The sequence below is a fragment of the Zingiber officinale genome, chromosome 1B (assembly GCF_018446385.1).
Source record: "Zingiber officinale cultivar Zhangliang chromosome 1B, Zo_v1.1, whole genome shotgun sequence".
In the NCBI taxonomy this organism is placed as follows: Eukaryota; Viridiplantae; Streptophyta; class Magnoliopsida; order Zingiberales; family Zingiberaceae; genus Zingiber; species Zingiber officinale.
In genome coordinates, this window is record NC_055986.1 from 143180452 (window position 1) to 143324630 (window position 144179).

General features: G+C 39.1%; 4 protein-coding genes and 1 pseudogene across 5 annotated transcripts; 1 reads left to right on the forward strand and 4 right to left on the reverse strand.

Annotated features, from left to right (window-relative positions):
* Positions 1-8875: 8875 nt before the first annotated feature.
* LOC121982954 (transcription factor HY5-like) lies at positions 8876-20446 on the reverse strand. The gene is made up of 4 exons (XM_042535954.1): positions 20266-20446; positions 19990-20194; positions 19720-19876; positions 8876-9115 (listed from the first exon to the last, which is right to left on the reverse strand). The coding sequence occupies exons 1-4, from the start codon at positions 20348-20350 to the stop codon at positions 9038-9040; spliced, it is 525 nt and encodes a 174-aa protein (XP_042391888.1). The 5' UTR covers positions 20351-20446; the 3' UTR covers positions 8876-9037.
* Positions 20447-22975: 2529 nt separating this feature from the next.
* On the reverse strand, positions 22976-28000 carry LOC121982966. Of its 2 annotated transcripts, none has more exons than XM_042535965.1 (2): positions 27239-27999; positions 22976-23381 (listed from the first exon to the last, which is right to left on the reverse strand). In XM_042535965.1, exon 1 carries the CDS (start codon positions 27920-27922, stop codon positions 27257-27259), a length of 666 nt encoding a protein of 221 aa, XP_042391899.1. In that variant the 5' UTR covers positions 27923-27999; the 3' UTR covers positions 22976-23381; positions 27239-27256. The 2 variants fall into 2 exon arrangements, with proteins under 2 accessions (XP_042391899.1, XP_042391907.1); XM_042535973.1 differs by lacking the exon at positions 22976-23381 and adding an exon at positions 24926-25809 and having other exon boundaries at positions 27239-28000.
* A 36983-nt stretch (positions 28001-64983) lies between these two features.
* Positions 64984-69888, reverse strand: LOC121982982 (boron transporter 4-like). The gene is made up of 14 exons (XM_042535982.1): positions 69541-69888; positions 68747-68852; positions 68604-68686; positions 68334-68526; positions 68108-68246; positions 67863-68028; positions 67613-67779; positions 67326-67499; positions 67135-67230; positions 66872-66988; positions 66482-66801; positions 65911-66190; positions 65687-65821; positions 64984-65292 (listed from the first exon to the last, which is right to left on the reverse strand). The coding sequence occupies exons 2-14, from the start codon at positions 68848-68850 to the stop codon at positions 65257-65259; spliced, it is 2010 nt and encodes a 669-aa protein (XP_042391916.1). The 5' UTR covers positions 68851-68852; positions 69541-69888; the 3' UTR covers positions 64984-65256.
* An 8360-nt stretch (positions 69889-78248) lies between these two features.
* On the forward strand, positions 78249-78842 carry LOC122006341 (annotated as a pseudogene).
* A 30644-nt stretch (positions 78843-109486) lies between these two features.
* LOC122043021 (boron transporter 4-like) lies at positions 109487-132156 on the reverse strand. The gene is made up of 14 exons (XM_042603460.1): positions 132053-132156; positions 131908-131990; positions 131638-131830; positions 131412-131550; positions 131164-131329; positions 130908-131074; positions 123590-123763; positions 123403-123498; positions 123197-123313; positions 122804-123126; positions 122282-122558; positions 122057-122191; positions 118416-118441; positions 109487-109511 (listed from the first exon to the last, which is right to left on the reverse strand). Exons 1-14 carry the CDS (start codon positions 132154-132156, stop codon positions 109487-109489), a joined length of 2025 nt encoding a protein of 674 aa, XP_042459394.1.
* Between the last annotated feature and the right edge of the window lie 12023 nt (positions 132157-144179).

Genomic DNA, 144179 nt, shown 5'->3' on the forward strand with positions numbered 1-144179 from the left:
TTGGTCTTGGCAAATAAGGAAAATTTTAAACATAATTAAAACTTCCTTATTTTCCCTTGCCAATGAACAAAAGGAAAATTTAATTAAAAATTTCCTTTTAAACTTTTAATGGCCGGCCACATCAAATCCTCCAAACAAGGAAAGTTTTAAACATAATATTAAAACTTTCTTATTTGTTTCCGGAAATTTTTAAAATAAAAATTTCTCTTTTAAAATTCCCTTCATGGTTGGTTATAAAAGAAAACTTTTATAAATTAAAATTTCTCTATTAAAACATGTGGATGATTAAGAAAAAGGAAAGTTTTCTCCAAAATTAAAATCTTCCTTTTAACTACAAATAAGGAAAGATATCAAATCTTTCTCTTAATTCTTTGTAGAAACTATAAAAGGAAAGATTTAATTTTAAAACTCTCTTTTAAATCATGGCTTCCACATAAGGAAAGATTTTACAATTAAAATCCCTTTTATTTTAATTATGGATGATTAAGGAAAGTTTTCTCCAAAAATTAAAATCTTCCTTTTAACTACAAATAAGGAAAGATATCAAACCTTTCTCTTAATCCTTTTGTAGAAAATATAAAAGGAAAGATTTAATTTTTAAAACTCTCTTTTAAAATCATGGCTTCCACATAAGGAAAGATTTTAAACAATCTCACTTTTATTTTTATTGTGGCCGGCCACCCTTGCTTGGGCTCCAAGCTAGAATCGGCCATAACTTGAACCCATCTAACCTTGGTTTGGTCGGCCCTAGCTTGGGCTCCAAGCTTGGCTTGGCCGACCACCTTAAGGTGGGTAAGAAGTTGGGTTTAGGTGGATATAAGACTTTATAAATAAGAGTCTATGACAGGGACCAAGAGGAGGAATTGATTTTGGTCTCCCGATGAACTTGAGCTTACCGTGTTTGCCCCGAACACCCAACTCGAGTTCATCAATAATAACTCATACCACTAAAGAGTTATTATTGAACTATCGCACCAATCCCATATTACTATATGAGCTCCTTCTTATCATGAGTGTGTTAATCTCCCTGTATTTAAGATATCGAATGTCCACTAATTAAATGAGTTATTGACAACTCACTTAATTAATATCTAGCTCCAAGAGTAGTACCACTCAACCTTATTGTCATGTCGGACTAAGTCCACCTGCAGGGTTTACATGACAATGCTTATGAGCTCCTCAAGGGGACATCATCAACCTAGATTACTAGGACACAGTTTCATTCTATAATCAACAACACACCATATAAATAATATCATTTCCTAACTTATCGGGCCTATTGATTTAACGAGCTAAATCACACCTTTTGATAAATTAAAGAAATAAATATTAAGTATATGTGTTTGTTATTATATCATGATTAAGATTACACACTTCCATAATAACAGAGGTATTGTTCTTTTATATAGTCAGTATAAAAAGAAACTACCTTAAATGGTCCTGCTCAATACACTCATATTGTACTAGTGCAATTTATTAGTCAAGATAAACTAATACCTAATTACACTACAACCACTTCAATGGTTTGTCCCATTCTATCTTGGTCACGAGCAATTGTTTATAATTTATAAGGAACTGATAACATGAACTTCTATGTGTCTCCTCACACCATGTTATCTACAATATAAATTAAATGGACAACTACGCTTATCATAAATGTAAACATTTGACCAATGTGATTCTTATTTCTAAATAAATATTTATACAAAAAGCTAGGCTTTTAGTATACACTATAACAATCTCCCACTTATACTAAAAGACTATGATGCCATATACCCTGTCATACATCTGATTCCCAACCCTTCAACATGCCCATTAAAAGCTCTTGCCTTAAGGGCCTTAGTGAAAGGATCTCCCAGGTTATCATCTGATGTAATCTAGGCAGCAACAACTTCTCCTCGTTATACGATGTCTCATATTGGGTGGTACTTCCACTCTATGTGTTTACTTGCCTTATGGGGTCGTGGTTCCTTCGAGTTTGCTACTGCACCACTTATTATCACAATTCACTGTAAGAATTTTTGGGCAAACCAGGAATCACATCTAAGTCTATCATGAAGTTTCTGAGCCATACAACTTTTATGGCTACCTCAGAGGCTGCCACATACTCAGCTTCTATGGTGGAGTCCGAAAAGCATCTATGCTTATCACTCCTCTATTGTTATGGCTTTAGCTCCTAAAGTAAATACAAAAATCCCGAGGTTGACTTACTATTGTCCCTATCAGATTGGAAGTCCGAATCCTTGTAACCCACAGGGAGCAAATCATCTGTCTTTGTAAACTAGCATATAATCTCTAGTCCTTCTCAGGTACTTTAATATAAGTTTTACGGCAGTCCAATGCCCCTTTTCTAGATTACTTTGATATCTGCTAACCATGCCCTCGGTAAAATAGATATCCGGTCTCATGTATAACATAACATACATTAGACTTCCTACAGCATAAGGAACTACCTTCATTTCTTCTATCTCTTTTGATGTCTTCAGAGACATCTCTTTAGATAAAGATACTCCATGTCTAAAAGGTAGAAAACCTTTTTTGGTGTCTTGCATGCTAAAACGAGCTAGAATAGTATCGATATATGAAGCTTGGGATAAGCACAACATTTTTTTTCTTGTGATCCCTTATCGCTTTGATCCTGAAAATATGTGCGCAATCTCCCAAGTCCTTCATATCGAATTGCTTGGACAACCATACCCTTACTTCCGACAACACTTTGATATTGTTTCTAACTATCAAAAATGTCATCTACGTATAGTACAAGAAATACCACCACGTTTCCATGACACTTCTTGTATACACAAGACTCATCCGGGCACTGAATAAATCCATAAGACTGGATTATAACCGGATGTTCCAAGACCTTGAAGCTTGCTTCAGTCCATAGACTGATTGAGATTACATACAAGATGCTCTTTGCCCTTTGCAATGAATCCCTCTGGTTTCTTCATATGGATATTTTCTTCAAGACCTTCATTAAGGAAAGCTGTCTTGACATTCATTTGCTAAATCTCATAATCCATATGAGCAGCAATAGATAAAAGAATTTGGATAGACTTAAGCATGACTACTGGTGAAAAGGTTTCCTAATAATCGATACCCTTTTTCAATAAGTCTTGCTTTGAAGGTTTCCACCTTCCCGTCTGTCCCTCTTTTTCTTTTATAGACATATTTACACCCAATGACTTTTACACCATTTGGTGGTTCTACAAGCTCCCAGACTTACATAGATTCTATTTCTATATTCATTGCTTTTTGCCAAGATGTTGTATCTTTATCTTGGAGTGCTTCGTCATATGTCCGGGGATCAGATTCATGTTCATCAGGGATCAAGTCCAAAGACTCTCCCAAGACATGAATCTTTTAGGTTGCCTAACAACCCTCCCACTACGACGATGCATCGTCTGTAATTATGCATCATTTGTGACACGTGTTGCAGTTTCTTGTGGTATCTCATCTTGTACTGTTGGTACTAGATTAGACGTGTCCTTTATTATTTCCTTAAGAACAATTTTACTCATGGGCTCGTGGTTTATAACATAGTTCTCTTCTAAAAATCATGCATTGGTTCCAATAATGACCTTCTGATCTTTAGGATTATAAAATAAACCACCTTTCGTTTATCTAGGATAACCCACAACCAAGTGAACTTCTGTACGTGATCAGTGTCTCCCTTCAGCACATGTGATGGACTACCCCAAATCCAAATATGCTTCAGACTAGGCTTACACCTATTCCACAATTCTATGAGAGTAGAGGGTACTGACTTAGAAGGTACTATGTTCATTATCGTTTCCAGAGTATATCCTTTCAACGAATTTGGTAATTCTTAATAACTCATCATTAATCTAACCATTTCTATAAGAGTTCTATACCTTCATTTTTCCACACCATTATGTTGGGGTGTACCAGGTGCAGTCAGTTGAGATTGAATCCCGACTTCCGATAAGTGACTCCTAAACTCTCCTAAGAGGTACTCGTCACTACAATGTAGTGTCTTGATACTTTTACCATGACATTTCTCCACATCAGCTTTATACTCTTTGAACTTATCAAAGCACTCAGACTTGCGGCGTGTCAAGTAAATGTACCCGTATCTCGAATAGTCGTCTATAAAAGAGACGAAATATTCGAAACCACATCTTGCCTGGATAGTCACAGGTCCACACAAATCAGAATGAACCAATTCCAACACATCTTTGGCTCTATACTCCTTAGTCTTAAAAAGTCTCTTGGTCATTTTCCCTTCCAAGCAAGACTCGCAGGTTGGAAAGTTTTCCACCACCAATGAACCCAAAAGTTCATCGACTATTATCCTTTGAATCCTACTCAAGTTAATATGACCTAGCCTTAGATGCCAAAGATATGATTGGTTCATTTCTGAAGGTTGCTTTCTCTTATTAGAGTTAGAAGATATGTTATTAATTTTCATTTGTTACATCATGGGAGTTATTAGATTTATAAATTGCCAACCAACGTACCAGAATAGACAACTTCCCTATTTTCTTGATAACAACTTTATTATCAAAAGAGATAGAATATCAAGTTCTTTGAATAGTTTAGAAACTGAAATCAAGTTCTTTCTAAAACTTGGTACGTAAAGATAATTTCTCAAAATCCATATTTTATTCCTATCAGAGGATAAACATCTCCCACTGCAACATCTGCTACTTTTGCAGCAGTGCCCATATAGACGATGATTTCTCATTCATATAGTTGTCGAGTTTCCTAAAACCCCTGCAATGAATTACAGACATGATCAGTGGCTCCCGTATCTACACACCAGGTACCGATAGATAACACCACTAAACATATTTTAACAACTAATGAAATACACCTTTATTGTTCTCAATTCTAAGAGAACAGCCCACCTTAGTGTCCAAGTTTTGTTTTCAATCATTATAATTGGGACTACTAAGTCTATTCTATAGTATAACAGCTAGGGGATTGAAAAACATTTGAAATCCTAAGAATCACAAAAATATTTGGTCAAGACCAACACTTCAAAAATCCCCGTGAATTTTGAATGCCACGTTAGTATGGACGTATACAAATTCAAACATTTGTAAGAGGAGATTTTATTATCTTGTCAACCTATCTTTATGACAAATAAAATTAATAGTTGGTCTTCCTTTCGATCAAATATTTAGTCAAAACTTTAGAATTTAAAATAATATTGATTCCTCAAAATAATATCATTTAAATTCATCAACACCTCAAACATTGTGAATTTTGTATGCCACGTTAGTGTGGACATATACAAATTCAAATATTTGTAAGAGGAGGGTTTTACCCATTAATTTTATTATCTTGTCATCATAACTTTATGACAAAGAAAATTAATAGTTGGTTTTCCTTTGGTCACGCAAAAAATAGCAGTGACTCTGTTGGGGAGGATACTATTGAATGCATCTAAGTGTATACCATTACTTGATACTTTGTCCATTAAATAGGATTGTGCCCCTTCAGTTGGAGAAGATCACACACTCCTAAATAATTTCCTATAACCATCCATAAAGGAAGTTTGATCTAGTGATCTGCAAACAAACTCATCCGTTGTGGAGGGAGGCACTCAGAGCCAACACGCAAGTTTGTTGCATCACTTACAAACCAGTAATGGAGATCGTAGAATTTATTTACTAATCTCTCTCCCACTTAGTTATTTAAGGTGAGGAATTTTATCATGCAAGCACACATACACACATCAAAGCAAATAAAAGCAATAAATATGGAAAAATAAATTTCCAACTATTATGGCCTCTTCCATCACTTTCCTTCGTGTGCCGCCAGCCCTAGCAGTCATCAACTCTAGCCGCCTATCCTAGGGCTCATGTTGTCGTGTCCATCGAGCTTCCTTTTCCGCTGCGCCTCTAGTCCTCCAATAGTACCACACCTCGCAAGGATATGATCCGCGACAGAAATATAATTTTACATTTATTGATCCTATATTCTACGAAGGAATATACATGTAATCTAGATCGGAACAAAAATGTAAAATCCTAAAACTAATACAGCTCCTGCTGTATTTAATACATACAATCACGCACACACATAAAATGCCCTCAACATGTCTGAGGGTCAAATTACACACAATCACAATAAGTCATAATAGTTAGAGTCTGCAACCACAGAGTTAGCATATCCTACTATTATCCTGCCTAAATTATGTATGATATGTGCATAATTAAACTAAAAATCAAACACACAGAGGCAAACCTTAGCTCTGATACCAATTGTTACAAATTAAACAAAAAAATGAAAGAAATTATGTTTATCAACAAAAATACACAAAAGAATTACTTAAAAAATTTAGAATAAAAAATACTAGAGAAATAAAAACACCAATGACAAGTAACATAACTTTAGATAATAATCCAAATGGAAAACTAGTAGATTTAAAATATTATAGGAGTGTTATAAACAACTTTTTATACTTAACTGTAAGTCGACCTGATATTTTATTTGTACTTATTATGTGTGCTAGATACCAAACCTGTGCTAGGGAATCTCACCTAACTAATGTAAAAAGAATCTTTAGGTACTTGAAAGGCACACAAAATATAGGAATTTAGTATCCTAGAAGATCTAATTTTGAACTTCTAGGTTACTTTGACTCAAATTATGCTGGTTGTAAACTAGATCAAAAAAGACAAGTGGTGGATATCAACTACTTAGATCATCATCTGGTTTAGTAGAAAATAACACTGTGTTGCTTTATCTACTACTGAAGTAGAGTGCATAGCAATGGGCAAGTGTGTGACACAATTGTTATAGATGATGCACACATTAAAAGACTTTAACTTAGAGCATAAAATGTAAAAATCTTGATTGATAATATAAGTTCAATTAACTTAACTAAGAATTCAATGTATCATTCAAAAACTAAATAAATTAAAATCAAACATCACTTTATTATACTTATATCAGTACATTGATATAAGTATGAGCAAAAAATATAAAAGTACATTGATCAAGTTAAACATTCCCTTTTTAGTAAATTTCCCACTGGACATTATTTCTTAACTTGACTAACCAAGTGAGCACTGCTATCTTCTTATAGTTAGTTAGTAATTGAAAGTTAGACATTTAAGGATAATTTTTAGATGAATATTATTTAAAAAAAAATAATATCAGGTTAAGGGGAAGGTTATTTGAAAACTGCTTTCAAAGTGTCTTATTTCAAGCATTTTCCTTTTTTTGATACTTTTTACAAACTGGTGGTTTTTTTAAAAAATAAATTGAAACTTACCTAATTTTTTTTGAAAAATATTTTGAAAAGTAATAAATACTTCAAAATTGCTTTGAAAAATTCATTGGCAAATACTTTGAAAGATAAAACTTACTTTATAACTTTGAAAATTACCTTACAAAATTTAGTTTGAAAATTCACTTTAAAAACTACTTTGCAAAATTTGCTTTGCAACTTATTTTGAAAAAGGGTTTGCAAAATTTTTTTTGCAAAGTTTATTTTTAATATTTCTTTAAGAAATGCTTTGCAATTTTTTTTTAAAAAGGTTTCTAAAATTATTTAGATTTAATTTCTTTAAGAAAAAAGGTTGAAAATACTTACCAAAATTTATGCTTACAAAATGTTTAACAAAAAAAAACTTGGAAAGACATTCAAAATCACTTTGAAAATATTTGAAAAATACCTTAGAAATTACTTTATACTTTTTAAATATCTATTTTGGAAAATGGTCTTTTAAAACAATTGTCTTTAAATATTTGGCTACGTTTGACTTACATTGAAAAAAAATCCTCCCTAATATAGACTTTACATTTCTTTGAAATATTTGAGTTGCTCACTTGCTCTATTTCCTTGTTTTAAACTTTCTCTTACTTAGTTATATATTTTTTGATGAATGTCAAAAGGGGAAGGTAAGAATTTAAGTAAGAAAAATTAAGATAAATCTAGAAACATCTAAAAAACTTAACCCTGATATGATCAGGAGAATAAAATAGAAATTCAAAATCAATTTATTTCTCTTAAATCATTTTCATATTATTATTTTTTGTTGCATTATTTTTCTAATTTTAACTCAGATTGTCATTACATCAAAAAGGAGGAGATTGTTGGTGCAGTTGGCACCAATGTCAAACCTGAGTTTTGATGAATGACAAATAGGTTAAAGTTAGATATGTTATGTGAGCAATAACTGTCGATCACTCTTGCATAAGAGCAGGGACAGAGTCAAAGGCTTATGTGCTAGTTACTATTCCAAAGGCTAGTAGCCGTCCGTGATTTACTTCCTCTGTGTTGGTCCTGGAACGGGTTGACGGAGGTGCTGGGGACGAGCGTATTCGCCTTTTGCCACCAGGGACAGAGTCAAAGGGGTTTAAGTATTAACAAGTGTATGAAATATAGGAATAGGGATAAAAGAGAGGCGAATGGGAGGTAATTACATGGTCACCTCCTCTAAACATAAACACATATATTTCGCCTCCTCAATATGAAATTCTTAACTCCGTCCCTACACAAGAGCAACTGGATTTAGAGCATGTGCGGATGCATCCATGTTCACAACATTACATGTTGTAATTCAATATAAATCAGTTTTTGTGTCATAAAACTCTTAATTCGGGACTAAACTCCCAGATAGATTGGAGTCTATTTTCCATACTTCTCTTATTCACTTTTCCAATGGAACAAATATAAATAAAATTTAACGAAATTAATGATCAAATTTTATCACAAATATTTGGTTTACTTAAGGTCTTAGAAAAATTAAGAAGGTTTCCAACGATTAAAATGTTTTTTCTGTCAAAGTTGCAGTTGTTAGGTGGCTTTACTGTGTGACAATGTTTTCTATTACAATTATACCATCATTCGTCCAAAATTATTGAGATTATTACTGATAATAATTAAATCTAGTAATTTAATCACCAAATTTTCCTGAGATATTTTGCCCCATATATAATTACAATCCACACATATATAATTACAAACAGCCAAAGGTGTCATAATATTTCGTTCAATTAATATAATTAAGCTTGAAATTCATCAGTTAATTGATCACTTAATAAGTAATGATTATTATTATTCTGTCGAGCCGTCAGGATTAACGCTACTGGCACTAGCTGCCCCCCTCCTGCTGCCAGTAGTATTCTTCAGTATCTGACAAAAAAATCTTTTAGTTCGATATGATTTCATTCATTGGATTATCAACCAAATAAAATAAAATAAATATATGTATCAAACAAATTTGTATTATTTTTATACATGTTTATTTTCGGTAGAAGTTTTTGGTCCTTCGGGTAATTTGTAACTTGTAGTGGACTTCAGACTACCTACTGCTTGTGTGAGGACATTGTAATATGTAAGAAGACTATGATATATATATAGTAGTCGATCTAGATTAAGATTCTCTCCAAATTTTGATCTGATCGAATCGAATCGAACAACTGAACAAAAATGAGTATCTATTGGATCTTGATCTTGTGTAATTTAATTTTCAAGTTAGCTTGTGATCCTGCGTGTCTAGAAGCGATGAGCTACGAATTGTCGGTGAGCTAGCTAGGAGTTTGACGAGAAGAAGACTTCGACAGGGGAGCACCGGGGATGCCTGTAGACACCAATAGGAGGGCGAAGGAGAAAATCGTCAGTAAGCATATCAAGGGAGGGTCTCAGGTGCAGCTATTCCGACAATCAAGTAAGAATCGAAGAAGAAAGAAGCTGATCAAGAGAAGGTGGGGAGCAGAGCCTCGTAGATGTTTGGCATAGTCAGAGAGCTGGGCCCCTAAGGGTCTATCTGATCAGCCTTAATCAATCAAGAGAAAGTGGGGAGTAGAGCCCTATAGGTATTCGATAGAACCGGGAACTGGGTCCCTGAGGGCCTGTCCGATTGACCTTAGCTAATTAGGAGATGGTGGGGGGCAGGGCCTTGTAGGTATCCGACATAGCCGGGGAGTTGGGTCCCTCAGGGCATGTCTGATCTGCCTTAACAATCAGGAGAAGGTGGGGAGCAGAGCCCCCGTAGGTGTTCGGTAAAGTCGGGGAACTGGGCCTCTAAGGGCTTGTCCGATCGGCCTTAGTCGATGGGATGTGTGGGAGGGGGTAGGGCTATGTAGGTGTCCTTCATAGTCGGAGAGCTAGGCCCCTGAGGACATGTCCAATCGGCCTTAGCCGATCGAGAAAATGTGGGGAGAAAAACTCTGTAGGTGTCCAGAGAGCCGAAGAACTGGGCCTCTAAGGGCATGTCCGATTGGCCTTAGCCGATCAGGAGAAGCTGGGAGCAAAGTCGCGTAGGTGTCTAGTAGAGTTGGAGAACTGGGTGTTGGTGCAGAAAACATCCGACGATCGAACCTGTGTATTGATTATGTCAAAAGGTTCAAAGTTAGGTTGTCTCTTGATCTAACATGTTTGAATGAAGTTACAGGAAAGTCCTAAGTGTACTTAGGTCAAAGTCCTAGTTGCAGTTAGGCGAGTGGAAAACCCTAGGAGGTGGTAACCCTAGGTCCTAGGGAGTGGTAACCCTAGGTAAGGAAAAGTCTTAGTTGCTGTTAAGTAAAGGAAAAAACCCTAGGGGGTGGTAACCCTAGGCGGAAAGTTTTGGCGGGTCGAGAGCTTCGGGCAAAATCCTAAGGGGGGGTAACCCTAGGTTGAAATCCTAGTGTCGCGAACCGGGTAGAAGTCTGTGCGGGTAGGAACCACACTTATAACTCACAACAGGTGAGAGTCTAGGAATTTTTATGGTGCTAGGGAGCGTAAGAAGTACATATTACAGTACACACCTCTCTTAGTAGCGCAGGAATACCTTTAAGTTTTGTAAGGCAACAGGTAATTGATGCTTCATGGTTGATCCAGTCTTCAACCACTAAAATCTTGAAGGTAGTATGTCTTGAAAATAAGCTTTTGAACAATTTTGTAGGGTCAACCCCATTGGGGTGCTAGATTGCTAACGTCTCCCGCCGACTTGACTCTTTTCCAACTAAATTGCCTTTTAAGAAAAATCAGGGGACCACACACCGATCATAATTTTGTTCCATCCTCTGTTGGTAGGATGTCATCTAGGCAACTATCCTTTCATGGGTTTCACTGATGAAATCCAGCTCTAGGAAGCGGCAATTGGCATTGTCTTGATTATATAACAACCTCTGAGTGGACTCCTCACCCACCTCTACAGGGGCTGCTACTTCTCCCCCATAGACCAAATGGAAAGACGTCATCCCAGTGCTATCTTGTGGAGTGGTACGACACGCCCATAGGATTCTTGGTAATTCTTCCACCCAATTGTCGCTCACATTATCAATTTTGGTTTTAAGTCCTCGGATAACCTCTTAGTTTGTAACTTTTATTTGGCCATTGCTATTAAGATACACTATGGAAGTGAAAGCTTGAAGAATGCCAAAACCTTCACATCATTCTTGAATTATATGCTCTTGGAATTATCTTCCATTATCTGAGACGAGTTTGTAGGGGATTATAAATCGACATAGGATGTTAACCCACAAGAACTTGATAATGGCATGCTTAGTGATTCTAGCCAAAGCTTCTACATCCATCCATTTAGAAAAAATAATCTACCGCTATGAGTATAAACTTCTTTTGAGCAGGCCCAGTCTGGGAGGAGCCAATGATGTCCATTCCCCATTGATCAAAAGGACAAGAGACTAAAGATGTCTTCAAGAGCTCGGTCAATCAGGAATGTTTTAATGCTTCTAACAGGAAGTGTAGGTGGATACCAGCTCGCGATATCAGCATGCAGAGTGGGCCAAAAGTATCCTGCTAATAATATTTCCGCGCTAGCGTTTAGTCTCCTACATGACTACTGTAGTAGCCTCAATGAACTTCTTGTAGAATATAGCCGGTGTCGTTCAGTCCAATACACTTGAGAAATGGTCGAGAGAAAGCTTGCTTGTATAAATGATCCCCTATTAGAGTGAAGCGGTTGACCCTTCTTTTGACATCTCGAGTCACCTCAGCGTTAGTCGACAAGATTCCTTGCTAAAGATAAGAAATCATAGGAGCTCACCAATCGATCGACTTTTTTACCTCTGCTTATAGATCAATTTATGATATCAGCAGGGTTTACAACATGGATTCATCCAAAATCTAGGTGGACAACGAACTAACCATTTTTGCTAGTTGATCTACTTTCTAATTACCTGTTTGGGTTATCTTGTGTAAAGTGACCTACACAAAACCAGCCTTCAGCTTCTCATATGTTTCTATGTACATCATAAGCCACTCATTGTTTACTTTAAAATTCTCGGCCAACTGTTGAGCCGCTAGTTGAGAATCTGAGTGAATGACCACTCGAGTTGTTCCCATATGTTTTGTTGCTTACAGCTTGGCGATCATGGCTTTATATTCAGCTTAATTATTGGATGCTCTAAAATTCAGCTGAACAGATAATTGTATCACATTTTCTTAGGGGATATTAATAAAATTCCTACACGACTATCTTGCCAAGTAGAGGATCTATCAAAATATATTCTCCATGTGCCTTCTGGCTCAAGATTATGAATTTTTGTCAAGAAATCGGCCAAGACCTGGTCTTGATGGTCTTCGAGACTGATACTGTATGTCATATTCACTCAACTTTGTAGTCCACTTGATTAATCTCCTTGAGGCCTCTTGATTTATTAACATGCTGTCCAATGTGCTATTAGTGAGGACTATGAGAGGATGTGCGAAAAAATAAGGTCACATCAGTCAAAACTAGCCCGTAAGCTAGTTTTCAAGTGTAGAGTACCGACACTCAGCACCCTTTAATAGATAACTCATAAAATACATAGACTGCAATACATTATTGTCTTGCCTAAATAGCATCGATCCCACATCTTCTTCGATAGCTGACAAATATAGTTATAATTGTTCTCCAGCCATTGACTTGGAAAGGGATGGCAGTGTTTCCAAGTATTTTTTGAGTTTGGTGAAGACTTTGTCACAATCTCCACCCCACTAGAAGTTGGTGGCCTAGTGAAGTATTTTGAAGAAGGGGAGGGTCCAGTCAATTGACCAGGAGATAAACTGAGAGAGTACAATGATCCAGCCTACTAGTTACTAGGCTTCCTTGATATTTTGTGAAGCTTTTATATTTCTGAATACTTGGGCTTTTTCTAGGTTAGACTCAATTCCTTGCTCAATGACAATATACCTACAGAACCGACCTCCCCTGACTTCAGATAAGAACTTGCTTGGATTCATTTTGAATCGATATTTCCGTAGAGTGATGTAAGTTTCTTCTATGTCGAGAATTAAGTCTGCTACTCGGGCAGACTTGATTAGAATATCATCCACATATACTTCAATATTTCTTCCGATATGCTTCTAGAAGATTTTTTTCATAAGTCTTTGATATATTGCTCATGCATTCTTTAGTCCAAACTGCATAACATTATAGTAGAAAGTACAGTCGGAGGTAATGAAACTAACTTTTTCTTGGTCTTCCTGGGTGAGAGGGATTTGATGGTATCTTTGATAAACATCTAACATGTAGATCAACTCACTCTCAAAAGTAGAATCGACTATCTGATCGATGTGGGGGTGTTGGTAACAGTCCTTAAGACTTGATTTGTTGAGATCCTTGAAGTGAATATAGACTTGTCATTTGTTGTTAGGTTTGGCCATAGGACTATATTGGCAAGCTAGGTTAGAAATTTCACTTCTATGATATACTTAGCTTCCATCAGTGTGCTGACCTCCTCTTGGATGATCTTGTTTTGATCCATTCCAAAGTCCCTCTTCTTTTGCTTGACCGATTGGGCATCAGGGAAAATATGAAGTTTGAGCTTCATCACAGACAGAGTGATACCTTTAATTTCCTTTAGTGACCAAGCAAAAATATCCCTGTTAAGGGCTAAGCATGCCGCTAGGCTCTCTTTCATCTCCGGGGAAGGTCGACTGCAATCTGAGTGACTCCTTCCAGCTGATTAGGGAGGATTTGTACTTCCTTCACTTCTTTGTCGGTTGAGAAAGGGGTTCTTCTTGTATCGTTGCTTAGGTTTTGTGAACCTTATGTTCCTTTATTTTGACCATATCTGTTGGTGTAATTGTATCTGGGTCAAACTTAACCAGTTTGACTCAAGGTTGAGTTTTGATGTTTGACAATATATGGAGATTGTAGGTGCAATTATTCATTTGGGAGATTGTTGGTGTAATTATCCGTTGGTCAAAGGTTGACTAATTTGATATGAGATAGTAGTCAAGTAGGTTAATATTGATTGGATACTTGACTGGGAAAGTTATAGCTAGATGTTAGATAAGAGCAAGACCAATAGGATGGTTTGCAAAAGAAGAAAAATAAAGTGTGTCAATGTTAACCAGACACTTGGTGTGAAAAGTCCTACTTAATGAACCTAGGTAGATGGAAAGTCTTGGTGAGTGAAGTCAAACAGATGGAAAGTCCTGGTGAGTGAAGTCAGACAGATGGAATGTCCTAGTGAGTGATGTCAGACAGTTGGAAAGTCCTGGTGAGTGAATCCAGGTAGTTAGAAAGTCCTAGTAAGTGAAACCATGCAGTTGGAAAGTCCTAGTCAGTGAAGCTAGGCAGTGAGAAAATCTTAATGAGTGAAGCTAGGTGGTGAAAAGTCCTGGTGAGTAAAACCAGGTATTAAAAAATCTAAGTAGTTAAAAGAGGACCGGACACCTGGTACTTGTAAGTTCAAGTGGGTCATGGAGGACCAGCCACTTGGTACGAGGAAAGAAGTTCAAGTAAGTCATGGAGGACTGGACACACGAGGAAAGAATTCCAAGTGAGTTATGGAGGACCGGACACTTGGTACGTGAAAAGAAGTCTCAGTGGGTCATGGAAGACTGGACGCTTGGTACGTGGAAAGAAGTCCAAGTGGGTCAAAGGATTGACCGGACACTTGGTGGAGAAGTCCCAGCAGGTCACGGTTGACCAAAGATTGGGCAAGAAAACCTTATACTTGGATTAAGCATGTTAGGGTTGGGTAATCAATTGGGTCAATCGATTGACCCTAAACTAAATGATTAGGTAATCGAATAGGAGGTTCTTGGGAGAACACAGAAAGGACCTGAATCGATAAGGCCGAGCCTAATCAATTCGTCAATCGATTAGGCTTAACCTAATCAATTGGACCAATCGATTAGGGCTAGGAGATTCACGAAGAGAAATTCACGAAACTAAGGCTAAATCGATTAACCCAATCTATTCAACCACTTCTAATTGATTAGGTAATACTTTATCGCGAGAAGAGGGAATCAATTGGAGCAATCGATTAAGAAGGCTTAATCGATTGGGCTAATCTATTAAGACATTTTTACCAGTGAACAGAGAGTTGTGGAATCAATTGGGTAATCAATTAAGGCTCTCTAAATTGATTGGGATAAGTCACCAATCAATTAAGGTTCAAAAAAGAGTCGTTATACAAGTGCGCGAACGGTCGGATGATGTGACAATCGATTAGGGAAAAGTTGAATCGATTGGGGGCTTTAAAGAACACTAGAAAAGGGTTTTTGTGGACATTTCGAAGACTAACTCTCACTCATAGTATCTAAACCACACATGGCAAGTTTTTGAAGACTTAGAGTGAAGTGCTGATGCATTTCTAAGTTGATCAAGAGGTGATTTCAAGCAAGAAGAGAGCAAGCTAGAGTTTCATTATTGTAATCTTGTAAGATTTTATTTATATTAGCTTCTCATCCTCTTTTTCTTGTATTTCTTCGTGTGTGAGCTTGTACAAGACTTTTCCATCTCTAGATTGTTTCTAAGAAGGAGCTCTTTCATAGTGTATATGTGAGAAAGGGTCGGATCCTTGGACTATTCACCTCAAGGAGGTGGATACCAAGAAAATCCCCGTGTTAGCATTGGAGAGTTCTTCGCTTCAAGTATTTCGCTATAAGTTATCTTCGTCGACGTGAAAGTAGCTATTCACCGCCTCTGGCTCTCCTTTGTCCCAATAATATTCACATAGCACTTTCATGATACTATCTGATGTCCTTTCACTTCCCCCACTTGATCTTCTACAAGGAATTATACCTTTTGGTAGAAGGTGGAGATTGCTGCTCAGAATTCATGCAAGGCGGGTCTTTCCTAGAATGACATTGTATGGAGATAGAGCATCAACTACTATAAAAGTGCTTCTTCGAGTCCTTATTAGGGGATCGACTTCCAAAGAGATGATCAATCAAATTTGGCCAAGTGGCTGCACCTTATTTTATGTAAAGTCATATAAGACAATTGTAATAAGCTGGAGCTCATCTTGGTCGATCTGCATCTTGTCAAAGGTTGTCTTGAAAAGGGCATTAACTGAACTTCCCGTATCCACAAAAACTCTGGCTACCTTGGAATTAGTAATGATGGCCTTGATGATAAAGGCATCATCATGAGAGAGCTCTATTCCTTCAAGATTTTGAGATCCAAAACTGATCTGAGGACCTATCGCTTGCTCTTAGCTACAACCTACTACATGAATCTTGGGTCAGTGACCATGGGATTTTCACACCCAATTGGAATCTCTATCAGTAGGCCCCCAGAAATCATGTCCACCCTTCTAACAACATCATTGCTTCAATTCTCCTCCTGCTAAGTTAGAGCAAGATCTCTATCATCAATCGGGGGAGCTTGGTTGTTCTGTGATCATCGTGCATCAGTTGGCCGACTGACTATATTGGGGAGCGAATTTGGAGGTCTGAGCAACTGAGTAGCAATCTAGAAATGTGGGTGTCCTTGCTTAGTTGTTCGATGACTATCTTGGATGTACTATTGGCAGTCTTGGGTGTTATAAGTTCTGATCTGATGGTAGGTACAAAAGTGGGTATCCAATGGTGGGGCTCAACAAACGAGGTTCGCGCTACTTCCACGTGCTATACGATCCTTCCCTCCAGAGCCATAGGGAGAGGATTTGACTGGGGCTCTATGTCGCATGGGAAGTAGAGGGGTCTTCCACTCAGCTTGGAAAGAGGGGGTCAGAGTAGGTACTTTCTTCTTCCGAGTGACTTGAGCTTCTTCCACATTGATGTATTTGATAGTTCATCCCAACAGACTATCAAAGTTGTTAGGGGTGGTTCTTACTAGAGAACGAAAAAAATCCCCATCGTCGAGTTCTTGCGAAAAGACACTTACTAGTATTTCAGAAGTGGCGGAGCAAACATCCATGGCCACTTGGTTGAAACGTTTTATGTATGTCTTCATAGATTGCTTTGTTCTCTACTTAAGGGCGAAGAGGCTTAGGTTGATTTTATGGTACCTTCGGCTACTAGTGAAGTGGTGTAAGAAGACCCAATTGAAATCTTTGAAGCATGTAATGGAACTAGTAGAGAGTCGGTCGAACCACCTTTCCATCGAGCCAAATAGGATTGTTTGTTCTCAAATTTATGGAGATGATCTTCAGGATCTGTGGAGCTTCCATATTCTCTGACCGACAAAGGTCGAAAATGCTTAGGCAACTTATCTTCAAGGATTTCCCAACTAAAGGGCGCACTTAGCCATTCAGATGAATTATCAGTGACAATGGCCTTTCCGTGCTTATGGTCATAGGGAGGTGAATCTCCCGTCAAAGATGCTTGGGACCGTTCGGCTTTAGCTGAGTCCTCTGCAGGTGCTTGGAATAAGGTCTTGGAGAACTCAACCTGCTGCCTTAGCTTGGATCTTCTACCAGTGGCTTGTGGTCCTTCAGATGATGCTGCAGGTGCTTTGGAGAGGGATGACTCTACTGCTTGTTGCTTTTGCGTTAGTACTTGCGCTTTGGCCATTATCAATAAATCTAAATCTTCTTGTGATAAGGTAACTGTTGTAAACTTTTCGATGTTGTACATCTTCACGTTCTAAATCAAGTGGAGAGGTTCCCATAGACGAAGCCATATTTGATCATGTCTGAAAGTAATAAGCTGTGGATTGTTGGTAAGCTGGTTGGGAATTTGACGAGAAGAAGATTTCGATAGGGGAGCATTGGGGGATGCCTACAAACACCACTAGGAGGGGGAAAGAGAAAATCATCAGTAAGCAGACCAGGGGAGGGGTCCTTGTTGTAGATACTCCAATTATCAAGTTAGGATCGAAGAAGAAAGAAGAATAGTGATGTAATGAGAGGAGGGCTCTGGACTTGTCTACCTACGCCAACGGAGAAGGATCCCTTTATAATGCCTCTTATAATCTCCGCATTTAATGAGTCATCATATCACTTTTTAATAACTTGTCCAATCGTCATACTTTCACTATATCTTGCAGTCACATCATAGGTATGGGAGAGTATTGCATATCTATATGAGGATATAATCTTTTTACTTTTTGACAAATCCATGTGCTGCATTAATGGAGAGATGGACTCATGGGCCAAGAGACCCGTTGGGTAGCTAGTCAGAAGATGGGTTGGGCACAGGGAGCTCAGTTTCCCCTGAGGAGTGAATGAACTATGATAATATCTTAAGGGGAAGTTGAGCCTTATAATTATATACAACTATCAAATCGAAGTGCTGGGTCCCTAAGGTCTTGTCTGATCAATCTTAGCCGATCGAGAGATGGTGGGGGTGGGGCCCTGTAGGTGTCTTGTATAGTCGAGGAGCTAGACACTTCGGGGTTTGTTCGATCAACCTTAGGCGATCGGGAGAAGGTGGGGAGTAGAGCCCCGTAGGTGTCTAGCAAAGTCTGGGAATTGGGCCACTAAGGGTCTGTCCGATGATCTTAATCAATTGAGAGATGGTGGAGGACAGGGTCTCGTAGGTGTCTGACATAGCTGGGGAGCTGGGTCCCTGAGCGTATGTCCGATCAGCCTTAGCCGATAGAGAGATGGTTGGGGGGGAGGGGGGGCAAGTCCCTTTAGGTGTCTGCCATAGTCAGGGAGCTGGCCTCCCGAGGGCCTGCTCGATCGACCTTAGTGGATCGATAGAAAATAAGGAGCACATCCCCGTAGGTATCCATCATAGTCGTGGAGTTGGGCCCCTGAGGGCTTGCTTGATTAGCTTTAGCCGATTGGGGGAAGGTGGGGAGCATATCCCCGTAGGTGTTTAGTAGAGCCTGGGAACTGGCCCCCTGAGGGCTTATTTGATCGATCTTAGCCTATTGGGAGATGGTGGGGGCAGGGCCCCGTAGATGTCCGGCACAACCAGGGAGTTAGGCCCTTGAGAGTCTGTTTGATTGTCCTTAGCCGATCGGGAGAAAGTGGAGATTAAAGCCTTGTAGGTGTCTGGTAGAGACGAGGAACTGAGCCTCGAGGGCCTATACCTTAGCCGATCAGGAGATGGTGAGAGGGGGGCCATGGACCCTACTTAGGGGCCTTTCCTATTCACCATATCAGCTTGAAATGTGATATAGCAAATGTTGGAATGACAATTGAGACACTTCTTCGTGAGTTATTTTGAAGCTATTTTCTAGACCCCAAAAGTTCTTAGACATCAAATTTAGTTCTCATCGTGGTAAAATGTGCTTCGTTAGTTTTTAGTGTCTCCGTTAGTATATCCCCAAACTAACAAATATGAGGTAATCATGGATGATTACTAATCTTAGATAGTAGAATAATATAAAAAAGAGGATAGACATTCAGCTATTAGTCAGAATTTAATTTTTTAGACCTCGTGATGGTAATATTATTATGTACTAGCCAACTTGTTCTTTAAATTCTTGAGATTATTGTAGGTTGTAATTGGCTTTTAGAGGGCTGCACATGCATGGATTAGAGCTTAATTAGAAGAACCAGGATCCAACTAAATCATGACAACTTAATTAGAACATATTAAACATCAATAATTATGATAAATATATATTAGTAAAATAATACATGATTAAACAAAAATTAATGATATTTTTTACGTACTTGTCGTAGCATGTTATTCTCATTCTGCAGCGTGGACAGCCTCTCCTCCAGCTCCGAGTTCCTGTTCTCCAAATCCTTCACCTTCGCCTCCAACTCGCTCACGTACGCCTTCTTCCTCTCTCTCGCTTGCTGAGCCGACACTCGGTTCCTCAACAACCTTTCATCGAGCAAATAATTAAATAAAACTGTTTAAACATCAATAAACTATTTTCTAATTCTTATTTTTTATTACTGGTTTAATTGATTATATAATTAATTAATATACTTAACCTTTTGAGGCGTTTGTGCTCCTTTTCAGCGGCGCTCCTTCCCTTCCGCGTCATCAGCTGCTGTCCGGAGTGGCCGGCCGATGATGACTGAGCTCGGCCCGCAATGACGTCTGCCGAACTGAATCCTTGACGAGAGCTCGATGGGCCGGCTGCTTCGGCAGACCCCAACTCCGGCACCCGCCTTATGTCCTCGTCGCTCTCCATTCCTTTTCAGTTTGTTGAGAGAAAAATAAAAATTAAAACATAAATCAAAGATAATCTCCATAGATCGAATCACCTTCTTTGATGTCCATCTGAGGAGCAGAGCTGGAGGATCTGTCACTGCTAGAAGGGAGGGAACTCGTGGCTTGTTCTTGAAGCATTTTGACTAATTTCTCCAAATCTTAGTTAGCGGAGAAGAAGCAGAGCGAGATCAGCGTCTGCTGCTGCTGCTGCTGCTGCTGCGTCATTCGTAAAGGCATGAGGGAAGTTTAGGTTCTGGAGGCGTGGCGATGGATGGCCGTTGGATGGGGGAGGGATCGGTTGGCGATCGGCCGTCGAGCGTGGACGTGGGCGGAGCCATGCAGAGGGCCGGGGATCCAAAGGCGAAGGGGACGAGAACGCGTCGAGTTTTGGAGCGTCGGATCGGGGGAGGTGTGTGGTGCAGGACGGACAGGAGCGGGGGAGAGGATTTGGACGGGCGTGGATTCGGCTGGGAATGGGTTCATCACGACGGCGTGGACCTTTCGACGCGGACAAAATTAAATGCTCGTAGATTGTTTTATTTATGGCAAAGACTGCTAAACAGGATGTCTAGCACGTTACTTGAACGAGATCGATAATTTTGAACTTGATTAAATTCTGCGTTGATTGCGAAATAAAAAAAAAACTTTTGGACAAGAAGACAGACATAAATTCCTTAGACCGTGTTTAAAATACTTCTACCGACACAATTTGCATGTTTTTGGGAAAAGAAAAGATTAGCCTTGTAATCGCAGTCTTCTCGCACTACTTAATTTATCGTGTTTTGTCTGCCATTGCAAGTCATTGCACGTGACGAGGTGTATTTTTTTAGCATTAGATTTGGATTTGAGGCGGCTAGCGTTTTTAAGACAGGAGAAGATCTGAAAGAACGAAAGAAGTTCAAGACAATCTAATTAAATTGATATGCAAATTAACTGACTAAGACAACCGACGGGTCTGACAAACTAATTTGACTCATATCAAGTTGGTGCATAAAGTTGGAGGAGAAGCTCAATAGACTTAAAAACTAGAAGTTTGGATTGAATTCTTGGTGATATATGGTGATGAAGACTGCCCCCCAAAGTAGGTTAAAGTAGTGAAAATCAGTTGATATGGAGGTCAAAATTAAATGATCAAAGTTGTAGGGCCATAGGGATTACGAGATTGCGGAGTTGTAGGGCCACAGGGACTACGAGACTATGGAATGCAAATCGGATAAAGTTAGCCGAGCGAGCCATAAGAGTCGGTCGGACGTGAAAGGTCGACCAGACCGTCTGAGCGGCTGTCCACAACTTACAACCGAGATCCAGAACCAAATACTAAGTTGCCTAGTCCACCGCCCTAGCCAATCGGACCTTAGATCCAATCGGGAATAATACGCCTCTCCGACTACAGTAAGGTCGAGTGAAGAGCAAGTCGTTAACCTCGTTCAGTGCAACCAAGTTGGTGACGCCCCTGCTGAGTGGCTCCCAGTCAGCCTATAGCGGAACCCATATACGTACCTCACCGTACTCCATTGGAAGTTTGTGACACTGACAACAGAAAATGTTCAGCAAACAAATAATATTTTAGAAGCTTCTAGTCAGAGATTTGTGTGCTCGTTTAAGAAAAAACGTCAGAGATAAATTTTGATTTGTCTTTTTCCAAGGACGTTTTGAAAAATGTGCATATATTTTGGATGCGTGTATTGATGCTACGGTGACTATAAAAGTCTTTATCCACAAGCGAAGATATGTGATACTTTACTATTTAACACGCTCACTGTTACAATTTTTCTACTATTCTTCTTCACTGAACCGAGAACTGACTTGAGCGTTGAAGGACTAATGCTATTCATAAATATTGTTCATAAATATTAATGAGTTGAATATAATTTTTTAATGAGTTGTTAAGCTTGTGTATTTAATTATTTTTCTGTATTGAATAAACATTAATAAATTCTTATTAAGTCGAAACTTAGGCATTTGCGGAGTAAATTAGTTGTGTCATTTATTATCATTATCACGTCGATTTATAACTTTTTTTTACCCTGTATAATTCATAGACGCGAATTGTTTCACCTGTCAAATTTTGTTTAATTAAACAGGGTTGGGTTGAATCAACCCATTTAAAATTATGGTACATTTGGATTAAAAAATTTGATACTTTTTTAAAAGGATCATATCAGGATTAGAGTAATGAATCGTGAAATCAAGATGACATAATCCGTTGACCCATTGACCTGTATTAACAACAAAAATAATGAAAAAGATGAGGAAAGGTAAGAGAAAAAACAAAGGAGAGAAAAAAAAGGGAGACAAAAGAAAATTACTAGTAATAAAAGATCACTGAGCTCATAAAGGCTGGCTATAAATTCGCAACCAGGCTAGAGCTCATGGCCTTGATTCACAATTAGGCTAGCTCGTGGCCTGGCCATAAGCCTGTGGTTAGGCCACCGTGAGCTCACAGCCGTGCCATGAACTTGACAATCACGTCTACAAGCTTAGCCAAGCCATGAGCTTATAGTTATGCAATCGCGAACTTGTCATTAGGCACAGCAGCCATGATTTCACGACCATGGCTGCTATAATTCTCATGTAGTGCCATCAAACTGTGAGAAGACTCGGGGATTTTAATGTTTGCCGTATGAAGGGTAAGAACTAATTATCCACAATTTTGGGCGGATGAAAACAGATCCACCAAAGGATTAGATAAATAAGAAAAGATGTGTAGACTCTTGCGCAATACAATTCTTTCCTTTGTCTACATTTGGGAATAACAAGGCCTTAAGAACCAACATAATATTACAAACTGGCCATTACATGCATCGTCATCCTAATAGTGATCAAAATTAGCTGCATTTACAAGTAATCATCTCACGACAACCTTGCTTAAACAAAGACAAACAAACAAGCAAGCAAACAAACAAACAAACAATTGGACTGATGCGTATCTACTGGCATAACAAATAAATAATAATTTGTGAAGTAACTATATATGCTACTATTTATCTCGAGATATCAAATTTTACTACGAACAAGAATATGCACACACAATAATCTAATCACCGAGTAACATGAAGGAGCATCACAAGTGGCCTTCCAATATCAAACTCTAGCATCCCATAATTTTCTTCCACGCAAAAATCAATCTTCTGGTGCTAGTCCACTGCAAAGCCTCATCTTCTTAAACCTGGACAATTATAAAGTTTTTTTAGGGGCATTTAGTAGTTGATAAAAGGCTCCACTGTTGAAACTACTGATATTTTTTACTGCACATGAAGGAGATTTCTTGAGTCACGACTTAAAAATTGGGTCTATGGCTTCATAATCCAAGGTACAAAATGGGTAAAATAATAACCTAGACTTCATTGTACCAAGGCACAAGCGTAATCACCTTTCAAAAGGCGCAAGCTAATCGTTACAAATACAATCCACTAACTCTTCCCAGTCATTTGTGCAAGGTGAAGTGTTATAAGTAATGGACAGGTCTTAGCTCATCTGAGTGAAGACAAACATTTTTTGGATCAAGACCTCAAACATCACATGTGAAGGATTGCTTCCATGGCCAATTCCCTTAGATGAGGTATCATCCAAGAGGCGCATTTGCCTTTTTAAGCAATTGCCCATATAAATGAGTTTCCCACCTAAAGGCTTATGCTTGCACACTCTTCACATTCCAAGACTCACTCCTTATGAGTGATTAAATTTGTCATCCAGCAAGGGTAAATCCAACCAATAACCTTGCTCCTCAATGACTCCTAAGTATCCCTACTATGCCTCCTATGATGACCAATCAATATCCTATTCACAACATCATGTCACCACCAAGTCTGACAACTATCTACCTATCTATCCATCCATAATAATACTATTATAAAAAATGTCCACATATGCTGTTTATGTAGCCGTGTAACAATGTGCAGCAGAGAGACTGCATATTGCATTTACAGTTTGGTTCATCAAGCAATCACATTATACTAAAATAAGCAGCCTAATGAGGGTGCCAAAAGCTGGTCACCCTCTGTCAGTTAAGATCCAAGTTACTACTAATTTGATTAAACTAACTTCAAAAGATATCCAAAAACCTAAACCCTAAGTTCTAAAAAAAAATTAACACTAGCTGCTCACATATATATATATATATATATATATATATATATTGAGAGAGAGAGAGAGAGATGATATGATGTCAGATGCCTCCTGCGCGATTGTGGGCAAAATCCGACGTGGGCAATCTGACACAGCCAAAATCCAATTTTTTTAATCTCTCTCTCATCTTCATGCAACAACTTTTCTCTCTTTCCTTTTAAATTAAAATAAAATTCTCTTCTCTCTCCTATTATTGTAGGCAACAATCACTGTGGTAATGATGCTATAACGTTGTAGCAGCTATAGCTGCTAGCCTGCTACAACTGTGTAGCAATTATTGTGTAGTAACTGCTACAACGTTGTAACCGCTATTGTGTAGTAGCTGCTATATGCTGTAGTAGCTACACCATCTTTAAAAATCAACACCACAGTGATTGTTGCATGCAATCATAGGAGAGAGAAGCGAAAATTTTATTTTAATTTAAGAAGAGAGATTGTTTATTTTAATTTAAGAGGAAAGAGAAAAAAAATTGTTGCATGCAAATGAGAGAGGGATTAAAAAAATTAGATTTTGGCCTCGTCAAATCACCCACGTCGAATGTCGCTCACGATCACACAAGAAGCATCAGGCAATATATATATATATATATATAATGAAATTATGGTTGCTTAGGGTGATTAAATTGTTAAATCACAAATGCATTTTTTATATGAATTAGATTGACTAGTTTGATATGTTATATAGCACACATCTGTTACATTTGTTATCATGATTTGTATTACTGTCAATAGAAATCATGTTAAACCATATATGTAACCATATAATGCGGTGGCTCCACTGTATACATAACACATGCTTAAGTTGTTTAAAACTTGCATAACCTATCCATCCTAAACTTTTGACAAACTAAGTACTTGAAAACATAGTCGAGATCATGCACGAGTTCTTATCAAAGGGCCCTTTAGCCATGATCAAAGAATTGGCAACAGATTTTATCTAATCAAGATGCAAAGTTTCCAGAAAAGTAGTAAATCTGAAACCAGTCTGAAATAGTAAGTTGCAACATGTTCCAACAGCAAACTTTGTCAGATTTACCTATGATTTAGGTCGTTTTTCATTTTTCCCCAACTTCACACAGAAATAATACAATCAGGAAGAGGGAAAAATATGATAGATTGGGTGATCAATATATATTTGGAGCAAGAAAATTGGACATTTGATGGAATAACAGTGTCAAATAGATTACTTCATACTTTTTAGTATTACAAGAATGAAAGCTACAGGGGATGCTGCAGTAGTGTGGCTGAATTCCAAAGCAATACTTTTATGATTAAAATGCAATTACAATCTCATGGTATTGTCTTACAGTGGCTCCTAGTATGCAATCTAATGTAACATGCTGACAGAATAATGATTTGAGAGAATAATTTAGCTGGCTTACCAATTTTTGTTTGATAGATTCACGGGAAGAAATAGTAAAAGGATTCATTGCACAGCATACTTCAGAATTTAAGGATGAGCCAGGATACTGCAAAATGTAACTAGGTTGCAGTGCTTAGCTGATTGAAAATAGTTTCATTTGGGGGAAAAAAATAGATTTCACTATTTGAAATGAATGTGTTTCCCACTTTCAATATCTTGTAAAATTTTCTTTGAAATGGATCTAAGATATCTGAGGATGTATCGGGCAATCAGAAGAAAAAGACTATATTTTATCTTTAAATGCCACTAATTTTATGAGAACATGCACAATTTAGAGCAAAAGTGCCACAATGTAAAAAGAGGCGTGTTATTAATCAAACTGCTGATTAGAACTTCTATGTTAGATTTACAACTCAATTTGGTGCTTCTCACAAGAGCTTGTTCAAAAGTAATCGCCAAAACAACAAATTTACTGTGAGTACCTAGATCAATCGCTGGACTACATCTTAATCTGTGAGAAAAAAAAATATCAGATAGCTCCTAGTAATTTTAATTGAGCAAAGTTCACTTGTCATTCCTAATAAATTTTCTTAGGCGTCTTCTAGCAATTTTACAGCCTTAGTCATGTTCTCAATCTCAGCAGGACAAAGTCCAGCTAAGCTTGACAACTAAAGAGATCTGATACTTATCCACCTAAAAGTCTGAATTTGAGAGGTACAAGATGAAAATAAGGTCTATCTAAACAAGAAAAAATTAACACATGGAATTGAACCTGAAGTCTGGTCTGACAGTTGAAATTTAGTTTTTGATAATAGAAAAAAAAAATGATTTTAATCAAGACTACAAGTATCACATGTGGGTCCTAGGCGAAATCATGTTTCTCAATACCAACTCCTATGCTATTGATTTAGAATGATGGTAAAGGGAAAAGAGTATATAAATTCTACTCTTTGGAAGGATGGAGACGTGGAAGAGAGCTTAGTGAGGAAAGCAATCATCAGGAATCCTTCAAATTTTCCTCCTATTTTCCCATCAAGTAAACTACAATTTTTTTTATAACTTGTAAACGTGTCAACATTTAGCATGAACTTCAATTAACCACAATATTTTAGCAACGCAATATAAATAAAATCTCATATTTCTGAAAAACATAGATATCATATGTACCTAATATTTTATCACACATTTCTAATATAAGTGATTATAGAAATAACATTAATGCACCATCTTTAACCTAGAATTGAAGGTTAATTCAACAAGAAAAAATTCCATGTTTTAAGCGATTGAGGAACCTGAAAATATATCCCTATATTTCACCAAAGGCACTTAAATTGTTTATTGATTTGTCAAGCAAAGATACGTAGAGAGCCATGGCGCACATTTTCTAAACAGTTAAGAAATTTTCAGGTAGACGAGAATCTAATCGCAAAGAGAAACAGAGCAATACTATTGCAAAGGCAAATTGATACTTCGAACCCAACAAAGATACAACGGCGAAGATCACAGAATAAAGGGTGGAATGGGAGTTTGGGTACCTGAGTGGCTGAGGCCGATCAAGACCCAACTTTTGCGGAGGGCATCCTACGAAGTGCCTCATCGGCAACGATCAGTGAATCGTCAATCCCAATCGCAGTCTCGTAAACCGTTCTCGCCTCATCCAGCAAACCCTTTTCCTCGTAGCACTCGCCTAGAACGCAGAACGCTTTGGCATTTTCGGGGTTCAGCCGAACCGCCTCGAGGAGGTCGGCGATGGCCTGATCGAGGCGGCGGCGGCGATTGAGGGCAAGGTGGAATTCTGCGCGCTTGAAGTGGGCGTCGCCGCGCTCACGGGGTTCGAGGGATTTGCAAGCCGGAGGCGCAAGGGCAGTGTCGAGAGACCGGAGGGCAGGATGGCGGCGGCCGAGGAGGTCTAGGGCAAGGGCCTTGAGGATGTGAGGGGCGGCGTCGCGGGGATCGAGGGCGATGGCACGGTCGGCCTCATCGCAGGCGGAGCGCGCGAGGGCAGGGGTGGATCGGCTTCCGTAGCTTTTGTTATTGGAGGCGCGGGCGCAGCCGAGTAGCTGGGTGCCGTTGACGAAATGGCGGCGGGACTGGTGGGAGAAAGAGGGGCGGCGGAGGCGGGAGCTGGTGTGCTTAGGGAAGAATCGGAGACCGAAGAAACCGGCCAAGGCGAGGAGGAGGACCAAAGCGTGCACCCATATCGACGAATCCGCCACCATCGTCGACTTGCTTCCCTCGAGCTCACGTCCGCGGGCTGCGAGACCGCGACAGGTACTGAACTGAATAGATAAGTTTAATTTAGGATAGGTCCGTGTAATTTGATTTACGCCACATTCGTAACTTGCTTCGGACCCAAAAGCACTAAACGGGTCGGATCACATAATTATACATTCAATTAAATAAATTTAAATTGAAAACTCAATAACATCTATATAACAGTTATATAGGTGAATCAAATTTGAATCAAGTTCAAATTTAACTTAAATTAAGTTCAAGTTAAATTTAAATTGAGAGTTCAATAATATATAATCGAATCAAATGACAAATTTCAAAGAATCTTAAATTCATACAAAAAATAGATCAAGTTAAATTTGAATAATTATTTTAAAAATTTGATTCATTTTAAATTCAGCTTCACTCGATTTGATTATTTTATTAAATAAATTTAAATATCTCAAAATTAATTCGATTCAGCAGAACTAAATTATAACCCTATACGATGTTGAAATTGAAACTCACATAGGTGTCTTATATGTCTAGGATGTCCGAATCACGGTGATGCTAAACCGTTTATTACACCTGAATGGAACGTGACTTTAAGTGCCTTTGGTCATCACAGTTATTTGACTATGAAAATTTTGATCGAGAAGCACAAATGGAACGTGACTTTGGACATCACAGTTTAGCATCAATTTGTGCTTCTCGATCAAAATTTTCATAGTCGATCACTCACGGTTGGTTCATACACCTGAATTTAAAAATGAAACCGATAAATGAACACCAAAAAAGTTTATTTTTGTGAAAAAAAATATTTCTCTTCTAAAACTGAAAGGGCATTGTTTTAAGAATTAGGCATATATGAATTCTGCACATTGGAGTTCAGGCCGTCATCTAAGATATAACGAAAGATCAATTGTCGCAAAAAGATAAAATTTATTATCCAGCGGTCTACACGGTTGACTTCATGACCATTTATAAAGAGATAAATTAAAGCGTTGTACTTGGTCACTGTGGATGAGGATTATTTGTTTGGCTTTTATACCGTGATCCTGTCTGAAAGTTAAGAAATTGGCTAGTTAGGAACGTAACTTTGGTGTTGACTAGAAGAAGACTCCGTTCAATCCTGTAAAACCAAGACCATTAGTACCGAGCTAAGAAGGGGGCCTCCGATGTTGATTTTCCAATGCTCAAGTCAGTATCCGATTCGGTAGAGAAAAATAGTAGCAATGAACAGTAATGAAGGGTGTGTCGAATAGTGAAGTGTCGCATATCTTCGTTGGTAGACGGAGACCCCCTTTTATATTGTCACTATAGCGTCTGCGCATGCATCTCAAAGCATGTGCACGTTTTCTAAAGCATCTTAAGAAAAGACAAGTCAAAAAGTGTCTCTGGCACCTTTCCTTAAACGAGTACGCAAATCTCTGATGTGACAGGCTAGAAACTTCTAAAGTATGATTTACTTGCGGGATGTTTCCTACCCTTTTCGGCACAAACTTTCAATAAAGTACAATAAGACATGTATGTGGGTCACGCTATAGACTGATCGGAAGCCATTCGGCCTGGACGTCGCTAGCTCGGCTGTACCGAATGAAGAGACCGATATGTTCTCCACTCGATTCTATTATTGCCGGGGGGGGGGGGGGGGATCATTATGCCCGATCGAACATAAGGCCCAGTCGTGCAGGGTGGCGGGCTAGATAACTTACTATTGGGCTATGAACCCTGGTTGCAAGTTGCAGAGAGCGACCAATTAGATGGTCCGGTCGGCTTTTGACATCTGGTCGGCTTTCTACGTCCGCTCGGCTCCGATGGCCTGCTTGGCCTTGCGATTTAGATCGTTTGACTTTGAACTCTACGTTAGTTGGTTTTCACTGCTTTGACCCGCTTTTGAAGGGTCCATCTTTATCACCGTATCACAAGCCTTCCCTCAAGTTTAGTTGAAGGAGGTTGCAAGTCCCAGTGACTGGATGATAAATATATTTTGCAACTTTTCTTCCCGGTCGGGTGTTTTGTTATCCTAGCCACTGCTTGGCTAACACAATCACGGCTCGCATAGCTTTTCAAGAAATTATTTTTTTCCCCAATCGGGAGACTCCAGGGTTAACCTTGCTTAGATAAAACGTATGCGACACTTAACTATTTGTTAACTCTTTTCTAGCCTTTTCTTTGAGTGGCCACTCATGCTCAGTGTCTTTTAATTGTTGTTGATGCCACCATGATTTCTTGAAAATCGCTCAAATCCTTCGCCATTAATGCAAAGTGTGCCAAACATACTTTGTAATCATTTACTGATAGATAATTTCCATTCCTCATTAATGCCACCTGTGATTGGATGTCACGTGGCGTGATCTTTTGTTGCCGAATGTGTGATGTGACAGGCAACTGTTGGATTTGATGTGACAACTGTCTTTTCAAATTTAACAGCTCAGATTAAGTTTGGCTTGTCTCAAACCCTTGATAGGATGGCTCAGAGTCACCGTTGATAGGGTTTTTTAAACCTTGTATTTCTTCTTTCGACACACTGCATTCACCTTTGTCTTTGACTTCCTTGCTCTTTGCTTTCTGCTCATCGCATTTGATTTTCTTTCAGTAAGTGCCCCTCTTTTTTCTCTTTCCAATCTTCGATTTTAATCTTCTTCCTTATGGCGCGCTCTCCTTCTCCACCGCCGGCTATCCCCGAGCTGTGTTATATCTCCATCGAGTTAGACTTTAGCCATGACAAGGTGGATCAGATGAGAATGACTTATCACATTCCCAATGACCACTAAATCTCCATTCCTTCTGCCTACGATTGTCCCCACATTCCTCCCGATAATTTTCTTCCTTTCTTTAAGGACCAATGATATGTCGGTCTGCATTTTCCTATCCATCATTTCTTTTTGAAGTCTGTAGGTTGTGATACTGTTCCATTTAAACGAAATTCTTCTCCTGTATCATATTTTTCATTACTTTTATTTTGTCCGAGTCAGACACCTTCCTCTTTCAAGCTCGAATGGGTGACGTGTATTTTGAGAAGATGCCCATGTCCAATAAGGGTTGGAAGTCACACTACTTCTATGTCCTTCTCCTTGACCGGCCTTCTTTTCTGACCAGCTGGCAGATGGATCTACCGAGTGCCCATGCTTTGGGAAAATACTGGTGGGAGCCGACCTACCTCCAAGTCGCTGCACAGTTGGCCGATCTGAAGTACGATATACACATGATGCTACTAGAGGGCATTTCATATATGTTCGGGCTGAGTCTGATTTGAGCTTGGCTACTCGACACTCTTGGTAAGTCATTTCTCTTTCTATCGCTCTTTTTTGATAGTCCAAGTCATGTTTAGAGCGTTACTCAGTGTCTCCAACAAGCTAAGTGATGTGGAAGTTAATGTCCGGGGGGTGGCCGAGCTGGAGAGCCACGGACGCCTGCCAGTCGGGCCCTTGATAAGCTATGAATTGACACATTAATTTTGGGTTAATATTTGGTGTTCTTTATATATTTGCACATGTTTAATTCCAATTTTGATCATATTTCCCCAAACAAGGTTTTTATGAGCTTTATGATGTTTTTTCCATCTTATGCGTGTGATTTATTTCTCATTAGGGAATTTGGTCTTGTAGGGTACTAATGAGTTCATGATTCAAGTGGATGCATGGTTCACTCAACCAAATGGAGTCCAAAACCCTAACTGACCCCAATTGAGCTTGGACTCGAGTCAAACCCCAGTTGGACAAAACCCTAGGTATAAAAGCTGGAATTTGGCACGGTGAACAGGGAGCTCGCGCTACTGTTCATCGTGCCAGATTCCTGACGGTGCGAATGCAGCTCCCTCCCTTCGTCCAGATCTTCGACCCAGCTTGTCTTCGTCGGCGTGAAGTTCCTCAGCCACCGGCGATCAAATTCCGACCATTGTGCTTTGCCAGCAAGAAGATTTCGCGCGTGGACTACTGTTTCTGCGAGTCGCTAGTTTCCTCTCGGGTTGGAGGTGTTCTTCCGATTCGAGCTTCCATTCCTTCACGGGATTATCGGCGGTGGTCCTCCGGTGATTCTGAACCATTTCCGACAGCACTTCAACGTTCCTAGCTCCCTTCATCAACTCGCGTTTCCAGTTCCAGAGAACCCATCAGCGTGTGACAGAGAACCCTTTTAGAAACCTAATTTCGCTGACGATTTGTGAGCAGATACAAGTGAATCTGAGTTTGTTTGGAGCTCGAAGACACCATCTGACCTCTGCTAGAGTGTTCTCTGCAGATCCTTGTGCGACGGCAAGGAGAAGACAAGTTTGGTCTGAGATTTGAGTTGTAGGGATGTTTGGTTTTCCTGCAGTTTATTTCTTAGCTTAGGTTTTCTTGTTCCTGCAAATTTTGTTTCTAAATCTGGTAGTTCACAGTTTGAATTTATTTGTAGTTTCATTTTCTGTATGAATCTGATATGCTTAGTTCTGTTTTTGTGTTATGTCTAGTTCTGTTCGTGCAGCAGAACTACTGCAATTCTGTTTTCTTCATTTGAGATCAGCGTTTCTGTTTTAGTTTTTTTTTAGCAGCTGGTAAGTTAGTTAGAATTATACAATAGAGAATTTTTAGTGTGATTAAGTAGATGTAGTGTTAAGTTCTTATTAAGTTCTATTTTGCAGTGAATTAAGCTGGAATTTTGCATTCTGTTTGTCTGTAGGTGAATTAAATTAGTTAAGTAGAGTTGGTTTTACATTTATTGCTAGTAGTTAAAAATTGGAACTCTAGTCTGCTAGCTCCATTTAGAATTCATACAGTTTGATTGCCATAAATTAGTTGAACACTTTTATTTGCAAGCATGGTCTGAGTTTTTAGATTTCGTGCTAAATAAGATTCAATTCTGTAGTGGGTAGTTGTAGAGTTGCAGATTAGTTTCTATTTCAATTTGCATTTTAAAGCCAAACCCCATTTCATAACTTGAAAACCCAAAATGAATTTCCAAATCCGAAACAAACACGATGCTAGCATGATCCTCGAAAAATTCGACTCGGGCCTTATACTAAAACATTTTCTTGTGTAGTTGTGGGTTTTCAATCATAATATTAATTTGGGAGTTCATTTGTGACATCAATTTTGATAGCTACCAGCCCTCTAAAGAGTAGACCGGTGAAGGCAAAGCAAGTTGAGTGACAGGAATCGACGCGACAGCTAACGCTGTTGAGCTTCCTCCCGAGCGACCTTCCATGGCGCCAATAGCGATTCCGCCAGAATTCGCCAACTCTGGTGAACCACTAATTCATCACCGCAAAAGGCTCCGGCCGGAGGCTTCTTCCCACTCAACAACTTTCGTTCCGTAAACCTTTGCTATTGCATCATCTCCAAGACCTCCATCCAAGCGGGGTGAAAGTTCCTCTTCTGATCTCCCAAGGAGGGCGACCAATCTACCGACTCCTCCTTCTTTCAATTGAACACTTTCCCTGTTCGCGCTTCTAGTGAGTGTAGGATCGTAAAGTGCTAGAGGAGGGGGGGGGGGGTGAATAGCGCTCATGGCTAATTCGTTCGTTTTGAGTAAATACACAGCGGAAAATAAAGATAAACAACACAAACACCAAGAATTTACTTGGTTCGGAGCCTGTGGCGACTCCTACTCCAAGGCCCGCACGTGAGAGTGCTTTCGATGGGCAATTACTAATCAGTCGGAAAGAGTACAAATACAGTTTTATAAGTAATTTAAAAATTAAAGAATACTAACAACTTTGTATAAGGAGATCTTCAGTAGAATCGTCGTCGGCGCTTTCGAGTATCGTAGAAGCATTTTCTGAGCAGCTTGAAGAAGCGAAAGTTGTTCGTGATCTTATTGTGAAGCTCCTGGTCGAAGCCTACTTTTATAGGCTGTTCCAAGCGCCTAGAACCCCTCCGGGCGCTTAGAACACATGGTTCGGCCAATCAACGTGCCACATCAACTTGTAGATAACTTTTGATTTTCAGGCACTAGGACCGACTTCGGGCGCCCGGACCAGCTTTTTCCAGTGCCTTATTTTCTGCAAAATAAAGTTAGTCCAGACATAAAACAATATATATAATATGAGATTTGACACCTTCTGACTGCCCGGTTCTGACTTTGAGTTTCGTCGAAACTCTAGGTCGAACTGACGCCTACTGTTCCCTTTTCGGGGAACACGTCCTCACCTACTCCTCTCAGAAGAAGTTATCTGTTGCCAGACCGGTTCTTCAGACCGACTAAACTTTTGTTCAGCGCCCGAGGCTTCTGACCTTCATGCTGGACATCCACTCCATGACCCGTCCAGACTTCCACTCGGTCTGCGACCACCATGATTTCAACCTAGAGTCCCCCACTCTAGGATTTTGCTCGAAGCGCTCGACTCGCAAAGACTTTCCACCAAGGGTTACCACCCCTTAGGACCTAGGGTAGGGGTGGAAAAATCCCCTAGGGTTTTCCACGTGCCTAACCGTAGCTAGGACTTTTCATCACCTAGGGTTACTACCCGTAGGACCTAAGGTTACCACCCCCTAGGATTTTTCACCTACCTAAAATCCACTAGGACTTTTGCCTAAGAACACTTAGGACTTTTCTTGCAAGCTCAATCAACCTTGTTAGATCACAAGAGAACTTAACTTTTGACCCTTTGACATAATTAAAACACAGGTTTGATCGTCTAGTGCTTCTCGCACCAACAATCTCCTCCTTTTTTATTATGACAACCTGGTTCGAAGTTAAGTAAAATATAACGATAATTAAAGGAATTTTATTATAAGCATAAATACAATAATTTTTTTAAAAAAACTTCCTTATGCTCCCCTTTCACAAAAATTATGTTTAACTCTTAACTTTTAACTTCTCTACCCCTTTGACATAAATTAAAAATAAAATAAGTAGAGAGAAAATTTGTTTAATATATAAAGATAGTAAAAAATTTACTCTATTTAACTTTAAACTCCCTTTGAAAGGTAGCAAAAAGAAACTTAGCTAATTTTTAAGAGTTGAAAATGACTTAGCTTTTGAAAAAACACTTAGCTAAACTTAGCTTTAGAAAAATAATTACTTTGAAAAACACCTAGCTAAATTAGAAATGCTTTGGAGATACTTAGCTTTTTCAATAAAAACTTAGCTAAACTTTAGCTTTGAAAATAATTGCTTTTGAAAAAGAGTTAGAGAAAAACTTAGCTCTAACAAGATTTTGATAAACAATTAGGTTTGAAAAAGATTTTGATAAAACATTTAACTTTAAAAAGAATTCCTTGTAAAAATACTTAGCTAAGGAGATGAATTCTTTTAAAAAGAAACTTTATCAAATACTTAACTTTATCAAAACTTAGTTAAGTACTTAGCTTTTAAAAAAAAATTTGATAAAAAACTTAGTTAATTACTTAGCTTAAAAAAGATTTTGATAAAAGCTTAGTTAAGTATTTAGTTTGAAAAATACTTATCTTTAAAAAAAAAAATAGTTTGATTAAAATGAGCCTTTTTAAAAAAAATATTTTTAGATAAAAAGCACAGTTAAGTACTTTTCCACAAACTTAAAACTTTTTCAAAAGTATTTGAACTTGCTTTTTCAAATAAGGTTGACTTAACTTCCTTTTTCAAAAATATTTTGAACTCTTTTTTTTTTAAAAAAAATTAACTTTGAAATTTTGAGAAAGAATACTTAACTCCTTTATTTTTAAAAAAACTTTGAAATCTTGAAAACCAATGTTTTAACAAAAAAAAACTTAATGTCTTAACCTTCCTTTTACTCCCCCTTAATTAATGCCATTTTTTTTTTTTAAGGTTTAGGATCATGGAGTCCAAACATGTAAAATAAACATAAAAGTCATTATTTATTTTCCTGATTTTCTATCTCACCATTTCTAGGCTATTAAGTATGTTCAACTTATGAGTTTGTATGAGATGGAGTTAAGTTGATTTTATTTTTAACTTTAAAAAATACTTATGATATTGAAGTATATTTCAAAAATAATTTAAGTTAAATTTGAATTTCAAAAATATTAAAATTTGAATTTTAAAATATAAGTTTAATTAAATTTAAACATTTGACAATATTAAAATTTTGGAGATTAGTTATAATTTAAAAATGATTAATATTTTAGAAATTAATTATGATTTGAAAATATTTAATATTTAAAAATGATTAAGATTTTAAAAATTAATTAAACTTTTGTAATTAATTTGAAATTGATTAATCTTTTGTAATTAATTAGATTTTAAAAATAATTAAACTTTTGTAATTAATTATGAATTTTAATTGAGTTAGCTTTAATTTAATTAATTTAAGTTTGGTTAACTATTTTAAACCTAGGTCCATGTCACCCTTTTTTAGATTTTCAATCAGAGAACCTTAATCGTTTTATGAGATGGTTAATTTAATCTTCAATTTGAATTTCAATCTAAGGATTGATCAACATTTGAGTTAGACTAAGGTTTGACAGTCAATTAATTAAATATGTATTTCAATAATTGACTTCCAGGTTGTGGCGAGGCACTAGGTCTTCTTGGGTATAAGATCATCCACCACTTCTAGACAAAGTCTTTTAAAGAAATTAAATATTTAATTTCCTTTCTGAAAATCCTAAGTCTAACTAGTCAAGTGTGGATTAAGCCTAAGTCCTTATCTATCATAATCTAAGCATATATAATGAAAAATAGTAAGACAAACATTAGGCAAATCTATCTATCGATAAAAATGGTCTTTCTATCGGCTTCCCCTGGATCATAGCCTCGATAGGGTCTATCAAGGTAGTGAGTTTGATCCTTGGGGACCCAATATTGACCAAGTCTAACTTGATTAATCAAGTTTGACTTGGGGACCCATTCTTGGACTAATTTTCTATTTGTTCTATTTATAAGTGATAAGTAAGATCTATATTTTTGTTTAGCCTTAAATCCAAGTTTGGATCGGTTGTAAACGACTCTTTGTTTTCCAAGAATCAGATCAAGATTCTTAGAACCCAAGGTGAACTGTTCCAACGTGTCCTTAAGTCCTTTAAGTTGAGTTTTCAAATTAGAATTTTCTTCCTCAAATTGTTGGGCTTGGGTTGAACTTTCATTTAAAACCGGCTCAGTCAAAGGACTTAGGTTAGTCTCCTCCTTAAGGATTGTTATCTCCTTTTGGAGTGACTTGACTCGGAGGTTGGATTTGGCTAACTTACGCATGCGATAGTTAACTAAGTTATGCAATTTATCTATCTGAGAAGTTTTTATAGTGGGGTTAGGCCATTCGAAAACAGATACGGATCCGTGACTTCTCTCGGATTCTGTTTTTGACTCACTCTTGGTTTTAGATTCATCAACTTGTTGCCGGACCGTAATCGCGAGGAAGTTCGTCTATTCGAGCTCTTCGTCAGAGTCTTCTGAAGAAGACTCATCCCATGTCACCTGCAGTGCTTTCTTCTTCCTTTGCTTCTTCGTTTCCTTTTGGTTTGGGCAATTGGCTTTGATGTGCCCCTTTTTGTTGCAGCCGTAGCAGGTTACTTCGGACTTCACTGTTGGACTTGATTGTACTGTCTTAGACTGAATCACTTTCTTGATGTCTTTCTTGGTGAATCCTTTCTTCTTTTTGTAGGGTTTTCGTACAAGGTTGATGAGTTCAGCTGTAATCTTGTCGTTGTCGTCATCTTCTGAGTCCGGTTCATCTTCAGACTCGGGTTCAGTTCTACACTTTGCTTTTGATTCTCGCATTCTGCTTGTTCTTGCAATCAAAGTAATACCTTTCTCGGTCCGAGTAGTATTAGTTTGTTCATGAAGTTCAAATTTAAGAAAAAGCTCGTCTAGTCTAATTAAAGAAAGATTCTTGGATACTTTGTTTGGATGCTTTGTAAGCATCTATCATAGATGCCCACAAAGTGTTCCTCGAAAATGCATTGAGTGCATACCTGATTATATCACAGTTTTCCACCTTCTGACTGATTGCATGAAGGTCGTTCAACAGGTCCTGAATTTGCGTGTGAAGTTGGCTTACTGACTCACCTTCTTGCATTTTTATGTTATACAGTTTATTTAAAATTAAATCATGTTTGCTTACCTTCGTGTCCGAAGTTCCCTCATGCAGCTCGATCAACTTCTCCCATAGTTCTTTTGAGCTTGAAAATGGACCGACTCGGTTTAGCTCTTCTTTTTGACAGGCCACATTGTAGAGTCTGGGTAGCCTTTGCGTCAGCCTCGATCCTTTTTCTTGTTGGAGCATCCCATTTGTCGCACAGGACGAGGACTCCATCTTCGGTGGGATATGTGAATCCTGTCTGGATAATTATCCACATCTCGACTTACGTTTTGAGGTGGTATTCCATTCGGCTCTTCTAGTAGCCGAAGACTTCGCCAGGACGAGGACTCCAATGCAGCCTAACTAAAGAAGAATTGAATCGGGTTGGCTCCTTTAAAAGCGCGAACGAACTATGGGAGAAGCTGATCAAGCTGCATGAGGGAACCTGAGTGTAACGCCCGAAAATTCTCAAAACTATTTTAGAATTATTCTATGATTTTTCTGGAATTTTTAGATATTTTTCCGGAAAAATCGGAGTATCGGAAGTAGCAAAAATAATTAGAACCGTAAAATAGCTTAGGCGGGAATCGAACCCGAGACCTATGGTTTACGGATAAGATTAGTAACCGGTGAACCCAGCAGGGCCGTGCTGAAAGAAAGGAGAACCAAATATATTTATATTAGAGTTGGGTTCATTAAACCACTTAATATAAATAATAAACTTAAGTTGGAGTTGAGTTATTTTTATTTTTGGTTCGGCACCTTCTCCTCTCAAACCCTCACGCCGGCGCCCCTCTTCTTCTCCTCTTCCTCACGCACGGCACACCAAGCCCAAGGTCCATCGGTTCACCTTCCGACGACGACTCCAACACGAAAGAGGTTCTTCTCCGGGAGAGGAACGCGAAGACGTGATCGGATCGTCGAGAGGATCACCTCCACCGGAACTCTAGCGAATAGAATCGTAAGAAATTACGATCAAGAGGTAAGAAACCCCTCACCTGCGGTATAATAGCTCCGTTTGGTTTCCTACGCATTAGTTTTAGCTATATGCAGGTTTTTCGGCACATAGGGTGTGTTTAAACCCCCCCTCGAGGATTAGGGATGTAGTTGAGCACCTCTAGACGGGCCGGACACGTTGTTCTCCTTTAGTTGGAGATTCTAGACGCTGTCGGGTGCCTAGAGGTGATCTCCCTATTAGAGGAGAGAGTTGGAGCACACCAAGTGTTCGGTAAAATGTTAGGATAGCTAAATACCACCTCAGTTATGTTTAAAAGCTCAGTTAAATGCATTAGGGGCATTTAAACCTGCACATTAGTTTAGTGCAGTTTTATGGGACTACGTGTTGGTGCAAAATCCCTCAGGTCAAGGTTGACCTGGTTAACCAAGCTGAGTCTTGGTTTGGGTTTAGATGTTTGACAATAAGATATTGATTGAAGAAGAGTCAAGTAGGTCAAGGTTGACTGGATACTTGACTGGGAAGTCCTAACTGGCAAGTTAGGCAGATGGAAGTCCTAGTGAGTGAAGCTAGGCAGAAGGAAATCCTGGTGAGTGAAGCCAGGTGAAAGTCCTAGTGAGTGAAGCTAGGCAGAAGGAAATCCTGGTGAGTGAAGCCAGGTGAAAGTCCTGGTGAGTGAAGCCAGGTGAAAGTCCTGGTGAGTGAAGCCAGGTGAAAGTCCTAGTGAGTGAAGCTAGGCAGAAGGAAATCCTGGTGAGTGAAGCCAGGTGAAAGTCCTGGTGAGTGAAGCCAGGTGAAAGTCCTAGTGAGTGAAGCTAGGTGAAAGTCCTGGTGAGTGAAGCCAGGCAAGGAAGGAAATCCAGATGGATCAAGGATGATCGGACATCTGGTGTTGGGAAGTCCAAGTAGGTCAAAGGGATTGACTGGATACTTGGCAAGGAAGGAAATCCAGATGGATCAAGGATGATCGGACATCTGGTGTTGGGAAGTCCAAGTAGGTCAAAGGGATTGACTGGATACTTGGCAAGGAAGGAAATCCAGATGGATCAAGGATGATCGGACATCTGGTGTTGGGAAGTCCAAGTAGGTCAAAGGGATTGACTGGATACTTGGCAAGGAAAGAAGTCCAGATGGGTCAAGGTTGACCAGACATCTAGTGGAAGTCCAAGTAGGTCAATGGAGTGACCGGATACTTGGCACGACGATAAAAGTCCAAGTGGGTCAAAGGTTGACCGGACACTTGGTGGGGAGTCCTAGCAGGTCAAGGGTGACCGGATGCGAGGCATGATGTACCAACAGTCGAGGTTGACCGGATGTTGGTGAGGAGGTTTGGGACTTGGTTTTGGGCAAAATAGTCGGATCGATCCGTGGATCGATCCAGATGTGGATCGATCGGTGGATCGATCCATTCTTCCGTGACGAACCTCGGATCGATCCGTGGATCGATCGGAGGTCCGATCGATCACCGATCGGGACGCGGCTGCTTCGCGCGATAGCGCCGGATCGATCCGTGGATCGATCGAGCGCTGCGATAGGCGCTGGATCGATCCGTGGATCGATCAAAGCCTCCGTCGATTCGAACATTCGAATCGATCGGGATCCGACCGTTGCGTCGGGTTTAAAGCCGCAGGCGAGCGTGGTCTTCGGCAGAACTTTAACGACAACTTCTCAGATTCTCGCCAGCTCCTTCACAGCACTCACAAAGCTCAGATCGCCAGTTCTTGAAGGATCTTGGAAGCTCTCCAAGTCAAGAGGCGGATCAAAGCCAAGAAGAGAAGCTAGGGTTAGGGTTTGTACTCATTGTAAAGCTTGTAAGCTTCTATTTCTTGTACTCCTTCCCTTTCTTCTTGTATTGAGTCTTGTAGGGCTTCTCCGCCCTTGGTAGTTACCACAAAGGAGGTTTTATTTAGTGGAGGGTGTGTGCGTTGGTGTGGATCCTTGGATTAGTCACCTCTTGTGAGGTGGATACCAAGTAAAATCCTAGTGTTAGCGTTTTATGTTTGTTTCTGTATTTTCCGCTGCACATCCAAGAAGAAACAAGCAACGCCAAGCAACGAAGCGCACCGAGTGAACGCGACGAGCTATTCACCCCCCCTCTAGCTACTTTTGGTCCTAACACTACGGTCCAATGGGTGGGCTCCCACAGTCGCCTCTAGGTTCAGATAACCTAGAAATAGCATGTTATATCAGTTAGCTATAGATATCAGTATTTTATTTTCAGTGGCACTGTACTGGATTAGATATCCATTGGGTTGGACTCCCACAGTCGTCCCTAGGTTCAGATAGCCTAGACAACCCTGCTAAATTCGGGACTTGCAACCCCGGGTCTAGTAGGGATGCGCGCACAGCAAGTACAGTTGCCGGGCCCAACAGCATGTTTAGTATTTTCACCTATTATGTATTAGATTTCGAAACTCAAAATCAATTGTGCTAGTTGAGTTTGTTCCCAGTTACAGATTTAGTTGCAGTTAGTTTAGCCTATACTCAGTTCAGTGTTTATTTGGTTGCTTTGCCATGATTCAGTGCTTATGCCATGCCTATGTGTTATGCTTTATGATTTCAGTATACCATGACTTAGCAAGTTCAGTGCATGTTTTCAAATAGCATGCTTTAAAAACCATATTGCACCGAATGCATGTTTTTGTGAGGTAGATGGTTTCTTACTAAGCTTTAAGCTTACAGATTCTACTTTCCTTATACTGCAGATAAAGGTAAAGGAAAGATGGACTAACAGAGGAAGCTGGAGGGCAATGCAAAGATGGTGTGTGTGGCAGGAACTGGAATCAAAGGTCCTTAGGGGACGTAGCAAATTGAGCATTAGACTCTTTAGCATTTACTTTAGCATTTTATTTATTGGTTTTGGTTTCCATGTTCTAGGCACTTTTAGTTATGTGTTGCCATGAATTCCTAAACTATGCCTATATTAAGTCAGATTACTAGTTTATGTCGTTGGAATGTTATTATATGTTGTTAGAATAGTTGTGATGCATTAGTTAGGTGTTAAGTGGGGGTTTGGCACGCCAAAGTGCTGAAATCCGAGTCCCCGGGTGAAATCAGGCTCTGATCGGTCTCCCGACCGATCAGGGCCTGGCCGTGTCACTGGATCGGTCAGCCGACCGATCCAGACAGATACAGTAGGCTACTGTATCCTCCTGGATCGGTCAGCCGACCGATCCAGCGCGATACAGTAGCGATCCCAGCGTCTCCAGGTGCCTGGATCGGTCTGCAGACCGATCCAGACCCACCTGGATCCGTCTTGCCGACCGATCCAGCCTCTGCTGGATCGGTCAGCCGACCGATCCAGTTGGGAGCAGGAGCTTCCCCAGCTTTGATCGATCCGTAGATCGATCAACAGGCCGGCAGGTAGTTGGGAAGTTAGTTTCTAGCCCCTAGCTCAGTTGGGGCATTCAGGTTCCCCTCCGTAGCATATGTGCACCAGCAGAGAAGGTCTTTGGACCTTTCTTATCAGTTGTATCGGTCGTTAGTAGAGTAAAATTTTAATTAACCCAGCTTTCCGCACAGTATAGTTTAGCATTATTGTGACGATTCGCCTTACAGCCTAGTAGTAGAAGGTGGGTCGTTACAGAGTGGTATCAGAGCCGTGTTCCATACTTCCTACACACACATCAGCATTGTACCTGCAGCTTCCAAGTAAGAACATCTCTACTTTATTTATGCTTCTTGTTTATTATTACAGTTCATGTTTATATACCTACTGCTTGTTAGTATGTGATAGTTTAAACATGATATCAGTAGTTAGATAACTGTGATAGTGTTAGTTATACCTATGTTCTCTATGTCTTTAGAAATGGCACGAGGACGCCCAGCTAGGAGGGCACTAGCTACTGAGCCCCAGCAAGAGGCAGGCAGCTCAGTGCCTCCTCCAGACCTTACAGCACTAGTGGCTCAGTTACAGCAGCAGCTCGCTGAACAGCAACAGGAGATAGCCACCTTAAAGGCTAATCAGCAGAATACCCCCACAGTCACCCCGGAACCGAATTTGACGACTCCAGAAGTCTTAGAGGTTCCCCCAGCTCAGCCTACAGCACCAGCACCAGCAGCCCCAGCAGCTGAGCCAAGAAAGGAAGCCTATCGATCCAGTGGCGGTCAAGCCGGAGAACTTCTCGGGCACTAGTGAACCATGGGATGCCCAAGCATGGTTCAAAACCCTGAGAGCACGATGGAGCTTAGACTGGCCCGAACACGAGAAGGTGAAGTGTGCCTCCTTCTGCGGACGCATGTGGTGGGAAAGAATCGAACGAAGCGCCCAGAGCAGATGACATGGGCTGACTTGAGAAGGAATTCTTTGAGGAGTTCTTTCATATGCGGGTTACAAACCGCCACTATGACGAGTTCACCGAGTTTCGTCAGGCAACCTCTCGATTGAGGAAGCCGTGAAGAAATTCAACAGTTGGCTCGTCATGCCCGAGCTAGTCGATGCGGAAAAGGCGGATCGGTTGATGCTCAAGATCCTGAGGCCGAGATAGCGGTGAGCGTGGCGGGTGGCATACATAGGCCACAAACCACGGAGGAGTTAGTGAGCAGTGCCTTGACCAGAGCATTACCAGAACAGCATGAGGCAGAAGCAAGTCTCCTCGAGTCCAAGGCCAAGGAAACTCTCACACTCAAAAGCAAGAAGGCCACGGCTCTAACTCGAAAGGGAACTCCAAGCGCAAATCGGGGAGTGACTCAAAGGAGGGCCATCTAGCAAGCGACCCAGTTATCCAAAGTGTGCCACTTGTGGGAGATTCCACCCAGGGGTTTGTCGCAAGGGCACACGAGGATGCTTTGAATGTGGACAAGAAGGGCACATGGCCAAGCAGTGCCCGAACAAGACCGGTCTTCCTCAGCCACAGCAGATTCAGTATGCAGGCCAGCCAGCTCAGTTACATCAGATGCAGGCCGCTCTAGAAGGTCCACTCATCAGCCAGGGCCGATTAGAAGCCCCTCCAGCTATGGCGAATGCGAGGATCTACTCACTCACCAGAGAGGACGTAGCAAATGCCTCGACAGTCGTCACAGGTCAGATTAGCATTTTTCAGTATAGTGCTACTGTTCTATTTGATACTGGGGCAACCCATTCATATATAGCCAGGATGTTCTCCGAGAAATTAGGAATACCCCCAGAAGTACTCAGTGGTCAGTTTCTGACGGCACTACCTTCAGGAGAGGTCATGGCATCGACGCACTGGCTCAGAGTAGTGCCAGTCATTATAGCAGACCGGGAACTCTTTTGTGATCTGATCCTGCTGGAAATGACTGACTACGACGTCATCCTTGGAATGGACTTCCTGATCAGATACGGTGCTTCCATAGAGTGCCGTAAACAGAAAGTCGTATTCCAACCCGAAGCAGAAGCACAGTTCGAGTACATCGGAGAACCAAAGAGAAAAGCCAGAAAATTTCTCTCAGCTATGAAGGCACAGAAGTTGATGGATTCGGGATGTACGGGGTACCTAGCACATGTAGTCACTACCAGCCAGGACGAGGACCAACAGCTAACAGAGGTCCGAGTTGTATGTGACTACCCAGCAGTCTTCCCTGAAGAGTTACCAGGCCTAGCACCAGCCAGGGAGATTGAATTTGAGATAGAGCTCTTCCCCGGCACCAATCCTATTTCCAAAGCGCCCTACCGCATGGAACTTCATGAGCAGCTACAGGAGCTACTTGACAAGGGCTTCATACGCCCTAGTCACTCACCATGGGGAGCGCCTGTGCTATTCGTGAAGAAGAAGGATGGAAGCATGCGGCTATGTATAGACTACAGAGCACTGAATCAGGTCACGATCAAGAACAGGTATCCTCTTCCCAGAATAGATGACCTGTTCGACCAGTTAAAGGGAGCAGCAGTGTTCTCAAAAATTGACCTCAGATCAGGATATCACCAAGTCAGAGTCAAGGAGGGTGATATACCGAAGACAGCATTCAGGACCAGATACGGACATTACGAGTTCGTAGTCATGCCTTTTGGCGTGACAAATGCTCCAGCTACATTCATGGACCTTATGAACAGGGTATTCAGGGAGTATTTAGATAAGTTTGTGATCGTGTTTATCGATGACATTCTTATCTACTCAGGAACTCAGGAAGAACACTCAGAGCACCTGAAACTAGTATTGCAGACCCTTCAGCAGAACCAGCTATACGCCAAGTTCACGAAATGTGAGTTTTGGCTAAATCAGGTGTCCTTCCTGGGTCACGTCATCTCAAAGGATGGTATTATGGTAGATCCCAGCAAGATAGAAGCAGTAAGTAACTGGAGGAGACCTAAGAACGCCAGCGAGATCAGGAGCTTTCTGGGATTAGCAGGATATTACAGAAAGTTTGTAGAGGACTTCTCCAGGATAGCCTCCCCACTGACAGCTCTCACCAGGAAGAACAAGAAATTTCAGTGGACAGAGGACTGCGAGAACAGCTTCAGCGAACTCAAGAGGAGATTGACTAGTGCACCTATTCTGACACTGCCAGAAAATACAGACAGCTTCGATATATATAGTGACGCCTCTAAATTGGGATTAGGAGCAGTGCTGATGCAAGATGGCAAGGTAATCGCCTATGCCTCCAGACAACTCAAGGATTATGAGAAGAACTACCCTACTCATGATCTTGAGCTTGCAGCAGTAGTGTTCGCTCTCAAAATTTGGAGACATTACTTGTATGGAGCTCAGTGCAGAGTGTATACAGATCATCAGAGTCTGAAGTACTTCTTCACTCAGAAGGATCTGAATATGCGACAGCGCAGGTGGCTAGAGCTGGTCAAAGATTATGACATAGACATCCTCTACCACCCAGGGAAAGCCAATAGGGTAGCAGATGCACTTAACAGAAAATCCAGCGCTACCTTACTATCTCTAGCAGCCATGTCACCACTCCTACAGAAGGAGATCGCGGATTTTGGTCTCGAACTCATTGTCGGACAGCTCTCTACTATGACCTTAGAGTCTACCTTGCTTGGTGATATTCAGTCAGCTCAGGATCAGGACCCTGAAATTCAGAAAATCAAGCAAGGGCTAACAGAATCAGAAAGTAGAGAATTCAGAGTGTCCGATAGCGGGGTGTTGTATTTTGGTGATAGACTCTGTATTCCAGATCAGGAGGAGCTACGGAGACAGATTTTAGATGAGGCTCACAGGACTCCCTATGCGATGCATCCAGGCTCCACCAAAATGTATCAAGACCTGAAGAAACGTTTTTGGTGGCCCGGGATGAAGAGAGACATCGCCAGATATGTTAGCATCTGCCTCACCTGTCAGAGGGTCAAGGCAGAACATCAGCGACCAGGAGGAGTTCTGCAGCCTATACAGATTCCAGAATGGAAGTGGGAGGATATCTCGATGGACTTCATAGTGGGGCTACCCAGAACCACGAATGGTTTTGATGCCATCTGGGTAATAGTCGACAGGTTGACTAAATCAGCCCACTTTTTAGCTATCAAGATATCCTACTCCATGGAGAAGCTAGCTCAGTTGTATCTCCAGGAGATCGTCAGACTACATGGAGTCCCACGAACCATCATTTCAGACAGAGACAGCAGATTCACATCACACTTCTGGGAGTGTGTACAGTCAGCATTGGGCACGAAGTTAAAGTTCAGCACAGCATTCCATCCTCAGACAGATGGTTAGACGGAGCGAGTAAATCAGGTACTCGAAGATATGCTCCGAGCGTGTGCCCTAGACTTCAAGGGAAGTTGGTGCAAATATCTGAGCCTAGCAGAATTTGCATACAACAACAGTTATCAGGCCACTATCGGCATGGCACCTTATGAGGCACTCTATGGGCGGAGGTGCAGATCACCAATCTGTTGGTATGAGAGTGGTGAACAGAAGGAACTAGAGCTTCAGACAGATCTAGTGGCAGATACCACAGCAGCCATACAGCAGATTCGCCAGAGGATAGAGACAGCACAGAGCCGCCAGAAAAGCTATGCTGATACACGACGCAGACCCCTAGAGTTTTCAGTTGGGGATACAGTTTTCCTCAGAGTAGCTCCCATGAAGGGAGTCATGCGTTTTGGGAAGAAGGGCAAGCTAGCTCCCAGATATGTGGGACCATACCTTATCACGAAGAGAGTGGGCAAGGTAGCATATGAGCTAGAGCTACCTCGGGAGATGTCAGCCGTCCACAACATGTCTCCATGCTGAAGAAGCATATTCCAGACGCCACCCAGGTGATTGAGCCCCAGTTGGTACAGGTCCGTGATGATCTCAGCTATGACAGTCGGCCTATTCAGATAATAGACCGAGCAGTAAAGAAATTACGGAACAAGGAAGTACCATTAGTCAAAGTCAGCTGGCAAAATCACACAGCAGCAGAGGCGACTTGGGAGACAGAGGCCAGCATGAGACAGAAGTACCCAGAATTGTTCTAAGTTCGAGGACGAACTTTTTATAAGGTATGGGGGATTGTAACGCCCGAAAATTCTCAAAACTATTTTAGAATTATTCTATGATTTTTCTGGAATTTTTAGATATTTTTCCGGAATTTTCCGAGTATCGGAAGTAGCAAAAATAATTAGAACCGTAAAATAGCTTAGGCGGGAATCGAACCCGAGACCTATGGTTTACGGATAAGATTAGTAACCGGTGAACCCAGCAGGGCCGTGCTGAAAGAAAGGAGAACCAAATATATTTATATTAGAGTTGGGTTCATTAAACCACTTAATATAAATAATAAACTTAAGTTGGAGTTGGGTTATTTTTATTTTGGTTCGGCACCTTCTCCTCTCAAACCCTCACGCCGGCGCCCCTCTTCTTCTCCTCTTCCTCACGCACGGCACACCAAGCCCAAGGTCCATCGGTTCACCTTCCGGCGACGACTCCAACACGAAAGAGGTTCTTCTCCGGGAGAGGAACGCGAAGACGTGATCGGATCGTCGAGAGGATCACCTCCACCGGAACTCTAGCGAATAGAATCGTAAGAAATTACGATCAAGAGGTAAGAAACCCCTCACCTGCGGTATAATAGCTCCGTTTGGTTTCCTACGCATTAGTTTTAGCTATATGCAGGTTTTTCGGCACATAGGGTGTGTTTAAACCCCCCTCGAGGATTAGGGATGTAGTTGAGCACCTCTAGATGGGCCGGACACGTTGTTCTCCTTTAGTTGGAGATTCTAGACGCTGTCGGGTGCCTAGAGGTGATCTCCCTATTAGAGGAGAGAGTTGGAGCACACCAAGTGTTCGGTAAAATGTTAGGATAGCTAAATACCACCTCAGTTATGTTTAAAAGCTCAGTTAAATGCATTAGGGGTATTTAAACCAGCACATTAGTTTAGTGCAGTTTTATGGGACTACGGTCCAATGGGTGGGCTCCCACAGTCGCCTCTAGGTTCAGATAACCTAGCTCTAGGTTCAGATAACCTAGAAATAGCATGTTATATCAGTTAGCTATAGATATCAGTATTTTATTTTCAGTGGCACTGTACTGGATTAGATATCCATTGGGTTGGACTCCCACAGTCGTCCCTAGGTTCAGATAGCCTAGACAACCCTGCTAAATTCGGGACTTGCAACCCCGGGTCTAGTAGGGATGCGCGCACAGCAAGTACAGTTGCCGGGCCCAACAACATGTTTAGTATTTTCACCTATTATGTATTAGATTTCGAAACTCAAAATCAATTGTGCTAGTTGAGTTTGTTCCCAGTTACAGATTTAGTTTCAGTTAGTTTAGCCTATACTCAGTTCAGTGTTTATTTGGTTGCTTTGCCATGATTCAGTGCTTATGCCATGCCTATGTGTTATGCTTTATGATTTCAGTATACCATGACTTAGCAAGTTCAGTGCATGTTTTCAAATAGCATGCTTTAAAAACCATATTGCACCGAATGCATGTTTTTGTGAGGTAGATGGTTTCTTACTAAGCTTTAAGCTTACTTTTCCTTATACTGCAGATAAAGGTAAAGGAAAGATGGACTAACAGAGGAAGCTGGAGGGCAATGCAAAGATGGTGTGTGTGGCAGGAACTGGAATCAAAGGTCCTTAGGGGACGTAGCAAATTGAGCATTAGACTCTTTAGCATTTACTTTAGCATTTTATTTATTGGTTTTGGTTTCCATGTTCTAGGCACTTTTAGTTATGTATTGCCATGAATTCCTAAACTATACCTATATTAAGTCAGATTACTAGTTTATGTCGTTGGAATGTTATTATATGTTGTTAGAATAGTTGTGATGCATTAGTTAGATGTTAAGTTGGGTTTTGGCACGTCAAAGTGCTGAAATCCGAGTCCCCGGGTGAAATCAGGCTCTGATCGGTCTCCCGACCGATCAGGGCCTGGCCGTGTCACTGGATCGGTCAGCCGACCGATCCAGACAGATACAGTAGGCTACTGTATCCTCCTGGATCGGTCAGCCGACCGATCCAGTGCGATACAGTAGCGATCCCAGCGTCTCCAGGTGCCTGGATCGGTCTGCAGACCGATCCAGACCCACCTGGATCGGTCTTGCCGACCGATCCAGCCTCTTCTGGATCGGTCCGCAGACCGATCCAGCCTCTGCTGGATCGGTCAGCCGACCGATCCAGTTGGGAGCAGGAGCTTCCCCAGCTTTGATCGATCCGTAGATCGATCAGCAGGCCGGCAGGTAGTTGGGAAGTTAGTTTCTAGCCCCTAGCTCAGTTGGGGCATTCAGGTTCCCCTCCGTAGCATATGTGCACCAGCAGAGAAGGTCTTTGGACCTTTCTTATCAGTTGTATCGGTCATTAGTAGAGTAAAATTTTAATTAGCCCAGCTTTCCGCACAGTATAGTTTAGCATTATTGTGACGATTCGCCTTACAGCCTAATAGTAGAAGGTGGGTCGTTACACTGAGACACCAAGGTGAGCATACACTAAGGTGAGCATACACTAAGGTGAGCAAACATGATTTAATATTAAATAAACTTTACAATATAAAAATGTAGGAGGATGAATCGGCAAGCCAACTTCATGCGCGGATTCAAGACCTCCTCAATAGCCTTCATGCAATTGGACAGAAGATAGAGAATCGCGACATCATCAGCTATACGCTCAATGCATTTCCGAGGAATACTTTGTGGCCATCAATTGTAGATGCTTACAAAGTATCCAAGGACCTTTCTTTAATTAGACTAGACGAGCTTTTTTTTCTGAATTTGAACTTCATAAACAAACTAATACTACTCGGACCGAGAAAGGTATTGCTTTGATTACAGGAACAAGCAGAATGTAGGAATCAAAAGCAGAGCACAAAACCAAACCCGAGTCTGAAGATGAATCGAACTCAGAAGACGACGACGACGATGAAATTACAGCCGAGCTCATAAAACTAGTACGAAAAATGTGCAAAAAAAAGAAGGTGACTCAATTGAACACGAAGGCTAAGTCTGGAGTTACCTGCTATGGTTGCAACTAGAAGGGACACTACAAGCCGAATTGTCCGAACCAGAAGCAAAGAAGAAGGAAGACCTTGAAAGCAACGTGGTCTGAGTCCTCTGAAGATTCCGACGAAGAACACGAGCAAGCAAGATTCCTTGCTCTACCAGTATAAGCATACATTGCTGAAATAGAGTCCAAATCAGAAATCGGAGCTGAATTGGAAACTAAGTCTGAAAGAAGCCACGGATTCGTATCCGTTTTTGAAGGGCCAAACAATATTGTAAGTTCCATAATTTTTGGTACTAAAATTGATGAATTACAAAATTTAGTTCCATATTTGTTAAGAAAGTTGGCAAAATCCAACCTCCGAGTCAAGTCACTCCAGAAGGAGGTAACAATCCTTAAGGAAGAGACCAACCTAAGTCCTTTGACTGACCCAGTTCAAAATGGAAGTTTAACCCAAGTCTAACAACTTAAGAAAGAAAATTCTAATTTGAAAACTCAAGTTAAAGGACTTAAGGACATGTTGGAATGATTCACCGTGGGTTCCAAGAATCTTGAACTGATTCTTGGAAAACAAAGGGTCGTATACAACCGAACTGGACTTGGATATAAGACCAAACAAAGATTTAGATCATACTTATCATTAGTAATTCGACCAAATAGAAACTTAGTCCAAGCATGGGTCCCCAAGTCCAATCTGATTAATCAAGTTGGACTCAATCAATATTGGATCCCTAAGGATCAAATACATTATCTTGATAGACCTTATCGAGACTATGATCCAGGGGGAGCAAATAAAAAGATCATTTTTATCATTAAATAGATTTGTTTGATACTTGATTTACTACTCTTATTAGACTAGGGTAGATAAGGACTTAGGATTGATCTACACTTGACTAATTAAACTTAGGATTTTCAGGAAGAAAATTAAAAATTAAATTTCTTTAAAAGACTTTGTTTAGAAGTGGTTGATGCTCCAATACCCAAGAAGGCCTAGTGTCTTGCCACAGTCTGGAAGCCAATTATTGAAATAAATATTTAATTGACTAACTGTTAAACCTTGATCTAACTCAAATGTTGATCAATCCTTAGATTTGAATTTAAGATTAAATTAACCATTTCACAAAACTATCAAGGTTCCCTTATTGAAAAATCTAGAAAAAGGTGAAATTGATCTAGGTTTAAAATATAAAGTAATTAACCACACACAAATTAATTAAAATTAATTCAATCAAGTTAACTTAATTAATTTCAAAATCTTGATTTCAAATTCTAATTAATTTCAAAATCTTATTTAACCTTAATTTCAAAATATTATTTATAAAATCATAATTAATTTTAAAATCATAATTATTTATAAAATCATAATTAATATCAAAATCACAATTATTTAAAAAATCATAATTATTTACAAAATTATAATCATAATTAATTTCAAAATCATAATTATTTACAAAATCATAATTAATTTTAAAATCATAATTAATTTCAAAATCTTACTAATTTCATAATTAATTCCAAAATCATAATTAATCTCAAAATCTAATTAATTTTAAAATCATAATGAACTTCAAAACTCTTAATTATTTGATTATTAATTTTCAAATCATAATTAAATTTCAAATTATTAATTCTTAAATTTTCAAAATCTTAATTATTTTTAAATGATAATTAATTTTCAAATCATAATTAATATGTAAGTTTATAATTTCAAACTTAATTAATTTTTAATATATTTCCAAAATCTTTAAAATTTTAATTATTGTCAAATGTTTAAATCTAATTAAACTTATATTTTAAAATTTAAAATTTAAACTTAAATATTCTGAAATTCAAAATTCAATTGAAATCCAAATTTAACTTAAATTATTTTTTAAAAATATTCTTCAATATTATCATAGATAAACTCAACTTCAAGATTAACATAACTCCATCTCGCACAAACTCATAAAGTTGAACATGCTTGATAATCTAGAATGGGTGAGATAGAAAATCAGAAAAATAAATAATAACTTTTATGTTTTTGATTTACATGCTTGGACTCTAGGATTCCCAAACTAAAATCACTTAATTAAATTTTTAGCATTAATTAAGGGGGAGTGAAATGAAGGTTAAGACATTAATTTTTGTTTTATTAAAGTATTGTTTTTCAAGACTTCAAAGTTTTTTTTTTTAAAAAAGGAAGTTCAGTTTTCTTGTTTAACTATTTTTGAAAATAAACCTTATTTGAAAAAGTAAGTTCAAATATTTTTGAAAAAAGTACATTTAACCAAGTTCTTATCAAAACCTTTATAAAGCTAAAGTACTTAACTAAAACTTTTATCAAAATCTTTTTTGAACTAAGTACTTAACTAAGCTTTTATCAAAATCCTTTTTAAGCTGAGTACTTAACTAATTTTTTTATCAAAATTTTTTTAAAGCTAAGTACTTAACCAAGTTTTTTTTAAAAGCCAAGCTTTTGTCAAAATTTCTTTTTAGAAAGGTAAGTATTTAATAAAGTGTTTTTACTTTAACTAAGTGTTTTTCAAAGTAATTATTTTCAAAGCTAAAATTTAGCTAAGTTTTTTTTTTTTTGAAAAAAGCTAAGACAGTTTCAAAACTTAAGATTAGCTAAGTTTTTTTTCACTTAAGTCACTTTTAACGCTTAAAAATTAGCTAAGTTTTTTAAGTGCTACCCTTTAGGGGGAGCTTAAAGTTAAACAGAGTAATTTTTTTACTATCTTTATATATTAAACAAACTTTCTCTCTTCTTATTTTATTTTTGATTTGTGTCAAAGGGGGAGAGAGAAATTAAAAGTTAAGAGTTAAATATAATTTTTATGAAAAGGGGAGCATAAGGAATTTTTTTTTACAAATTATTGTATTTATGCTCATGCTAAAATTTCTTTAGTTATCATTATGTTTTACTTAACTTTGAACCAGGTTGCCATAATAAAAAGGGAGGATTGTTGGTGCGGGAAGCACCAGACAATCGAACCTGCGTTTTGATTATCTTAAAGGGTCCAAAGTTAAGTTATCTTGTGATCTAACAAGGTTGATTAAGCTTGCAGGAAAAGTCCTATGTGTTCTTAGGTAAAGTCCTAGTGGATTCTAGGCAGATGGAAAACCCTAGGGAGTGGTAACCCTAGGTCCTAGGGGATGGTAACCGTAGGTGATGAAAAGTCCTAGCTGTGGTTAGGTAGGTGGAAAAATGCTAGGGGGTGTTAACCCTAGGTCCTATAGGGTAGTAATCCTAGGTGGAAAGTCTTGGCGGGTCGAGTGCTTTGGGCAAAATCCTAGAGTCAAGGACTCTAGGTTAAAATCCTGATGGTCGCGGACCGAGTGGAAGTCTGGGCGGGTCATGGAGCGGACATCCAGCATGAAGACCCGAAGACTCGAACGCTGAGCAAAAGTCCAGTCAGTCTGGAGGACCGGTCTTGCAAAAGATAAACTCTCCTGAGAGGAGTAGGTGAGGATGTGTTCCCTGAAGAGGGAACAGTAGGCGTCGGTTCGACCTAGAGTTTCGACGAAACTCAAAGTCAGAACTGGGCAGTCAGAAGTTGTCAAATCTCATATTATATATATTGTTTTATGCCTAGACTAACTTTATTTTGCAGAAAATAAGAGGTTGGAAAAAGCTGGTCCGGGCGCCCGTAACCCAAAAATTATCTACAAGATGATGTGGCGTACGTCGATTGGCCGAACCACGTGGTCTAGGTGCCCAGAGTGGTTCCAGGTGTCCGAAATAGCCTATAAACGTAGCCTTCGACCAGGAGCTTCACAACAACATTTCGAACGACTTTCGCTTTTTCTAGCTACTCAGAAAACGCCTCTACGGCACCCGAATGTTCCAACGATGATTCTACTGAAGATTTCATCATACAAAGTTGTCAGTGTTCTTTAGTTTTCAAATCACTTGTAATCATTTAAAACTATATTTGTACTCTTTACGATTGATTAGTTTTTTCCCATCGAAAGTACTCTCACGTGCGAGCCTTGGAGTAGGAGTCGTTACAGACTCCGCACCAAGTAAAAGAAGCATTTTAGTGATTGCTTGGTTTTCTTTCTGTCTTTCTGCTACTTTTACTCTGATTGATTTTAAATAAATAAATTATCCACGAGTGCTATTCACCCCCCTCTAGTGCAACGATCATACACTAACCTTGTTATGCAATAAATCATGTGGCTGAAAAAGGGGCTCTAGGCGCCCTGACATAGTCCAGGCGCTAGGAGGTCTGGGCGCTCAAAGTTGATCTAGGGCGACTAGCCAAGTTGAGGTGGGTCACGCTGATTGGCCAGCCTACATCACAGTTCGAGCACCTGAAAAAGGATGAACTTTCAGAGATAGAGTTTTGCTGAGGAGTCGCTACGTCAGTAATCTAGGTGCTTAAGGGCAGATAAGTTAGCGAAGTCCCAGGCCTCATTGGAGGAGCTTGAGGGTGGTCCAAGCGCTCGTAAAGGGACTACAAAAGAACTTTGACCAGAAGCCTCAAAACATCACTCGCTCCGACTTTCATACTTGCCCGCTGCTTCGAGAAGACTCCTACAACACCAAAAGACTACTCCGACAATCAGCACTCAAGCAATTACTTCTTCTATTGTCAATATTTTTATTTAACAGTTCTTGTACTTAAATTTTGTAAAAAATTTCGAACTAATAGCGATTTCCCAACAAAATCATTTCACAAGTATGGGCCTTGGAGTAGGAGTTGTTGAAGGCTCCGAACCAAGTAAAAAAAGACTTGCATTAGCAATTTTCTTTGTGTTCTTGTTTCTTTCTTTTCTGCTGCGTCGTTTTAACTCATTATTCTGGAAAAAGCAACAAATGCTATTCAACCACCCTTTAGCATCTTGTCGATCCTACGGTCCTTTGGGTCGGTCGTTCCTTTGTATTCTCCCATCGTCAAGGGTTAAAAATGACTCAATAATTTATCCTTCAATATTTCTTGGGAGAACGACATACTTATCTGTTCGAGAGAACCACTGGGGACCTGAGCCTTTCCCTTTCGTGGATCCTAAACCGGGGTGTCTCCAGAAGATGATGCTTGAGGCTTTTTCACTTGGCCCATATCCTCGAATGCATGTGGAGCAGTACTCGATGATATGCGACTAGGGAGGGGGCATAGGTGGAAAGCTAACCATCTATGTAGGTGCTCGCATGAAGCCAACAATTAGAGGTGGAACCGGTTGGAAACCAGTTGTGCCTTCTACTCGGGTCCCTCACTCGGTGTGAGGGCCCATCACCAATACAGCTGGGTCGTTTGGTAAAGGACTTCCGGTTGCTACTTGTTGTCGTTGTTGCTTCACTAACTTTTGTGCTCGGGCAATTATTAGTAACTCTAAATCTTCTTGAGGCAAAGTAATCGTAGTGAAACATCCAGTCTTATCCATCCTTGTGTTTTAGATTCAAGAAGTTCCCACAAATGGTGGTAAATTTGATCCTGTCTAGAGGAGGTGGGGATGATGCACTGGGCAGATGGGGTGGGGATGATGCGCTGGGTAGATGGCTCTGTCGTTAACTAGGAGAAGACTTCAAGCTAGAAAAAGCATGAAACCTGTGACTCCTTTCTATGCACACTAGATAGAGTAAACAGAACGTTAGAGCGAGAACCAAAGAGGGGGTCCTTGGCGCATACACTCCGATGCTCAAGTCAGTATGGTAGCCAAGCGAAAAGTGGAGAAGATGAATAGTAGGATGGATGCGTGCGTATTTTTCAACGTGTGAGAGTGTACAACAATATTAATGAGGCGGTTGAGAATGTTTGATGTCAGACTATGTGAAGTAATGCCAGGCAATGGAAACTGTATGACGACCCCTTGGAGAAAGGTTATGTTTCATGTATATGCCCTAGTGATGGAATATTCCTTGACGAGTAACTATTATTCTCTGATAGATTGCTGTAATTCCCTGATAATGTTGTCTCTTGGAAGCAATCCGAACAACCTAGTAGATGACTACGTATATGATGGGAGACTGAAGAGAAGTGGTGAACTAAGTCCTTTAAGTCTGACTGGCCTTTGGCCAACCAACCATATGCTGAGACTTGCGTTAGCGTTGAGAGATGGGGAACTATGCCCTGTAAGTCCTTTGCTGACTAGTCATATGTTGAAAGTTGTATTGTAGAAGTAGGGAGCTGGGCCCCATAGATCCGATCGACGCTAGGGCCGGGCGGACTTATGCAGGGAATTCAGCATCCGCTCGGAAATAATGTTCAGTCGGACCCTATGTCGAATATACCCGATTAGACTAGGAGGACTCTATTATGCTTCCTTGGGGACTCTATTCTAAATGGAACCAAGAAGGTTTCCATGTGTTAGGGGGAACTTGGGATCTGATCAGATGAAGGTCCAATTGGCTAAGTTATTCAGCCAAGCTACGTGCTCATACTAGCTCCGAGTATTGACTTTTGACTTTGATTGCCACATCAGCTAGCTTTGGAGGCCCACCTCATTAGCTATATCAATAATAGACAAGACTAGATGAGTCAGTGCTTATATGAATTAACAAATGTGTTTGATTGGACTATTCAATCTCAGCTATTGTTAATTATTCCGTTGATCTAATCTAGTTTCGGTCGAAGTAGAGATCACAACAGTCATGAAGTTGAGGATTGTCACTTTTGCCGTGATCACCTTCCAACACTTTCTTCTCCTTCTCCTTTGGTGCATCCTTCACTGCTCCTTCACCTTTTTCTTCACTGGAAGCATCGACGTCGTTGTTCTCTTTGAAACCTTCACCTGGTCATTCGTTTGCCCCCTCTTCCTCAGCCATCGAGTCATAGGCATTGCTAAAGTGACCCTCATTGTTGTCTCCGCCGTGGCACTCCTGGCCATTATTGCACACTCATGCTTGCGTCGTTGTTCAGTAGTCTTCTATATGACCTCGTCGTTGCCTCCTAGGTGATCAAGTGAAAACGCTAGGAGAATTCTACTTGAGGAGCGAACTCTATTGGTTATTATCTCTAATTGGTAGATTTAATTGTAAGTTGTACATATGTGTACAAACCAAACTCATTAATGTGATCTAACTTAGGTTTTTTGGATTTCGATTGTTGGATGTAGACCTAGTATGTGTAGAACCTATATTCTCGCATCAATTATCATTTATGGGATGATAATATATGTCCACTATATATAGGGTTGACCCCCAAGAGTTTAGAGTATCATTTTGACACAACTCATAGTTCCCAATTAAACCTAGAGTTTTTTGGTGTCATCAACCCTAAATCCCTTGGAAGACCTTCCTTTTGCTTCCGCTATGCTTCTTCTTCTTCCTCAGGGTTTATTTCTAGACGATGCAAAAGACAAGGATGCCTCTTCAATTAGGTTTCTTTATCTTTGGTTATTCTTTATGTTGTTGTACCATGATTAATTGTTGAAACTAGATCCATACTCATATGTTCTTATATATATTTCTATATGTGAATTATTATATGATTTTTATAATTCATGCGGCTTAGGTTTTACAAGTTCTTTCAATTGGTATCAGAGCCACGACTCTGTTTCTTCAAATTTCATAGATTAAAGTTAGGATTTTTTTTTTGTAGATATTTTGTTTGAGAAATTTGATCATTGATTTATTGTAATAAAAAAACCTAGGAAAGGCTTGTTATGAGTTTTTTGAATTTTCATGAAGAACATGAAGAACAACGAGTGAACCGCCACTTCTTCTGCAAAAACTGCCTCATTTGATCTAATTTTAGGTTAAATCGTGATGACTTAATCGATTGGCTTGGTCGATCAATCGATTACCAAGCCTAAAATTGTGAACAGAATCATCTTTAATCGATTGACTCAATCGATCAGTTGGTCATAATCGATTCCGTTGGTTTGGTAATTGATTGGGATGACAAATCGAATGTAGGATCGATTTTAATTAATTAGGACAATCGATTCAATATTATTGATCGATTGTGTCAATCGATTAACAATTAAAATCATGATAAATCAATTGGAATCGATCAACTTAATTAATTAATAAAATTAATTAATTAAGACAATCGATTAACAACCTTAAATTAGCGACTACGTCAATTTTAAATCGATTCAGAATAATTTTAATTGATTAAAAAAGATTCAATCAATTAAACACATTTCTTAATCGATTAAAATGATTTATTCATCATTTTAATCGGTTAAAGATATTTCTTAATCGATTAAACATTGCTTTAATATAATCAATTAGTGAAATACTAATCGATTAAAGCAATTTTACGTAAACATACATGAGAATGTATTAAATAATAATAATAAATGTATTAAATAAATTTTTTAATATAAATGATTAAATTATAGAACTTACCAGTAAACTTTAGCTTAGTAAGGGTAAGTCCTATATATAATCATGTAGTCGTATAGTAGACTTTTAAATTAATTATGGTAATCGATTGAATAATATCAATCGATTACCATAACATATCAATTAATTAATAAATCTAATTTTATATTGTTAAGACTGATTAAATAATTTCTTTTTGAATAAAGTTCTTAGGGTTTTCTTGATCTATCTACACAGTGCAACTAACTTGAACTAATGTGTCGGCCCAAAGGAAAACACCTTAGGTAGGTTTAGTACATTTTGTGTTGGTAGACGTATATCTATACTAAGAATAATCGACCAAAACGAAGATTACTTTTATGCCAGATATATGCACAAAATAGCTTACAACTATGAAATAAAATTATTATTTTGTTCAGATCATGTACAAAATATGTCGGCCCAAAGGAAGACATATTATGTGGCTGATTAAGGTTGTTGTGAGCTATGAACCAAAATATAACTCATATAAAGTATCATATTATGCGTACAATGGGTCGGCTCAAAGGAAAGAACATTATGTGAGCAATTAAAGTTTGAGTTATATCTGAGAGTACCTCTAACAAATTATATTTTAGTCCATAGAGTAAAATGTAATATTGTATTTGGTATCCCATAAAGATCCCAAATATATGCATTTAAAATTTTATTTGTATTATTTTATATTATACATATTCTTGACTTTAGTTAAATCGGGAGCTTAAATAAATTTCTCTCTTTAATTTTAGTGCAATTTGTAACTACTAGTATTAATAACATCTCAACATTAACTGATTCAAATTTTGTTGAATGGACAGAGTACGTGATTGTAGTCTTAGGTTGCATGAACTTAGACTATACATTAAGGAATAATCGCCTTGCACCTCTGACCAGTGCTAGCACTATAGAGTAGAGGGTTGAATTTCAACTGTGGGAGAAATAAAATCGCATGTGTCTGAGTATCATGATACTTTCCATACTGACAGTAATAAAGGACTCAATAATAAAGAGAGGAGATGCTAGGAATTTCCTGGACCAATTGACATGCCGATTCACCTCAAATAAAAATGTCGAGATTACCACACTTCTTCGAAGTTGGTAACCATGTGGTACAGTGGTAAAGAAAACATAAGGCAGTACATTATGGAGATATCCAATATAGTGACAAGTCTGAAAGCACTAAAACTCAATATGTCTAAGGGTATGTTACTGCATTTCATCTTGATGTCTTTGCCTGCGCGGTTCACTCTTTGATGGTGAAAGATACATCTATACATGAAATAGAAAGAAGGCTAAAGTGGAGTTGATTGGTGTTTTAGGCTTTATTTAGGAACCAATATTTTTCTGGATTTAGAAAATACATTTATTGTACCATCTTTTCGATGAAATTTAATTTTAATTTCTTGTTTAGACAAATAGGTTATTCTTGTTTATTTAGAAATGTCATTTTTAGTATTTTCTTTAATTTAGTATTATTTGGCAATGATTTCTTGGTTGATAAACTTTATAAATTTAACACCTTTACTGCTACGGTTAATAACGTAATAATGCATAGTATACATACAAAACATAAATTAATCAACGATAATTCTTCCATGTTGCGGCATGGACGTTTAGGACATATATCAAAATAATGCCTAGAAAGGTTAATGTCACATGAAATTCTCGATTCCCTTGATATGTTAAATTTTGATATTTGCATAGAGTGCGTTAAGGGGAAGACCACTGGCAAAAGGAACAAGGGGGCTAACCCTTGTAGTGTCATTTTGGAGCTAATATATATAGACATTTGTGGACCATTCTCTAAGGCATCTTAGAATGGACACACATATTTTATTAGTTTCATAGGCGACTATTCTAGATTTGGCTATCTGTACTTTATTCATGAAAAGTCGCAATCTTTGAACATGTTTAAAATTTTTAAAACCAAAGTTGAACTTCAACTAGGCACGAAAAATAAAGTCATCTGATCTGACCGTGGAGGTGAATATTACAGTTGATATGATGGATCAGATGAACACCATTTAAGACTTTTTGTGAATTACCTTACTGAGTGTGAGATTGTGCCTCAGTATACTATGCCTGGTACTCCTAGTCAGAATAGTGTAGTTGAATGTTGCAATCGTACCCTAAAAGGCATGGTATAAAGTATGATGACTTTCACTTCTCTACCAGAGTTTTTGTGAGGTCAAGCACTCAAGACTGTAGTTTACCTATTCAATAGAGTACCTAGTAAGGCAGTAACTAAAATCCCATTGGAGATGTGGATGGGTAGGAAGCCTAGCATTAGGTATTTACATGCCTGGGTTGTCCAGCTGAAGCTAGGACTTATAAGCCTAATGAAAGGAAACTGGACTCAAAAATAGTTAGATGTAATTTTGTAAGTTACTCTGAAAAGTCAAGAGGGTATAAATTTTATGATCCCTCTAATATATCCTTCTTCGAAACAAGAAATGCCAAGTTCATTAAAGACAGTGGGAGTGATAAGGTCAGTGAAGTATCTTTTGAGGAATGTGTTGGTGACCCTCTTTTTTTTTTATCCGCTACCTTAGCAACCCCCTAGTGCCGGCCCCATGGATATGGAGGGAGGTACATGCAGGTACACAGGCCATAGGCGCATGATGGGGTAAATCAACCCCTGACCATTATGCTAGAGATGTCATGCATCCACCGTCTGAGCTACGCCCTGGGGGCATGTTGGCGATCCTCTTGTGGTTACTACTAGTGCAATCAGTAGCAGTGTGATTACCATACTGCACATTATGGGTATCACACATCCAGTGAGTGTGGTGAACCATGATATTCTCATGACATTTGCATTGGAGGGGTCTACCACTGAAATTGAAGTATTGCTTCATATTGATGAGCAAGTATCTCAATCACCTCAAACACAAGTGCCTTTAAGGCGATCCATAAAGGAATAGAGAACCACAAATTCTTGTGATTGTGTTTATCTCCAAGAGCATGATTTTGACATAGGGTTGGAAAGTGATCCGCCATCTTTCCAAGAAGTTAAACAATGCTCTAACCCTAAAAGGTGGATTAATGTCATACAAGAAGAGTTGAAGTCTATGACAGACAATGACATACCTCAAACACAAGTGCCTTTAAGGCGATCCATAAAGGAATAGAGAACCACAAATTCTTGTGATTGTGTTTATCTCCAAGAGCATGATTTTGACATAGGGTTGGAAAGTGATCCGCCATCTTTCCAAGAAGTTAAACAATGCTCTAACCCTAAAAGGTGGATTAATGTCATACAAGAAGAGTTGAAGTCTATGGCAGACAATGACATTTGGAAACTTATAGAATTAGCTCAAGGTAAGAAGCCCATTAGTTGTAAATGGATATTTAAAATGAAGCGAGATTTAAAGAGTAATGTCAAAAAGTATAAGGCTCATCTTGTTGCCAAGGGATTCACTAAGAAAGTAGACATTGATTACAAGGAGACTTTCTCACCTGTGTCTATGAAAGACTCCCTTAGGGTAATCATGGTACTTGTATCTCATTATGATTTGGAGCTACATCAAATGGAAGTAAAAATTGCATCCTTCAATGGAGACATAGAGGAGTCTATATATATAGTGCAACCAGAGAACTTTGAGTCTAACAACTCAAAGTACCTAGTATGTAGATTAAAGAAGTCTATTTATGATTTGAAACAAGTGTCCCGTCACTGGTACTGAAAATTTGATCAAGTGGTTACCTCATTTGGATTCCAAGAAAACCCGTTAAACAATGCATATATATCAAGTTCAGTGGGAGCAAGTTTGTTATACTTGTTTTGTACGTGAATAACATATTGCTTACGAGCAATAATAAGGATATGCTCTACTATGATCTAACAACAGTGGGAAGTCTCATGTATGCATAAGTTTGTACTCGATTAGATATAAGATTTATAGTGGGGGATGTTAAACAGATATATTAGTAACTTAGGACCGCCACATTGAAAAGCAGTTAAGAGAGTGATGCCGTATTTGCAAAGAACTAAAGGACATATACTCACGTATCGGAGATCAGATCATCTGGAGGTGATTGGATATTCATACTCCAATTTTACTAGATGCTTGGATAGTAGGAGGTCCACTTCAGGCTATGTTTTCATACTAGCTAGAGGAGTTATATCTTGGAAGAGCGTCAAGTAGACGTTAATAACTACTTCTACTATGGAGGAAGAGTTTATAGCATGCTATGAAGCATCCAATCATGGGATTTGGCTGCGGAACTTCATCATAGCGTTACAGATTATTGATGGTATTGATAGGACACTTAGGATCTACTGTGATAATAAAATTGGAGAACTTCATGCCAAGAACAACCATAGTTCATCGAAGTCCAAGCATATCGACATCAATTTTCTAGGGATCAAAGAAAGAGTTTAGAGTTGTCAGATCATAGTAAAGCATATCAGCATAGATTCCATATTAGCCGATCCACTCGCCAAAGGCTTGGTGTTAAGATATTTCATGCGCATGTTGTTGATATGAGAGTCCTTCTTATAGAAGAAGAACTCATCTAGTGGGAGTCTGTATTTATTTTATTTCTCTATATTTGTTAATAAAGATAAATATTTTATTTTGATTATTGTACGTACTTAAAGTTCAAATATTAATAGGAATTTATATGTTTGTTTGACACTCTAATTATGATATCGTCATTTACTACTGCTGTTTAGTATTTAGTGTTTATAAATATGATGCATATTCCTTTTGGAATCATAAATTTAATCATTATTTGTTATTATAGTTTAGCATAGGGTTGTAAACCAGCTGAGCCAAGCCGAGTTTTGGGGTGTCCAAGCTTGTTTGATAAGGTAACTAAGCCAAGCCGAGCCAAGCTTAAAATGAATCAAGCCTTTGAAATAATTATTCAAGCTTGGCTTGATTTATTGTTTATGAGCTTGAGCTTGTTTGAATCTTGGCTTGAGCTTGGTTTATTTAGATGTTATCGAATTCTCAATTTAAGCTTGGCTTGAGCTTGACTCATTTAGATGTTATTGAGCTCACAACTCAAGTTTTTTCTAATTGTTTGAAATTTTTAGTTGTTTGATTTGCTATTAAGTTTGATAATTCAAACTTATTTATTATTTTATTTTATTTTATTATTTATTTAGCATATTTATAAGAGTTTTATTAATTAATATGGTTCGTGAACATTGTTTACGAACATTATTCACGAACACTAACGAGCTAAACACATATGTGTTCAAGCTTGTTTGTTTAGTTTAACGAGCTGTTCAAGTTTGTTTGTTTAATTGATTTTGTGTATATTGAATGAACATAAACAAGCTCTTACCAAGCCGAACACCAAGCTTGTTTATGAACACTTGGTTCATTTACAACCCTAATTTAGCATAAAGTATTTCACAAATATAATCTAACATCTTTTTAGGTCATCTTAGGATCAGTTGAAAATTGACATGTACTGATAACATTTCTTATAATTTTCACTCTACATAGCTACATCTTGATCTATGCCATTAATGACATTGGTATTGTGATTATTGTTGGGGCTTGTTGCAATCATATATAGTAGTTATGACCTATTTAGTCCTATATCAATGAAGTTAATAGACCAGATTATTTACAGGGGTATTCTGTACCCATAAAGTTTGATATCAACTAAAGTTTTACTTGTATTTTATATACAACTCACAAGTAGTCCAAGTGGAAGATTGTTGGTTATTATCTCTAATTGGTGGGTTTAATTGTAAGTTGTGCATATGAGTACAAATCGAACCCATTAATGTGATCTAACTTAGCTTTTTAGGGTTTCGATTGTTGGATGTAGATCTTGTATGTGTAGAATCTATAGTCCATCATCTATTATTATCTATAGACTGATAATAGATGTCCACTATATATAGGGTTGGCCCCCAAGGGTTTAGGGTATCATCTTGACACAACTCATGGTTCCCCATTAGACCTAGAGTTTTTCGGCACCATCAACACTATGCCCCTTAGAAAACTTTCCTTTTGCTTCCGCTCTGCTTCTTCTTCTTCCTCAGGATTTATTTTTGGACGACACAAAAGATAAGGATGTCTTTCAATCAGGTTCTTTTGTCTTTGATTATTCTTTATATTGTTCTGCCATGATTAATTGTTGAAACTAGTTCTATGCTCATATATTCTTGTATTTCCTATATGCAAATTCTTATACGATTCTTAGAATCCATGCGGCTTAGGTTTTACAAGTTCTTTCAAGCTCTGCTATCTTCCGATGACGAGGGGGAAGAAGCTCAACTCAAGCTGATCACCTTCTACAAAGAAGTCATTGGTCTACCGCGACGATTCCAATACCGAGAGCTCAAGGCGGCGACACAGCATTTTCGAACAGTCATTGGCCAAGCCGACTCCAGCTCGGTCTACAAGGGACTCCTTGACGATTACATGAGTTTTAGTTGTTTGTCAATTTTTCTTTACTTTCAGTTTATACCGGTCTTCCAATTTTTCAGCTGGGGCTAATAACAGTGAAAGAAACATTTCCACATGACCGACCAAAATCAGCATACTAGACCTTGCTATCTTATAAATATGAAGAAATGATTTCATTAATCTTTTTCTATAAGATCTCTTTATCACCAACAGTAATTAAAAACAAATTCAGTTGGTTTAGACCTGCATGTTTCAGTTCATGCCTGATTATGTATTAAGGATATTTATAGCAAAAAAAAAAAAAAAGGTGAATTAGTGTGCTCCTCTCTTTCTTTGTAAAATGAATCAAATGGTTCTGACATATAAGACTTCAAATCAACCTCTAATCTTATATTTTCTGAGTAAAGAATCTTGCATTTCTTCAATTCATCCATTACAGTCTCCTTTTGACTTCCTGGTTCTTCATACACCACTATGGGTAATCGTCTCAGGATGAATCTACAACCAAATAGGTGACAATCATCAAACCACAATATTATAAAAAATAACAGCTCTGAGTAAAAGGTGAGAATTTTTACAAATTGACAATTTTGGACAGATAAACAAACAGGTTCAGAAGTTACATAAGATATTTCCACTTGATTTTATCCACCGAATCTTCCTAAATGATATGTATTTTAAACAAATACCAAGTTCTCAAATTATCCAATAGATTCCAACTTTTGGTGCATTAGCAATCATCAATCCTTCCTGAGTGTGCATGCTTTATGTTGTTAGATTTGAGATAAAACTCCTTTTCAAGCAAAATTTAAAAGTTAATTAAGGAGCTCAAACATGAGGAACCATGATTTCTTTGTTTGATAGAAAATGCATTCCTTTTGAGTATTGTTACCTGAGACCTCTCTTCTTTGAAACTCCTGGCTCTATGCTTGAGCTCCCCTCTATGTGTGGTGAGCTCGTCCAGTATCTCAGCATCACAAACATCTATTTGGTTATCATCGCTTTCTGTTGGAGAACCTTCCCCTTCCTGCAGACAAGTTGACAAATAATGTGAGTTAAGCTTGTGCACTCGGAGAAAACTATACCAACAATGCAATACAACTTGAAAGTGCATACTGCGAATGGAAGGCTGCAACCGTGGCGAGGTGTTCTGACAATCTCATCATATTCCGCTGCATCCAACTCCTGAAGGTGGTGTGGATGGAAGAACTTGGGCAGGACATGCTGCCTAATGGTAATGAGGAGGAAAAATGGTAACGGGAACAGTATTCCTGCTATTGGTATCCATGTCACGCCAAAGCACACCAGCAGATACACAATCTGGAAGATGGTGAATACAGCAATTTGCTTGAAGGGAACCAATTCCACGAAGGAAGCATGAATGCCTTCGAGAACCCTATCATGTTTTTAAAAATATAAAACAAAAGATAAGAGAAATCACGTCATTGTAGAAAATTATCGATAAAGATTTGAATAACCTTTACTCCCAAAAAGTGACATGTTAGAGATAACACTGGACTTGTATATGTCATGTAAGAATCCAAAAGTTAACATTATGATCTAACAAGTACCATGCATCAAAGTAGGCTGTAGGCTAAAGAACTAAAGTTTTTAGGTTGTGATGGTGTTCTAAACTTAAACTTAAGCAGGCTGTGGAGTAATGATAACTCAAGCTTACTCAACTTACTTGAATCGGCGGCCAGAAGAGATGAACAGGAGCAATGTCCTCTCCCAGAACTGGTTTCCAGGCAGGCTGTCCACTGCCATGTAAGCAAAATATCCCCACAGAGCTGATGTGGGTATTTGCTTTATCACAGGCATTGCTCCAACGCAGGCACCGACCAGCAAAGATTGCAAAAGATTGGTTACTCTTTGCTCATTGACACGGACTGGCAAGTGGGGATCAATGTGCTTCTCTGGATCAAATTGTACTTTAGAATCCTGTTCGCAAGCTCCTTTCATGACAGCGTCCTTCAAGTTCTTCAGTTCTTTATCAATTGAGATTGTCTGCCGATGGTGTGGTCTCAAGCAAATCAAATTGCATCCAAGATAATTATTCTGGCATGCAAAAACTTACTGTGTGGCCCTTGTCCATCTTCTCAAACACCTCTTGCATTTTCCCATAGATTTCCGAGCTGCTAGCTTGTTGCCTTATGCCCTCTTTAGCACTTTCAACCATCTTCTTGCGGATTATCTGATAAAGATTAGATTTAAGTAACTTATTCTTCAAAAAATCGGGAGAAATTAACACATTGATCTTGTATTAGATTTGAGTAACTTATTCTTCAAAAAAGCGGGAGAAATTAACACGTTGATCTTGTAGTTGATGTTTGTACCAACCTGCCTCTTGAGAACAGCAAGGCTTTTAGTGTGCATCGGAGACTGAGGCAGAACACCATTTGCCGGGGGTATTCCAATCAACCCGCATACCAGAACCTGAGATAGAAACGTAAAAAAAAAACTATTCGATGAAATCGTGTTTGCGCTAATTAGACTATTGAACATAGGAAGCTTTAATCTGATTGGCTTACCATAAAACCAAGGACCAAGATGTCATAGTGATAAGCTGAGGGATTCTTCAGATTGAACTCCTTTTGCTGTGCCAACTGAGAAGCGACACTGTGATCAAAGAAGTAGAGTCCTGCAACCATCGAAGCAGGTATGATGGCAGCAAAGATGTAGAGTGGAGGAACAGAAAATAAATCCTGCACGTCATTCAGCTCACAAGTTAAAGATTCCATAAGCCTCAAATTCATGAAATAATTTTAACCAACTTTAGATCATGACGTAGGTTACACCTTGATAAAGAAGCAATTACCTTAGCTACACTCCAGTGTTCCAATGACTTGGGTTCCCATGGAAGAGGACTGAAAAGCCTCCTTGGGACTCCCGATGGAACCTGGCTTGGAAGAGCATAAGACATGGCTGTCCACACCACAACCATCACCGGCACCCCATAATCTGCAATAAAACCTCGAATCCCGCCTGAGTGCATGAGCAGAGTAAATCTGCGTCAGAATGCTAGCCATCCTTTACATGTTGTCATCAGCAATTGAAATTTGATATACCTGTGCCGTATCTCCACGCTCTTGCCCCCCTACTCTTCAGTGCAGTAAAAAGAAGTCCAGTAGTAAATATGATCCCCAGCAGGCCATTTGTGTACAACCACTGAAATTGGTAGATTGGGCCAGTATGATCTTCACCTTCGGGTACTTCAAATTCACTTATTATTCCCTGTATTCACACGCTTAATCAAATGAGGCTTTTACATTCTTGAATATAGATTAAAACATGAAGCTAAATTGAAACACACCCTAATAGCTTCTTGGAAGAACAGAACTGTAATCAACATCCCAAACAGTTCTCCTGCAACTCTTGTGAATCTGCTAATAATAGCAGCGGCATTGAAAATTGCAAGAAGAAATAGCATGATTGCAGTCCAGATACAGACCCTAATAAGTAAACCAGTTAATGAAAATTCAACACAGATAAAGCATAAGCACATGGTAAAACAAATTAGTTTCTGTGTGCAGCATTACCATCCTGCCCAAGCCAAGTACAAACGCTCTCCTAAACCTTCTCGTTCTTTTGCAAAATTGTAGAGATATGTGTACATTATCACAGTGGGCTCTGCTACTCCTACAATCAACATTGGTTGCCCGCCAAGTACCGAGTGCAGGATGCCACAGATTGCTGTTGAAGCTAACGTTTCAACCGTGCTCAGAGCACCATCTGCCTCGGGTCACTTCAAAAGCTCAAAACAAGTAACGCAGAAACAAGGAATCCAAGTATAAGGAGGATATGCTTACCAGTGTTTCTACTTAGTTGTTCTCCAAAAGCAATGACTGGAAGCGCAGAAGCAAAAAAGATGTACATGGTCGGAGCAAGTATGCTGAAAATGAAGAGGGTGAATTCTCACTCTAGATTAACCAGTGGAAAGATGTAGTCATACCTGATGCCGGTACGGAGTCCAACCTCCCAATCTTGTCTGTAGCATAAGGCTCTTCCTTTAACATCATTGATGATCCCTCTCAAGGGAGTGTTGCTGTGGTCCATCCCTGGACATAAAAAATGACAAGATCAGCAAAGGCTCGAACATCTGCCTACATGATATGTGAAGAAAGAAGCACAAAAAAAAAAAAAGTAAAGAAGCAAAACAAAAGATCAGGAAAGAGAGCTTTACGTGATTTCCAAAATTGCCCGTCAAAACGCGTAAACGGTTTGATTAGCGAAAAAAAAAACAGTGAAATCATTATAATAATTCCTTTCATAGACAACAACAGCTAAATGATGGTGAAATGCGCCAGATTTGAGGTAAATTCATCCGCAGAAACAATATCTTTGAAAAAAAAAGGGGTGGTGAGAAATGGGAGAAAATTATAAGTTCGGGAAATCGAATATAGAAAAAAAAAGAAGAAAATTTCATCGTTGTTTATTGCCGATATCTTGTATTTATAAAAAGCTAGACGCCTCCAAGTACTTCGAAAAGGAAAAGCAAAACCTGTAGAATCTACCGATACTACAAAATGTTGATACCAACAAATAAATACGATTCTTGAATCACGTTACGCGATTCTTAATCTTCCTGAGCAAACGAAAAAAAAACTGAAAACGACAATGGAGAGAGAAAAAAAAGAGAGGAACAAATTAATCAAAAAGGAAGAGAAGGATTAAACACCCAAAAAAGAAAAATCGAAAACGACAATGGAAACAGAAAAGAAAAAACAAATCGAAACTACAGCTTACTTAGCACACAGAATAGCCCCTCTGCTCCCTCTTTCCTCTTTCCTCTTTCCTCTTTCCTCTTTCCAGCGGAAAACTTAATAACAACCCAACGCCTCCGCAAGGAAACGAGGGGATCGTGCAGAGACGGAGAAACCCAAAGTCCCGGAATGAATGCGTAGATCTGTGGATCCGATCCGCTCCCTTGTTTGATTTCTCCGCTCCAATGAGGAGGAGGATGGCCGTACGAAGGACGAGACGAGTGAACGTCTCGCCGTCTCCGTACGACCGAGAGGATGAGAGGAGGATCGAAGGAGAAAGACCGGTGGTAATGGTGGCGCGGCGATGGGAGAGGAAGGGGAAGCGCTCGCTCTATTTAAGATTTTATAGGTTTTAGTACTTAAAAAGCGGGAGGGAGACAGCCAGAGTGTTGATGACGTGGGCTGGCGAGCAGGATCGACGCTTCAGGCGGTGACAGCTGTTGGTCCGTTGCATCACTTCCCCACCACCGTCGCCCAATGTGAACCAAGAATTCCCAGGAAATATGAATTTTTAGTAACTTTTAATACTTTTAAAAGAAATACATTTTTGGGGAAAAATTATATTTTGCCTGTTGCAAGTACCACTCGGTCTTTTATTGCCGTCGTTCTTTTTTTTTCAACAAAATTAAATGGATTTTTTAAAGGAAAAAACTCTATAATTAAACAATGAATGAGATTTAAATAACATACATTAAATGTTGTGTGATTATTGTTTGATTATTTTGGCTCGAGTGGATTCGAGTTTAAATTTTAATATTTAGATAATGCGTGAGTAGAAGTTAAATATGTCAAAATTAATGAGATATTTGATGATATATGAGAGAAAAGTTAAGTAGATCATGAATGACCGAATATTTACTGAAAAAGTTCTAACTAGAGGATTATGTAGGAAAAAAGTCCTAACTACGGTTAAATAAAGAAAAGTCTAAGTTAATTAAGGAGAACCGCACGTTAGTAAGTTGAAAGACCTAACTACGGTTAGACAAAAGAAAATCCAAGTGGGTCAAAAAGGACCACACATTGACAAGAGGAAAGCTATCACTATAGTTAGGCAAGAGGAGAATCCAAGTGGATTAAGGAGGACTACACTTGGTGATCGGAAGTCTAATAAAAAGTTGGCACTAGAGGAAGTCCTAACATGTCACCATTGGCGTGATGTTAGGTAAGGGAATCGTAGATTTGGATTAAGTTATGGTTGAGCAATCAATTGGGGCAATTGATTAACCCCTAGTCTAATCAATTAGGACAATCAATTAGTCGATTGGTTCAATCAATTAGGTAGTTTTTATCTCGAGAAAGGAGAAGGGCTTAATCGATTGGCGCAATCGATTAAGCCTTCCCTAATTGATTAGGCAATAGATTGGGGCAATTGTCACGAGAGTACAGAGAGGTGTTGAATCGATTGGTCAATCGATTCAGCCCTCTCCAATTGATTAGTCAATCGATTGGAGTAGAGTTTCACGAAGCACAGTGTTGTGCTGAATCGATTGAGAAAGTGCCCAATCGATTGGGAGAAAATCGCAAGCGAATAGTGAGTTACTGAATCGATCAGTTAATCGATTGAAGCTGCGTAATCGATTAGGAGAAGCAGAAAAGAGTCATTGCGAGATTCGAACGGATGAATCCGACATGACAATTGATTGGAAGTAAGACCAATCTATTGAGAACCCTAGATCACGAGATAAGAGGAGTTTTCACAGGGGATTCGGCATCTCTTCTTCCCCACTTTTCACCGTTGGTTCTTGGACAATTCAAAGCGAAGTGTTGCTGCGCTTCCGAGTCTACAAGAGACGTTTCCAAGCAAGAAGAAAGCAAGCAAGGTTCTCATTGTATTTGTGTATTCATTTTCTTATTCTTGTTGTATTTTTCTTGCTGTGGGCTTGTACGAGGTTTCTCCATCTTTGGATTATTTTCGAGGAGGAGTGATTTTCATAGTAGAGTGTGTGCACTGTGTGGATCTTTAGATTCATCACCTCAAAGAGGTAAATACTAAGTAAATCCAGATGTTAGCATTACTTCGAGTTTTTCTATTGCAACAAACCAACAAGACGAAGCAATTGGAGCTAATCACCCCCTCTCTAGTTCCTGGAGTGTCCTAATAATTGGTATCAGAGCGAGGTCGCTCTACATTGAACTAATTGCCCAGAGAGCAACGAGCTAGAGGAAGAAGAAAAAGTTTTAAAGTTTGAAGCCCTAAATTTCAACAAGTCAAAGGACTTATCTTCAAAGGAGCTTAACTTCAAAAATGAATTTCCAAGATGGACTTGGATTTAACATTCAGGCACCTCCATTATTCCAAATGGGAAGCTTCGACATATGGGAATCAAGAATGGAGAGCTTCTTGATGATGGACATAGAATAATTGTTTGCTCTAATGGAGGATTTTAAAGCTCCAAGAGGTTCAAAGAAGAAATGGACCGAGGAGCTAGTCAAGAGGTGTGAAACAAACAATAAGGTAACTAAATTATTGGTTAATTTATTACTAAGCACCCTATTGTGCAAAATTAGGGAGTATCGAGATGCCAAGAAGCTATAGAGCAAATTGGCAAAGCTTCATGAAAACCCATCCTCAATCGAAGGCAACGACAAATGCAAAGAAGGAAACTCTTTATTTCATATGCATGAGGATTCGGAGGTTAAGTGATGCTCAACATCTGAAGATAAAGTTGAAGAGGCATCCACATCAAGGATTGAGAGGGAGCATCAATCATTGACACCTAAGCAAAAAGAAGTTTATGCTTTCGAGTCAAATGAAGGAGAGTCTTGTGTCACCCCTACAAGTAAAGAAGGTATAAAAATTTTAATTTATAAAAATAAAAATCATATCATTTACTTTGAGTGTAAGAAAATTGTGTAAGTACCCCGGGTAAGTTTTGATGTGATCAACCAGGTTAAGTTAGGTCTTGTTGTGTTTGATGCCTTATATCTAAGTGTGTGAGAAGGACGTGTTCGACGTCCGAGGGATGAGAAGCTGGAATGGAATACTGCTCGAGGAGAAGGCCAGAGTTGGGTTCGGGTGAGCTCAACTCTGGAAGGCCGAAGGATCACCCAAGCGACCGGAGATGAAGTAAGCAACCAGAGAAGGCGTTGGACGAGTCAGCGTTGGGCTGACTGGTCCGAGAGCTCGGACTGTCTGGGCACCTGGACAAGATGGTCCAGACTCTCGGACCACCTAGGTGCCTAGCAGGCGCCTCATTGTAGTGGATCAATCTTCTGGTCCACGTCAGTAACCGTCCGAGCGCCCGGAGAAGGTCTAGGTGCTTGGACATGGAAAACTTCATCTTCCAGCTGTTGTGGAAAGTCGTTGTATGTAGGGGTGTAATCGAGCCGAGCCGAGCCAAGCCAAACTCTTGAATGTTTGAGTTTGGCTCATTTATAATCAAGCTGAGCTTGAACTTTATTTAATGAATATATTCATGGCTCATGAGCTTATTCGAGATTTTATCGAACCTAAACGAGCTTAATAAATCTAAATTATAAATTTAAATATTTATTAAAAACTAAATTATATATTTAGAGAAAATTATAATATTTTTATTAAAATTTATAATTTTATTTTAATAAATAAATTTAATATATTTGTTTATATTTTTCATATGTAGAGTGTAAAATCTATAAATTCAATAGCAAAACTATTATTTTTTGATTTAAAAGTTGATTCATGAGCTTACTAACGCGTATCTTCACGAGCTAACGAGCCGAGTATTGTGAAGCTTGAGCTTAGTTTGTTTATCTTAATGAGCCTCATTAAACGAGCTTTTATCAAATCGAGTTTCGAATAGCTCATGAGTGGCTTGGTTCATTTACACCCCTAGTTGCATGGAGATAAAATTTACCACCCTAGGGAGCCCGGACCATGCCACGTCAACAACGGATAACATTCACCAAAGCACTATAAATAGAGCCCTGGTTCAGTCAATTTATAATAACATGCACACTCTGTATTACTTTCCAACTCTTATCTTAAGTGTTCGTGCTTTTAATGATTGTAAGATGTTACTTCGCCTACTTGAAAGGAGAATATTAGTGGAGCTTATCATTGCCTTGGATTAACAACTACCTAGGTTGTAACCAAGTAAAATTCTGTTTGTCTTTTATTTCCGTATGTTGTTATTTTTATCTAACTAATGAGAGTGTCTTTGTTAAATTCGGAAAGCAAAAGAAAGTTTTAAATTTACTTTGTAGGGTAATTCACTTCCTTCTTGCTGGCCTCCACGAGACCTACAAAATGGACACTATAAGAGCAAGTGTCCAAAGTTGACCAAGAAGAAGAGTCAAGTGGCACCTAAGGTCAAAGAAAAATCAAAATAAGTTGGCCCCATGATACGAAAGGGCAATGAGTACATCGTATGCTTCTTGTGCAAACAAAAGGAATATTATTGGAACCAATGTCTAAAGGGGAGAAATTTGACTAAGAAGAAAGGAGGAAACTCAAGTTAGGGGGAGCTTCCAAGGGCAAGCCTAAGGTACTATTAGTTAATAGTACTTATTTAAATCATGATAAAAAAACATGTTAGAAATAATTTTTATCATTTTAATGTGATTTATTATGAAAATTTGAAGCATGAAAAATCTAGGAAAAATTATAAATCTTTTCATGCTAGGACTACCTTACCTAAGCATAGGAAGATAGATAACAATTTAGGCAAGAGCTTAAAGATTTTAGATATATGCCTAGAAATAAAAATGTTCAAGGCAATAATAGAAAATCAAAATTTAAGGATTTAAGGATAAAAAATCAAGTTTTGAGATCAAAATTTGAGAAATTAGAAAAATCCCTTAAAAGAATAGAAAATTTGCTTAAAGGGTCAAAAGAACAAAACCTAAGCTTAGGAAAGCTAGAGTCATTCAAGGGTAAGAAGGGTTTGAGGTACAAGCCTAAGTCCAAAGAAAAGGTGGTCTCTAATCATAGAGTTCCCTATAGTTATGGAACTAACCCTAGGCTTAGGAGTTAAGTCAAAGTTACAAAGGAAGTTATCTCTAGAGTTGACCTTGAGGAGATTAGTATAACCAATGCTTCTAAGAAGTCTAGGAAGGTCATTAGGAAAGTATCAAGAGAAGTTATCCCAGTGAATACCTAGAACACCCAAGGAGTATCAATAGGTTTTGGGTTTCTAATAGTGTGTTCTCTATACTCTAGGTGGGTTTAGAGTGTGTTAACTCGAAATGGAAGGATAGTTAACCCAACCATGGTGAAGTTGGCACCTTGGGGTATTTTCAAGGAAATGCTACACCTTAAAAATGATGGTTTAAATTTTTACACTTGAAGAGTAAAAGTGCGCCAATCAAAATTATTAAGAATTGAGTTTGATCAAATTGGCACAATTAGGATAGAAGTCAAAGAAATGTCAAGTTAAGTTTTGTATTTTCTTGGGAGAAAAGGATAAACTTAGGTTATTTTTAAACTTAGCAATTAGTTAGTGATACTTAGATAGATAATCTAGGTATTTTTTTACGCTAAAATTGCCATGTATTGTATGCTCTATCACTTGCCATGACATCATTGTCATTGCATTCATATTGTTATAAAAAATATTACATGTCATGTCACGCATGCATCATTTAAATATGATAGTTTTTCTTTTGAAAAATACTCATTTGATGTATACCATAATTATTATCATGTATTATTTTAATTTCTTAAAAATTGAGGGCAATGATATCAATTGGCATCCTATGTTGGATGATCAAAGTTAAATTGCCTAGTTAGATATGTACGATCCCTTAGTTTAGGGAAAACCTAATTTACATCTCACAAAAACCATAGGTTTGACTTATGTGTGCTTTTGAGATACATTAGATACAAGTGAGATGTTAGAAATATGAACAAAACTCAAGATGTTAATTTAGTGTATCTTTTTAGAGTTTTAGTATTATCAAAACATAGATTATGTGAAGTCCAATTATGGAGAAAGCTAATGTATAAGTCATGTGTATCTAGCCCAAAGATCGTGGTTAGAAATTTAGTTTTGAAATCCATTTCAAAATCATTTTGGAAAATTTTGGTGAAGTCTATCTTTTGATAGGAATCACCATTGATTAGTTGGATATAAAGTAGAATGAAACATTGAAGTTTCCAATTTTGTATCAATATTTAAAAATGGATGTTATTTTCATATAAAACTATTTTTTTCATAATAGTACATGATATAAGTAATATCTATGTGAAATTTTATGATTATTTGAATATTATATAATTATGTAGACATTTCTAAATTTCGACCTAAAAATTGAAATTCAAAATTTTAAAAATATCAATCGATCAAGTAATTGATTCACCCAAGAGTGAATCGATTAGCTCAATCGATTAAAGTGTATTTCTGTGAGCACAGAGGCTTGCGGAATCGATCAAATCCTTATAATCGATTGGATCAATCAAATAGGGCGACGATAATCGATTGAATCCTAATTTCAATTGATTTAGAGAGGCTTAATCAATTGGTAGCTAAAATCAATCGATTAGAAAGACTGATTTTGATTTAAGTGGTCTAATTTTAGTTCATTAAGACATGTTTAGTCGAGTTAATCATCCCTAACCCTCGAAAGTGCTTTGATAAGTATTTAAGGGTAATTTTCTTGATGAAAATAAGAAAAAAAAAAGGTTAAATGGGACTAATTTAGAGTTTAAGAGGAGGTTTGGATTCGAAGTTGAATTTTCAACCTCAGAACTTCAATTTTGGGTTTCCTAATGGTCTACGAACTCCAAATCATTGTTGGTGCAATAATAGAAATTTGGAACATATTTTAAGGGGGAGTTTCTTCCTAAAGACATGAGTTTTTTTATTGAGAGGAAAATGGAAGATTAAAAATCTTCATTGTAATGGATGATTACTTAAGGTTGAGCATAATATATAATGAAAGGTATGAGAATTTCATTATCTTCCTTTGAATATAGTGACTCTCGGGGATAGTTTTTGAAGTGTGTCAAAGGGGAAGAAAATATAAGGTTTAAGTTAGAGATCCTCATTTAACTTAAACATATTGTCAAACTTCAAAAAGAGAGAGATTATTGTGCAATTATCCTCAGGTCAAGGTTGACCAGTTTAACTAAGCTCAAGTGGATTCGAGCTTGACTTTCGATGTTCGAACAATATGTGAGCAGAAGTCATATAAGTCAAGTTGACTGGATATTTGACGATATGTGAGAGAGAAATCAAGTAGGTTATGGAGGAGCAGATACTTGATTGGGAAAGTCCTAACTAGAGGGTTAGGCAAGGGAAAAGTCTTAACTGCGATTAAACAAAGGAAAGTCTAAATGGGTCAAGGAGGACCGCACATTGGCAAGTAGAAAGACCTAACTGCAGTTAGGCAAAAGAAAATCCAAGTGGGTCAAGGAGAACCGCACGTTGGCAAGAGGAAAGCCCTAATTGTGGTTAGATAAGAGGAAAATCTAAGTAGGTCAAGGAGGACCACACTTGGTGATCAAGAGTCCAATGGGAAGTTAGCACGAGAGGAAGTCCTAACCGGTCATGATTGACTAGATATTGGGCAAGGAAACCCTATCTTGGATCAATTAAGTTAGGGTTTGACAATTGATTGGGGCAATTGATTAGCCCTAGCCTAATCAATTAAGGTAATTGATTAAACCAAGCCTAATCGATTGGTTCAATCGATTAGGTGGTTTTTATCGAGAGAAAGGAGAATGTTTGAATCGATTGAGTCAATCAATTAAGCCTTTCCCAATTGATTAGGCAATCGATTAGGCCAATCGTCGTGAGAGCACAGAGAGGTGTTGAATTGATTGGCCAATCGATTCAGCTCTCTCCAATCAATTGGTCAATCAATTGGAGTAGAGTTTTGTAAAGCATAGTGTTGTGCTGAATCGATTGGGAAAGTGCTTAATTAAATGAGAGAAAATCACGAGCGAACAGTGAACTTCTGAATCGATTAGGTAATCGATTGAAGCTGCTCAATCGATTAGGTACTTGAATGAGAGAAGCAGAAAAGAACCGTTGTGAGATTTGAACGAATGAACCCGACGTGGCAATTGATTGGGAGTAAGCCCAATCGATTGGAAACTCTAGATCGCAAGATAAAAGACGTTTTCATAGGGGATTCGGCAGCTCTTCTTCCCCACTCTTCACCGCCAGTTCTTGGATGATTCAGGGCGAAGTGTTGCTACACTTTCGAGTCTACAAGAGGTGTTTCCAAACAAGAAGAAAATAAGCAAGATTCTGATTGTATTTGTGTATTCATTTCTTTATTCTTGTTATATTTTTTTTTTGCTATGATCTTGTACAAGGTTTCTCTATATCTGGATTATTTTCGAGAATGAGTGATTTTTCATAGTGGAGTGTGTACACTATATGAATCTTTGGATTAGTTACTTAGCACGAAAAAAACAATTCCGAGACTGCTGCTTTAAAACCCTTGGTGAACAAAATACTCGACATAATGAATTTGACTCTTTGTTCGATGTCCTAATTTTGTTATATAAATGATTCCGGGACCGCCACACTAAAACCCTCGGCGAACATCAAGAGGCAGTGTAGAGTAGTTCGGATCCTCTGTCCCAAAATAATATGTCCCCGTGTCCCCTTACCGATCAGACGGTCATGACATCTTTGAGATGTGTGTAACATCTTTAAAATGTAATTTGGTCCGTCTGATCAGTGAGCGGGACAGAGGGGATGCATGATTTCGGGATAGACGATCTGAACTTGGCGTAGAGAAGCAAATCCTCCACGCGAAGATGCCGAAATCTAAACGCAACCGGCCCGGTGAGGCGAATCTTGTAGTTGATCAAGCTCACTGTCAAGCAATCTACTTTTTTAGCGAAAAGGTAGGCGTGTTTCGACTTGTGATTCTTGTTTTGTTTGATGAGGGCAGTGACACTGTCGAAGATGAAGAAGAAGGGGAGGGAGAACAAAGAGGCCATCGTGAACGCTATCAAGGAGGCGGTTGAGTGTTACCCCTTTGCTTACGTATTTACTTTCGAGAATATGAGGAATCAGAAATTCAAGGAGTTCAGAGACCAGCTCAAGTCCAATAGCAGGTATTCTGTTGAGATTATTGTGTTGAGATTATTCTTCACTAATGATGGCTAGACGATGAAATCCCTTGGCGCAGATTTTTTCTTGGATCAAACAACGTGATGCAGTTTTAGGGTGGTCCGTAGCTGATGAAGTTAAGCCTGGCATTTATAAATTTTCTAAAGTGAGACTGTTTGTTTTGCTTTATTAATTAATTATTCCATTGTTCATGCCGTGATATATTCTTTGTCAGTTTATTCGTCATGATGCTGGGCTTCTCTTCACTAATCTCTCTAAAGAAGTTGAGAGGTAAGGATCTAATTGCCGGCTGAAAGAGCCATGTTTTGTCATGTTTGCAAGATACATTTACTGGCATTTTGTGAAAATTCGAAAGTTAATTATCAACGGTTGATTCTAGTGTTTATAGCATTAGGTGCTAGATTGAAAATCAAAGGAAATTATTTTGGGTAATCAATGCCACCTAAGTTTAGCCATTCATTTTCTTCATTACAACTATGGTCTAGCAATTGTTGCATATATGCTATTTGGAGCTTATAGTCAAGTGAAATACCTCATATTTTCTATTTGTTAACAATATAGAAACAATCATTGTAATTGTGTTAACCTATCATCTTTGTAATCCGTTAATATAAGGCTCAACTTAGCATCTAACCTTAGCTATTTGTTAATTCGCTAACCTTAGCATCTAATTGAAGAATGATAAGGCTCAACTTGCTTCTATCCAATTTTGCAGCAAAACAAACCTTTGTTAAATTTGAGTATCTTTTAGTTTTTGATGCTTCAAATTCAATCCTGTTAGAATCAACCTATTCTCATCAACAATAAGCAATTGCAATCTCTCCTTAATGACAATCTGTTGTTTATAAGGAGAGTACTAACACGATAGTAAATCGCACCAAAATAGTAAGCATACAATAAACTTGTAAATAAAAGAGTAAGGTCGAGAAATTATTATCTCCGGTTGAAGCGTCGGCGTGCCGACTGTCTTTAGAGAATTTATTGCCGCCCACGGTGCAGAGGCTCTCCGGTAAAATTCTCCCAAGATCCGACAACCACTCGCGTCGTCCGTAGGTGCACTCCAAGACGAACGTCGCACTCGGACTCAACCTCAGATCGCTATACACCAAGCCTTAGGACAAGGAAAACTAGAGCACGCAGAGAGGGAAGGAGAAGAGAGCAGATTGCTGGAGAGAGAATGAAAAAGACTGCTTGAGTGCGCAGGTATTTATTCACCCTGAAGCAGTAGCACTGCTTCGCGAGTGAACCAAAGCGTCGGGACAGAACCAACGCTTTACGAGCGAACCAAAGCGTCGGGACAGAACCAATGCTTCGCGAGCGAACCAAAGTGTTGGTTCCCTCCTTCACTCGCGGGACAGAACGCGTTGGTTCCCTAAACCCTCATACGCGGGACAAAACCAAACTGGAAAAAACAAACCAGGTCACCTGCAAGCGTGAGACCCACGAGCTGGGGATTTGCCCCCCCCCCCCCCCCTTGCGCGCGATGATCGCGTGTGTCACGCCTGGTTTATGGATTTTCGGCTCGAACGCCCCGAAACCACCTGATTTGGGCTCGGCCCGCGCATGCGTGTATGTCCCCTTAACATTGCTAAGCAAGAATGGAAGGGCATATATGAGGTCTTCCAACCTTCTTAGCTTAGCAATGTGGGACTAAATGCATACACATATGCATTACCATAAGAACAAAAACCAAGGAAAATAGTTCGAATTAAACACAAAACTCAATAATCCCCCACTAATTCAAATTATTTTGGTCGAAAAATAGAGACTTGTCCTGAGGCTTGGTTGCAATGAGCTTTTAGTGAAAATACCTTCCAGTTTAAATTTTCACCTAAGTACACCAATCTTATTCACATAGGTTTGAAGTGAACTCAGTCTTGAACTTAAACCTTTTATATGTGAAAATCAATTGGTAACAACTCATCACGGGTGGCGGTTGAATCCTTCTGAGTTGGTGCATTACGGTCATGCCACCGAATCTTGTTTCATAAGTGCTAAGGAGAGTTGCCTAGACCCCCCACACTGCGGCCACACAGTTACACTTACATAGGTGAGTTCTCCAAGGATGTACTGCGAGCATCCTTTCATTAAGACCTTGAACTCATTAAGAGCTCCTAAGCTCATCCTTACTAACAGTCAAGCATCTATCCAGGGAAGAGACTATGAGATTACATCTCAATCAATTTGATGCTTACGGTTCATCCTTATAACTTGTTTATACCACATTGAACCTACTTCTTGGGATCTCCAATCAGATAGGTTGTGTTGCCGCTATAGGTGAAACCAGGATAGGCCTCAGTCTCATTCCCTTACTGGATCTCTTGATTTTCTCATAATCAAGTCCTTTAGTGAGTGGATCAGCAATATTGTCTTTTGAACTTATAAAGTCCAATGACACCACTCCAAGAGACACTAACTCATGAATAGACTTTAATCTTATTTGTACATGTCTCTTCTGTTTCTGGTTATACTTGGAGCTTCTAATCTGAGCTATTGTTGTTTGATTATCACAGTGTACTAAAATAGAAGGTATTGACTTTATCATCAAGGGAATTTCAGAAAGAAGACCCTTAAGCCAATCAGCTTCAGTTATTGTGGTATCCAAAGCACACAATTCTACCTCAGATGTAGAACGGGTTATAATCGTCTATTTAACAGACCTCCAAGCAACTACACCGCCTCCAAGTGTAAAGACATAACCAGTAACGCCTTTACACTCAACAATGTCAGCTATCCAACTAACATCATTATATCCCTCCAGGACTACAGGGAATCTCCAATACCATAAGCCCAAGGATATAGTGCTTTTTAGATATCTGAGTACTCTGTCTAATGCATCCCAATGTGTTCTGTCCGGACAACTGGTAAACCTGCTCAATTTCGTTATAGCAAAAGAAATATCAGGTCTAGAATAATTTACTAAATACATTAGACTACCTATTATTTGTGAGTATCTTAATTGAGACACTGCCACACCACTCTTATTCTTGTGGAGAGTTTTTGAATGATCATAGGGTGTGACGACAGATTTAACTTGCCTATAGCCATATTTCTCTAACACTCTCTCAACATAGAGTGACTGAGAAATTGTTATTCCATCAGTTGAACGAGTCAACTTCAGCCCTAAAATCATGTCAGCACAACCCATATTCTTCATATCAAACTTACCACTTAAGAGGGCCTTAATCTCATTAATAATAGAAAGGTTAGAACCAAAAAGTAGAATATCATCTACATATAAACATAAGATAATACAATTATCACCTTTCATTTTAGCATACACACATTTATCAGAGTCATTCATTTCAAAGTCAAACGATAGCATAACTCTATCAAATTTTTTGTGTCACTACTTTGGGGCTTGCTTCAAACCAAAAAGAGATTTGACTAGCCTACAGACTTTATTCTCATTTCCAGAAACTACATGTCCCTCAGGCTGATCCATATATATCTCTTCTTCAAGATCTCCATTAAGGAATATCGTTTTGACATCCATTTGATGGACCTCAAGATGATATATGGATGTCAATGCTATTAACACTTGGATTGTAGTATTTCTGGTAACAGGAGAATAAGTGTCAAAATAGTCAATCTCTTCTTTCTGTTTGAATCCCTTAACAACTAGGCGGGCTTTGAATTTATCTACTGACCCATTAGGTTTTAGTTTTCTTTTAAACACTCATTTACATCCTATAGTGGTACACCCAGGAGGTAAATCTACCAACTCCCAAGTGGCATTAGAGATAATAGAGTCCATTTCACTTTTAATGGCCTCTTTCTAGTGCTTAGCTTCAGGAGAAGTCATAACATCTCTATATGTCACAGGGTCACCTTCTATATTATAGGTGATAAAATCTTGGCCTAAATCCCTAGACACACGTTGCCTCTTGCTCCTTCTCAGTTCTGTATACTCACTAGATTCATCTAGTCTAGAGTGACTTGAGGAAGGTGTACCTACTACGGATAATGGAACCTCTACAGCAGCAGGATTATCTCTAGTAGGAATACTAGATATAAACTGAGGTGTTCTCATCTTCATAGGAAATATATCCTCAAAAAATGTAGCATCGCGAAGTTCAACAATAGTATTTGCATCTATTCCAGAAATTTCAGATTTAATAATTAGAAACCTATATGCAATACTATTTTGAGCATAACCTAAGAAAATACCATCTACGGTCTTTGGACCAAGTTTTTTCCTTCTGTGTTCAGGTACTAGTACTTTTACAAGGCACCCCCACACTTTAAGGTATTTCAAACTTATCCTCCGGCCTTTCCAAAGCTCATATGGGCTTTTATCCCTAGACCTCATGGGGACTCTATTTAACACATGGCATGCAGTGTATAGAGTTTCCCCCCACATGAAGTTGAGTAACCCAGAACTACCTAACATGGAATTAATCATATCTTCAAGGGTTTGATTTTTTCATTCTGCTATACCGTTGGATTGAGGACTATATGGAGCAGTTACCTCGTGAATTATACCTGCATCTTGACAAAATTTTTGAAACAGGTTCGAGGTAAACTCTCCACCCCTATCAGACCTTAACCTCTTAATAGTTTTATTTGGTTGATTCTCAGCTTCAGATTTAAAAACCATAAATTTATCTAAAGCTTCATCCTTAGTTTTCAGCAAATAAACATAACAATAATAAGAGTGATCATCAATGAAGGTAATGAAATACCATTTATGGTCTCTCGTTATTACACCGTTAAACTCACAACAATCAGTATGAATCAATTCTAAAATATCAGAATTTCTATCAACCGATTTGAAGGGTTTACGGGGTTGTTTATATTGCACACAAACTTCACATTTTTTTCTTATCATTTATAGCATTCTTAGGAATCATGTCTAGATTCATCATCCTTTTTACGATATTAAAATTGACATGTCCTAATCTGTCATGCCATATATCATAAGACTCAATGTTGTAAGAACAACCAATATCAGTAGATTTATTTAAAGTAGCATTTGTTGGTCCCTTTGGAGGCCGGCAAGAGGGGAGGGGTGAATTGCCCTACAAAAATAAACCACAAATCTTTTTCGGATATTCAACTAATTAACAGACACTTGTAATAATAAAAGGAAGAGACTAAATGAAAAGAGCAGACATAAGAGATTTACTTGGTTTGCAATCAGGGGATTGCTAATCCAAGGAAAGTAAGCGCACTATCTGATGATCTCCTTCGGGCGGAGTAGCCTATTTACAGCGTTGACAGTACAAATAAAAAGAAAAGAAATGAAAGCACAGAGAAAACTGATTACAAGTGAGTTGATTTAACTGTGCAGATCAGTGCTATATTTATAGCACTGGTCAGGGGCGCCCTGGGGGATAAAATTTTATCCCCCAACGATCAGATCACGTTTGACGCGATCCTGGTCAAAATCTGGGTCCGGGCGCCCGGAATGGTTCCGTGCGCCCCGGACTGGTTCGGGCGCTCGGACCAGGAAAGTCAATAGAGTTGACTTTTCTCGGTCCGGGACCTCTGCTCCGGTTCAGCTCGTCTTGGTCCGGGTCTTTCGCTCCAGTTCCGCTAGCTTGGGTGATCTCGGCCATCCGAAATAGGGCTCACCCGAACCCAAGTTCCGGCCTTCTCCTCGAGCAGCCTTCCTTCCCGGTTTCTCGTCCCTCGAACGCCGCGCACGTTCTTCTCGTCTATCAGTGTACTCTTCCGCGGTCACCTCGTCCCTCGGACGCACCGAACCCGTCGGCTCTCTCCCGTGCCGTCCTTGTCGCTAGCCGTGTCTTTCGCTCGACTTCTTGTGTTCCTAAGCTCCTGCACACTTAGACACAAGGGTTAGACAACACAGGACCTAACTTAGCTTATTTGATCACATCAAAACACCTTGGGGTTCCAACAGCATTTTCTACATTGAGTTTAAATAAACCTTCATTAAGGTAACCTTTTCCAATAAATGTTCCTAAATGTAATATTACAACTTTATTATATTTAAAGTTCAGCTCATAACTAGCGCAGACTAACTTTGACCCGCTAATCAAATTCCGATGGACCACTGGAACATGATGCACCTCATGCACTGACAGGACTTTTCCAGAGGAGAACCTCAGGTCAACTTGTCCTATCCCAAACACTATGGCTGAATAATGGTTCCCCATGGTCACGGAAGTGCCTTCAATTACCTGATAAGTAAGGAAGGCAGAGCGATTAGCACAACAGTGCACATTAGCACCTGTATCAACTAACCATTCATTGGGTTGATAGATCAAGTTTAGTTCGGGTTTGAAGGTAACAAACCTATGGCTGGTGCCGTCACTAGCAGTCACAACATTTGCTTGTGCCTTAGTGTTGGACATATTGCTCTGATTTTTCTTCTTGTCCTTTTGCTTAGGGCATAATTTGGCATAATGTCCAACTTGTCCACATGCCCAGCACGGCTTGGTTCCATTTTTCTTTTGAATCTTTGGTTTGGGTTTCATCTTGTTCTTCTTTTTTTTTATTTTTGAATTTTTTTCTTATCAGATGAGACTACTACGCTTGCCTTTGGAATAAAATCCATAGGCATTCTTTTATCATCATCTTTATGTTGCTTCCGATGTTCTTCTTTGATATTTAAGGCAATCATCATATCTTCTAGAGAGATTTTACCTCTCATATGTTTAAGAGTCATGCCAAAATCTTCCCAAATCAGAGGCAATTTTTCGATGATAGACAAGACCTGAAACTTTTCGGGTAATGGCATATCTCCTTCAGCAAGACCATGAATTTGAACTTGGAATTCATGTGTCTGCTCACCCACAGATTTACCTTCAACCATTTTGAAGTTTAGGAATTTTGCCACAGTGTACTTTTCTAAACCAGAATCTTCAGAGTTGTATTTTTTATCCAAAGATTTCCACAACTCTTTAGCCGAAGCCGTTGAGCAGTACACATCAAATAGTACGTCTGAAAGGGCAGACATGATCCTCCCATGACAGAGACAATCCCTTTGCTTAAACCTCTGTAAGGCAGCACTATAGGCAGATTCCTCTTCATCAGGTGAAGGAGGATCTGTTTCTATAACGGAAAATAGCCCTAGCGTAGTAAGCTAAAATTTCATCCGTTGTTGCCAACGTCTGAAGTTTTGCCCGAAAAATCAACGGGCGCTAGCCTCATCAGACCCCGTTACCCTATCATTCATCATGTCTATTAATGCTTACAATAAATTCTCTAAAATTGTTATTTATAAGGAGAGTACTAACATGGTAGTAAATTGCACCAAAATAGCAAGCATGCAATAAACTTGTAAATAAAAGAGTAAGGTCGAGAAATTGTTATCTCCGGTTGAAGCATTGGCGTGCCGACTGTCTTTAGAGAATTTTTTGCCGCCCACGGTGCAAAGGCTCTCCGGAAAAATTCTCCCAAGATCCAACTGTTAGGATCGATGGACGCGGCTAGAGAGGGGGGGTGTGAATAGCCGCCCCCAAATTGCTCGTTTCTTGCTACGATTAGGGTTAGCGCAGCGGAAATAAAAATAATAGAAACGAAAGCGGAGAAATCAAACCTCAACACGCGTCGATGTAACGAGGTTCGGAGATATACTCCTACTCCTCGGCGTGTCCGTAAGGTGGACGAAGCCTATCAAGCCGTCGGTGGATGAGTCCCCGGAAAACCGGCTAATATAAACTCCTTATGGGTGGAGAAACCTCGCCACAAAAACTTACAACAGCAAGAAGGAGTACAAGTACAGCAAGAAGCAAAATACAATACAACTGTAAAACCTTCGCTTACTTGCCTTCTCTTCGACTGGATGAAGCAGCAGCTTCAAGCGACCCCTACAACAGCAGGAACCCAGCCGAAAGGAAGCTCACGCGAAGCTTAGACGAGAGCTCAGCAAAGATGAAGAGTAAGAGAGAGTATGCACTGTAGAAGCCCTCAGCCCTTTTATAGCCTGCATCCACCTGCGAGAAGAACAGAGGCCAAAGACAGCAGAAGAATCTAGCCGTTGTCTCTCAACGGCTAGGGCCAGACCGATCAGGCATCACCCTGATCGGTCTGGGGCTGATCTGATCGGTCGTGGGGACCGATCAGGCTCTATGCTGATCGGTCCCCAGACCGATCAGGATACAACTTTCTGTGCGTACCCTGATCGGTCCCGGGGACCGATCAGGCTTCCTGCTGATCGGTCCCCAGACCGATCAGTAAGCTCACAGAGGCACACTGATCGCTTTCTGATCGGTCTCCAGACCGATCCAGGTCTTGGTTTTTGCCCAAACCAAGTCCAAACCAATATCCGGTCAACCTTGACCTCTTGGTACATCATGCTTAGCATCTGGTCACTCCCTTGACCTGCTAAGACTCCCCACCAAGTGTCCGGTCAATCCCTTTGACCCACTTGGACTTTTCTCTTCGTGTCAAGTATCCGGTCACTCCCTTGACCTACTTGACCTTCTCAACACCAGATGTCCGATCACCCTTGATCCATCTGGATTTTTCCTTGCCCGGCTTCACTCACCAGGACTTTCACCTAGCTTCACTCACTAGGGTTTTCACCTGGCTTCACTCACCAGGATTTTCAACCGCCCGGCTTCACTCACCGGGACTTTCACCTGCTTGGTTTCACTCACCAGGACTTTCCCACTGCCTAGCTTCACTCACTAGGACTTTCACCTAGCTTCACTCACCAGGACTTTCCAACTGCCTGGCTTCACTCACCGGGACTTTCCCAGTCAAGTATCTGGTCCTGCTTCACTCACGTGACTTTCCACACCAGAACTGATCGAGCCCTCTCTGACTGCAGTTCGCAGAACGAGCTACCGAGCCCTCTCCGACTTCCATCCGGTCCAGAGAATGAGCTCCCGAGCCCTCTCTGACCACAATCCGGAGAACGAGCTACCGAGCTCTCTCCGACTTCCCATGTGCCAAGCTTCCATACTTGGACTTCTCCGTGCCAAGTCTCCATACTTGGACTTTTCCCATGCCAAGCTCCCTGCTTGGACTTTTCCCGTGCCAAACTCCCTGCTTGGACTTTTCCGAGTCAGGTCAACTCACCTCGGGTCAATCAGGTCAACCTTGACCACGGGTGGCACCCACAATCTCCCAAGCTTGTATCCTTGTCAATCATCAAGATATAACTTTTCTGTTCACGTCAAACATTGTCAAACATAACTCGTCAAACATCAAAACACAACTCGAGTCAAGTCAACTCGAGTCTGGTCAACCAGGTCAACCTTGACCTAAGGTTGCACTAACACCAACAACCACTCGTGTCATCCGTAGGTGCACTCCAAGACGAACGTCGCACACGGACTCAACCTCAGATCGCTCGAGAGAGAATGAAAAAGACTGCTTGAGTGCGCAGGTATTTATTCACCCTGAAGCAGTAGTACTGCTTCGCGAGTGAACCAAAGCGTTGGGACATAACCAATGCTTCGCGAGTGAACCAAAGTCATACGTGGGACAAAATCAAACTGGCAGAAACAAACCAGGTCGCCTGTAAGCGTGAGACCCACGAGTTGGGGATTTGCACCCCCCTGCGTGCGATGATCGTGTGTGTCGCGCCCGGTATATAGATTTCCGGCTCGAACCCCCCGAAACAACCTGATTTGGGCTCGGCCCGCGCATGCGTGTAGGTCCCCATAACATTGCTAAGCAAGGATGGAAGAGCTCCATATATAAGGTCTTCCAACCTTCTTAGCTTAGCAATGTGGGACTAAATGCATACACATATGCATTACCATAAGAACAAAAATCAAGGAAAATAGTTTGAATTAAACACAAAACTCAACACAATCATTCTACTATATATGTTGGTCCAACTTATTTTCATTCAAAGATGAATCATATACAATACATAAGATTGTTTCTTATTGATATTTTAATGTATTTTGCTTGAGATAAAAATACTTTGCGTTGAGATAAAAATCTTTCTAGTTGTTAGTGTGTGTTGATTTTATCATAATATTTTTAGTGAATTATAGTTAGATTGAATCTAGCTAATGTATTTTATATTTTTTACATTTCAGTTTACAGGAAAAATCAAGAACAAATATTACTATCAATCTCAATTTGATGAAGTTAGAAGTGAGCAGAGCGAATTTGTCTACTCGTATGTATAAGGTGGATGCCTAAGTCGTGTATGTTGGAATAAATATTTGGGATTATTATGGATTTTAGTGTTGCTCTTATGATAAACAGTGGATATAGTTTTGGATATAGTTGTAGATATAATTGTAGATAAACTTGTTTGTAAGATAGATATTCATCAATACTAAAGCTATATGATTTAAATCAATTACTTCAGCAATCAATTACTCAATAAGTAAAAGATGTTTTTTACTTCAATAATCAATATAAACAATAAAGTTATATATTATCGATTACTTCAGTACACTATAAAACTCATGAAGTAAAAGACATGTTTTTTACATCGGCATCGGTTCACCTTTGAATCAATTTTGTCTCCTTCAATCGGTCAAAGACTTCGCTATATTTTTTATATATACAACTTCTATGATAAAATGAAGTAAAATAGTACCCTTTTATAGGATCGTTGGGCTGGGGGGGGGGAGGGGTTTGAATAGCGCATATGGGTTTTCATGTAGTTTAAAACTTGGAGTAAAATGCAGCTAAATAAATAAAAATAAAGGAAAGAAAATCCAAGCTAACACGTGTTGGTTTTACTTGGTTCAGTGTCTGTTACGACTCTTACTCCAAGGTCCGCGATCGACAATTGTTTTCGTTGGGTAATTTACTAATAATTTCGAATAAGTACAAGTACGATAATTGAATGCTATAATCAAAATTTTACCAACAACTAAAGAATCAAAATTGCAAGCATTCAGTCATCAGAGCAGCTTTCAACATTGTAGAAGTGTTTTTTGAGCGGTGCGTAGAAGAGAAACTTCTTTGAATTGATGTATTTGAGTTGCTAATCGAACCCTCCTTTTATAGCCCCATCCGGATGCCTAGATCCCTTCCCGAATGCCTGGAGTGTGTCGACATAATGAGCTTTCATTGAAACTTCATTCTAGAAGTTTATCAATGTCCATGCGCCTGAACCCATGACATAGGTCGACCAATCGAAGTACTCAAAATGATTTTTAAGAGGATTTTTAAATGATTTTTAAAAGGGTTTTTAAAATAATTTTCAAGAGGATTTTTAAAATGATTTTTAAAAAGATTTTTAAAAGGACTTTTAAAATGATTTTTAAGTAATTAATTTAATGATTAAGTTCTTTTAATTACTTACATTAATAATTGATTTGACTAAATCCATCTCAGCCGATTCTAAGTTATCAATTAGGAAATCTTATAGTAGTTTTGTGAGATGGTTAAACTTCAATTTATATTATTTCTAAGGATTAATTTACATTTGAGTTAAACTTAGGTTTTCCATTTAGTCAATTAAATATGTATTTCAAACATTAGCTCCCAGGCAGTGGCGAGACACTAGGCCTTCTTGGGTATGAGATCATCCACCACTTTCTAGACAGAGCCGCTCAAAGAAATTATATATTTAATTTTCTTTTTTAAACTCCTAGGTTTAACTAACAAGTGTAAATTACGCCTAAGCCCTTAAAACTATCCTAATCTAAATATGCATATTACTGATAAAATAAATAAACAAACATCACACAATCAATTTATTAAGATAGTTTTTCTACTGGCTCCCCCTGGATAATAGCATCAATATGGTCTATCAAGGTAATAGACTTGATCCTTGGGGACCCAATATTGACTAAGTTGGACTTAGGTACCCATGCTTGGATTATCTTTCTATTCGGTCTGTTAATAAGCTATAAATAAGACCGATATTTCTTATTAGCTTTAAATCCTAGTCCGGATCGATTATATACAACTTTCTATTTTCCAAGAATCAAGTCCAGATTCTTGGAACCCAGTGTAAACCGTTCCAACGTGGCCTTAAGTTCTTTAACTTGAGTTTTCAAATTGGAATTTTCTTCCTCAAGTTGTTGGATTTGGGTTGAATTTCCAATTTGAACTGGCTCGGTTAAAGGACTCGGGTTAGTCACTTCCTTGAGGGTTGTTACCTCCTTTTGGAGTGACTTGATCCGGACGTTGGATTTAGCTAATTTCTTTAACAAATAAGAAATTAAATCTTCTGAATTATCTACTTTAGAAATTAATGAGCTTACAGTGAATTTGGGCCCTTCGGAAACGGATACGGATCCGTGGCTTCGCTTGAACTCGGTTCCAGATTCACTCTCGGTTTCAGTCTCGACCTTGGACTCGGTTTCGGCAACATGTGCTAATACCGGTAAAGCGAGTAGGCTTGATTGTTCTTCTTCGTCAGATTCGGATTCGTCTGACGACTCAGACCATGTAGCCTTTAGTGCTTTCTTCGTCTTGCTTGTTCTTGCAAATAACGCAACACCTTTCTCGGCCGTAGTAGTATTAGTCTGCTCAAATAATTCGTCTATTAAATATACTTACTTACTTTCATGTCTGATCTATTCTCGTGTAGCTCGATCAGCTTCTCCCATAACTCCTTTACACTTGAGAAGGGGCCGACGCGGTTCAGCTCTTCATTGGTTATGCCGCACTGAAGAGTGTAGGTTGCTCTAGCATTGGCCTCGACCTTCTTGATTATGTTTGAGTCCCAGTTCTCGCAAGGTACCGCTTTTCCTGAGCCGTCGAGTGGAAGAGTGATCCCAGTTTTGATGATAATCCATATTTCAAACTGGGTTTATAGATATGACTCCATTCGACCCTTCTAGTAGCCAAAATCTTCGCCATTGAAGAGCGGAGGTCGGACTGTGCTGTAGCCTTCTTGGAGAGCCATTAAGAAAGAATCTCGCACAATAAAAACAATAAAACGTGTTCCAAGACTTGGTCTTGGATTAGTAGTGTGGGAAAAAGGTAGAAATAGGAATTCACGAATTTCAAGAAAAAATAATAAAAAAATAAAAAAATATTATTTAAAATATTAAAAAAATATTATTTCAAATTTTGCTAAATGCGCTATTTTATCAATACTAATAAGTGGTGAAGAGATGAAAGTGAGTTTTTAGAAAATAGTTTTGGAGGGAAAAAACGAAAGGCGTAAGGTTTTATTTTTACCCTAAACAAACGAGAAAGCGACGAAAAAAATACTCGAATGATAGTTGTACCAATTCAGAGCAACCCCGCTCTGATACCAATTATTGGATCGAGAAGCGCTAGAGCGGGGGTGAATAGCGCTCGTGGCTTTCACGTGTTTCGTATTCGAAAGTTCAAGTAACGCAGCGGAAAATTAAAACACACACAAGAAGACCAAGATTTACTTGGTTCGGAGCCTAAGACGACTCCTACTCCAAGGCCCGCGATCGTAGATCGCTTTCGGTGGGCAATCACTATCAATTCGTAAGTCTTTTACAATGTTGAAATACAAGTGCTAAATAATGACTTTATACCGACAATATGGAAGATGAAGAAGCTAGTCGTCGTCCGTCAGAGTGTCGAGGTGCTTCGGAGCAATGCACAAATTTTAGAAGATTGCTTGAGTTATGTTTTCGTTGTCCTTTGAAGCTGCAGCCCGAGGCCCCTTTTATAGCTTTTATGGATCTGATCCAGATCCTCAAAGTTCGGGATCAACTTTGACCCGAGGCGAATCGGTTGACCGATCCCCGCGTTCGGTCGACCGATCAGGCGATCTCCTCCTATCCAATCCGCCCAACCCGCTCGCTCCGCTTCGATCTGGTCAAGTATTATCCTCTGTTCGGTTGACTGAAAACCCGGTTCGGTCGACTGATCCCCTGGTCGAGCCCGGTCCATTTGCTGGAAATCTGATATGCTGCTTTGGGGGTTCGGTCGACCGATAACCAGGTTCAGTTGACCGATCCCGATTAATTCTGACCCTGCACAAAAACTGTTAGAAATGTTCTCTTACAAAACAGAGCTAGGATATAGCAGAGAATATATAGGTAAGTAAATTGACAGTCTTCGGACTGCCCGATTCTGACTTCGGATTTCCGACCGAAAACCCTAGGTCGAACCGATGTCTATTATTCCCTCTTCCGGGGAGCGTGCCCTCACCTACTCCCCTCAGGAGAGATTACCTGATGCCAGTTCGGTCCTCCAGACTGACTGGACTTTTCGCCTAGGGTTACCACCCCATAGGACCTAGGGTTACCTCCCCCTAGGACCTAAGGTTACCCCCCCTTAGGATTTTCACCATCTAGGGTTACCACCCCCTAGGACCTAAGGTTGCCGCCCCTTAGGATTTTCCTCCACCTAGGGTTAGCACCCCCTAGGACCTAGGATTACCACCCCCTAAGGTTTTCCTTCACCTAGGGTTATCACCCCCTAGGACCTAGGGTTACCACCCCCTAGGGTTTTCACCTGCCTAACCGCAGTTAGGACTTTCCTGAAACCTCATTTAAGCACGTTAGATAACAAGAAATTTTAACTTTGAATCCCTTTGCCATTATCAAAACGAAGGTTCGATCGTCGGATGCTTCTCGCACCAACACAATGGTCGACAACATGCAATGAATGATATAATCATGATACAGATACCATCATCATCAATGTAACCTCCAAATCCACATAAGTACCCCACAACATGAGTATAATCATCATGATACCTCCACATATCCCACCAAACACATGTACGCAACTGCACATGTATAATCAACCAAAAATCTTCAATAATCCCACTAGACACATGTACACAGAACATAGGTACAATCAACATATACCCTCCAGTAAAAACACATCAGACATGTGTATATACAACAAATATACAATACACAACTCCTCCAATCATCACACCGGACAAATGTACACACGACATACAAATGGGCAATCATCCAAGAGACTTCTATAACACATATCAATTATGTATACACACATCATCAAATGCATACTCAGCATATAAACATAGCCAACGAAATATCCCCTATTATACATACTCTACATGTAAATACACAACAGAGTATAGATAACCAAAGTGTAGACTGTATAAGAATTAAATAGATCATCACAAGGGTCGAGCATAAGTGTCAAGCTGGAAAGCAACAAACGAAGACGATATAAGATAAAAGAAGCATAATCCATCACATAAAAACCATGCACCAAGTTCAAGAGAAAGTACATAGAGGTCAAGGAAGAAATACCCGCCTTTATCTGTCAATCGTGCTAAAATAAATCCCACATTGTGATGACCGCCCCATATCAAAGTCTATATATATATATATATATAATTTAGCTAAATTCATATGAATTAAATAGCTAAATAAAATCCCTAACCCAATTAGGATCACTCCAATCAAATCTTATCTCTGATTAATCCCCAGATGATCCTTAATCATACGACCTTATTAGAATAGGTTTATATATGAATCATCTCTTAATTACCAATCCACCACATAATAATATCAACCCACAATAACCTATCATAAAATCAAATCTCCATCATAAATCCACATCAACCTAACATCATCATCAACAACTAACCAAACCACCACATAATAACACATTCTAAAACTTATATCAATATATTTATTGATTGGATCTGTGCTTATCATGAAAACTAACCTTAATAACCCCCTTCTTTCAATCCTCAGTTGAAGAAAGACTGCCACAGCAAATCAAGAGCCCCAAATCCGAATTGGATGATTTCTCCATCAACTCTTAGTTGAAGAGGTTCACTACCGAAACCATTTGGTCACTGCCATCCAAACAATCACCCTAAATCAGTACTAAGTAAGGAATCAAATGCCCAAATCTAATGCTGGGTTTAATCACTAACCTCCAAGATCACCATAGAGCAACAAAATGCTCTCGACGCCAAACAGAAAAGAAGATCAAAAATGGGGTAGAGGAGGACAGTGACTACCACTTCTCCAACATAGCCGACAACGATCCAAATTTGACTCCAAAGGCTGGGATTGTGAGTGAAAGTCATCAGGTGGGGAAAAGAATGGTCGTCGGCAACAAATCTGAGCTAGGGCACAACTTCAAGAAAGGCTCCGGCAGAGGGAGACGAGGCGCTGTAGTACCCCCCCCCCCCCTCCCCCCGGGTCAGTCCAAGATTCGGTGAGGAGAGGCGATCGGAGACCGTGCGACGATGACATCAGAAGAGGAGGCGGCTGGGCTCCAGCGTCTTGTGGGTCGACGGATTGCAGTGATACGAGAGGGAGAGAGACGAAGAGATCGACGGCGGCTTCCAGGCGATGGCGGCTAGAGGACCCGCGACGATCGGGAAAGTCGACCTCGTTGTCGGCTCGATGTCGTGTGAAGGGCAGTAGGCGCCTATCGGCCGAGAGGGGCGACGATGGTGCTGCGAGAGGCGGAGGAGGAGAGGATCAATGGAGGGAGGAGAGAATCAGGTTTAAGAAGAAGGAATCGGGGAAAAATAATTAAGTGCTTAGGGTTAGTTTAATTAACACAAAGTTCACTCCTTAATTAACTCCCACTTAGGTATTCTAAATAGGTCTCCACTAGACCCACGATTCATCCTTTCAAAACGAGTCATATGACCTCCGTTTAAATCCCGAAAAATTTCTAAAAATTTTGAAAAAAATCCAATTAGGCTATTTCTCCAATAAACTTATTATATAATTATTAATTTGAGTGTCGTATTTTACAACTGGGCTATAAATTGTGGAAAAGATGGTAGTTAATTTGAAGATACAAGTTCTCTTTATAAAATAGTTAGTTGTCCTAATACGCAGTACAACTAATAAAATTTGAATCACATTTTTTAGGATATTGAATATCAATATGTCAAATTCTAAGATAAATTTGACATCTTTTTTTATTATAAGATTAATTAAATTTTCTAGAATAATGAATATCAATACGACAAACGATGTGATAATTTGACATCGATCTGAACTTTATTTTTGACCACCTTGATATCATTAAATATCGGACATTGAAAATAAATAACTCGTCCTGTATAGTAATAAATCTTATTAAAAAACAAAAAAAAAAAAAAAAAAAAAAAAGTTAGAGACTACTACGGTTCACTAACAGAAAAAGAGTAAGGCTTACTGGAAGAATTTTCAACTGCTGGTAACTATTTTCGACGTTGAAGAAGGGGCGGCGATAAATTCCCTTTTTGTTGGGTGTCGGCGGCAGAGGAAAGAAAGAGGCGAAGCAGAGAAAGGTGCAAATTCCCTGGCATCGGCGACAGAGAAATAAAAATGAAAAACAAAGAATTAGAAAAAAGAAATGTGGAAGAGAGATTTTTTTTTAACAAAAATCAGAAAAAAAAATAGAGAACTAACGAAAAACCAGAGAAACATTAGGGAATAATAATAATAATAATAATAAAAGAAATAGATACGAAGGATTATAGTTTTAATATTATAATAGAAATAAAGAAAATATAGAATAATTATTTGATGATTCTATTGAGTCTTATTTATATAAATTATTTAATTAATAATAAAAATATTAAATAATAATAATAATGAATATAATAAATTTAGAAATACTATTTTTTGTTATGACGTTGATAATTCTAAATTGATTGAAACCGAATTTATTTTACATAACTAATGTCATTGCTATCTTCCAATGACGAGAATGAGGAGAAAAGCCCAACTCGAGCTCACCTTCTACAAAGAAGTCATCGATCGATCTACCACAACGATTCCAGTACGGGCAGTCTCGAGCTCAAGGCGGCAACGCAGCGCTCCCAGATGCCCATCGGCCGAGGCAGCTCCGGCTCGGTCTTCAAGGCGGATCCGACACCGCACATGCCGTTGCCATGAAGCGCATTGAGGGAGGAAGAGCCACGGGAACAAGGAACTTTGCAGCGAGATAGACGACATCTTGAGCGCGCGGCACGTCAACTTGGTCCTCATCGTCGGTTGCTGTTGGAAAAAAATTATCGGAGAAGAAAATAAAAAAATTAGGAGAAAAAAATTACTCTAGTGGAAGATGAGGTAAAAAAAATAATAATTTAACTTGTTTCATTTATTAGGAAAAATTTATATTTATAAATTTATTAGATAAGTACTCATTTCAAATACATTGAATCTAGACTTTATTTTCCTTTATTCTATCTTCACTAACTCTTATCTTTATCAAGATTATCACCTCATCAAATTTTTTATTCATCCACTAACTCTATATTAATTTATTATTTTTTTATCCAAAATCAAATTTAATTCCAACACTCCCTCTTAAACTTGATTTTGCAACTCCAAGTAAATTTCACATCATGAAGTTTTCAAATTTGAGAGGCTTGGTAAAAATATCAGCAACTTAATCTTGAGACTGTATATATTCTACTTGTACAATTTTTTTTTGTAATGCACTGTTTAATATAGTGATAGCGTGTATCAATGTGTTTTTTTCTATCATGGAAGACTTTATTATTAACTCAAATCTTGGTTGTCTTATGCCCTTCAGGAAGTGGAGTTAACTCTCATGTACCTTTTTTTCGATCACCTTGATTTCTTCATCCATCACATCTTTCCATTTTTTTTTGCTCTTTATAGCTTCTTGGAAATCTATAGGTTCGCAATTGGCAAAAATGCAACATTGAGTAGTATTTTCTTAATTTTCAATTATCTTATAAATGTCCCGTAAGCTTCTAAAGCATGGTACTCTTTCACTTGAAGTTGATGTAGATGAATTCTCTTGAATACTTGATGTTGGTGTTACTAGTGGAGTAGTAGGCTCCTCTCTTGTTTACTCCACCCTTGGTTGCTCTACATCTTCTTCTTCAAAGTATGGGAAGAGGTTATAATCTTCATTTTAAAATTCCCAATTCCATTCTTCTTCTTCATTAAATACAACATCTCAGCTGATGATTGTCTTCCAAGTATCTAGATCGTATAGCTTATACCCTTTTGAATTAGTATCATAGCCAATAAAAATAAACTTCTTACTTTTATCATCCAGTTTACTTCTTGCTTCATCAAACATATGAACGTGGGCTATACTCCTAAAAACTCTTAGATGTGAAATCCCCTTCCGTCCACTCCATGCTTCTTGTAGTGTCTTGCCCTACACACTTCTTGTTGGTTATCGGTTGGATAAGTATATCGCACATGCAACCGCTTCTGTCCAAAGTTCCTTTGGTAGCCTTTTGTTTTTGAGAATGCTTCTTGCCATGTCAAGGATTGTTCGATTCAATTTCTTTCCGTCACTCCATTTTGTTGAAGGGATCTTAGAACCGTCAAGAGTTATCATATTCCGTTGGCTTCACAAAATTCTTGAAACTCCTTTGAGATAAATTTTCCTCCTTGATCAGAACGCATAGCTTGATCTCAAGACCACTCTCCTTTTCTACGGTCACTTTAAATTTCTTGAATATTCCGAAGACCTCCGATGTTTGCTTCAAGAAGTATACCCAAGTTTTTCAAGAAAAGTCATTTATAAAAAGAATAAAATAATTAGTCTTACCAAGTGAACTTGGCTTTATTGGACCGCAAACATCCGTATGTATAAGTTCAAGTGATTTTTGGGCTCTTGAACTTGACTCCTTTGGAAAACCTCTTCTGAATTGCTTTCCACGTAGATATGCTTTACATAATTGATTAGGATGTTTGATGCAAGATAGTCCTCACACCATCTCTTTCTTTAAAAACAATTCTAGCCATCCAAAATTGAGATGCCTAAATCGAAGATCTCATAGCCAAGTGATGTATTTATAACAAGCTTTGAGACAGTTGATAACATCATTTTGAATATTAAGCAAGAACATTCTATTTCTTGACATAGACACCTTAGCAATCAAGCAACCAATACCATCTTTCAAAATAAGCATATTATCTTTTAGATGAATATCATATCCTTTTTCCCAAAGTTGTCCTAAGCTCAAAATGTTATTCTTTATATTTGGCACAAAGAAAACATTTGAAATATATTCACGTTTTTCATTCTTCAAATGCATGAAAATGTTACCTTTGCCTTTCACCTCGATCTTTAATTCATTTTCGAAGAATATATTACTATCAACTGATTCATTAAGCTCTGCAAACATGTTTTTTTTCCACACATATGATTGCTTGCACCAGTGTCGAGATACCAGATTGTATCTTCGCCTCTTTCATTATTTTGATATGCTAGCAGTAGGGTGTCATCTTCCTCTTTCCTTTCTTTCATATAGTTTGCTCTTTCATATACTTTATTCTCGGGCGATCTACGCATAATCCCCAAATTTATCACAATTGTAGCACTTAACTTGAGACTTATCGTACCTCGAGTTTGTATACCCTCTTTCACGTCCTCTTGTTGAATGTTCTCCTCTTTCAGTGTTGTTGTTGGAAACCCATCCTTTCTCATTAGGACGACCTCGGTCATATCTACGACCTCTTCCACCTTGACTTCTATTGTTATTGAAATTTTCATCTTTCTTTATCGGTTGAAGATTCGTCTTCAAGAGTTGTTCAGTAATTTCTTCATTTATCTTCTTCTTTTCTTCATGGGCTTGTAATGAACCTAGGAGTTGCTCTATCATCATGGCTTGTAGGTTCTTGGTCTCTTCGATGATGGTTGTGATGCTATCAAATTTTGAATCCAATGATCGAATAATTTTCTCAATGATAGTTACTTCTTCTAGTTTCTCACCATTTCTCTTTAGTTGATTGGAAATGGTTGAGACTCTAGAAAAATAATCAAATACCAACTCACTTTCTTTCATACGAAGAGCATCAAATTGACTTTTTAATGTCTGAAGTCATACCTTTTTTACCTTTACTTCTCCATGATATGAGACTTGGAGCTTTTCCCATGGTTGCTTGGATGAAGTAGCACTTGAGATCTTCTGAAAATCATCCTCATCAAAAGCTTGATAAATGAAGAAGAGAGCCTTCTTGTCTCTCTTTCTTAAATCTCGCAGACTATCATTTTCAAGCAGAGATAGTGTCGAGTCATCACGCGGCTCAACGTAATATTTTTCTATAATTGCCTAATGTGGATATATCTTAAGGACCTAGGAGGAATTAGGAAAAAAGAAAGGGGCACTTTGGTCATTTGACTATAGCAACTCTTTTTAGGTAACTGTTTATGGAAGGACAAGGGGGGGGGGGGCTTTTGCTTGGGTTTTCTCCTCCGCCGCCAAGGGAACCAGGAAGAAAGCTTCTTCTTTAACGTCGACACTGTCGCCGTAGACAAAGGGGTGCACCTCCTCTTCTCTATCGTTATGGCCTCTCACGCGACCCCCGTTGCGACCGCCTTTGAGCCGTATCCTTCCTTCCCCATAGCCACTGTGACGACTTCTCCTCGACGCCACCTCCTCTCCACATCGACGACCACGCTATCACCTCCACTTCTTCTCACGCACACCACCAAGGTCACAGGTAAGGAGGGGGTCTCTTTCTCCATGCTAATCGCTGACGTTGATGTCGATGTCGCCGCTTCTGCTCTCCTCCAAAGCCAGCCACCTCCGAGGTCAGCTGCCCCTTTCCTCCAGCACCTCCGCTGCCTCATGTACGCCATGCGACCCCCGTCGCGGATGCCACCACTACTCCCTCTTGCGACGCAGAAGTCACCTCCCTTACTCGCACGTCGTCTCCCTCTCCCTTCCAACATCCGCAGCTACCCGCCGGTAGCCTTCTCTCCTCCGCCTGCAGTTGGCCATCGTCGGCACAATGTTGCCACAGCAGACTCGTCCATCTCATAGCCCTCTCTACTGGTTAGCCCTTTGCTAGTTGGCCACGCAGTATAGCATCTCTCCCTCCTCGGCGATATCCTCTTATCCCTCACGAGGGAACATATCCCTCCTCGACGATATCCTCTTATCCCTCCGTTCATCAGCAATGTTCCATAACTCCCGGCAAGCACTCCTCAACCGTCAGCCCCGGTGTCGGCACCTCAAATCTGTAGGTCTGGTTCTCTAGCTCTCGATCCGCATTGTCGTACACCTCCAATGTCGATCGGGCCCTCGAGCTCTTACTGTCATTATGTTCTGACCTGACTTGTGTGATGTTTTTATGTTCCAACCTTCGTGTCGCCATTGTATCCCAGCCTACGCACTGATATCTTATCTCAGCCTACGTGCCGATGTCTTATCCCAACCTACGTGTCGATCTCATATCTCGGCCTGTGTGCCGATGTCATATCTCGGTCGGCGTGGCATGGTGAGGTCCCGACCTGCATGTCGTCTTTCAGATCCAGACCGCATCAGGATCTGCATCGTCAAATCAAGCTCTCCAGCCTCGGAGTCATCTACTTTTCCGGGTCACGACAACTCGAGCAACGTCCTGACCAGCTCACCAATCCACCCAAGGGTGCCTCCCTAGGGCAGGGTATGTTTCCGTACTCACTCTCCATTCATTTTATTATTCTAGCATTAGTCTATTACTTATATACTCATTAGATCTGCCTTGAGCATCGGGGTACCAAAGACTGAGGTGACCCGGTCGCTAGCTGCAGGTAGCATTGACCAGAGGACTTCTGACGACTTGGTCAATATAGAAGTTGTCTTAGCATAACCCCCCCTCCGGGACATCGCGATTCGGTCAACATTACATCCACCTCACCCGGCAGTCCGTCTGACTCGGATTCCAGACAGGATCAATTTGGTGTCGTCTGTGGGAATCTTCTTCACCTGTTCTGGAACGTGAAGATTGATGACGTTGGAAGGTTCTCTACCATTATCACAGTCCCGGAGGATCCTGATGAACATATTATCTTCTCCCCTCTCTCCATGGGTATTTGGGAGTCGAGGGATTGACTTGGAGCTTCAGTTGGCTTACAAGTTAATTTTTCCATTATATTTTTTCCCCGACTCCACGGGTATTCGGGAGTCTAAGGACCGAGACAGATTCTCAGTTGGTTGGCACAACTCCTCCATCAAGTACGTTATGGGCTCTGCTCCCTTTTTACGGTTACAATATCTGTTATAGCTCCCTGATAAGAGAGTAAGATCCTAGTTCCTTGATCAAAGACTAAGGCCTTAGATATTTGAGCGGACACTAGGTGCACAGCTACTCGATCAGACATTACGGGCACAACTCCCCGATCAGACACTAGGGACACAACTCCCCGATCAGAGATTCGCAGTACAGCTTCCCGATCAGGGTGTTGGTGCGGGAAGCATCCGATGATCGAATCCAAGTTTTGATAATGGTAAAGGAATTCAAAGTTAAGATTACATGTGATCTAACACTTTGGATAAGCTTGTAGAAAAGTCCAATCTTAGGCAAAAGTCCTAGATGGGGTTAGACAAGTAGAAAATCCTAGAGGGTGGTAACCCTAGGTCATAGGGGGTGGTAACCCTATGCGGAAAGTCTTGGCAGGTCGACGGCTTTAGGCAAAAGACCTAGGGGGTGGTAACCCTAGGTGAAAATCCTGGTGTCGCGAACCAGGTGGAAGATTGGACGGTTTAGAGAGCGGACGTCCAGCAGAAAGTCCGGAAGCATCGAGTGCCGAGCAAAAGTCTAGTCGATCTGGAGGATCACACTGGCAATAGGTAATTCTCCTGAGAGGAGTAGGTGAGGACGCGTTCCCCGCAGAGGGAACAATAGGCGTCGGGTCAACCTAGGATTTCCAGTTGGAAATCCGAAGTCAAACCCAAGATAGTCCGGAGACTATCAATATTTTATTCACTATGATTATTATGTGTTAACTTTGTTTTGCAGGGTATGTGTTTGGGACTAACACACTTTGCAGGAACAAAGGAGCATTTTTTCACCTCGGATGAACAGTACCCGAGGCGCCTCCATGGAGCTTAGAGGCACCTCAGGTACAAGGTGGAGGCTATCTACGAGAAGGAGCTGGAGGCGCCTTCATGGGGACTGAAGGCGCCTTGAACCGCGGCTTGGAGGTGCCCTAGAGTGGCGTTGAAGGGGCCTTCTGGTGGATAACGAGCAGCGGTCAAAGCCTGATCGACAGCGGCTGAATCGGGATAAAATCTTGGGTTGGAGGCGCCTTGGAGCTTAATGCAAGCGCCTTCAACACCCTTTATAAGGATGTCTTGAGGCAACAGTAAAGACATAACCTTCTAAGCCAGCCTTGTGCAATGAGCTGCTAACGAGACGTTCCGACGAAGCCACAACTTGACACCGACGACCCGGAGCTCAGAATCTTCAGTTTTCTATTATCGTTGGTATAATTTAGTTATTTTTTTTTTAATTATTGTACTTCATCTTGTAAATGTTGGTACAACTAGGACCGGCAAGAAGGGGTGAATTGTCTGCAAGTAAAAATAACCCTCCTCAAAGCGTTTCAACTCTTAAAATAAAGCAACACTTAATAACAAAATAAAACGACAGAAAAGAAATAAAACTCAGAGTTTTAACCTGGTTACAACCAAGAGGGTTGTTAATCCAAGGCGATGAAAGGTGCAGTAAGAAACTCCTTCTTTGAAGGCGGAGAAGCTTTTTACACTTTGAGAGCACAGAGGTTGCTTAAACAGAGATTACAAGAGTTGCTTTTTCGTATGATTTCGTTGTTCTTTGAAGTTGCCTGAGACCCTCTTTATATAGGGGTTCTCGAGCTTATCAGATCACCTGATCCTTCGGGATCAGGTTTGACTCGAGAGGGATCGGTCGACCGATCCCCAGGTTCGGTCGACCGAACCTGCTGTACCTGCCCAGTTTTTCGTCCATGTGCAGTCTCTGTGGATCGAGCTCAGGTTCGATCGACCGATCCTTTTGTTCGGTCGACCGATCGGCCAACGGTCTCCAGTTGAGTTGGCCCGATCAAACTGCTCGACGTGTCTCTAGATAAACTTGGGTTCGGTCGACCGATCAGAAGGTTTGGTCGACCGATCAGCTTCACCAACGGTCAGCTTCTGACGTGGAATTCGACGTGTCTGCTGCGGTTGGCTTCGGTTGAATAAGGGTTCGGTCGACCGATCAATAGGTTCGGTCGACCGAACCGTTGACAAGTAAACTCCCATTTGACTTGCTCCGGTTCGGCTCCTTGGGTGATTGCGACCATCCGGAATAGGGCTCACTCGAACCTAGTTCCCGGCCTTCTCCTCGAGCAGGCTTTCGTCATGCTTCTCGTCCCTCGAACGTCGCGCACGTTCTTCTCGCTCCACCGGAGTACTCCTCCGCAGCTCTCTCGTCCTTCGGACGCACCGAGCCCATTGGCTCCCTTCCCGTGCCGTCCTTCTCGCTAGCTGCGTCTTCCGCTTGACTTCTTGTGCTCCTAAGTTCCTGTACACTCAGACACAGGGATCACACAAAATGCAGGACCTAACCAACTTGGTTGATCACATCAAAACTACCACGGGGTCCAACAATCTCCCCCTTTTTGATGTGCATCAATCCAAGTTCAAGTTAGGGTTAAAAATAGACAAACGTAATTTTAAGAAAATTACTAAACTAACAAGTATAGCATAAATTTGCAATAAGTAAAATTGCAACACAGTTTAGAGAAAAATAATAAAATTTCAATTTCCTAACTCCCCCTAAACTTGTACTGTACTTTTCTCTCCCCCTTTGATCACAGCAAAAACGGGGTGAGAACTCAAAAATATTTTAGAAAAAATTTTAACTTTAGAGAAAGAAAAAAAAAATTCTATTAAAAATGATTTTGTAGAAATTTGAATTTTAAAAAAAATTTAAGTAAGAATGAGGTTTGAAAAAAAATTTCCAAGTTAAACTCAATTTTAAAAAAAATTCTAAGTCAATTAAAAAAAAGAAAAATTCTAATTTCTAATAAAAAAAAAAATTAAGTTAGAATTAAAAAAAAATGTTTGATAAACTTTCAAAGCATTATATAATTTTTATTTTTAATGTTTTTTCAGAAAGTTAATTAAACATTTTCTTTCAATATTTTAGCTTCCAGGTCGTGGCGAGACACTAGGCCTTCTTGGTTATTTGAGCAACAACCACTTCCTTAGACAAAGCGTCCATAAAGAATTTCAATGTTTAATTTTCTCACTGTAAGCTTTTAATTTTAAGAGATTAGTTTAGCACAGATTTTGGAACCCAATAAAGATTCCTTCCTACAGGATTAGTCAAAAACTTAGGGGGTATATAATTCTTAGGAATTTTCCTAAGTTGACCCTGATGCTTCCTTATATACCAGTTTAATTTTTCATAAATTTTAAGTTTTGATTTTGGAAACACATTTATCTTTAAGCATGCATCAGATTTCAATTTTTCAATTTCCAGTTTTAAATTTTCATTTTCTGATTTCAAATCATCATTTTCTTTTTCTAATTTATCTAATTCTTTAGAAAGAGCTTTAATAAATTTAAAAGATTGGGTCGGGGTTAGATTGCGTACCTTACTTACCTGATCTGGTGACGCTCCCCCTTCACTGCTGTTTTCTTCTTCTGATGTTCCTCCCCCTTCATCGATGCTCATCTCTGAGCTTGACTCTTCTTCTGGTTGATAGTTAGCTAGTAGGGCTAATCCTGCGAATTCTTCGACTTCTGACTTGGAGGATGAAGAGTCGTCCCATGTCGCCTTCAGATTTTTGTGCTTTGGTCGAGCTGGTTTCTTGCTTCTTTCCCTATCTTTCTGTTTTCTCTTCAATTTTGGGCAATCATCCTTGATGTGCCCTTCTTCGTTGCAATTGTAGCACCGGACTGTCCTTCCTTTTTGATGACGTTTACTTGACTGCGATCTAAACTTGTTAGATTTAAAAAACTTATTAAAACATCTTACCATTAACGCAGCTTCATTTTCGTCGATTGACGCTTCGGAGTCGGGATCGTCCTTTTCAGCTCGTAGGGCAATGTTGAGGTTTGACTTCTCTACTGGTTTTTCTGCAAGTCGAGACTCGTGAAGTTCGAAAGTTGAAAACAAGTTTTCTAAGCTACTTACCTCAAAGTCCTTAGAGATGTAGTAAGGATCTACTAAGGACGCCCATTCTGAATTCCACGAGAAGGCATTAAGCGCGTATCTGATGGAATCCCGGTTGGTTACTTCTTCTCCAAGGTTCGTTAGTTGCGTTATCAGCTCCTTGATTCTTGCTTGGAGTTGCGCTACCTTCTCACCGTTGTTCATCCGGAGGTTTGTTAGTTGTGTTCGGAGGATGCCGCGCCGTGCCAGCTTCGCTTCAGAGGTACCTTCGTGAAGCTCCAGGAATTTCTCCCAGAGATCTTTCGCTGAGACGTAGCTTACGATCCTACTTACCTCCTGAGGTGGCAGAACGTTGAGGAGGTGGAATTCAGCTTTTCCATTGGCGACGAAATCAGCTTGCTCCTTCTTGCTCCACGTGTTTTCTTCTTTGTCTTTAGGAGCTGCAAAATCATATTTCATAGTAATTAAAATATCAAAGTCTGTTTTAAAGAATACCTCTATTTTTCGCTTCCATGTAGCGAAATCTCCGTCGAACTTTGGGGGATGAATGTTCGCGCCGGCCATTGTCTTGATCGTAGTGCTTCAGTTGGCGGTTAGTCCTTCTGAGGCGATCAGGCTCTGATACCACTTGTTGGTACAGCGGGGACAGGCAAGAGGGGGGTGAATTGCCTGCAAGTAAAAATAACCCTCCTCAAAGCGTTTCAACTCTTAAAATAAAGCAACACTTAATAACAAAATAAAACGACAGAAAAGAAATAGAACTCAGAGTTTTAACCTGGTTACAACCAAGAGGGTTGTTAATCCAGGGCAATGAAAGGCGCAGTAAGAAACTCCTTCTTTGAAGGTGGAGAAGCCTTTTACACTTTGAGAGCACAGAGGTTGCTTAAACAGAGATTACAAGTGTTGCTTTTTTGTATGATTTCGTTGTTCTTTGAAGCTGCCCGAGACCCTCTTTATATAGGGGTTCTCGAGCTTATCAGATCACCTGATCCTTCGGGATCAGGTTTGACTCGAGAGGGATCGGTCGACCGATCCCCAGGTTCGGTCGACCGAACCTGCTGTACCTGCCCTATTTTTTGTCCAGGTGCAGTTTCTGTGGATCGAGCTCAGGTTCGGTCGACCGATCCTTTTGTTCGGTCGACCGATCGACCAACGGTCTCCAGCTGAGTTGGCTCGATCAAACTGCTCGACGTGTCTCTGGATAAACTTGGGTTCGGTCGACCGATCAGAAGGTTTGGTCGACCGATCAGCTTCACCAACGGTCAGCTTCTGACGTGGAATTCGACGTGTCTGCTGCGGTTGGCTTCGGTTGAATAAGGGTTCGGTCGACCGATCAATAGGTTTGGTCGACCGAACCGTTGACAAGTCAACTCCCAGTTGACTTGCTCCGGTTCGGCTCCTTGGGTGATTGCGACCATCCGGAATAGGGCTCACCCGAACCCAGTTCCCGGCCTTCTCCTCGAGCAGGCTTCCATCTGACTTCTCGTCCCTCGAACGTCGCACACTTTCTTCTCGCTCCACCGGAGTACTCTTCCGCAGCTCTCTCGTCCTTCGGACGCACCGAGCCCGTCGGCTCCCTTCCCGTACCATCCTTCTCGCTAGCTGCGTCTTCTACTTGACTTCCTGTGCTCCTAAGTTCCTGCACACTCAGACACAGGGATCAGACAAAACGCAGGACCTAACCAACTTGGTTAATCACATCAAAACTACCACGAGGTCCAACAGTAACACTTTAACGAAATTATAGTTGTTGTCCAACGTAAACGCTCAACGAGCGTGGACCTTGGAGTAGGAGTTGCCACAGGCTCCGAACCAAGTAAACGACCTGTGTTAGCGTGTTGTGTTTTCTTTTATTCATTTCCGCTGCGTTATCTCGATCAAGTTTTAAATCGAACGAAATAGCCACGAGCGCTATTCACCCCCCCATCTCTTCTCGATCTAACAATTAGTATCAGAGCGGAGTCGCTTCGATTTGGTGCAACCACCAATCAAGCATTTTTTTGTTGTTATTTTCAGTTTTACGGAGTCAATTAGAATTAGCTTAATAGCTACATTCTAATTCTTTTTCCGAATCGGTTTTTGCTCGAAATTGATGCAACACCACTCGAGCTTGTTACTTTAACTTTTTCCCGCACTACTAATCCAAGACCTAGTCTTGGGACACATTTTTTTTCTTTCCTTTCTTGCATATTAATTAAATGGCCCAGCAAGAAGGTTACATCACCGTTTGTCCCCCGCTCTTCACCGGAGAAGATCTCAGGTACTGGAAAGGACGAATGGAGACTTTTCTAAAAATCCAGTTGGAGATGTGGATGATCGTCAAGACTGGGTTTCAACTGCCAACCGACGAAGACGGCAAGCCTACACCCTGCGAGAACTGGGAACCATCTCTAATCAAGAAGGTGGAAGCCAATGCCAGAGCGACCTATACTCTTCAGTGTGGATTGACCAAGGAGGAGCTCAACAGAGTTGGTCTGTTTTCAATCGCAAAAGAGATATGGGATAAGCTGATCGAACTGCACGAGGGCACCTCCGACACCAAGGTAAGCAAAAGAGATTTGTTGTTTAATAAACTATACAATCTCAAAATACAGGAAGGAGAGACAGCAAGTCAACTCCACGCACGTATTCAAGACATTCTCAACTCCCTCCACGCGATCGGGCAAATGGTCAAGAACAGGGATATAATAAGGTACGCTCTCAACGTGTTTCTGAGGAGTACCTTGTGGGCATCAATGGTAGATGCCTACAAAGTCTCCAAGGACTTATCTTCTATAAAATTAGATGAATTATTCTCTAAGTTTGAATTACATGAGCAGACTAATGCACAACCAACCGAGAAGGGCATTGCTTTGGTTGCAGGTATAAGCAGAACACGCGAACCAAGACCAAGGCGTAGAACCGAACCAGAATCAGATGAAGAACCTGACTCAGATGATGAAGATGACGAACTAACGGCTGAACTCATCAATCTTGTAAAAAGGCTCTACAAGAAGAAGAAGGGGTTCAACAAAAGGGACCTCAAGAAGGCAGTTCAGTCCAAGGAAGCCCAATCAAGCTCAAAGGTAAAATTTGAAGTGACGTGCTATGACTGCAACCAGAATGGACACATCAAAGCCAACTGCCCCAACGAAAAGGAGATAAAGAAACAAAGAAGGAAAAAGGTCTTGAAGGCAACATTCGAAGAATCTTCCTCAAAAGACGACGACGATGAACTCGATCAGACGAGTCTCCTTGCACCGATGGCCTGGGACCAGACCAATATGTCCAAGAGCGAGAGCGAATCAGAAGCTGAATCGGAAAGAAGCCACAGATCCGTATCCATTTCCGAAGGGTCTGACCCCCACGCTTAAATAATTTAGTTAATTATTTGTTACGTAAATTAGAAAATCCAATATTCGGATCAAGTCACTTCTGAAAAAGGTGACAACCCTTAAAGAAGTGACCAACTCCAAATCCTTGTCTAAATCCGTTCGGACTGGAACCTCAACTCAAGTCCAAAAGCTTGAGGAAGAGAATTCCAACCTGAAAATTCAAGTCAAGGATTTGAAGATCGCGTTGGAACGGTTCACTTTGGGTTCCAAGAATCTTGACCTGATTCTTGGAAAACAAAAGGCTGTATACAACAGATCCGGAATTGGATTCAAGCCTAAAAAGAAGTATAGATCATATTTATCATTAGTCAACAGAACAAATAGAAAAGTGGTCCAAGCATGGGTACCCAAGTCCTACTTGGTCAATCAAGTTGGACTTGGTCAATATTAGGTTCCCAAGGATCAAGTACATTAACTTGATAGACCATATTGAGGCTATAATCCAGGGGGGCCAAAAGAAAAACCATATTAATAAATAGATAAATAATTAAAAGAAAATAATTAAAATATAATTAAATTAAGAAACTTAAACCCAATCTATAAATTAATAATGTAGGGAGGCTCCAGAATAGCTGGCACCTCCAAAACTAACCTACCCGGTAGGGTAATCTAAACCAAGCTACCCAGCAGGGTAATTAGGGTTAGAACTAAGAGGGCTAGGTTTAACTTGACCTACGGTACTGGTGAAGTTTTGAATGATAGTACGTTAGGGAAGCTTAGTCTATGCATGTCTAGGAAGATATGGCTTCGACCTGGTGCATTTGGCTAAGTGGAACTGACCGAATCTACCCTCTACGGATCCTAACTAGTTAAACCAAGGTTTTGTACTAAGTTCAGTGGATAGGACTATTTGGAAAACTTCGAAGGCATGGTTACTTTAATGATGTCCAAGTGACTCACCATAGCTCAAAGGTTTATCCAAAAAATACCTATTTGCTGAGCCCAAAGCCAAACCTGAATCAAACACAAAGTTAAACCTAACCCTATAACTGAACCAAATTCATCTCACAAAAATTATAAGATCCCCTGATTGAAAAATTTAGATTGGGTGAGATGACTAAGAATTAAATTTAAAATTAAAATATTTAAAAAAACTTATTTAAAAATTTGTTAAATACTTATTTAAAAATCTTTTAATTTAAAAAACTTATTTAAAAATCTTTTAAAAACTTATTTAAAAAATCTTTTTAAAACTTATTTTAAATTTTTTTTTAAACTTATTTAAAAAATCTTTAAAAAAATTATTTAAAAAAACTTTTTAAAACTTATTTAAAAAATCTTTTAAAAACTTATTTAAAAATCATTTAAAAACTTATTTAAAAATCTTTTTAAAAACTTATTTAAAAATTCTGTTAAATACTTATTTAAAAATCTGTTAAAAACTTATTTAAAAATCTGTTAAATACTTATTTAAAAAATCTTTAAAAAAAATATTTAAAAATCTTTTAAAAACCTAATTAAAAAATCTTTTAAATACTTATTTAAAAATATTCTAAAAACTTATTTAAAAATCTTTTAAACTTATTTAAAAAATCTTTTAAATACTTATTTAAAAATCTTTTAAAAACTTATTTAAAAATCTTTTAAACTTACTTAAAAAAGCTATTAAAAACTTATTTAAAAATCTTTTAAACTTATTTAAAAAATCTTTTAAAAACTTATTTAAAAAATCTTTTAAAAACTTATTTAAAAATATTTTAAACTTATTTAAAAAATATTTTTAAAACTTATTTAAAACTTATTTTAAAAACTTATTTAAAAAATCTTTTAAAAACTTATTTAAAAATCTTTTAAAAAACTTATTTAAATTTTTTTTAAAAAACTTATTTAAAAAATCTTTTAAAAACTTATTTAAAAATCTTTTAAAAACTTATTTAAAAATCTTTTAAACTTATTTTAAAAATCTTTTAAAAACTTATTTAAAATACTTTTAAAAACTTATTTAAAAATCTCTAAAAAACTTATTTAAAAATCTTTTAAAAAACTTATTTAATAAATCTTTTAAAAACTTATTTAAAAATCTTTTTAAAAACTTATTTAATAAATCTTTTTAAAAACTTATTTAAAAAATCTTTTAAAAATCTTTTAGAAAATGTATTTAAAAAATATTTTAAAAACTTATTTAAAAAACTTTTTAAAACGTATTTAAAAATCTTCTAAAAAATTATTTAAAAAATCTTTTAAAAACTTATTTAAAAAATATTTTAAAAACTTATTTAAAAATCTTTTAAACTTATTTAAAAAATCTTTTAAAAACTTATTTAAAATCTTTTAAAAACTTATTTAAAATCTTTTAAAAACGTATTTAAAAATATTTTTAAAACTTATTTAAAAAATCTTTTAAAAACTTATTTAAAAAATATTTTAAAAACTTATTTAAAAATATTTTTAAAAACTTATTTAAAAATTTATTTAAAAATCTTTTAAAAACTTATTTAAAAATCTTTTAAAAATTTATTTAAAAAATCTTTTAAAAACTTATTTAAAAATATTTTAAAAACCTATTCTAAAACTTATTTAAAATATTTAAAAAAAATAAAAAACACAAAAAAACAAAAAATCTGAAAAGGCGCCTGATGAGGGCGCCTCTGCGACGACAGAGGCGCCCTCTACGATAGGCGGGAAAACTCCCGCCAAAATCATCTGAGGTGCCTCGGACCAAGTCCGAGGCGCCCTAAACTCTTCATTGGAGGCGCTTTCAATGTGCTTGGAGGTGCTTTCAACACAGAAATAAGCAGCGAACAGAGAGTTCGCTGCAGTTTGTCTTCTCGCCGAAACCTTGGATCCAAGGCGCCTTAACCTCAAATTCTACCCTTCAACTCTTTCAAATACCCTACAATGCCTCCTAGGTATACTCTAAACTATCTGAAATCATCTTTTACATAGTTTTAGTGATTATTTTGCAAATCTTTATGTATATGGTTGAAATTAGGAAACAACGCAATGTTGCGTCCACCTCGAGTACGACCCCGTCCACCGACGTTAGATTCCCTACTGAGCAGCATAGGATTAGTTTTTCTCAGCATTCATACTCTGTCATTAAGTGTAGATACCTAAATAGACCATGTTTCATGACTTATTGTCCATCTGTTATAGAGATGATTGCCCATTATCAGTTGGACAGACTAGTTTACTGCAGTCATGCAGTAAACAGAGATCTATGTGCCCAGTTTTTTAACAACTTTGAAAAGGTTGATGATTTGGTCTATTCCACCTGGGTTGGTGGATAGGACATCTAGTTTACACCTGCCTTATTACACACTAGCTTAGATCTTAGACAGTCAGCATCTTCTTTCCTGTGTTACCCTAGTAGGGATCTGCCCTTTGGCAACCCCTACTCCCACATTACTCTAGATACACTCTACGAGTACTTTTTTGGTGGGGAGAGACCACTTGGAGTCTCTGACTTCAGGTCGATGTCTCTCAGAGTGCAGGACTATATCATGTATAGAGTCATCACTGCATGCATACTACCCATCACATCTCGGGACGTCCCGAAGATGCGACCATCCCATTCCTTCTTTTTGTACGCATTATGTTATCATTTAGAGATAAACATTGCATTACATATGTTCTCAAACTTAGTTCATGCAGCGAGTCTTGTCGCATCTGGAGTAGTTCATATGCCCTACTGCCATATACTGACATCCATATTTTCGACGATTGAGGGCATAGATGTGACACGGGGGCGGTCCTTCCCCTTACCCGTTACGATGAGTATGGGATGGGTTCTCTTAGGCTAGCGCATATAGATGTCACTGCTCAGGGGGCCTAGCATGGGTGGGCAGGCCTCCGCCAGCCGACCCAACCGAGGATGAGCCAGTTGCTCCGAGAGGGCCCGAGGCAGACGCCGAGTTCTTTGCCTTCTTTGCTCCAACCGAGGGGGAGAACGTATTAGAGTTCACAGTCGAGGATTTTCATGGACAGCCCTTCAGTTTGGCAGGGCCCTCGACCTCGACTCGACGATCCACCTCCTTATCTGTCGAGGACCAACTCACACGTCTCGAGGCTTACTCCGCTCAGACACGATGGCTTATGCTGGATGAGTTTCGCATGCTTCACACAGAGGTAGCTTCCGGCTTTACCTCTCTTCGTCAGGGAAAGCCTACTCCTGAGTAGCCTCTTGCACCACCTCCAGCTGACAACCCTCTAGCTGATGATCCTACTTACTGATACTATCTTTTCATGCGTTGTACTTTGGACTGTAGACACAGACACTTTCATTTGCTACTATTATCTAGTTACACTTTTGTCGATTAGAGTTTAGTTACACCACCTAACTTTCTGCTTACTAGTTTTTTATAAGTTACTTAGTTCGGTACATCTAGTTAAACTCTTGCTTAGTTTCTTTTATAAAACTTCTAAGAAAAATGTTGATTTCAAAATTCTAACTTTATTAGATTTTCAAAATTGGACTTAGCCTAGGAACTTACCTTTAGATATCATGTTCCCCTAGGTTTTAGCCAAAGCATCTCACAAACACGCTAGGCATAACTTGCTTGTGTTTGTAAAACTTAGAATGGCGTGAGATGTATAGGGTACAACCTAGACTTCAGTATGCTTATCTTTGTGCATCGCAGGAAGTCTGGACGTTAAATATCAAAAATACAGTAATCGAGTTAAGTAATCCTGACTTAGTCAAATCTAAGTGGAGTGTCAACTTAACTTGACTAGCCAAGTGAAAGTTGTTACCTTCTGGGTAAACAGTTAGTAGCTAATGGTTAGACATTTGACCCAGGAGATAAAATAAATACTCATGCTTGGACATTAGGGCTACCTGAATTTAAATGAACGACCTTAATTCAAACGTTTACAAGTTAAGCTCCTCCCTCTCTGCAGCTAAATTTAACTAAGTCTTTCAAACTAAATATTTCAACGTTTGCTATATTTTCTAATACCTTCTCAAAAGGCCTATTAAAATTTTAGCTAAATGCCCTCTATAGCCATTTTCAAATGTCTTCAAACTTAGCCAATTTTGAGAAAAATTCTATAAACCTAACTTTTCTCAAAAAGTTTTTTTTTTCCAAAAGTTACCTAAGTACTTTTTCAAATTTGGCTGTTTCAATATAACTAAGTCTTTTTCTCAAAAGCTTCTCCTAAGTATTGTTCCAAAAAAAAGCCTTTTCAAAATTAGTTAAGTTTTTTTTTAACTCCTCTCCTTAAAACCAAGGATTTAACAAAGTATTTCTTTTTATAAAGGTTTTCATATTTTAGCTAAGTTATTTTTCAAATCAATATCATCTTCTCTTAGCTAAAGTAACTTTCAATTCCTTATTTTTAAAGGAAGAAGATTTTTTCTTTCACTTAGCTAAAATAATTTTACGAGACAACCTCTAAGAAGACTAAGTGCTTATCAAAGTATTTCTTAGCTAAGTGTTTATCTAACATTATTTTATTTATCTTTTTGAAAAATTAAAATTCATTATGAAAAGTTAAAGGTTCACAATACTAGCTAAGGTTGTTTATCACTCTTTCTCCTCTAACTCTCTTGATTATTTTGATGTATGGCAAAGGAGGAGAGTATAAAGGAAATTCAAAGAAAAATCAAAATTTTGATAATTTAAAAGGGGAGCTATGATTAAGGGGGAGCTTTGTATATGTTTTTCATGCTAAATTATTCTTTTCGCGATCACTGTCTTTCTTTATTGTCTTTTTATTTAACTTTGAATTTCGGTTACCATAATCAAAAAGGGGGAGATTGTTGGAGCGGGAAACATCCGATGATCGAACCCAAGTTTTGATAATAGCAAAGGGATTCAAAGTTAAGATTACGTGTGATTTAACAGTTTGGATAAGCTTGCAAAAAAGTCCTAAGTATACTTAGGCAAAAATTCTAGCTGCGGTTAGGCAAGTAGAAAATTCTAGGGAGTGGTAACCCTATGCGGAAAGTCTTGGTGGGTCGACGACTTCAGGCAAAAGTCCTAGGGGGTGGTAACTCTAGGTGAAAATCCTGGTGTCGCGAACCAGGTGGAAGACTGGACGAGTCGGGGAGCAGGCGCCCAACAGAAAGTCCGGAAGCATCGAGTGCCGAGCAAAGTCCGGCCGATCTGGAGGATCACCTGGCAATAGGTAACTCTCCTGAGAGGAGTAGGTGAGGACGCGTTCCCCGCAGAGGGAACAATAGGCGTCGGGTCGACCTAGGGTTTCCAGTTGGAAATCTGAAGTCAAACCTAGGATAGTCCGGAGACTATCAATATTTTATTCACTATGATTATTATGTGCTAACTTTGTTTTGCAGGGTATGTGTTTGGGACTAACACATTTTTCAGGAACAAAGGAACATTTTTTCACCTCGAATGAACAGTACCCGAGGCGCCTCCATGGAGCTTGGAGGCGCCTCAGGTACAAGGTGGAGGTTATCTACGAGAAGGAGTTGGAGGCGCCTTCATGGGGACTAAAGGCGCCTTGGACCGCGGCTTGGAGGCTCCCTGGAGTGGCGTTGAAGGCGCCTTTAGGTGGATAATGAGCAGCGGTCAAAGCCTGATCGACAACGGCTGAATCGGGATAAAATATTGGGTTGGAGGCGCCTTGGAGCTTAATGGAGATGCCTTGAACACCCTTTATAAGGATGTCTCGAGGCAGCAGTAAAGACATAACCTTCTAAACCAGCCTTGTGCAACGAGCTGCTAACGAGACGTTTCGACGAAGCCACAACTTGACACCGACAACTCGGAGCTCAGAATATTCAGTTTTCTATTGGCGTTGGTATAATTTAGTTATTTCTTTTTTATTATTGTACTTCATCTTGTAAACACTTTAACGAAATTATAGTTGTTGTCCAACGTAAACGCTCAACGAGCGTGGGCCTTGGAGTAGGAGTCGCCACAGGCTCCGAACCAAGTAAACGACTTGTGTTAGCGTGTTGTGTTTTCTTTTATTCATTTTTCCGCTGCGTTATCTCGATCAAGTTTTAAATCGAACGAAATAGCCACGAGCGCTATTCACCCCCCCCCCTCTCTAGCGCTTCTCGATCCAACACAGGGTCTAGGGGCTTTGCTCTTTGATTACAGACTAGGGGCCTTACTCTTCGATCAGGGACTAGAGGCCTAGCTCCCTAGTCAGATGTGTTATAGGCTCTGCACCCTTCACCATGGGGCTTTACATCCTCTCACTGTTATAGGCTCTGCACCCTTCACCATGGCCCTCTGCATCCTCTTACTACTATAGGCTCTGCACCCTTCAATATAAGGCTCTACATCCTCTTACTGCTATAGGCGCTGCACTCTATTACTACTATATGCTTTGTACCCTCCATCTATGGGGGTTTTGCATCCTCTTACGTCTACAGGCTCTGCTCCCTTCACCCACGGTGCTCTACTTCCTTCTATTGTTATGGACTCTGTTCCCTTATATTGCTATGGGCTTCACTCCCTTTGACGGTTAGGGCTCAGATTATTCTCTCCCTGACTCTGTAGACATTTGGGAGTCAAGGGATCGATACTATTTCTCTCCTTGACTTCACGGGGATTTCAGAGTCGAGGGATCAAGTCAGATCCGCCGCCGGTCGATACCACTCCGCGATCAGGTATGATAAACGCTCTGCTCCCTTATATTGCTACGGGCTCCGCTTCTATGGACTTCAGGGCTTCGCCTCCCCCGTTCAAGGTTGAGTTATCGCCACTGGTCTCGGACTGAAGTATCTCCACTGGTCCTAAACCAGAATATCACCATCGGTCTCGGACCGGAGTATTACCAACGTCCTCCCAGTCGAGCTCCAAACTATGGCCCCGGTGTGAGTTATAAGCGAGCATGCTCTCGCGACCAATGACCTCCCAGTCAGGCTCCAAACTCTCGCCCCAGCATGAGTTATAATCGAGCATGCTTTCGCGACCAACGACCTCCCGGTTGGACTCCAGACTCTCATCCCAGCGCGAGTTATAAGCGAGCATGCTCTCGCGACCAATGACCTCCCGGTCGGGCTCCAGACTCTCGCCCTAACGTGAGTTATAAGTGAGCATGCTCTCACGTCTCCATACTCTCGCCCCAATGCGAGTTATAAATGAGCATGCTCTCACGCCTCCAGACTCAGCGCGAGTTATAAGTGAACATGCTCTTACACCTCCAAACTCTCACCCCAGTGCAAGTTATAAGCAAGCATGCTCTCACACCCCAACGATCTCTCGGTCAGGACTCCAAACTCTCGTCCCAACATGAGTTATAAGCGAGCATGCTCTCACACCCCAATGAACTCTTGGTCGGGACTCCAGACTCTCGCCCCAGCATGAGTTATAAGTGAGCATGCTCTCGCACCCCAATGACCTCTTGGTCGGGACTCCAGACTCTCGTCGCAGCGCGAGTTATAAGTGAGTATACTCTTACACCCCAACGACCTCTCAGTTGGGATTCAAGTCTCGCCCTAACACGAGTTATAAGCGAGCATGCTCTCGCTCCCCAACGACCTCTCGATCGGGATTCCAAACTGTTGCCCTAGCGCGAGTTATAAGTGAGCATGCTCTCATGACTAATGACCTCCTGGTCGGTATTTCAAATTCTCGCCCCAATGCAAGTTATAAGTGAGCAGGGCTCTCACGTACAACTAGCCGGTCAGGTTTCCCTCCTAGTTGGTGTCAAGCACTTGCTTCACTCGCTGTTGTGCCCGACATTCACCATTCGCGTTTTGCTCACCGCTGTTGCTCGGTCGGCACTCACCGCTCACTCGCTGCTCTGCCCGACACTCATCACACTCACTTCACTCGTCGCTCTACCCAGCACTCACCATTCGCATTTCGTTCATTGTTGTTGCTCGGTCAGCAATCATCTCACTCGTCGCATTGTTTGATACTCGCATCTCACTCGCTGCTCGACTCAAGGGCTCTGCTCCCGTTCGCCTTCGATTTCATAGGCTTTACGCCCACTCCGCTCACGAGATCTTCTTCCACTCACGGGATCCGATTTCGTTCACCATCGATCTCTTGGCTTGACCCGCTCAGCATTCTCCCTATTGCCTGATCGATATTTTTCGGTCTCCCGATCGCGGTTACTGTCGCTCGGTCAACATTTTCTCGATCATGCGCTTGACACGGCTCGCCTATCATCTTTCGACCCGCTCGGTCCATACCGTGCACCCATTGTCTTTCCATTGGCTCGACATTTTCCCGAATGCTCGGTCGGCATTTCTTCAATCTTCCTCTCAGCACTACTATGCACGCTCGACATCCTTCCATTCGCTGGGTACCATTCGGGCGTTCGATCAAATTCTCTCAGTCAACTTTCCATACTCTCTCCCAAGAGCGAGTTATAAGCGAGTAGGGCTCTCATGGCCAACGACCTCTCGGTCGGGCACAACAACTAGTCAGCTGGGTTCTCTCCATGGTTAAGTGCTAGTCTTAGTTGTCGTTCTATTCGAAGCTGGTAGCATGGTCGACATTCATCTCATTCATCGCTCACGTCTCATCCTCCGCTCTGCCTAGCACTCATCATTCGCGACTCACTCGTCGCTCTACCTTGCACTCGTCGGTCGCGTCTCATTCGTCGCTCTGCCATGCACCTGCTGCTCGTGTCTCACTCATAGCTTTGCTCCGCATTCGCTGCCTCGCCGACACCTGCTTTTTACTTCTCGCTTGGCATTTGCATAATTGCCCGATCTCTCTACTCAGCATCGCCCAACCTTCTTCTTGATATCACTCGGTCTCCCTCGGCATTCGGTCGATTGCTTACTCAGCATACACTCAGTATTTTTTCTCATCACTCACTCGGTATTACTTCTGTCACTTGCTTGGCATCGCCATAGTTACTCGTTTGACGTTATACCACAAGCCTAGTGATCGGACTCTACATTCAGGACGGATTTTGCTTTTCGTTTGGTTGGATCTAGTCAGTCAGACTTGCACCTCATTCGATTAGACTTGAAGGGGAGGCTTGTGATGTGGATATATCTTAAGGACCTAGGAGGAATTAGGGAAAAAGTGAGGGGCACTTTGATCATTTGACTGCAGCACCTCTTTTTAGGTTACTGTTGATCATGGAAGGAAAAGGGGGGCTTTTGCTTGGGTTTTCTCCTCTGCCGCCAAGGGAACCAAGGAGAAAGCTTCCTCAACGTCGACACTGCCGCCGTAGACAAAGGAGCGCACCTCCACTTTTCTGTCATAGTGGCCTCTCACGCGACCACCGTTGCTAACGCCACCGCCAGTAGAGCGGCGATCGCCTCTAAGTCGTCTCCTTCCTTCCCCATAGCCACTGTGACGCCTTCTGCTCGAGGCCACCTCCTCTCCACGTCGATGACCACGCTATCACCTCCACCTCTTCTCACGCACACCGCCAAGGTCACAGGTAAGGAGGGGGTCTCTTTCTCCACGCCGATCGCCGACGTTAATGCCGACGTCGCCGCTTCTACTCTCCTCCGAAGTCGGCCACCTCCGAGGTCAGCTGCCCTTTTCTTCCAACGCCTCTGCTGCCTCACGTACATCTTGTGAACCCCGTCGCGAACGTCGCGACTGCTCCCTCTCGCGAAGCAGCAGTCACCTCCCCTACTCGCACACTATCTCCCTCTACCTTTCAACACTCGCAGCTACCTGTCGGTAGCCTTCTCTCCTCCGCCTGCAGTTGGCCATCGTCGGCATAATGTTGCCGCAGCAGACTTGTCCATCTCGTAGCCCTCTCTGTCGGTTACCCCTTTGCTAGTCGGCCATGCAGTATGTCATCTCTCCCTCCTCGGCGATATCCTCTTATACCTCACGAGGGAACATAGCTCCTTTCACCAGCGTTGTTCCATAACCCCTCGCAAGCACTCCTCAACCATCCGCCTTGCTGTCGGCAACTCAGATCCTTAGGTTCGGTTCTCCGACTCTCGATCCGCATTTTCGTACGCCTCCGATGTTGATCGAGCCCTCAAGCTCTCGCTGTCATTATGTTCTGACCTGACTTGTGTAATGTTTTTATATTTTGACCTTCGTGCCTCCATTGTATCCCGGCCTACGCATTGATGTCTTATCTCGGCCTGCGCACCGATGTCTTATCCCGGCCTGCGTACCGATGTCTTATCCTGACCTATGTGTCGATCTCATATCTTGGCCTACGTGCCAATGTCATATCCTGATAGGCATGGCGCGGCGCGGCGAGTTCCCGACCTACATGTCGTCTTTCGGATCCAGATCGCGTCCGGCTCAGCATCATCAGATCCAACTCTCCAACCTGTTCAGAGTCATCTACTCTTCTTGATCACGACAACTTGAGCAGCGTCCCGACCAGCTCACCGATCCACCCGAGGACGCCTCCTGGGCCAAGGTACGTTTCCGTACTCACTCTCCATTCATTTTATTATTCTAGCATTAGTCTATTATTTATATACTCGTTGGATCTGCCTCGAGCATCGACGTACTAGAGACCAGAGAGACCCGATCGCTAGCTGTAGGTAGCGTTGACCAGAGGACTTCTAACGATTTGGTCAATATAGAAGTCGTCTCAACATACCCTCCTCCGAGACATCGCAATTCGGTCAACATTCCATCCACCTAACCCGACGGTCCATCTGACTCAAATTCCGGACAAGATCACCGTCCAAACATCATTAACTCCAAGAAGCGCCTTCATCTTGATACCTCAATTCTCATAATTACACGCCTTGAGTACTGAAACTTGAAAGGGAACCATACCGCTATTAGATATAGATCTGATATCACTTTGTTGGAAAAAAAATTATTGGAGAAAAAAAATAAAAAAATTAAGGAAAAAAAACTACTCTACATGAAAGATGAGAAGAATAAAATAAAATAATTCAACTTACTTAAAAAGTACATATTTATTAGCTTATTTATTAGCTTATTAAATAAGTACTAATTCCAGATAGATTTTATTTTTCTTTATTTTATTCCACGAACTCTTATTCTTATCAATATTTATCACCTTATCAAATTATATCTCCATCCACATACTTCATATTAATTTATTATTATTTTTATTCAAAATCAAATTTAATTTCAACAATCACCTCGCCCCTAAGCTCTACGACTCCTACGATATCGCTGGAGCCGTGCATCTTCGCCGGGTTACGTCTTATGATCTCTCCTGCACTTAGTCGCCGTCGATGTTGCCAGGGCGCTTGTGTACCTCCACTACGACTGCCGCGTGAAAATCCTCCACCTCGACGTCAAACCAGAGACATCCTCCTCCGCCAGGGTTTCCAGGCGCACCTCGCCAACTCCGGGAGATCGAGGCTAATGGACGCGAGCGTGAGCATGGTAGTGTGACAGCGCCCGAGTGGTTCTTCGATGCCGACGTCTCCAAGAACTGCAATGTGTACAGCTAAGGAATGGCGCTGCTGGAGCTGGTGGGGAGGAGGCGGAACGCGAGGTTCAGCCAGCATGGCGGTGATGCCTACTTCCCCAAGAACGCCGGCAAGAAAGTGAGGGAGCGGAAGGTAATGGAAATGGTGGACGAGAGGCTGATAACGGGGTAACAGGTGGAGGAGGTTGGTACGTGGTCTTGTGCATGGTGCACACAGGACAGACCGGAACTTAGGCAGAGCATGGCGACGGTGGTCGGTGGTGCCCGTGTCCCAGGGGCACAGCGGTGAGTGAGTCATCAGAGACGCGAATGTTCATGGCTGATTTGACAGAGGCGTCCCCAGTTTCCAGCATTGTGCTGTCTTTCTCAATCTCAATTCATTGAGCTTGTCGTATCCATTAGCATTGTGCAGTCTCGACGATTAATTACATGGGTTTTATTCGTTTGTCATTTATTCTTTACTTCCAGTTTATACTGGTCTTCCAATTTTTCATCTGGGCTAATAAAAGTGAAGAAACATTTCCACATGACCTACCAAAATCCTTGCTATCTTCTACAGATGAAGACATAATTTCATTAAAATAGGTTCTCTTTATCGCCAACACTAGTAAAAACAAATACAGGTGGTTTAGACCTGGACGTTTCAGCTCATGCCTGCTGACGTATTAAGGATATTTATATCAAAAAGTGGATTAGTCTGCTCCTCTCTTTCTTTGTTCACGGAATCAAATGGTTCTGACTTGTAAGACTTCAAATCAACCTCTAATTTTATATTTTCTGAGTAATGATTCTTGCATTTCTTCAATTCATCAATTACAGTCTCTTTTTGGCTTCCTGGTTCATCATGCACCAACCTGGGTAATCGCATCAGGATGAATCTACAACCAAATAGGCGACAATCATCAAACCACAATATTATACAAAATAACAGTTAATGAGTAAACGGTGAGAATCTTTACAAATTGGCAATTTTGGACACATAAACAAACAGGTTCAGAAGTTAATCAGATATAAGATGCATGCACTTGATTTTATCCTCCGAATCTTCCCAAATGAAATGTATTTTAAATAAATACCAAGTTCTTAAATTATCCATTTTATTCCAACTTCTGGCGCATTAGCAAACATTAATCCTTCATGAGCGCATGGTTTATGTTGTTTGATTTGAGCTAAAATTCCTTTTCAAGCAAAATTTAAAAGTTAATTAAGGAGCTCAAACATGGGCAACCACGATTTCTTCGTTTGATCGAAAATGCATTCCATTTGAGTATTGTTACCTGAGACCTCTCTTCTTTGAAACTCATGGCTCTATGCTTGAGCTCCCCTCTATGTGTGGTGAGCTCGTCCAGTATCTCAGCATCACAAACATCTATTTGGTTATCATCGTTTTCTGTTGGAGAACCTTCCCCTTCCTGCAGACAAGTTGACATAATGTGAGTTAAGCATGTGCACTCGGAGAAAACTATACCAACAATGCAATATAACTTAAAAGTGCATACTGCGAATGAGAGGCTGCGACCGTGGCGAGGTGTTCTGACAATCTCATCATATTCCGCTGCATCCAACTCCTGAAGGTGGTGTGGATGGAAGAACTTGGGCAGGACATGCTGCCTAATGGTAATGAGGAGGAAAAATGGCAACGGGAACAGTATGCCTGCTATTGGTATCCATGTCACGCCAAAGCATACCAGCAGATACACAATCTGGAAGATGGTGAATGCAGCAATTTGCTTGAAGGGAACCGATTCCACGAAGGAAGCATGAGTGCCGTCAAGAACCCTATCATGTTGTTTTTTGAAAAAAAAAATTAAAAATAAAAATAAAAGATAAGAGAAATAACATATTAGAAATAACACTGGACTTGTATATGTAATGTAAGAATCCAAAAGGCGACATTATGATCTAGCAAGTACGTACCATAGATCAAAGTAGGCTGTAGGTTAAAGAACTAAAGCTTTTAGGTTGTGATGGTATTCTAAACTTAAAAATAAGCAGACCATGGAGTAATGATAACTCAAGCTTACTTGAATCGGCGGCCAGGAGAGATGAACAGGAGCAATGTCCTCTCCCAAAACTGGTTTCCCGGCAGGCTGTCAACAGCCATGTAAGCAAAATATCCCCACAGAACTGATGTGGGTATCTTTTTTATCACAGGCATTGCTCCAACGCAGGCACCGACCAGCAAAGACTGCAAAAGATTGGTTACTCTTTGCTCATTGACCCGGACTGGCAAATGGGCATCAATGTGCTTCTCTGGATCAAATTGTACTTTGGAATCCTGTCCGCGAGGTCCATCGTTCATGACAGCGTCCTTCAAGTTCTTCAGTTCTTTATCAATTGAGATGGTCTGCGGAGGATATGGTTTCAAGCAAATCAAATGGCATCCAAGATAATTATTCTGGCATGCAAAAACTTACAGTGTGGCCCTTGTCCATCTTTTCAAACACCTCTTGCATTTTCCCATAGATTTCCGAACTGCTAGCTTGTTTCCTTATGCCCTCTTTAGCACTTTCAACCATCTTCTTGCGGATTATCTAGTCAAGATTAGATTTAAGTAACTTATTCTTCAAAAAAAGCGGGAAAAAAATAACACATTGATCTCGTAGATGATGTTTGTACCAACCTGCCGCTTGAGAACAGCAAGGCTTTTTGTGTGCATCGGGGACTGAGGCAGAACACCATTTGCCGGGGGTATTCCAATCAAGCCGCATGCCAGAACCTGAGATAGAAACGTAAAAAAAAATGATGAAATATAATGTTTGTGCTAATTAGACTATTGAACATAGGAAGCTTTAATCTGATTGACTTACCATAAAACCGAGGACCAAGATGTCATAGTGGTAAGCTGAGGGATTCTTCAGATTGAACTCCTTTTGCTGTGCCAACTGAGAAGCGACACTGTGATCAAAGAAGTAGAGTCCTGCAACCATCAAAGCAGGTATGATGGCAGCAAAGATGTAGAGTGGAGGAACAGAAAATAAATCCTGCACAAAAATTCAGCTCACAAGTTATAGATTCCATAAGCCTCAAATTAATAAAACAATTTTAACCAACTTTAGATCATAACGTAAGTTACACCTGTTAGTTTTTGTAAAACCTAAGCCGCATATATTATAAGAATCATATAAAAATTCACATATAAAAAATACACGAACATATGAGCATGGATCTAATTTCAACAATTAATCATGGCATAACAACATAAAAAATAACCAAAGATAAAGGAACTTGATTGAAGAGACATCATTTTCTTTTACATCATCCATAAATAAACCCCGATGAAGAAGAAGAAGAAGCGGTGTCGAAACAAAAGGAAAGTCTTCCAAGGGGCTTAGAGTTGACGGTGCTGAAAAACTCTAGGTCTAATAGGAAACCACGAGTGTGTTAAGATGATGCCCTAAACCCTTGAGAACTAATCCTATATATGGTGAGCATCTATTGTCAGCCCATAGATGATAATAGATGCGGGATTATAGGTTCTACGCAAACAAGATCTACATCCAACAATCGAAATTTAATAAACCTAAGTTAGATCACTGTAATGGGTTTGGTTTGTACTCATATGCATAACTTACAATTAAGCCTACTAATTAGAGATAATAATCAATACTTTTCTATTTAGGCTACTTGTGAGTTGTATATGAAATACAAGTAAAACTTTAGTTGATAATAAACTTTATTGGTAGAAAATACTCCTATAAATAATCTGGTCCATTAATCTCATTGGTATAAGACTAAAGAGGTCATAGCTACTGTATATGATCATAACAAGCCCCAACAGTAATCATAATACCAATGTCATTAATGACATATTAAGATGTAGATATGTAAAGTGAAAATTACATCAAATGTGATCAGTACATGTCAATTTTTAACTGGTTCTAAGATGACCTTAAAAGATATCAGAATATATTTGTGAAATACTTTATGCTAAACTGTCATAGCAAATCATGATCATCTTTATGATTTCAAAAGAAATTTATATCATATTTATAAACATCAAATGTTAAACAGCAGTAGTAAATAATAATATCATATTCAGAGTATCAAACAAATATACAAATTCCCATTAATGTTTTGAACTTTTAAGTACGTACAATAATCAAAATAAATGTTTGTTTTTATTAATCAACATAGAGCAATAAAATAAATACAGACTCCTACTAGATGAGTTCTTCTTCCATAAGAAGGATTCCTATATCCACAACATGCATGTGAAACACCTTAGGAACCAAGCCTTTGGTGAGTTGATCGGACAACATGGAATTTGTGCTGATGTGCTCTACCATGATCTGACAACTTTACTTTGACCTCTTTCTTTAACCGCTAGAAATTTAATGTCAATGTGCTTGGACTTCGACGAACTACAATTGTTCTTGGTATAAAGTCTTGCGACTTTATTATTACAGTAGATCCTTAGTTGTCTGTCAATATCATTAATGATTTGCAATGTTGTGATAAAGTTCCGCATCCAAAGTTCCGCCTCCAGGTGATTTGATCTCCGATACGTGAGCATGTATCCTTTAGTTCTTTGCAAATATCGCATTTCTCTCTTAACTGCTTTCCAGTACGACGATCTTCGGTTACTAACATATCTGCCTAACATCCCTGCTATAAATATTATATCTGGTCGAGTATAAACTTGTGCATACATGAGACTTCCCACTACTGATGCATATGGGAATTATTCCATCTCCTTTATTTCAAATTCAAGCCATGGACATTGTTGTAAGATGAACTTGTCACCTCTTAACACAAGTGTGTCACTAGATGTACAATTTTGCATATCATATATTATAAGTACCTTTTCAATATAGGTATGTTCTTGAACAATAATGATAGATCTGTATGCCTAAAACAAAGGATGTTTTATCAAGATCTTTCATTTCAAAATTATTAGATAAAAATGACTTGGTTTGATGCAATAGACTCTTATTATTGCTCACAAGAAATATATCGCCCACATACAAAACAAGTATAACAAACTTGCTCCCACTAAACTTAACATATATTCACTAATCAATGGGGTTCTCTTTAAAACCATATGAGGTAACTACTTGATTAAATTTTTGGTACCACTAATGGGACGCTTATTTTAAACCATAAATTGACTTCTTTAATCTACATACTAGGTGCTTTAAGTCATTAGATTCAAAGTTCTATGGTTGCACCATATATATAAACTCCTCTATGTCTCCATTGAGGAATGCAGTCTTTATATCTATTTGATGTAGCTCAAAATCATAATGAGCTATAAGTGTCATGATTATCCTAAGAGAATCTTTCGACGACACAGGTGAGAAAGTCTCTTTGTAATTAATATCTTCTTTTTGAGTGAATCTCTTGGTAACAAGACGAGCCTTATACTTTTCGACATTCCCCTTGAATCCCGCTTGGTTTTAAATATCCATTTACAACCAATGAGCTTTTTACCTTCAAGCAATTCGATAAGTTTCCAAACGTCATTATCTTCTATAGACTTCAACTCTTCTTGCATGACGTTAATTGACTTCTTGAAAAGATATAGGATCACTTTCCAACCTTATATCAAAATCATGCTTTTAGAGATAAACATAATCACGAGAATTCGTGGTTCTTCTTTCCCTTGTGGATCGCCTTAAAGGCATTTGTGTTTGAGGTTGTTGAAGTACTTGCTCATCAATATGAGGTAATACGTCAATTTCATGGCAAGCTCCTCTAATTGCATTGAAGATTTCATGAAAATATCTTGGTTTACTATACTTACTGGATGTGTGATACCCATAATATGTGGTATGGTAACCACACCGCGACTAATCGCACTAGTAGTGACCACAGGAGGATTGACAACGCATTCCTCAAAAGATACTTCCCTGACCTTATTACTTTCACTGTCCTCAATAAACTTGGCATTTCCTATTTCAAAGAAGGGTCTGTTAGAGGGATCATAAAATTTATACTCTGTAGACTTTTCATAATAACCTATAAAATTGTAGCTAATTGTTCTTAGTTCCGGTTTCCTTTCATTAGGCCTGTAAGGCCTAGCTTCAACTGAACAATCTCAGACGTGTAAATGCCTAATGTTAGGTTTTCTATCTGTCCACATCTCGAATGGAGTTTTAGTTACTGCCTTACTAGGTACTCTATTGAGTAGGTAAACTATAATCTTGAGTACTTCACCCTACAAAGATTCTAGTAGAGAAGTGAAAGTCATCATACTTCTTACCATGTCTTGTAGAGTACGATTGCGACGTTCAGCTACACCATTCTGACTGGGAGTACGAAGCATAGTATATTGAGGCGCAATCTCACACTCAGTAAAGTAATTCGTAAAAGGTCCAAGAGGTTATTCACCTGATCCATCATATTAACCATAATATTCACCTTTACAGTCAGATCAGACGACTTTAATTTTTTTACCTAATTGAAGTTTAAATTCAAGTTTGAAAATTTTAAACATGTCCAAAGATTGCGACTTCTCATGAATAAGGTACAGATAGCCAAATCTGGAATAGTCATCTATGAAGCTAATAAAATATATGTGTTCATTCCAAGATGTCTTAGGGAATGGTCCACAAATATGTGTATGTATTAGCTCCAAAACGTTACTACAATGATTAGCCCCTTGTTCCTTTTGTTAGTGGTCTTTCCCTTAATACACTCTATGCAGATATCAAAGTCTGACATATCAAGGGAATAAAGAATTCCATGTGATATTAACCTTTTTCGGCGTTGTTTTGATATATGTCATAAACACCTATGTCACAACATGGAAGAATTCTCGTTAATCAATTTACGTTTCATACCTATACTATGCATTATTACCTTATCATTCATAGGAGTAAAGGTGTTTAATTTATAAAGCTTATCGACCAAGAAACCATTGCCAACCCACACTAAATTAAAGAAAATACTAAAAATTTCATTTCTAAATGAACAAGAATGACTTGATTTATCCAAATAAGAAACTGAAATTAAATTCCGTCGAAAAGACGGTACAATAAATATATTTTCTAAATCCATAAAGAGATTGGTTCCTATGCAAAGTCTAAAAACATCAATCGACTCAACTTTAGACTTCTTTTCATTTCCTGTATAGATGTATCTTTCACCATCAAGCGAAAGTCGGCTCCTGAGATAACCCTGCATAGTGATATTTATGTGAGTAGTAGCACCAGTATCTATCAATCAAGTGTCAGTGGGTACAATAGCTAAATTGACTTCCGAACTAATAAAGTTGAGAAGTTTACCCTTCTTTACACGCCAGTAGCGTACTTGAAGCAGTCTTTCATCATATGACTTTTCGTCTTGTAAAAGAAACAAGTGGACTCCTTATCTTGCTTCTTGTGCTCCTTATGACTATTGCTTCCAGAATCTACAGTTTGTTTTCCTTTTCCTTTGTTATTGATCCTCTTTCGCTTCTTGCTCACATTTTGAGAACTAGATGCTAAGTGAACACTCTCAGATGTCTTAATCCTTAGTCTCCTCTCCTCTTGCACGCATTGAGCAATAAGCTCATTCAATGTCCACTTTTCCTTTTGAGTATTTTGCAATATCTTAAAAGGAGTGAACCGTACAGGCAGAGACATCAAGACGAAATGCATTAACATGCCCTCAGACATATCGAGTTTTAGTGCTTTCAGACTTGTCGCTATATTGGATATCTACATAATATACTCCCTTATGTTTCTTTTACCACTGTACTACATGATTACCAACTTCGTAAAAAGTGTATTAGTCTTAACCTTTTCATTTGAGGTGAATCGATCTTCCAACTAGTACTCCAAGAAACTTTTAACATCTCATCCCTCAGTTATTGAGCCCTTTATTGGTGCCGGTATAGAAAGCCTTATAATACTCAGATACATGCGATTTGATTTCTCCCACAGCTAAAATTCACCCCTCTACGCTATAGTGCATGCATTGGTCAGAGGTGCGGGGCGATCATTTCTTAATACATAGTCTAAGCCCATGCAGCCTAAGACTACGATCACTTATTCTTTCCATTCAGTAAAATTCAAACCAGTTAATATTGGGATGCTATTAATACTGACAGTTACAGATTGCACTGAAATTAAATAGAAAAATTTATTTAAGCTCATGATTTAATTAAAGCCAAGAGTAAGTATAAGATTAAGCAAATAAAATAAAATTTTAAATGCGCATAAATGGACTTTTTATAAGATATCAAGTACAACATAATATGTCTTCCTTTGGGCCGACATATTATTTGTTAATGATACTTTTTAATATAACTCGAATTTTAATTGGTCACACAATGTGTCTTCCTTTGGGTCAACCCATTGACCGCATAATATAATACTTTATATAAATTATATTTTGGTCCATAGCTCACAACAACCTTAATCAGCCACATAATATGTGTTCCTTTGGACCGACATATTTTGTGTATGATTTAAACAAAATAATATTTTGTTCCATAGTTGTAAGCTACCTTGTGCATATATCTGGTATAAAAGTAACCTTCCTTTGAGCTGATTACTTTTAGTATAGATATACATCTACCAACATAAAATCCACTAAACCTACGTAAGGTGACTTCCTTTAGGTCGACGTATTAGTTCACTTTAGTAACACGTTGTGTAGAAAAATTCAATAAAATCCTATAAACTTTATCTAAAAAAAATTACTTAATCAATTTTAATAATATAAAATTAAATTTATTAATTGATTGATATTTTATGATAATAGATTATTTCAACTCATCTAACAATCTAGAGTATATAATTATATGATTGTATATCAAATCCACCCTTAACAAATTGAAACGTCCTTCCAATTCTATAATCGAATTATTAAATACCTGTAATATCTTTTTCATGCATTAAAACATTATTTAATTCTTTTTTGGGATTTTTTAATGAGAATTACATTATTTAATGCATTCTGATGCATGCAGTATTGTTTCACAAGTAGAAACACCGAAATCGATTCAAATCACTCTTAATCGATAAAAAAAATAATCTTAATCGATTTGAATTTTAGAATGTTTAGAAAGCTTTAAATCGATTACGTATGATGATACATAGAACTTGAAATTGATTATTAAAGGTTTTTAATCGATTGATAATCATTTTTATCCTAAAATTAAGATGGTTTATGTCCTAATCGATTACTTTTATTAATTGATTAAGTTAATCAATTCCAATAAATTTCTCATGATTGGTAGCATTGAATCGATTGACCTTATCAATTAAAATTAGTCTCACATTTGATTCATCGTCCTAATCGATTATCAAATCAACGGAATTGATTAGGGTCAACTAATTATCAATTGAGTCAATCGATTCCAATTAATTTTGTTCATAATTTTAAGTTTGATAATCGATTGGCCAAACAAGTCAATCGATTAAGCTATCATGATTTGACCTAACATTAGGTTAAATCTGACGGTTGTTCCCAAAACTGCGACGATTCATTGCTATTCTTCGTGTTCTTTGTGAAATACACAAACTACATGGAAGATATAGCCTTTCCTAGGTTTTCTATGTAAAAGATTTTGACGATCAAATACAATTTATACCAGTAAAACCTAAAAGATCGACAAAAACTCTAGTTTTAAACTATGAAATCGATGAAACAAAATCTCGCTTTGATACCAATTGTTAGTTCTTGTAAAACCTAAGCCACATGAATTTTAAGAATTGTATAAAAATTCACATATAGAAAATACACAAACATATGGGCATGGATGTAGTTTTAACAATTAATTATGACATAACAACATAAAGAATAACTAAAGACAAAGTAATCTGATTGAAGAGACATCCTTATCTTTTATGTCGTTCAGAAATAAACCCCTGAGGAAGAAGAAGAAGCGGCATGGAAGCAAAAGGAAGGTCTTCTAAGGGACAAAAAAAATCTAGGTCTAATGGGGAACCACGAGTTATATCAAGATGAAACCCTATATATATATATATATATTTTCAGTCCAAAGATAATAATAGATGCGGGACTATAGGTTATATATATATATATATATATATATATATATATATATATATATATAAAAGGTATACATCTAATAATCGAAATCCAATAAATGTAAGTTAAATCATTTTAATTAATTTAGTTTGTACACAACTTATAATTAAATCTATCAATTAGAAATAATAACGAAACAATTACCTTAGCTACACTCCAGTGCTCCAATGACTTGGGTTCCCATGGAAGAGGACTGAAAAGCCTCCTTGGCACTCCAGATGGAACTTGGCTTGGGAGAGCATAAGACAAGGCTGTCCACACCACGACCATCAGTGGCACCCCATAGTCTGCAATAAAACCTCGAAGCGCACCTGGGTGCACGAGCAGAGTATACCTGCGTCAGAATGCCAGCCATATATATCGTTTACATTTTCTCATCAGCGATTGAAATTTGATATACCTGTGCCGTATCTCCACGCTCTTGCCCCTCTACTCTTCAGTGCAGTAAAAAGAAGTCCAGTAGTAAATATGATCCCCAGTAGTCCATTTGTGTACAACCACTGAAATTGGTAGATCGGTCCAGTATGATCTTCACCTTCTGGTACTTCAAATTCACTTATAATTCCCTGTATTCATACGCTTAATCAAATGAGGCTTCTACATAGATTCTTGAATAAAGATTAAAACATGAGCTAAACTGAAACACGCCCTAATAGCTTCTTGGAAGAAGAGGAGTGTAATCAACATCCCAAACAGTTCGCCTGCGACTCTTGTGAATCTGCTAATAATAGCAGAAGCATTGAAAATTGCAAGAAGAACTAGCATGATCGCAGTCCAGATACAGACCCTAATAAGTAAACCAGTTAATGAAAAGTCAACACCGATAAAGCATAAGCACATGGTAAAACAAATTAGTTTCTGTGTGCAGAGTTACCATCCTGCCCAAGCCAAGTACAAACGCTCTCCTAAATCTTTTCTTTCTTTTGCAAAGTTGTAGAGATATGTGTACATTATCACAGTGGGCTCTGCTACTCCTACAATTAACATTGGTTGCCCGCCAAGTACCGAGTGTAGGATGCCACAGATTGCTGTTGAAGCTAACGTTTCAACCGTGCTCAGAGCACCATCTGACTCGGGTAGCTTCAAAAGCTCAGAACAAGCAACGCAGAAACAAGGAATCCCAGTAAAAGGAGGATGTGCTTACCAGTGCTTCTACTTAGTTGTTCTCCAAAAGCAATGACTGGAAGCGCAGAAGCAAAAAAGATGTACATGGTCGGAGCAAGTATGCTGAAAATGAAAAAGGTGAATTCTCACTCTAGATTAAGCCAGTGGAGAAGATGTAGTCATACCTGATGCCAGTACGGAGTCCAACCTCCCAATCTTGTCTGTAGCATAAGGCTCTTCCTTTAACATCGTTGATGATCCCTCTCAAGAAATTGTTGCTGTGGTCCATCCCTGGACACGACAAATAACAAGATCAGCAAAAGGCTCGAGCACCTGCCTGCATGATACGTGAAGAAAGAAGCACCAAAAAAAGTAAAGAAGAAAAACACAAAATCCAAAAACAAAAGATCAGAAAAGAGAGCTTTTACGTCATTTCCAAAATTGCCAGTCAAAACGCGTAAACGGATTGATTAGCAACAAGAAAATCGGCGGAATCGTTATAAAACTTCTTTTCATAAACAACAACAGCTAAAATGATGGTGAAATGCGCTAGATTTGCAGTAAATTCATTGGCAAAAACAATATCTTGGGAAAAAAAGGTGAGAAATAGACCGAGAAAATTATAAGTTCAGGAAATCTGATATTGGAAAAAAAAACATTATTATTTATTGCCGATATCTTGTTATGAAAAGTTAGACACGTCAAAGTACTTTAGAAAGGAAAAAGTACAACCAACTTAGAATATAGCGATACTGCAAGATGTTGATACCAACAAATAAATACGATTCTTGAGGCACGTTGCGCGATTTGAAATTGATCGAAGCAAACGAAAAAAATCCCACCTTCTGACCCAAAACTGAGAAAACGTAACAAGTTAATAAAAAGGAAGAGAAGGATTGAAAACCAAAAACAAAACCAAACAATACAATACAAAAAAAAAAAAAAAAATCGAAAACGCCAATGGAAAAAGTAATCGAAAATACACCTAACGGAGTAGCCCCTCCCCTCTCTCTCTCTCTCCTCCTTCCCAGCGAAAACTTTACAATAACCCAACGCCTATGTAAGGAAACGAGGGGATCATCCAGAGACGGAGAAACCCAGAGTCCCAGAACGAATGCGTTGATCTGTGGATCCGATCCGCTCCCTTGCTTGATTTCTTAGCTCCAATGAGGAGGAGGATGGGCGTGAGAAGGGCGAGACGACTGACGAGTGAACGACTCGCCGGCTTCGTACGACCGAGAGGGCGAGGAGGATGGAAGGAGAAAGACCGGTGGTAATGATGGTGCGGCGATGGGCGAGGAAGGGAAGCGCTCAATTTAAGATTTTAAAGGTTTTAAACGGACAGTGTTGATGAAGGAGGCTGGCGGACAGAATCGACGCTTCAGGCGGTGACACCTGTGGGTCCGGAGCATCACCTCCCCACATACCGGCGCTCAATGTGAAACAACAATTCCAAGAAATGTGAATTTTTAGTAACTTCCAATACTGTCAGAAGCAGGGTTGGTTTGGTACGATATACCGAACCATTAACTCTTATATTATTATCGTATCAAAAAATACGGTATAAAATTTTTTTATATTGATACCGTATCAAAATTTCTGTATACCTAATTTTGATATACCGAATTTCTAGTATTCATATATCGTCAGTTTAGAGTAAATTTTCGGTATCGGTACGATATACCGAAAATTTCACTAAAAACTAAAAATCGTATTGTACCAATACCGATACCGAAAATTTCGATACGGTTTTGATATACCATAAAATCGGTATAGTTCGATAAATTTCGGTACGATATGTACGGTATACTGAAATTTCGGTATTTTTTTCCACACCCCTAATAAGGAGAAATGCATTTTGAGGAAAAAGACACGTCTGTTTGTAGGACAATTTGACCTTTTACTGGCGTATTCTTCCTTTATCAACAATTTTAAATTGATTTTTTAAGGGGAAAAAAACTTTAATTACACACGGAATGAGATTTAAATAGAATACACCTAACTTTTCCTAAGATCTTGTGTTACATTTTAAAATTTATATAACATAACATGGTTTAAGGGAGTTGCCTAAAATATTTATTCCTTAAATGTATATTGTCTAACTTTAAACTTAAACTCTAAATTATATACATAGAAATTGTGCTTGTTTAAAATTTAGGGCTTAGCTTTTATATTTTTAATATTTTGTGATATACGAAGAATGATATAATTCATAGATTATGTAAAATCTATAAACTAATGTATATTTGCATCTGGAGTATTTGTATCTATATTTATTAAACGTGTGATTCTTCTAATATTAAATAAAAAATAGATCCGTTATCTTAGCGGTCCTTCTAGTGTCGATCACATGGATATGGAGGGAGGTTCATACAGATACACAGGACATAGGTGCATGGCGGGGTAAATCTCAGGTCGTCAGTTCCTGAGAATCGACCCCTGACCATTACGCCAGAAATATTATGTGCCCATCGTCTGCGCTACGCCCTGGGGGCGATTCTTATAATACTAAAGGTGATACATATACAATCTACAATAGCAAATTGATTCGGCTAATTTAACGAGGAAGATGTGAGACATGAAGAACAAAAGGAAAATTGGAGCAGGAGAGAACAAAAGAGATAGAAATTTTCATCGAAAGAGTAAAGAAAAAAAATGAGGAACTGAAACTTGTTTGTGCCATTTTTTACATTTCTTTAATATTATTGGTTTTATGTAGCAATAAGTTAATATTGGAAATCATAAGCAAGAAATAAAACAAAATAAATTGATTGTGGAAATTAAGAGGATCATTTTTCTTAGAATAGGGAAAAAACAAAAGATAAACTGAAACTTGTTGTGCATTTTTGCTAATGAAAAATGTCTATAGACCAACTGTCCTTATCCATTATAATACCTTTTTTCAAACCCACAATTATTTGTTGCATTAAATGACACTGTTAATTGTGCAGAACTAGTGATATATTTCAAATCAATCTGTTATGGTAAATCATTTATTTTAGTTTAATGATAGCGGATTCAACGATAATATGTGATTAAGGGTTAAGATGATGTTAAAATTAAAATGAGATGATAGTTAGAGTTAAAGTGAGGTAATAGTTAGAATTAGAGTAGATGTAATTGAACGAGTTACTCATCGGGACTTAGCTCTCCACTCCCCAATGCCAAAGCATACAATATATAGTCAGTCGGCCCAGTGCCGATCGGATTTGGGACTTAGTTTCTCATTTTGTGAGCACAAGTCTCTTAGTATACGGTCGATCAGTGCTAGAGCCGATCAGTGCTAGAGCCGATCGGACTTAAGGGACTTAGCGTTCCACTCCTCAGTACCAAGATATATAGAATAAATCCGGTCCGTCGTATAACCGACTGAGCATACCAGGCCCAACCCCCCACTTTTACAACACAACTCTCAGCATACAGTCGGTCGGCCCAAGAGTCGGTCGGACTTACGAGGCGTGGCTCCCCATTTCTTAGCGCCGAGGCACTTAGCATACGGTCGGTCGACCATGGCGTTGGTCAACCCTTCAAATCTCAATTCCCCACTTCTCATATGTAAGTCTCCCATCATATAGCCGGTCAGATATAGGATCGGTCGGACTGCCTCTAGGGGATAGTATTATTAGAGGATCGCAATAAGCTATCAGAGAATAATGACTACCTATCATAGAATTCTGATACTCTGACATATACAAGCAACGGAACTTTCTTATAATGATGACTATACATATTTCATTACCTGACATCAGACATTCCTAGCCGTCTCAATTATTGCATAGGCTATGAAAGACAATTCATATACATGTAACGAAAACTTCCTCGGATGATGACTATACATCTGCCCTTACCCAACATATTCTAACATCAAATATTTTTTATCACCTCATTATTACAGAGGTTATGAGAGATAGTATAAAAGGGAGTCATCTCCATTGGTCAGGTACATTTTACGAATGTTTTAATAGACTTTACATTACATGCACACATCTACTGTTCATCTTCTCCACTATTTGTCGACTGCTGTTCTAACTTTAGCATCAGAGTGCTTGTGCTAAGAACCTCTCCTTGGTTCTCGCTCTAACGTTCCCCTTTGCTCTCTCTTTGGTCTGCACAGAGAGGATTGCCTAGCATTATCTTCCATCTCAGAGTCTTCACCCAGTCAACATCAAAGGCACCTGCCCAGCTTATCATGTCTCCCGATTTTAGACAGGATTAAATTTGACACCGTCTGTAGAAACTTCTCCTGAATCTGAAATGCAGAGATGGAAGAGACTGGACAATTCACTACAGTTATCTTGTCACAAGAAGATTTGGAGCTACTAATAGCTACCCAAGCATGCAGAGGTTGGAGCAACAACAATAAGTAGTAGGTGGGTGTTCTTTGTCGAACGACCTAGTTGCATGATTGACGGGTCCTCACTCCAAGTGAGGAACTCAAGTGGAAGGGTTGTCAGGTTCCAACCAAGTCTTCCTCCGCTGGTCAACTTAACGTAAGTGTTGGTGCAATCGACCTCTAAAGTTTTAATGTCAGACAAATATGTTTAAGTATGTTTAAATATGGAGTTTGATATAGGAAAGTCCTAATTGTAGGTTAGGCAAGGGAAGTCCTAATTGGAGGCTAGGCAAGGAGAGAAATCTCGGTATATCGTGGAAGCCAGGTGGATAGGTCTGGAGGACTTGATCCCTGGGTAGCCGAATACTGAGTCCTAGTTGTAGGCTAGGTAAGGGAAATCTCGGTATGTCGTGTAAGCCAGGTGGATAGGTCTGGAGGACTTGATCCCTGGATAGCCAAATACTGAGTCCTGGTGAGTGAAGCTAGGTTGAGAAAACCCTAGGGGTGGTAACCTTAGGTAACAAGAAGTCTTAGAGGAGTGAACTCCAAGCAAAGTTGATCGGATGGTTTCCGGTCGACCGCGCGCGGTCGACCGGACTAGCGGATCTCGGTAAATCTAAGTTTAGGTTTACCATTATTTTCTGTATTACTATTATTGCTGTTGGCTAATATGATATTGCAGGAAAAGACTTAGTGGATCCGCACGGTCGACCGGACTAGCGGATCTCGGTAAATCTAAGTTTAGGTTTACCATTGTTTTCTGTATTACTATTATTGTTGTTGGCTAATATGATATTGCAGGAAAAGACTTAGTGGATCAGGCGATCAGACACTGAGCAGACAAAAGACCAAACATGTCTGGAGGATCATGTTTGGCAGGTAAGTTGAGGTATGCAACTGGAAGAGCGACAGTGAGGTCGGGTTCCTAAAGGGAACAACCTAAGGTCGCTGATCCAACTAAAGAAATCGGGAAGGTTTCCAAGTTGAGATCAAGACAGTCCTAATTGTCATACTCATGCATTATATATTACTGTGCTAACCTTTGTGTTGCAGGGATACTTTGCTTAATACTATGTTGCAGGTTTGGTCGGATCGGTTGACCGAACCAAGATGACTCAGCACAGATCAGTTTAATCAGCAACGATCAGATGCAGAAGGAAACTACACTGATCGGTCGACCGAACCATCAATATTAAAGGCGCAGTAAATGCAGATCATGGCAAATCTTGACGAACAGGGAAGGAGCCTGTTCGGTCGACCGAACAGAGGGATCGGTCGACCGAACCTTTGAAGTCCAGTTAATGCAGAATATCGAGCCAACGTCAGACTCCAGTTGGAAGGAATCGGAACTGGTTCGGTCGACCGAACAGTCATCATACCTATAAATTGAGGCTCAAAGTCAGAGGCCAAGAACAATCTTTTTCTAATCAATTATGGTGCTACTCTACAGAACTACTCGTGCAACACAGCTCCATCAACACTGCAAGCTACTTCACCAGATAGTACCGACCGAGCTTCGTCTTTAAATTACTTGTCGGTATATTTAATTTTAGCTTTCATTGTAATTTCATTTAAGCAAGATAGTAGGGTGTTACTATCTTGTTCCGTTGTACGATTCACTTCTTTCCGAGGACTTCGGAAAGAAGGATTTTAGTACTTTGCCCATCGGTGTGGTCAAGGACTGCGGGCTTTTGTGTAGGAGTCGAGTTAGGCTCCGAACGAAGTAAATATCTTGTCTCTTTTTCTTATTTCCGCTGCACGACTTTGGTTTCAAAATACGAAAAGATTAGTTTTAAAAAGCGCGATATTCACCCCCCCCCCTCTATCGCTTCAAATGATCTATCAATTGGTATCAGAGTCTCGTTAGCTCTGAAATAACTTAACCATTTTTCAAAGCATTTTTTAAAACTTTTCTTTTCTTCAATTTATTTTCTTTTAGAATATTTTTTTTCAAGCACTACTAATCCAAAGACGAAAGTCTTGGAAATCGGTTTGTTATTTTCTTTCTTGCAAGAATGTTGACATCTTATCAAGAAGGGAGAAGTATCTACGACCCTCCGCTGTACAATCAAGTCTACTTCAATTCCTGGAGGCAAATGATGGAATGCATCATTGGAAGCAACGATTTCGACAACTGAATCGCACTGAGATAATTTTTTCAAAACTCAGAAGCAAACACAAGGGTAACGTAACAATCCAAATTTCCTCATTTTGAGTCCTAAAAGTAATTTAAAAATATTTAAAATGCTATAGAAATATTCTAGATATTTTTAAAAAATTTTAGAGTATTTTTATGCAAGTTTTGGAGGTCGTTTGGTATTTTTACTAAACGAAAGAAGTTTCGACAAAAAAATATCCAAGCCGAGATTCAAACACGTGACCTCCGGCCGAGCCAACTCTTAAGCGAATCCGGCTGACCAAGTGTTCCAGCGAGTGTTGCTAATTAAAAGAAGAATGAAATGTATTTATGTAGTAGAAGTTAATAACAGGAAATAATAGGAAGGAAAAGGGTTGCAACTGAGATTTGAACCCACGAGCCAAGCCTTAACCCATGCGCGGCCGACCAAGCGTTCACGCGGCCGGTTCTGTTTAGAAAAGGGTAGCAAATTTATTTAAAGAAATTAACAGAATATTGAGTTATAAGAGGAGAACTTAGGGATTGATTATTTTTCCGTGACCTAGCTTTTCCCTTCTCCTTCCTCGCGTGCGACGGTGGCGTTTCTGCTCGGGCAGAAACGAAGCTGAGCTAGGGCTTTGTTTTCCGGCGGCCGACCAAGGTTTTCCAAGGGATTTTCTCCACGCCATCACGATTCCTCGTCAAGAAGGAGCTGTTGGCACGAAAAAGGGTCGGAGATTTCAAGTTATCCGAACCCTAGAAGCGCTAGAAGGTTTCTCCTTCGGCTGTGAGTCAAGGAAACAAAGGTAAGTTGCTACTCACCTGCGGTAAGAGTAGTTTCGAGTTGATTTAGTGTTTTCTTTGAGTTTTCGGAATGAATTGTACAGAATTGTGATATGCAAAGGATTTGGTTTTCTTTTTCCTCTGCTGTGAGTTTTTAAAGAAGATGGAAGGGGCTTTTGTTTGGATTAGGTTTTGGACCTTGCTTCTTCTTGTTTTCAAATTATATTGTGAACGTTATTGTGATGGGTTTGCTGCCGTGAGTTCCTAAGAAGGATCATGAATGATAAAGTTCAAGTATGTGGGTAGTTACCTCAAGCTTTGTTCTAGGCAGTAAGCATGAAGAATAGATTCGAATTTAGGTTTTCAGTGACAATTACTACTTATTAGTAGCACTTCGGTTTCTTTTGTTTGTTTACTGTGGCTTAATTAGACCCTTTTGTTATCAATTGTTTAACATGCTACTAGATTCTTTGTTAGTGATCCTTTAACCTGCAGTTATAGTTTCAGATGTAGATTTTCAGTTTTAGTTTATATATATATCTATGCAACGAACTGCCTTTTATTCCAAGTATATAGTTAGATTTTTCTTTAAGCTTTTAGTTTTCCTTTGTTCTGCTATTAGATAATGAACATAGAATGACTTGGATTAAGTATTGGTTTATTAGGCTAATTGGAGGTTGATCCAGCAGTGATTTTGGTTTATTTTATGATGAAGTAGGTAGTGTAATCTCTTTAGTGCAGAAGTGTGGATGAAAGAGTGAAGATGAGCATATGTAATATGTTATTTTTGTGAGTATCATGTATTAAGACTAAAGATGATTTGAATTGATGTAATGAAATTAACAGGTGAGAAGTATGTGAGTAATTTAGATATGCAAGTAGTAACTTCAGAGTAGAAGTTTAGTTTAGAAGATGAGAAAAGATATTTATATGTTGATCAATATAGATTTTATACTGAGAATTCCTTTCTGACCATAAGTTTAATGGCATAATTGATGTTCAGAATTAAAGTACTTGGATGTGTCAATATCAAGGATTCCATTTGGTCTCAGCCGGTTACTAGAATCTGAAATTCTAGGTTTATAATTGCCATGTGAGAATTTTAGTGCAGTTTAGATCTCCTTGAAGTGCAGAATTTTAATGCAGTTGAAATCTCCTTGTAGTGCAGAATTTTAGTGCAGATTTTTATTAAGTATTAGTGTGCAGATTTTATTAAGCATTAGTATGCAGATTTTTATTTAACATTGCAATGCAGATTTCTGTTAAGCATTGCAGTACAGAATTTTGTTAAGCATTGTAGTGTAGATTTGCTTTAAGTATTTAGTTTCTTTAGTAGTGCAGATTTGCTAATAGATAGTTTATGGATAGCATTGTAGAACAAGACTTTAGATTTCCCTTAAATATGCATGATTGTGTGTTACATAGTTGATTTCACTTATAGATGCATATGGAAAAATACCCTAACAGTATTTTGAGTTTAAGCAAAGTATAAGAAAGATAAAGAAAAGAAAGAGAAAGGCTAAGGCCTTAAGTAGATCTCAAAGTCGAGACTTTAGGGATTTTGGCACACAAGGTGCTTATTAAAATGCCGAGGTATTATATAATAGAAGTAATAAAAGATAACAAGTATTTTACTTTTTAAGAGGCTAGTACCCGACTTCCGAGGTTGTCGTTAAACAAATCCAGGTGTCAAATTCCGAGGTCTTGGCCCTGGTAAACCGAGGTCTGCTCTTTTAAGATTGGTGGCTCGCTACCCCAACCTATTAGGGAACGCGCATAAGATGGTACTACGCCTGGGCCCAAGAAGAAAGTTGATTATTATTTTGAAGTATTAAAGTATAAGTTTTAAATAAGTAGAAAAGAAAGAATAAGTTTTTAAGCAAGTGAAATAAGATTTAGAAAGTGTTTAAAACTCAGCAAGTTTTAGTTTTTCCTTCTGCTAGCATGTTATTCTGATTAGCTTTACATGTTTAGCATTCCAGTATGCATTATTCTTTTGCTATTAGATGAGCATGTGTAGTAGTTTCCTTAGAGTTTTCAGTTCTTGGGTTTTAGTATGTTTACATGTATATTCGAGTTTTTGTGAGTTAGATAGCACTTACTAAGCATTCGCTTATAGTTTGCATTTCCTCTTACTGCAGATACAGGAAAGGAAAAGTTTTAGCAAAGGAAAGCGACAAGGAGGTGTTCGACGATGTGTGATGCCAGGACTATGGGAGAGACTTGGGGCATTTTTAAGTTTCCGCATTTTAGTAATTAGTAAACATTTGAAGTTGTATTTTAAGTTCATGTCATTTGAGATTATTTTTGTTTTAGATTGCATGGAGATGAGTTCCGTTTAATAAGTAGATATTTTGATGTTTGTCACTTATTTAACTGCGTGAGTGTTTGATATATATTCCAGCCGCCTGTGGTTGATGTATACTATGTTTGTATCTTGGTTTATGGTCACCGGTACAAGTGAGACTCTGTCGAAATTTTTCGGTAAGGACTCCTCGTGGTTTCGATCATACCGGTTAAGTAGAGTCAGTAGTTAATTAACAGTCACCCTTAGAGAGTAGTATAGTAGTGAGAAGGGTGGTTGTTACAGGTAATAGATATTTTAATTAGTGTATTGCCTAATAATGTTTTGTGTCAATTACAAGATTACAAATTACCAGGGTGGTTGTGTTTTGCCCTTTTTAAAATTCAAATTAAATCAAATTAAATTCAAACAAAAAAATTCAGATTAATTCTAAATTTAAATCAAATTTATAAATTAAATTCTTACAAAATCTTAAAAATCCAAGGGAAGGTTCCAGAATAGTTGACACCTCCAAAACTTAATCTACCCGACAAGGGTAACCAAGAGTAGACTACCCGGCAGGGTAATTAAGGTTAGAATAAAAAGGGCTAGGTTTAACTTGACTCACGGTACTGGTGAAGTATTGGATCATAGTACATTAGGGAAGCTTAGTCATCGCATGTCTAGGAATATATGGCTTCGACCTAGTGCATTTGGCTAAGTGGAACTGACCGAAGCTACCCTTTATGGATCCTAACTAGTTAGACCAAGGTTTTGTACTAAGTTCAATAGGTAGGACTATTTGGAAAACCTCGAAGGCATGGTTACTTTAATGATGTCCAGGTGACTCACCATAGCCCAGAAGTTTATCCGAATAATGTCTATTTGTTGAACCCAAAGCTAAACCTAAATCTAACACAAAGTTAAACCAAACCTTAAAATTGAACCTAATTCATCTCACAACCTTATAGGATTCTCTGATTGAAAATTTAGATCGGGAGAGATGACTAAGGATAAAATTAAAATTAAATTAAATTATAAATCAAAATTAAGTTATAAATTATAAATTAAAATTAAATTAAAATTAAATTATAAATTAAAATTAAATTAAATCAAAATTAAAATTAAAATTAAATTAAATTATAAATTAAATTAAAATTAAAATTAAATTAAATCAAAATTAAATTAAAATTAAAATTAAAATCAAATTAAATTAAATCAAAATTAAAATTAAAATTAAAATTAAAATTAAAATTAAATCAAAATTAAATTATAAATTAAATTAAATTAAATCAAAATTAAATTAAATTAAATTAAATCAAAATCAAAATCAAAATTAAAATTAAAATTAAAATTAAAATTAAAATAAATCAAAATTAAAGTTAAAATTAAATTAAATCAAAATTAAATTATAAATTAAAAATAAATTTAATCAAAATTAAAATTAAAATAAATTAAAATTAAATTAATACTAAATTGAATTAACATTTTGTTAAATTTAAATTAACTTGATGATCTGCAAGTTTAATTAACTTAATTTAATTAACTTAATACTTTTTCAAAATTCAATTAACTTAATTACTTTCGAAATTTAATTAACTTAACATTTTCAAACTTTAAGTAATTCAAACTTAATCATTTTCCAAAAATTTACTTAAAACAAATTCAACCATCTCACAATCACCCATAGGAATAACTGATTGCTAAACTAGAATGGGTGAGATGGAAATTAGAGAGCTTATTTCAATCAAACTATCTTTTGATCCATCAAAAGGAATCTAATTCAAATACCTTATGTGTAGAAATTGGATCAATGGATGTTGGATAGTGAATGCTCCAGACTTATGACTGGAAATAAGTTGAAGTTCACTAAGCTCAAATTCAAGAACCTAGGATCAGTTGCATTTGGCAACGACGGTAAACTTAAGGTAATCAGAAAAAGTAATATCGAACTTAGTTCCGATTTCATTATTCGAAACATTTTATTAGTTGAAAACTTTAACTTTAACTTACTAAGTATTAGTCAGTTGTGTGATAGTGGCTACTTGGTTATTTTTAATAATTCTGGGTGTTTAGTTAAAAATATTGATAACCCCGAAGTTATACTTAAGGGATTTAGGAAAAATAACATTTACACAATTGACCTGCCCATAACCTCAATAAAGTGTTTTTTGACACAACAAAAGGAAACCAACCTGTGGCACAGAAGACTGGGTCACACTCATTTTAAACTCATTTCAAAAATGAGTCAAAATGGCTTAGTTAGAGGGCTACCCAAATTAAGGAACTTGGAAAATATAGTTTGTCAAGCTTGCCAGCAAGGTAAGCAAACCAAATCAACACATAAGTCAACCAACCTAGATAGAACTAACTCCTTACTTGAGCTCCTACATTTAGATCTATTTGATTCACATGGAGCCAAGTCACTAAGCAAGAACCAGTACTGCTTAGTTATAATTGATGATTACTCTAGGTTCACTTGGGGTGAAATTTCTAAAAATAAAAGATGAAACCTTTGAAGTTTTTGATAATTTTTGCAAGTTAATAGAAAATAAAAAAGACACCAAAATTAAAAGAGTAAGAAGTGATCATGGGGGTGAGTTTGAAAATCATAGGTTTACCCAATTTTGTAAGATTAATGGATACAAATATGAATTTTCATGCCCCAGAACCCCTCAACAGAACAGTCTAGTGGAATGAAAAAATTGAACTCTACAGGAGGCCGCTAGAACCATGTTAAACGAGTATAACTTAAATCATCAATTCTGGGTTGAAGCCATAAATACAGAAAACTAC

Excerpts from the sequence above, each read along its gene's own strand:
- LOC122043021 (XM_042603460.1), bottom strand. The coding sequence starts at position 132,156 with ATGGACCACAGCAACAATTTCTTGAGAGGGATCATCAACGATGTTAAA. Across the intron at positions 131,551-131,637 it reads TACTTGGCTTGGGCAGGATG|GGTCTGTATCTGGACTGCGA; the intron begins GTAACTCTGCAC and ends TTTACTTATTAG. Across the intron at positions 131,330-131,411 it reads TCTTCCAAGAAGCTATTAGG|GGAATTATAAGTGAATTTGA; the intron begins GCGTGTTTCAGT and ends GTATGAATACAG.
- LOC121982954 (XM_042535954.1), bottom strand. The coding sequence starts at position 20,350 with ATGCTTCAAGAACAAGCCACGAGTTCCCTCCCTTCTAGCAGTGACAGA. Across the intron at positions 19,877-19,989 it reads GAGCACAAACGCCTCAAAAG|GTTGTTGAGGAACCGAGTGT; the intron begins GTTAAGTATATT and ends GCTCGATGAAAG. Across the intron at positions 9,116-19,719 it reads AGAATAACATGCTACGACAA|ATACTGAAGAATACTACTGG; the intron begins GTACGTAAAAAA and ends TTTTTTTGTCAG.
- LOC121982982 (XM_042535982.1), bottom strand. The coding sequence starts at position 68,850 with ATGGACCACAGCAACACTCCCTTGAGAGGGATCATCAATGATGTTAAA. Across the intron at positions 68,687-68,746 it reads GGACTCCGTACCGGCATCAG|CATACTTGCTCCGACCATGT; the intron begins GTATGACTACAT and ends CTTCATTTTCAG. Across the intron at positions 66,191-66,481 it reads TCTTCTGGCCGCCGATTCAA|GGTTCTCGAAGGCATTCATG; the intron begins GTAAGTTGAGTA and ends AAAACATGATAG.
- LOC121982966 (XM_042535965.1), bottom strand. The coding sequence starts at position 27,922 with ATGGTGGCGGATTCGTCGATATGGGTGCACGCTTTGGTCCTCCTCCTC.